Source organism: Polypterus senegalus, chromosome 1, assembly GCF_016835505.1.
Source record: "Polypterus senegalus isolate Bchr_013 chromosome 1, ASM1683550v1, whole genome shotgun sequence".
Classification (NCBI taxonomy): Eukaryota; Metazoa; Chordata; class Cladistia; order Polypteriformes; family Polypteridae; genus Polypterus; species Polypterus senegalus.
The window spans coordinates 127,107,942-127,229,414 of record NC_053154.1 but is presented as its reverse complement, the minus strand read 5'-3'; the positions used below and the strand labels follow the sequence as shown (position 1 = coordinate 127,229,414).

The window sequence follows — 121,473 nt, the reverse complement described above, 5'->3', positions numbered from 1 at the left end:
AAAAATAGCTAAGATACATTAATCATAAACAACACTTTAAACCCCATCCTTACCCAATGTGTTGGCAGGTTGTGATTAAATTGAACAACTACAGTTTATACAAATTACACGACATAATTTTCATTGTGTCAGTATTTTTTAAATAGAAAATATGCACATATCATATATTCACTCATCCATCTATTTTATGACCTTCTTAGTCAATAATAAATTACATTTATAATTTCATGATATGCAAGATTGTTACAGCATTTTTGTAATTACACAGGACTTCAACAGTTCTTTCCTGTTCTTCAACTTTGATTTATGTTTTGTGTTTTGGCTTAGGCTATCTGAAGAAATGTGATTATTCACTCTCTTGTTACATTACTTGATCTACGATTTTGTGTCACAAAATTCTAGCCTTTGTTTTTTATTAATTCCTGCTCGGTTACGACCTTGGCTCATTATTATTATTATTATTACAATGATCTCCCTATTCTATCTTAATTTGTACTGAATGCACAGAGAGGTAGCAGTTTAAAGTGAAATCACAAGGTAGATCATAATAGCACTAACAGGCCAATGTCATAACTGAAAAGATGGGCCAGGAAACAAATTGAAGCCCAAGAACAGAACAAAATTCATAACTAGAGGAATCTTTAAAATAATAATGCAAGTTTTTTTTTTAAATTTATTTTGATTTATCAATGAACTTGGATAGTCAGGAGGTATATGATGCTGACCTTTACACCATTAGGGTAACGATATCACAAATTACTGACTCCCACTTGTCCTGTCTAGCAACAGAATGGCAACCCTGCATCACTCACAGAAATCAATGGTGTTGCCCATAATAAAAATAAGGTGCTGCAGAATGAAGTATTTCATAAATACATCTTCAGAAACATTCTCTGTTAAAAAAAAAAAAAAAATCTGACCATTAAATTCACACATACCTGGAGTGGTGGCAGAAGAATACACATCTATACTAATAAAAGGCAAAGCCCTCACTCACTCACTCACTCACTCACTCACTCACTCATCACTAATTCTCCAACTTCCCGTGTAGGTAGAAGGCTGAAATTTGGCAGGCTCATTCCTTACAGCTTACTTACAAAAGTTGGACAGGTTTCATTTCGAAATTCTACGCCTAATGGTCATAACTGGAAGGTATTTTCTCCATTAACTGTAATGGAGTAGAGCTGCAAAGACGTAGGGGGCGGAGTTTCGTGTGACATCATCACGCCTCTCACGTAATCACGTGAACTGACTGTCAACGCAGTACGTAGAAAACCAGGAAGACCTACAAAAAGCGCTTAAGAAAACATGCATTATATAATTGAGAAGGCAGCGAAACAATAAGAAGCGAGCGAGTGGCATATACTACCATATTCATGAGTGCTGCTACCTCGGAAAGAAAGCAAGGTGTAAACCTAAACTTTAAATTAAGTTCATAGACAGGCTACCGCTGGCGTTTCACATGCCCACAGGTAATGCGGGATACAAGTTTAATGAGAGGACGCAGGATATAAACGAGAGTTTTGATCACTTTGTAACTAAGTTAAAATTGTAGGTGAAGGGGTGTGCTTATGCAAATTCCGAGACTGTGTTTGTGGGGATTGACAGTTAAGGCGGGGGGAGTCACGTCATCATCTCCCCTCCCATTTACCTCAAGTTAATACACACGCTGTCTCTAGAGTTTCAACACACTGAATCCTCCAGGCACTACTTACAAAAGGTCACATTGACAAGCGTGTTACGCTATTTTTAAAATCTTTCCTTTTCTTAGCACAAGCACAGCTGAGAAGCTTCGATGCATGTGCTCCATAACGCGTTGAAAAATAATGCATTTAATCACACTTTGCATTACAAGCAAAGGGGAGCTTTTGTCAATGCATGATTTCCTGGTACACCGATTACATTGATCAGCGCATCCCGATTCATTTTACCCTCGCACCACCTTAGTTTGAAAAGAAGTATGAAAAATATGAGGTTAACACAGAAAAACAGATCACCAATTCAAGCTTTATGAATAATCGATTCGCCATCAATAATTGTTTTGGTAAAGCCATCCTCCTTCCATTTTATAATTTTTCCGCCACTAGCCATGATTAAATGAACGGTAAAAAAGTAAGAGCGAAGCGAGGGTGACTTATTTAGGCAGGAATATATATGATAGCAACACTCATGACAATGTCAATCATGTTACGTTATTATTAAAATGTTTCCTTTTCTTTTTCATTACTTCTTTAACACACTACTTCTCCGCTGTAGGCGGGTATTTTGCTATATATATAATATATGAATGACCTCCAAAGAGCGCTGAGACTTTTGATATCATGAACGTGTCTGCAAAAGGGGTCTCCTGCCCAGCAAAAGTCGAGCAGCCAGCGCGTGCATAGCTGTGCCGGCCTTTGAGACGCTGACTGCGCTTCTGCCTTAAGTCAAAGTGAGCACTTTTAATTTTTTTCATCCTCCCCCTGAGCTATAGCCCAGACAAGTGCAAACACGGGACCCCTTTTCTACACCACGGCAAAATAATATTAAGGCGATTCACACTTTCTTTTGCACGTATACGATTATCAGGTCCTCAGCTCGGATTATGAACACACGCGTACGAGTGGAGGACTCACAGTGCCATCACAGCCGATTAATGGCGGGACGTCTCACCAGTCTACACAAGACCCACGCGACTGTCGCCAAAAGGCGATCATAACGCCAGCGAACACATCTCTCTATACTATATAAAAGAAAAAGGCAACTTTCCTTTCTTTACACCTTTTTTCCTTTTATCCCAAACCAAAGCCTTTCTCTCTTAACACGGCAGAGGACACAAAAATAATTTTCTTTAATTGCCGGTAAGGCACATTACCAGAGGCACAAATTTGAACGCTCACATAGAAAATGTAATTTCTATACCACAGCCGTCGTGTAGCGCCTTTCAAAAGGGATCTACTACCGAGAGATGATCCATATACATTTTAGCTGCTGTTAGTTACTTACCTGTTGTGTTACACAGTCTTTAAAATGTAGTTTACCCAAACCACTCCAGTAGTGCTCAATGTACCTGTACTTCTTAAAACGTTAATGTTTTACTGTTTAATAACTTATAGACTATATTTCATTATTTTTCCCTTGCACTCAGTGACCAAAGCTATACACACACATATAGACACATACAAACATACACACAAGTATATGTATATATATATATATATATATATATATATATACACACACACACCCTATCTAGATTATATATATATATATATACACACACACACACACACACACATACATACATACATACATACATACATACATACACACATATATATAATTTGTGTGTGTAGATATGTATATAGATATGTAGATATGAAGATATGTATGTGTATATATATATGTATATTATATATATATGTATGTATGTGTGTGTGTATATATATATATGACAGCAGCAATCCAAGCTGTGAGAAAACAGTAAAAAGGAGGCGTGTCAGACGTCGTGGTACATTTTCTGATGCAGCTACCGAAAACAACTTTGTGACGCTGCCACCAAATACACAAAACAATTACATTGACAATCATGTTACGTTATTTTCAAAATGTTTCCTTTTCTTTCTCTTTCCTTCTTTAACACACTACTTCTCCGCTGCCAAGCTCGGGTATTTTGCTATATATATATATATATATATATCTATATATATAGATAGATAGATAGATAGATAGATAGAGATATATATATATAGATAGATAGAGCTATATATATAGATATATATATATATAGATAGATAGATAGATATGAGAACAACATAGATAGATAGATAGATAGATAGATAGATAGATAGATAGATAGATAGATAGATATGAGAACAACACTCATATCAATGACAAAACAATTACATTAACAATCATGTTACGTTATTTTTAAAATTTTTCCTTTTCTTTTTCGTACCTTCTTTAAAACACTACTTCTCCGCTGCGAAGCGCGGGTATTCTGCTAGTCATATATAAAGCCATTTTATGCAAGTAACAGCTACAGTATTTGATTATAGTTTATTGCAGTTTTGCTACCAAAGGATGCTGCATGTGGAGTGGTCCACTGACATATTGAAAAAATGTTAGTAACAGTTATTGTGTGTTCATTTTAAAATAAATACAGCGTCTACTTAATAGAAATTCATCATCCAGAAGCTCATCAGGTGTATTCATTTTTTGGAATCTATTCTTACTTTTGTTAAAGTATCATTTTATGAGCCTTAAAATTTATAAGTAACCTCCTGCCTGGGTAGAGAAAATACATGTCACGACTTGGGCTGGAGAACTACTGTATAAAAAAAGCTTAGTTTTTAAGGCACTTCTGTTGATCTTTGACTACGGTACTGTAAAAACAACAGACAAGAAATCAAGTTCTTTCTCAACTCTTTTGAGATGGTTGTCAAGAAAGCTGCATATCAAGACAAGGCTAAATATTACAAAAAGTCACCTAGAATGTTTTCTTTGGCGTTATCCTTCAGGTGGCAACAAAGGCCACAAGATAAATAAAGTCCCTTGCACTTTAGGCATTAGTTTTACTTGTAGTGTGGCATCACATACCACTGTTACTTTCATCTAAAGAAATTTTCTGTGGACGGTACCTTGCATAACTCAGACTCTGTACTGCAAGGTGTTGACCTGTCAGAAGAAAGTGACAAGACCATTACTGAAATGTCCCCAAGCATGATTCACAATGATATCACTGTACAAATTACTGTGAATCTAATTTGAAAAGACTATCCAGAGATTGGTCCCTGGCAGCCTTGATTTTCAGAATTTAGAAGAACACATGGTATTTATCTGAAACAATTGTCTAAAACCATGCAGTGGTTACAGTATGGAATAAACAACTTAACTGACAGTGGACTTGCTTTAAAATTGTATTTAGCAAATAAAATGCTGCAAGAATTCTGCAGCCTTCACCTGCTGGAATTAAGCAACATTTACTGATTTGCCATAACATTTAAAGAGATGAAGCACAAATTACAATTTACTTTATAAATATGTTAAATGGCTTGCACTTCATTTACAGTACTTTATAGGAGCATTGCTTGTTTTGTCAAGATCTGTGGTTGAGAGACAGCGTAAGAGATATAGAGGCCCTGGTGACCTTAGGGCCCTTAAGGTTCACTCTGCAGTTCCAAATTTCTGGTATTATCACCAGGGGACTCATGTATAAACGGTGTGTATGCACAAAAAAATCGCAATGTATAAAACCTAAACTTGGCATAAAGCCAGCGTCAAAGCAGTGCTACTGCTCCTGTGTGGTTACTAGGGATGTAAAGGTATTGTATATACCATCGTACCGCAATAGCAAATTTTTCCGATACTACCGTGGTCGCATGACTCGATAAAACGATAGGTCTTCTGAGAAAAGTTTGCTCAGGCGAATGGAGCAAACGGGAGGTAGCGGGAACTACAATTCCCATCAGCCCAGGCGTGGTCATCATCTTTTGCGGTCTGTTGTCGCTACAGATCCAGTAATGCGGAAATGGCGGGTGCTGCTAGTAGCGGCGAAGGAAAAGAGAAGGAAATGGTCGAACCTAAAGCGGTTTTTAAATCGGATGTGTAGAAGCATTTCGGTTTCTCTCTGAAAAGAAACGAGAAAGGAGAAAAGGTGACAAAGAAAATACGGTATGCAGGCACTGCTAGACTGTGGTGAAATACAAGTCGGGGAATACAACTTTATTTAATATTTGATAATCATTTGACCCTAAGACTGTGGGCTACTTCTGACAACTTTTTTATTTCGGGCATGGCACAACTTTGTGAACTTGAGCTTTCGAGTTTCTCCGACACACTATGTAACTTGCTAAACTTCCTTTTGTTGTTTATACCACTATTTAAACCAACAAATAGTACATTTTTCTTCGCCTTCACTTGGTATTCGCTGAAATTCTATTTTCCCTCATGGTTTTGACATTGCCTTTTCACAGCTTAAGGGCTATTTATATTAATTTGCATATTCAAAGAGGCATAATTCTGGGAGGAGTTGGGGTAGGGCACAAGGAGCATGAACGTGCGGTAATTTTCACGTTGACCGGGATTTATGTAGTGGAAGAACATGGAAGCTGGCTTTCGCACAGATTTATGCATCTAGATTTTTTTGTGGGGAAGCACATTTCCACTTTTGTGCTTACGTCATGTTATAGTGTGAATTCTACACACGGCATTATGCATGAGGCCCCAGGTCTTGAGACTTAGGTAACTGTTACATGCCATTGACTTACAGACCTACATTTAACAGTAAACCCCTTGAGATAACACTATAATAAAGCAACATATATTAACAAATGTTTGTGCCAAATATATTAATATAATATTTGTACCATATTTTAAGATAGTACCATCCCCTCAATAGCTAAACGTAGGGTCCAAAGGTCTGAGCATGTAAAGACTTCATTATCAATTTATGTAATGTGGTCTGTAGCCCATCTCATTTTGGATGAAATCTCTCCAAGCTGTGTTTTAGGACAAGTTCAGAACAGGTTTTTCAAAATTATTGCATGTAAAATTTACTTAAGTGTGTTTTTTCCTGCTACTGGTCATTTGTACTGAACCCCTTTCCCCAGCACACTCTGCTGACTGTTATATTATACAGAGTGCTGTCATTGTCTTTGCACCCTTAAAAAAAAATGTGTGAAAGAACAAAAGATAGGGGATTGGAACAGAGTATTAACGGTTTTTCTCCTCACCTGACAGACCAACAGAAGAATAAAAAATCACCCTCACCTCAATTTCACGACAATAAACCACTTCCACTCCCAATGAAAAAATCTGTGGTTGTGAATTAGTCTGTTGTATATATTTTGACGATAGTTTCAGTCCCTTGTAACTACTCTGTCAGCGACAACATTATATGGGGAATTCCCTCAACCCTTGTTCCTTTTTTTCTGTGTTTTATTCCTTCACTATATATATATATATATATATATATATATATATATATATATATATATATATATTGTCACGCATGCGCGATTAGGAGACCGCGGACGGACCAGTTCGAAAGACGTTCGCCGGCAGGGAGTGGCGGGTACTAACCTTTCTCATTGATTTCTTCCAGGAAAAAAGACGCTCTGCCATCATAAGCCTTCCCGCAGTACGTTTACTTCCGCCCTTCCTCCGCCATATTCCGGCTCCTCCCTTATAAAATGGCCACCGACGCCTCTGATGGTGTCGCGCATATGAACTGTTTTGTTTATATATTTTGACCTGATTTGCAGTGTGGATTTTTCTGCAATATACGGGGCCGGAAACCCCAAACCTTTATGTTGTCTCTTGTTGAGTCTTTTACAGTGGCGTAGCCGGCAGGATACGTCCGAAGAAAATGACTGAAGGACAGGACCTCAACACAGTGCTGCAGGGGATGAATGCCCAGATCCTGTCCCTGCAGCAAGCGCAAGCCGCTACCACCTGGGAGTTGGAGGAAACGAAGGCCAGGTTGGCAGAAGCCCGGAGGGTAAGACCCGACCCACCTCGTCCAACGCCTTCGCCTCTGGTGCCTATGACAGAGGCTGATGACGTTGAGTCGTACCATGGCATATTTGAACGGACGGCCACCCAAAACGAGTGGCAGCGGTCCGAGTGGGCGCCCTACCTGAAGGGACCCGCGCAGCGAGCTTACTACGATCTTCCTGAGGAGGAGGCCGCAAGGTACGACCTCCTAAAACAGGAGATTCTGGCACGCTACGGCATTACGCCGGGCCAGCAGGCGAGTGAATGGCGGAGCTGGCAGTTTGACCCAGAAAAACCAGCCCGAGCCCAGGCCTTTGACTTCTGGGGTAAAATGGGGCGCTGGCTACGGCCCGAGGGTCCCCAAGCCCGGAAAGTAGTAGAACAGGTGGCCTGTGAGGGCCTCGTAAACGCCTTGCCTAGCTCCCTCGCCCAGCAGGTCCGGCGCCATCCTTACAAGGACATATCTTCCGAGCCGTGGGGTCGGAAAGGCAAGCTTGTGGGAACCGACAGGGACGGGCGGCCACCCCCGAGCCCTCTCGACGCACTGCGGAAGCGCCGCAAAGAACCAAAGAAAGGCCGGCCTCCCCGCGCTGTTACAAGTGCGGTGAGACCGGCCACCTACTGCCGACCTGTCCCCTCAACACCACCTCGGAGCCGATGGACTGCACCTGGGCCACCACGGAAAGGTACTGTACTCTGTCGCACCTGCTGGCAAGTCCAAACACGGGAGTGGTGTTATTGAATGGGCACTTGGTGGTGGCTCTGTTTGACTCCGGCAGCAACATTACCATTGTCGCTCGCCGTTATGTATTACCGCGACAGTGGCTTAAGCAACATTTGCAAGTCACTTGTGTGCAGCACGGGGAGACCAAGTCATACCGTTCCGCTCGCTGCTACATCACCTGGAAGGGACAATTGTCTAATTTGGTGGTTGCGGTGTTGCCCGAACCCCCCTATCCAGTGATTTTGGGACAAGACTGGTCACACAGAAACTGCGGTAAGACACACACCGCTCCTGGAGCCTCACTGGGTCTGGCTATGAGGGGACGAGGCGCCCTTCCCGCGGTCTCCATGCCGTACTCTGGGGCAGGCCCTAATGGCGCAGGCACTAGGGGGACGCTTCCTCGGCGACGGACCCTGACCCGGAAGTATCCGCCGGAGAAGGGACGAGCCAGGGAACGCTTCCGCTAACTCGCTCACAAGAACCCCTGAGCAACTTGGACCATCAGTTTCGGCCCACGCCTGCCTCATTTAAAAGGGAACAGTGGAATGACGATTCCCTGCGGTTTGCCCGGAATGCGATTGTTCTTCAAGGCAGCTCACAAGCTGACGGTTCCATGCCACGCGAGCCCTTCTTTGTTCTGGAGAATGATCTCCTGTATCGGGTGGCAACCCACGAGGGCGAGGTGCGGAAATTGTTGCTAGTGCCGCGTACCTTCCGGCGGGAGGTATGCGAACTAGCTCACGCTCAACTCCTAGGCGCCCACCTCAAAACTTTGGAGAGTATCAAACTCCGCTTTTACTGGCCCGGGATCAACAAGGAGGTTCGGCGCTTCTGTCAATCCTGTCTGGAATGTCAGACTCGCCAGATTCCTAGGAGGGACCGCGCTCCTCTCGTCCCAATACCCCTGATAGACATCCCTTTTGATAGAATAGGGGTGGACTTAGTAGGCCCCCTGGAACCCTCAAAAATGGCCATAAGTACATATTAGTCATGGTGGATTACGCTACCCGATACCCAGAGGTGTTTCCCCAGCGCTCCGCTAACACAAAAAATATCGCACGGGAATTAGTCAACGTATTTTCTAGAGTGGGTATCCCCAAAGAAGTCCTCACGGACCAGGGTACTTCCTTCACCTCAGATACATTCAGGGAGGTTGCCAGATTACTGCGATAAAAGCACCTCAAGACGTCTGTCCACCACCCTCAAACAGACGGGCTGGTGGAGCGGTTTAATCAGACGCTTAAACAGATGCTCCGCAAGGTAGTCAACGCTGATGGCAAGAATTGGGACCAGCTCCTACCGCTCATGCTTTTTGCCTACCGGGAAGTGCCCCAGGCCTCTACGGGCTTCTCCCCTTTTGAATTATTGTATGGGCGACAACCTCGAGGACTTTTAGACATACTAAAAGAGGGCTGGGAGGCTGAGGCCCTTCCCTCCTCCAATATATTGGAGTATGTGGTGCAACTGCGCGACAGACTAGCTAAAATCAGGCCACTCCTAAACGACCACGTGACTCGTGCGCAGGCCCGGTGTTACAACCACAACTCCGTCTTCCAAGAGTTCCGCCCAGGGAATCGAGTGATGGTGCTCGTTCCTACCTCCCATTCCAAGTTGCTAGCTCACTGGCAGGGGCCATATGAGGTTAAGGAGAGAAAGGGGCTCGTCGACTATTTAGTTAAGCAACCTAATCGTCGGCCGAGCGAGAGGATCTACCATGTCAATTTGTTAAAACCTTGGAAGGACAGGGAGGAGTCTCCTGACACTCGTAGATCCCTCTCCCTATTCGCTAGCACGTCTGCCCTTAACCTCGGTGACGAGCTGACACCCTTACAGTGGCAGGAGTTAACAAAGGCAATCCAGGCCGTCCCCGAAGTAGTGAGCGAGTCACCGGGCTGGACCTTGCTGATTGTGCACGATATAGTCACGGACCCCGGAGTAGTCGTCCGGGAGAGGCCCTATAGACTCCCGGAGGCAAAACGCGCTGAAGTGGAACTGGAGGTGCAACGGATGTTGGATATGGACATTGTTGAGGAAAGCCATAGTCCTTGGTCCAGTCCTATCGTCCTCGTTTCCAAGCCAGACGGCTCTTAGAGGTTCTGTAATGACTTTAGACGTCTGAATCAGGTCTCCAAGTTCGACGCCTACCCGATGCCCCGCATTGACGACCTACTTGAGCGCCTGGGTGTGGCTCGATACTTGACTACTCTTGACATGATCGAAAGGGTATTGGCAAATTCCTTTAACGGCATCTGCAAAAGAAAAAACAACCTTTAGAACCCCTAGTGGACATTGGCAATACAAGGTCCTCCCATTTGGGCTGCACGGGGCCCTAGCAACATTTCAACGTCTGGTGGATAGAGTGCTGAAGCCCCACCAGTACTATAGTGCCGCCTACCTGGATGATGTTGTCATCTATTTCGGCACCTGGGAGGAGCATCTATTGCAGGTCTCTGCTGTCCTTGCAACACTCGCTAAAGCCGGCCTCCGCATTAACCCCCGTAAATGTTATTTTGGCTTAAAGGAGGCCAAATATTTAGGCTACCTTGTGGGATAAGGACAGGTGAGACCCCAATGTTCCAAAGTCAAAGACATCCTGGAATGGCCCCATCCGAATACCAAGAGACAGGTGCAGGCTTTCTTGGGGTTGGCGGGGTACTACCGCCGGTTCGTACCCCGTTTCTCCGAAAGGGCAGCACCCTTGACCAATTTAACAAAGAAGGACGCTCCCCTATACGTGGTATGAAACGACAAGGCGGAACATGCATTCAGTGACCTAAAAAAGGCCCTAACGTCGGCACCTGTATTAAGGACCCCTGAGTTTGGGTTTCCTTTTATCCTCTGGACCGACGCTTCAGACACAGGCCTGGGCGCCGTGTTGAGCCAAAGCGTCGATGGTGTTGAACACCCCGTGATGTACTTAAGCCGGAAACTGCTGGACCGGGAGACCAGGTATGCAACAACGGAGAGGGAAGCCTTGGCCATTAAGTGGGCAGTGACTCATCTCCGGTACTGCCTGTTGGGTCGCCAGTTCACTCTAGTGACTGATCACGCTGCGCTTCAGTGGATGTCCCTGCACAAAGAGTCGAATCCACGGGTCACCAGGTGGTTTCTGGACCTACAACCCTATAAGTTCACGGTCACTTATCGTCGCGGCAACCTTCACGCCAATGCCGATGCCCTCTCTCGCCTCCACAACCTCTCGGTTAGGTCCGCCCGACCTGACGGTCATGGGCGGGGGGTCGTGTCACTCACGCTCGTGCGATTAGGAGACCATGGACGGACTTTAAACCGCTTCGAAAGACGTTCGGCGGCAGGGAGTGGCGGGGTACTAACCTTTCTCTTTGATTTCTTCTAGGAAAAAAGACGCTCCGCCATCATAAGCCTTCCCGCAGTACATTTACTTCCGCCCTTCCTCCACCATCTTTCCTGACGTCATCAGTCCCATCCTCCCTCACGGTTCCTTCCCAGCACTCCTCCACTTCTGGCTCCTCCCTTATAAAATGGCAGCCGACACCTCTAATGGTGTCGCGCATATGAACTGTTTTGTTTATATCTTTTGACCTGATTTACAGTGTGGATTTTTCTGCAATATAAATCCCAAACCTTTATGTTGTCTCTTGTTGAGTCTTTTACTATATATATATATATATATATATATATATACACACACACACACACACTAATGTAATTCAGAATCTTTCCGCACCATCTTTCTGTAATGTTACAGTGCTCAGTGGTTCTGAACTGAGCTGTGGTGATATTTCTCTGCTGAAATAATAATTGTTTTTCCTCCTTCCTAAAACAAGTTGTTCGACACACTGTCTATTTACTCTGCCAGTAAATTCATGGATAAGTCCAGTCTTCCTCAGCACAACCCTTTTGTCTTTGCTGTTGCTTTGAAGGAAGATATTACATAAGGCATAGAGCTCTAATGATCCACTGAGTAAATTGCAATTTTCATCAGGCTTCTGGTTTTGGAAGTAAATGCACTTGAAGCTTAAGGTTTTAAGCAAGGGATTAAGCAACCTCCCCTCAGAAGGTGGTTAATGTGACTCCCTACAGTTAGAATCTGAAGCCAGTCCTCTTGCATAGTCATACAAAACAACATTTGGAAAATATTTCCATGAAAGCAGCAGATCAGCAAAATTACAAGGACTCTTGGCTCTAATGTTGAACTTCACTGAGCAGACAATGCGTTGGGGCAACAGCCTGGTCTCTTAAATATGTTAGGATGCAAATACATATTAGTATTACAGTAAAATGAGATTGATCTCTAAAGGGTCAGATAGTATTCTTCTTCTTTCTTCTCCATATTATTCATTCAGTATACAATAAAATTTTAACGACTGTTTTCCAAATTTTTAAATTTCAGTATCATAATCTGGGCTAAACAATCTATGTCCAGGACTCAAATTTGTAAGCAAATGCAGATTAGAACATCAGATCGATCTAAATGAGAACAGACTATTCAACCCAATTAACCTCGTCAGTCCTATCCACTTAATTCTTCTGAAAAACATAAAGTCTAGTTTTGAAAGTGCCTAAAGTATTACTTTATCTACCACACTGCTTGGTAGCTTATGCCAAGTGTCTGTGGTTCTCTGTGTAAAGAAAAACTTCCTAATGTTTGTGCAAATTATACCCTTAACAAGTTTCCAGCTGTGTCCCCGTATTCTTGACGAATTCCATTCACAATTTTAAACACTTTAATCATGTTTCCTCTTAATCTTATTTTGCTTAAACTGAAAAGGCTCAGCTCCTTCAATCAGTCCTCGTATTTCAGCCCCAGTACCCCTGGAATCAGCCTAGTCACTCTTCTGTGGACTTTTTCTACTACTGCTATCTCCGTTTTGTAGCCTGGAAACCAAAACCGTACATAGTACTCCAGATGAGGCCTTACTAGTGCATTATAAAGTCTGAGCATAACCTCCTTGGACTTGTACTCTACACATTGTGCTATATAATGTAACATAATGGCTTCTGAACACTGGAAGTTGATAGTTTAGAGTCCACTACAACTCCTAAATCCTTCTCATAAGGTGTACTTTCAACTTTTTACTTCCTATGTGTAATACTTTACATTTACTTGCATTAAATTTAATCTGATAGAAATCTGTCTAAGCAGGTATGCTGTCCAAGTCCTTCTGTAATAATTCAAAGGATTCTAGATTATCTGCCAATCCACCTATATTGGTATTATCTGCAAACTTAACTACCTTGCTACTTATATTCCTATTCAAATCATTTATATACTGTATATTTAAAATATCATCGGCCCTAGCACTGATCCCTGTAGAATACCACTCAACATTAGCTAATTCTGATAAGGCTCCTCACACCATAATCCTCTTCTTCATTTATTTGAGCCAATTTTGCACCTATCTACAAACATCACCATGAACTCCCACTTCTTTTAGTTGGATGCCTAACCTTTCATGTGGCATCTTATCAAAAACTTCTGAAAGTCCAGATAAATGATATCATATGTTCAACTTTGATCATACCCTTTTGTTGCTTCCTCATAGAATTCCAGCATGTTAGTAAAACTTCCATCTTCTGATCCCATGCTGACTGTTCATCATCTACATATTACAATATTAAATATTTGAATGGAAAGCCAGAGGCACACCAGATCTGCTCAAGGACCTTTTATTGTAATATGTAGATCACTTGCTTTTTTTTCTTGAAGTTTCAGCACAAGATCTATTTTAACACCCTTGTTATCAAGGTCGCACCACTTTCACAATGCCCTTATTTCTTCTACCTGTTATTTCTGTTGAATTGACTTCATTATAAAGAATGCACAAGTCAAAGCTTTGTGTTAAATTCTTAAACAAACAACAGTTAATCCTTGCATCTTGTATATAACTTACTTTCAGACTAAGAAGTTCATCTGCCAAATGGTATTATGTCTCTGGTAGCTCATCAATATCTGCAGGTATGCTGGGGATATGTAGCTTGGCATACTCCATTTTAAATACTCTGTCTGACAGTAATGATAGCTTGGACTGACAATAAAAGGATTTATTTGATCACCTTGGGAGAAACATGAATATTTTAAATTTTACAATTGTTTTAACATTTTTTAAATTAAAAGATGCACTCCATGGGCAATCTGGGATTTTTTTATTTGGTATTCTGTCTCTAATTATGATATTGAAAGAAATCCCAACAATGCAGACAAAATACTCAAATGTGAAAAAAACATGAATTATGATATCTATGGGTACATCATTTTAAGAGTTTTTATTTAAACTTGGTGTTAAATTAGATCGATCAACTTGCAAAGATTTACTTTGAACATTATTATTTAGTCTCCACAATAAAAAACAATCTCAGTCCATTTTAGATTACTACATGGTTTGTAAATTGCAGAGACCCAACCAGTAACTTACCAGGCAAACTAAAAACAGCCTTCTTGTGGAGATCCAACATCACAAAAAAGGGAAAGTATCCACAGGAGAGAAATGAGTATAAATAATCATGGTTTGTCATGGTCTCATAATAAAGGTATACCTGCCGAACTTTCTGTTTGCTTGGAAAACAAACCCCATTTGTTGCTTCAGTAGCGTCAATCACTCTGCTGATAGTGATAATTGTCTAGGAGAAATTTTAAATGAATGTTTTATCCCACTTAAACTAATTGAATATTTTCCTATTACGAAAATCAGTAAAACTATAAAAAAAAATATCAGTGTGTCAATAAGTGCATATTACTTTAAACAGTTTGCACATTGCATTCCCTTCACTGGAATGAGCTTTACCGTTCTGGAAGCAGACATCATATTTTTATTGGTAGAAGTCCACAACTTCTTCTTTTGGCTGTTCCTGTTAGGGGTTGCCACAACAGATCATCTTCATCCATATCATCCTGGCTTCTGCATCTTGCTCTGTTAAACCCACCACCTGCATGTTCTCTCTCACCACATCCATAAACCTTCTCTTAGGCCTTCTTCATTTCCTCTTGCCTGGTAGCTGCATCCTTAACATCCTTCTCCCAATATACCCCTCATCTCTCCTCTGCACATATCCAAACCAATGTAATTTCACCTCTCTGAGTTTGTCTTCCCGCCGTCCATCCTGAGCAGCCTTTAATGTACTCATTTCAAATCCTGTCCTTCCTTGTCACACCCAATACAAATCTTAACATCTTTAACTCTGCCACCTCCAGCTCTGTCTCCTGCTTTCTGGTCAGTGCCATGATATTTAAAACATGAATGTAATTAATCTGTTAATTCAATTAATCTACTTTATTCTTTATGTAGATTTTGCTTAATAAATTGTTTTCATTTGCATAAACATAGTAAAAAGACACTAATGCAATACTTCAGCTGTCAATTTTTTTATTATGTGTTAAGCTTAAATGTTTGGCTTATTGAATGAACAAATTCCAAACATAAATAAGGCAAAAAGATCCAGTGTCATCACTTTCTATTGTATTTCAACATTTAAAAAATATTTGTGTTTTCAAATCAAAATCCAAAAAAACTGCATGTTAGCCACGGAAGTGGTTTCAGACTACATTTATTTTTGTGTACTTCTAGCAAACTGGGCCCTACATCATCTGCAAAATGTCTCGTACTGTCCTTCCCTGGAAAAAGACTTTAATGTATGAAGAAAGTCAACATATTACTACTCGACGGGCCGTTGCAGTAATTATAATTTAAAATTAATAATAAGACTGTTCACATTGTTATTAGAAAGTTGTTGACCGCACTCCCCTCAGCCTATTAAACTAATAATCCACATCACCAAAACAACCTGCATACTTCAAATACAAAAACATGCAAAAAATGATATTACAATAACAAATATATAGTAGCAAGCAATCAAAATCATCTCTAAATAACAGCAGACAATGTAGTCAACTACAGTAGAAGACAAAAGTATTTTGAATCATGTTGACATTAGCCAAATGCAATCTGCAAAGCAAATTTTTAAAATTTCAAACCATAGGTAATATGTTATTTCTAAACAGCAATGTAGAATACCAATGAACAAGCTAAAATAAAAGTCTTGCGATTGTGCTGCACACCCATGTGAGTGCTGAAAAAAAAACTTATGTCAGTTATTACAGAAGTTATTGGGAGATAAACAGAAATACTTATCAGTTGTCGCTCAGTTGAAATATGTGCGTGCTTAGACAAAAACGGGCATTTGTTTTGAATATAAGGTCCAAGGAGATTTTTTTGCTAAATCTTTTGTGTATTCAAATTGTAGATGTTGCATACACCATCTTGCAAGCACTAAACATTTGACATTACAGTTCACATAGTGGATCTTTTTGCCCTTGCTTTGCTTTAATGTGAAACGAAATTGGGCAAGCACCCTATTCTTATATAGAAACTTACTACTAAATATCACAGATTTACCAATGCATGATATACATGTTTAACAAAATGATGTATTTGCTAAATGCTTCTCACATACAGTATGTATTACATGCTGAAGGGGAACATCTTTTTAAAAATGATACCAGCTGTTCTCCTAGCTTGTCCTTTGGTGCAACTGAACATGGATTTATTCAAAACAATATCTGGTTACTGGAAATCTATTGTATTATTTTTCAGTACGATTAAGTATGATTTTTATCATTTACGATATATTTTAAACAATAGTTCAAAAATATGTTTATTTCTGTGGGCATCTTTAAAACTGAGCAAGAGTTGCATGCAACTAACATCACAGTTTTTGAGATACCGTTTACACCATATAATGAGGCTGTTTTTGTCTTATGTCCTTCAAAGTTAACAGATATTCTAAATGTGACCAGTGTCATAACATCTCTTGTTTTTAAAAAGTATCTCTGCCTCTACTACACAGGGAATTTTATGCTGCATCTTTCATTGCACAGGTACTGTGTCTCCACATGCAGCACAAACATGAAGTCACTGCAGACTATATTTACGGCAGGAACGTCTACAGAGGATACTGAGTTCTTGGCCAATATTCTGGATTACACCACATATATTGAGATGCATCAACTTACTGAGTCAAAGAAAATGAGAAAACGTCATGGATGTTTTGTCATTTACGAAAATACATTGTGCTCCCAGATCAAGACCTACAAACCCAAAAATCTTTGCATATTATTTTGTATTAACTGATTGCTGATTAAGTTTTGAGCATATAGTCAATCAATTGTACTTTGTAACAACCCACCTTATAACAAATAAAAATATATAAGTAGGAATGCTACTTTTACTATTTAAAAATGTTTATTAAGTATTTGCCTTTAAAAATACTTTAAATAATACAATTTCCAATATAATCTACTCAAGTACTTTAACAAAAGCAAATGTCATTTGTGACTTTCTACACATGCAAGACAGACATTACCTAAATATGTGCAATAATATAGAAGGTTTTAGCAACATCTGGATAAACATAAGACTGAATTAATGAATGAAAAAAATAATAAAATAATAATAACAAGGCCATAATTATAGATCTAGTTTATTGCTAATTTTACCAAACTAGGTAACTGTTTGCTTTTTATAGAGGTTTTTTTTTTTTCAAAACTTTGTATACGTTTGTTGGTGGTTTCTATTTGATGTAATATGTTATCAGAGTATGTAAAAAATATGTTGGAACAGAATGCTCTTGTATTACTAAAACGATACAATGCAGAGACATTTAATTAATTACAGGTTATTCAAACACAAGTAGAAGAGAAACCAAAGAGACAAGCTGTGCACCTGTTCAAAGGTAAGTTAAAAATTTCATAATTTTAATTATTTTGCCATTACATGTTTTCTGGTATTCTTATCTGGTTTTAACAATATAATATAACATTTTGGTGCAAAAATACAAAATAGTAAACCAAAACTTGAAGCTAAGATGGCAAATATTTCAACTGCTACTGTGTACTTGCCAAGTGAGCTAATATAAGCAGGAATAAATGTGATCCAGACAGCACAGAATATTAACATGCTAAAAGTGATAAATTTTGCCTCATTAAAGTTGTCTGGAAGTTTGCGTGCCAGGAAGGCAAGTACAAAACACAACAGAGAAAGAATTCCGATATACCCAATAACAGCATAAAATGCAATAGCTGATCCCATATTGCATTCCAAGATGATTTTTTCTTTGTAGGATTTCATGTTTTTGTTAGGAAAAGGAGGTGACAGTATCAGCCACATAATACATATAAGGATCTGTATAAGAGTTAGGCTACAAACACTTAACCTCTGCTGGGTTGGCCCAAACCATTTCATGATATTATTACCAGGTAGTGTAGCTCTAAAAGCCATTAGAACCACTATTGTTTTGCCAAGAACACAAGAAATGCATAAGACAAATGTGATTCCAAAGGTTGTGTGTCTCAGCATACAAGACCAGCTTGAGGGCAGGCCAATAAAGGTAAGAGAACAAAGAAAGCACAAAGTTAAGGAAATCAAGAGAAGGAAGCTTAGCTCAGAATTGTTAGCTTTGACAATAGGTGTGTCTTTATAATACAAGAAAATTAAAGCAATCGTCATGCTCAGAGTTGCCCCAGCCAATGAAATTGTCATTAACAGTATCCCCATAATTTCTGCAAATGATAAAAACTCAATCTCCTTTTCAAGACAGTGGTTCCTTTCTTCATTAGACCAGAATTCTGACGGACATTTTAAACAATCTCTGGAGTCTGTAAAAAAATTCAAGAAAAACATTTACAGAACACTGTCCTGGTATCAGAGGTTCAAACTGCAGTCTTGAGAGGGTTGTAAATCACAGTAATTTAGGGACTTCAGCACAAGTGACACATGGTCAGTGAGCCATGGGACAGTGGTTGGGATACAAAAGTAGCAATGGCTTCCTCGTGCCAGTTTTTATTGAATCAAGATTTGAGAGTTAATGAGTATGGTATAATATAGCAATTTTAATTTCAATTTATAAAAATTCTATTTATTCTTATATAACACTTTTCTCTGAAGAAATACACAAATCTGCAAATATAAAACAGTAACAATAACACAAGACGATTCAACATTTCTATACATTACACCCATGTCAAAAAATTTATGATAAATGACTCAGTAACCTTGTAAATGACAGATTTTTCTTACACAGTATACTGTGTCTGAAATAAAAAGGTTAAACTTACTGATCTCTTTACTGATTTCCCCTTCAGCACATTTTATGCAATCAAAGCAGCAAATTGGTTTTCCTCTCTGAACCGCCTTACGTGTGCCAGGAGGACAGTCCTCGCTGCAGGTAGATGTGGGGATCTTAATAATTAATAATTAAAAAATAATAACACAGAGAGTCTCTTTAGTGGCTCATTTGAAAGTCAGTGCTAATTTTAGCAGCAGTCTAATCTGAAAGCTATGTCACAAATATAAAGTAAATAAATTAAGGCAATCTAAGTCAAAAATCAAGATGATAAGAATTCAATGGACTGTGGTAAGAATTTGGAATCTTTGATGGAACATGCAGTACAGAGGCCATTTAGAATGATACTTTTATTAGTATATAATTGAATGTTGGAGTCTTTCTGTTTTCACCAGCAAAATGTGACATATATTAGAACAAAAAATAGAATACCAAATGTATTAACTATGTTTATGAAAAGTCAAAGATCTCTTCTTTGCTGATTGTTCTCCTCATGTACTTCAGTATAAAAATGTATTTTTGTAAGTTACTTTCAGTCTCGGTCTGTGTAACAAACATTCTTCATGTCATACATTACTGTTGTAACACTTCATTGTGTTTTTACATCACCCACATTTTCACTCCTTGGGGCCATGTTTAACAAGGCAGATCAATTTAGGTACACTTGTGCCGCTATCTAAATATACATCGTCAGGAACAAAAACGAAATGTGCAATGAAAAAATGTACTTTTACAAGTGTGTGAAATCATAATAGTTTTCATAGGAGAAAACATGAGAACTGACAGTTAATTTGACCTACCTCTCTTGAAAGTATCCAAGGATAACTGGAAGAAAAACCCATATTGACATAAGGAGAAATAACATCTGCACAGACGGCACCCTGACATGGGATTTAAATCCAGCATTGAGAATGCAAGATCAGCACAGTGTCAACTGAGTTTGTGCTGCTGCCTGAAGACGCCTGGGCTTGATTCATCTGTGTGCAGTTTGCATTGACATTGGTCTAGTATGAGTGACTGTATAATATTAATAACAAATAATAATACATTTTATTTATACAGGGCCTTTCCATGTTTAAGGCGACTGTATATATGGAAGGATTGCGATCGACTGAGCAATTTGAAGCCTTGTATCTCATACTGCACAGACTGCCTTTGGCTGCACATAATTCTCTAATCTGGACAACAGGGTTTAGAAAACTGACTTTTCAGTGTGCTGTTATAAAACCAAATTTGTAAGTTAAAAGTCCTCACCTGAATTTGATTGCCAGTATAAATGATACGATTGTTGTTCATTGTGAACCTCTTATTCACTGGAAGAGAGGTGTCATAATAGCCAACTGTAATGAATTCTGCTTTGCCTTCAGTAGTAAGTTGCCAGTTTATTACTTCATATCGTACATTGCTATCTTCTGTAAGATGAACATTTTCTTTATTTTTTAATGTAACGTTCACCATTGTCAGGTATGGGAGAAGCTGTAAAAAGGAGTTTAAAATTAATTAGTATACTAATGGGAACTTTGTCCTTGCTTTTGACTTTGTCTAAGTATTCAGAAACAGTTTATACAGCATAAGTGTCATGTCATGTAATTTTCGAACCTGGTTAATATAGAGCAGGATCACAGGGATGGTGCGGGGGCTTGAGCCTATGCCAGCTAGCATATGACCAAGACAGGAACAAACTCTGAACAGGGTGCCAGTTTATTGCATGGTGAACACACACACATACACACACACCAAACATACACTAGATCCAATTTAGCATTGCCAATTCACCTAACTCACATGTTTTTGGACAGTGGGAGAAAACCAGAGCACCTCGAGGAAACTCATGTAGACAATGGAACATGCATACTCCACACAAGTAGGACCCATGATGTGAATCCTCGTCTCTTGACAGTAGTAATACCACTCTGCCACCTTACAACTTAATTTTTAGATAAATGATGAAAGACACACAGATGTAAATTAACATTGGAATATTTAATAATTAATATTTAATCTCAGTTTTCTAAATATAATATAATGAGCCACACACTCTAAGAGAAATGAATATATTAACAATCATGAGATATGTGGACAACAGTTTATTAAACAAGACAATGTACTTAATGGTGGTTTATTGTAAAAGGCTAGTGCAGCAACACAGAGAAATGTTTGTAACCTGTTTAAAAGCTATAATGTTTAAGTGTAAATATGACAAAATACACAATGAGAAATGCAAACACCATAAGTAAACAAATACATGTAAATAATGTTCATAAATTACATTTTATTCATGGAACTTACCCCTGTAGTCTGGAGTACAACTGAGATTTTGGATCAGATACACCTCAAAAGACCATAAAGGTATTAGACGTATAGTTTTTGAAATAAAAAAACCTTTTGGTGAAAATATCTCCATGTGCATCCAGTAATCAATTTTTAGTTGTACTGTATTGTGACTTTGCAGTCATAAATGAGAGGGTACTGTCATTTATATTTAGAAAGCCTTATCAGTTTAGCTTAGCAGTCATAATGTAGGTGGTAGGAGGATTTAAGAAAGAATTTCCTGCTATGTTACCTGTTGTGGGTGCAATCACTCTGCACTATATGCGGCACAACTCTAAAACCATTTATTTGTTGGGGACACAAACACAAATGCATAAATACTTCAAATTAATATAGAGAATCCAAAACAATCTTGTAGTACTGTAAGTCTTTAGACAGTAAGAAGAAAGTACAGCGAAAAGTTCAATAAATTTTCTATAATGTTTGAGTACAACAAAAGACGGATATTTAATGAGTATGTAGTGCACATAAATAAAGTGTTTACAAGTCAGGAAAATATTTTTTTTTGCTTGTACTGAACAATAAAAAAATCATATTAGTCTGTTAACTGTTGTCAAATATTCCTAGAATTCATTACCTGCCAAGGCTGTATCATTTTGCTTTTTTGACATGTTTTGTTTAAAAACTGCTCCTCCATGTTTTTGCACACGACAAGATTTTGTACGGCATAGGCAATTGCATAAACGGCTTTGTACACATTATTTGGGATCCTCATTTCAGATACATCAGTGAACTGATTATTTACTTCTCTCAGATTTTCTGAACCTGTACAAAAAGGTTTACTTATTTTCCCAGTTTCATTTGTTAAAGTACAGTTAAACACATCTTCCCAGAAAGCTTTTAAAAAGGAATTTTCTGGGTTATCAGATGGCCGGAGATTCAATAAAAAATCATCCAGTCCTGCTATTAAAGTATTGCTTGTGGCTAACCCAATTGCACCTTTTAACATCTCATTTCCTTGATCCCCAGCAAAATTCTTAGCAGTGATCCAAGATTCACTGCCCAGCCACTGGATGCCAGTCACATTCTGAAGCAGCAATTCTTTGACCAGAAATTCAAAATCTACAAAAGATGCAAATACCACAATAACCTTTGAAGATGATGCTTTGATAACTTTCACTGTTTCCAAAAATTTCTCTCTTGGATACGTTCTGTAAATTGCTTCAGAATACTCAATACACACACCATCTTTTTGTGCAGCTTCTATAAAGGTCGCCATTCCATAATTTCCATAATCATTGTCACTTCGTATTGTTCCAACCCAGGTCCATCCAAAGTATTTCAGAAGCTCTGCTAGTGCCGTACTTTGGTAATAATTACTGGGAATTGTTCTGAAAAATGTTGGGAACTCTTTCTTATTACTGAGACAAGCACAGCTAGCAGAATGGCTAATCTGTACAAAACAAAAATGAAAAATTACTTTGTTTTACACTTCTGAAAAATGTGTTTTTTTGATTTGTATATAGTATTAAGTAATATAAGAAAAATTATCAATAAGAATAAACTATTCAGAACTTTTATTGCTATATTTGAAAAAATTAACAATTAAACATTACCAGATGTACCTTTTATAGTATTAATCTAACTTTAAAAAAGTAAAAAGGTCATTTTTTGGTAATCAGACAATCTAACCAAATATTGAAATGAAGAATTAAAGAAATGCAACATCTGTGTATTTATTGTAAGGTGCTTTGGCTACAGCATTACTGATGTTGTTTTAAATGTACTCTGTAACTAAATTGACATTGGCACTTATGTCAGATGGTAAGTCCAAATAGATATGTGTTTCTGATTACAATAAAACAATAAAAATAGACAATTTGATTAAATAAATCTGGTAATTCAATCAATTTTTTAAAAATACATACTAAAATACATATTTTCTTAAATTTGTATTCATATTCCTTATTTTACATATGATATATTTTTTTAACTGCAGATTTTTTTTAACTGCAGATTTATGTGTTTTATTTTAAATGTAGGTATGTGAAATATAATAACCTATGATACCTAAAACATTTACTACATTCACAGAAAATAATCTTAACAATAATTATATATTTATATCTGATTTTTGCGATTCCCTAATTTGAAGTAGTATACATTAGGTTCTTTATGATCTCACCAGAGGTATGTAAAATTGTCCAATTGTTGTAGCAATTCCAATTGTTAATGATGATTCTGAATGCCCAATAATTGCTATCACAGATGAGGGCTTTACACAGTTTGTCTCTGTAACACTTTCATCCTGTAAATTCATTAAAAGCATTGCTGATTTTATAGACTGTGTTATGGAACCACAGCAATCATAAATTCTGTACCCCAGTGTAATGCCACTGAACATTTCAGGGTTTTGATTGATTTCTTCTATGGCAAAGATCATAGTCTGTGCAAGCTGAAATTCTCTAAAATTAATACTGTCAAGAAAATAAAGATATATTAGTTATATATTGTTTTATCATTTAAGGCTAAAACACTCTTGAATGGAAGATTACAATTGGAAAAACAAATAATCTACTGGAAAACACAGTATTAACTTCATCCATATCTTTACACTGTAAATGATTTTGTTCCTAGGTTAATTTTACATTTCCAAAAACAAAATTGACCATTTTTATTATTTATTCAAGCTGTTTACAGTTATTTTTAAATCAGTTACATTCATAAATGTATTTTTATAGTATAAGTAAGGTGGTTGAGGCTCAAAGTTTAGTAACTTAATGCTTACTTTTCACATTTTAAAGCTTCTGGCATAGCTGTGAATCTTGGTATCTTCACTTGAAAATTTCTATGAAAACTGAAGATTCCTCCAATTACAATATCCCCATCTTTGTAAAACAGAGGGGAGTCTTTTGTTCGCCACAGCTTACAAACATCACTTTCGGCGGCTACAAAAGAAGCAACAACCATAACTTTCAAAAGCAACATGTCTGTTTGCTCTCATTAAAATGTAGAGTGCCGAACACAAATGCTGCTTATATACATTTTGCAAGCTTTATCCCCTCACTTCAATGTTTAATCAAGCAGGAACTGAACACAGGCTTTCATTAAGTCATTCAGTCTTAAAGAAAAATAACTGTAGAAACACCAAGGGATAAATAAATTAAGCGTTCCCTTGACGTCATTAGAAAATAAAATTTTGATTTCTAATAATAAATATGGCATTATATGATTTATTTTATTAAATTTATTGTCATTTTGATTACTTGTATTTTTTAATATGCATTTATATATCTAAGCCTTTTCTGTGTTATTTTTGTAGCCTTTTTTGCTAATTTATTCCTTTATTACATACTCTATGTACAGTATATTGTTTCATTAACCGTTATTTCATATTTTCCCTGGAAAATTATTTTTGCAATCCTTAGGTCAGTTTGGATTTTGTTTTTTGATATATACTTTGTACTTAACCTCTGTATTTCTAATTTATTTGTTTCATTTTGGTTTCCCCATTTGGTTCTATTTGCAGGTATTGGTTGTATTCTAATGATTACAGAAGGTTTGTAATTACAGTATATTCCCCTTTTTATAATTTTTTTGAACATACAACACACACACACACACGTATATAATAAACTCTATTTATTAAGAATTTCAAAAACAAATTACATTTCTTTCCTACATAGTCACTTTCGTTTGCGATGCAATTTTCCCAGCATCGTACCAACTTTTTGATGCTCAATTACCATTCATCCTGACTTTACTGTATCCAATGAAAATATAACAGTGTGGAAATTTTTGAAAGTGAATAAAGCCCAAGAAACACTGATAAAGAGTTGGTGTAACCAATGTGATAATCCTGTATACTTGAATCTGGCAAATGGAAAAAAAAACAGGCCTTACAGATAGTAACTCAAACAGAACTGAGGACAATGAAAAGGATGATGGACTATATTGCTGGTAGACAGGAAGGAGCAGGTCCAGAGAAGTGGGAATCAGAAGTGACATCCGTGGTGGAATGGTCATTCAATTGGTCTGCAGAGGGAGAAAAAGAGAAAGAATTAGAGGACAGCGCCAACTCCTGGTTAGGCAGGTAATCACAGTTATTCGAGCTATAAAGCTGTCTCCCATGTGCATGTGTTTGACAATATATAAATAACATATGTATTAATGTGTGTGTGTATATATATTGTGATAAATCAGTCACAAAACAATTATAAAGGTTTGGGTAATGGCCCCGTATAATGTTTTTTCGGTCAAGTTGAATAAAATTATATCAGACATTCGTTATTTGGTTCAGTCGGCTTTTATAAGATGGCTACAAGAAATGACGGACACAGTAGGTGACGTCATCTGTAGGAGCCGGCAGTGACATCATCATGGTGGAGTCGGAAATGACGTCATCTGCAGGGGCCGGAAGTGACGTCATTCTCTGGAGACGGAAGTGACGTCGTCATAATGGGATTTGGAGTGTATGGTGAACCATTTGAAATATGGGTTGTTGTGGGTTTGAAATGATTATTTTTCTTCCTTAGTTCTGCAGGGCCAGAAAGAGAGGCATTAGCACCATCATACCACCCCCCACATCTTGTAGCCAGTCACTCACCTCTGGACCTGTTGATTGCCTCCTACTCGCACGTGTGTGACAATATATATATACAGTATATATATGTATATATCTATATATATACAGCCTCGATACACACAAAAAGATTTGGGGCAGCCACCCATTTATTGTCCCTGGCTGCAGAAGGTTTACAATGAGCATTCTTGTGCACTGAATTGAGTTCTGAACTTAACTGAATTACTCTTCAAAACATGGCGGCTTTAAAGGCCATGACCATAAGTGATTGCGGAACCGGAAGTGATGTTATTCTGGGCACCGGGACCGGAAGAGATGTTCTTCTGGACAAAGGAACCAGAAGTGATGTTTTTACTGGTGAATCAGGCAGGTTTTCCCATTTTTGGTCTGTAGAAACAACAGAAGAGGGGTTAGTGTCACGTGTGACTATATACAGTATATATATATATATATATATATATATATATATATATATACAGTATATATATATATATACAGGGTGGTCCTGATCTAATTATGCAGATCCAGATTGTCTGGATGACTTTGATTAATGCGGGGACAATTCCAGTTCGGCGCGAAGACGATTCTTCATGTCGTTAGTTTGTACACTTCTCGATAGTCCAGGATTTTTCAGGTGATTTTCTTGAAGTTATAGAATGAAAATTGTATAATTTGATCTGGAACACCCTATATATTGTTACGCACGTGCGAATAGGAGACCGCGGACGGACCTTAACACACATCGGAAGACGTTCGCCGGCAGGGAGTGGCGGGGTACTAACCTTTCTCCTTTGCTTTCTTTCAGGACAAAAGACGCTCCGCCACCATAAGCCTCATTCCCGCAGCACGTTACTTCCGCCCTTCCTCCACCATTTTTTCCTGACGTCATCAGTCCCATCCTCCCTCACGGTTCCTTCCCAGCATTCCTCCACTTCCGGCTCCTCCTTTATAATGGCCGCCGACGCCATGTTTGTCGTCGCGCATATGAACTATTTGAGTTTATATATTTTGACCTGTTTTGACCTGTTTCTGATTGTGGATTTATCTGCAATATATGGGTCCGGAAACCCCAAACCTTTATGTTGTTTTCTCTTGAGTCTTTTACAATATATATATTTATTGTGATGCCCGGCTGGACCCCCTTCAACACTGGATCTGGGGGAGTGGCCATGGGATGCACTCTGTGTCCCCCAGAACACGTGATGGCAGCCCTCCTGGGTTACATCGGGGCAACAGTTGTGGGATTCAGAACTCAGACCTATTGTACTCTGTAGTCACCACCCGGAGGAGCTGCACGGCTTAACGATTATCTGTGGGCTGGAATGCAGCCATACCCGGAAGTGCAGCCTAATTAGGTCAGTTACTACCTGGAGCACTTCCGGGAGGGCTGCAAAAAGAGCCTGCAGCCACTACTCAAGGGCCAGAATTGGAAGGAAGAGGATGCCAGGGAGGAGTGGTGGTTTGAGAAGAGAGTGCTTTTTGTGTGTTTGCTGCTTATCTTTAAATGCTTATGGGACTGTGTATTGCCTGTGGGGTTCACAGGGAGGATGTGCCCCACAGATGAAGAAAATAAAAGTCTTGTGCCCTTTTACATGTGCCTCTGCAGTGAGTCTGTACTGGGTCGGGCACTAGATGGCGCTAACTTTACTATATATATATATATATATATGTACTAGCCATGTGCGCCCAACTACGTTGCGCATGTTAAAGCTGTCTGTGAAGGGCCCCTGGTTTAAACGCGGCTGTTAGTCGTGAACTGGGCCCTTCGTAGCACAGCATTATGATTTTTTATAAGGGAAACAAAGTTACAAAAGAAAACCCTTGGATATTGATTCGATAGGAACGGCCTACTCGGAATCACTGCCTGAATCGTAATTATGTGGTGGTGTAGGAGCATTTCTGCTTCTGTCCATTCACAGTCCGTCTCGTTTTCACGACGCTGTCTTTTCCTCTCACGATCTCTTCTCAACCTTTCTCTAATCTTGCAGGTTGCTTTGTGGCAATCCAAAGAGTAAGGTAATATACACGGAGCAATGGTTATAAAAGGGGACACATAGGTATCCAGGCTCTTTAAAGCATAAATAGGGATCACTTCACTGACATGTGAGCAAGCCACGGTACAACTGTGAGACGCGCAGCACTCGCCGGCTACAACGTAACAATAATAATTTCCGGAACGTGCTGTTACATTGTCATTCATTTTACCCACTGTCTTTCTTTCATTCATATGTTATGTAGGCATGTACCTTTTATCTTCGGCAATCTCATTCTTTAACCAGGCCTCAGGAGCTAACCTGCGTAACACTGTCCACCACCCCTTTTGTTATTCCGGCACATTGTTGACATCCATGAGAAACAACAACGTACTAAACTGGAAGGTGGTCTACGCATGCGTGGAATTCGCGGACAAACAAAGATCAAGATCTACATGAAGATCTCTTTAGTTAATTTAAAGCACAACAATTTGTTTAGTTTGAATGTCTGTGTTTTGAGGTGTGACTGGAATACTACAATCTTTAATAATATAAGCCTGGAGGAGATTCTTAATGCAATGCCTATGTTTTAGCTGTCTCTCTACTGTCATCTAGTGCTTCTTCTTCTAATTCATTCGCGGACAAACAAAGATCAAGATCCAAATGAAGATTTTTTATATATATATATATATATATATATAATTTTAAATTCCTGCTTATTCTTTTTTTCTTTGTTATGTATTGTAGAGTATGCATTGTAGAGTATAATGTTGTTAGTCAGTAAACAAGTTTTGAATAAGATGAAAACTGAAGAATAGCTGGTAGCATTTGGACAGAGGCAATTCTCTAGCAGATGTTTTCTGAACCTGCTATGATTTTTTAATACTTAGAATAATAAAAGAAGTTAAAAATTGTAATGTTCTAATTGGGAACTGATAAAAGCATAGTAACATACTACTCAGCACTAAATAAATTTAGTTTTTTTTAAGTTTGTCTTGATTATGTGGAATGTTATATGGTTTTAATAAATTCAATAAAAGATAAAAATTAAAAATCTGTCCTTTTTATTTGATGAACTGACACTGCCAATTTTTTGCTGCATTGTTCTGCCACTCGCAGTTGTCATTTTTTAAAAATGCTTCTGGTTGACAGCCTTTAAATCTGAATCTGGAAAAAAAAATGACACACACAAAAAAAACAGGAAACAATACTCAAGGATAACTTTTTTTATAGATACACCCAATGCTAAATATGCCACTTCCCTAACTATGAAAAGCAGGACATTTCAGCACAGAAGTGTAGATTTTGTGGGTTGTGTTTCCTAGGATACCGCAATTCACCTTTACATTATTTTAGAAATTTCCTTTTGTTTTAGAAACAGTTCCTGGTAATTTCAATGCACTGGCAAACTAATAATAGTAGTCATTCTCAAAGCCACTTACTGAAATTTAAATGAACAGGGAGAAAGAGCCTACCCTGGTAGCACTGAGCACAGTGCAGAAAAGGGCCTGTAGAGGGTATCAGTCTATCGCAGAGTCCACTCACTCAAACACCCACACTCACACTGACACAATTAATCAAAGGTACAGGGCTTTGAGAATGTGGGAGGAAAACTGGAATACCAAGTAGAAAACCACTGGATCTCAAATTTCCTAAACTAACGACATTTTCACTTACAGCCTTCTGTTAACTGCTCAACCATCTTAAAGTTATAGAAAATTATACTCTAAAAAGAAAAACAGTATAGTATGGATAAGCAAATAAATAATACTTATTTTCCTTAGCATATTTTAATCTACATCTTCTAGATATTTTGTGTTACTCTACTTTTGACTTTTTTGCGGCAAGTTTGGTTTCTTGGAATTGAATTCCGTACCTGAAAAATTAAAGGATTATTTACTTAAAGTTATATTAGCAGAACTAACAAATGATTTGAAAGACTGGATGATAACTTTATATACTCAGAATTTTAAATCCATTCTAAGCATTAGAAAGAATAAGTTGCAAGATTAAAAAATAAAGTTTTGAGATAATATAAAAGTGCTTTTAAAAAGTAGGTTTTGACCAACTCCAAACTCACTTGTATTCCCCACACAGAGTTTGAAATCTTACCTCATGTTAAATGTAAGGGGGAGTTCACCCCTTACTTTATAAATGAATTTCAAGCCCTAGCATCCACCATTTTATGACATTAACCTAACAGACAATTGTTCGCATTGCTGTATATTTTAAATGGAAAAAAGTCTAGAAAATTACTATTTTATATGGAACTTGAAAAGTGTAGATGTATTGACTGATAAGAAAAATGTGGTGGATTGAAATCCACAGAAAGTCTGCACTACGTTTCATATGAGTATCCCATATAAAACTTTTCATACAATTTAGTTTAGATTAATTTTAAATATACTGTATTCACCATATTTATGGGTTCAAGTAATTGAGTCTGTATTTGTTGTGGAATGGCGGGCACTTGATTTTCTGCCTGAATTAGTTTTAAGTACAGTAGTTTATTAGTTAGCTCAATAATAAAGGAGGTGTGGCGGATAGCTGGGGATCCTGCCCAGTCGGAATGTCTGGAAGATGGAGGGACACGAGAGGGCAGCCGTCCTGGTTTGCATCAGAGCTACGGGATTGGAGCTTAGAAGCTCAACCCTCTTGGGGCCCCTGGCCACCGCCAGGGGGCGCCTGGATGACTACGGAGCCTTAGACTGCAGGACTTCGCCACACCAGGAAGTTCTGCAGGAAGGTCATCACAGAACACCTTTAACACATCCGGGTGCATTATAAAAGGGGCCGCCTAACTCCATTCGAGAAGCCGGAGTCGAGAGGTAGAAGACAGAGCTTGAAGGAGAGGAGAGGAGGCGGCAGAAGCGAAGGAGAAGAAAAGAAAAGGACAGTGACCTTTATTGCTGATTTGTGCACTGCGTGTGTGCTGTAAAACACAGCAGAAAGTAAACGTGGGTGTTCTTGGACTTGGGTGTGCTGTGTCTGTCTGTGATCCGGGGCTGGTTCTGTCACAGAGATTAGTGAGGTAAATAATATTTCATTTGGTCGTCAGTCTTTACTTGCAGATTTTCAAATCTTTTTTTTTTTTTTTAAATAGACTGGTTTCAGTGATTATAGCCAAATCTCCAAATGTGGACAGTTCCCAATCAACAGGATGACTTCAACTATATAGACTTTATTAAAGAAGGAAACATTAAGTTGGCATTCTACTCATTTATATGAAGCTACTGCTAATATTTTGAGGTGACCTCTTTGTAATTTTATTACAGTCAAATCTAATTTCAGTTTACCTGCTGGGATGCACAAGAAGTTAAAGATTTTTGTGGAGTTAAAGTGGATGAGGACATTTCTGATGTACTTATAAAATCATCTAGAGTAGCTTTTCAGTTGCGCTCAGAGGAGTAACTTGGTAAGCTAGAATGGTAGAATGCATATTCATTGTTTTTGTAAGATAAAAATAGTAAAGACCCAGGTCTGAGTGCAATTCAGTCCATATGTCATCTTCACAATACCCCACTGATGTTTGTAGACATAATTGAAAGAGAGAACAAATATGGGAATTTACTGCTATTTTTAATTCAATTTGTGAATATTGCCTTCTCACTATTTATTCTCCATGATATTATGACTTGCTTTTTGAAAAATTATCACCACAGGCTTTTCCAATCTCTTTTTCAAATCAGAACCTTACACCAAAGCACCACCTAATGATACGTTACCAAAAGTGCATCAGGAAAATAGGTAATTTGATACATGAGTAGTGTATCTAATATGTGGGTAAACACAACACAAAAAGTCTGTAAAGAACTTCAAGAATATAAAAAAAGCATTGCTAAAGTGATGGCAGAAGCAATTGGGAATTAATTGACAGAATGTTTCACAGGATTTAGTTTGGACCCATCAGACCAGTAACTGTATGCATTTTGTAGGGCTGTTAAACTGTGAAACACTTAAACTGGGTCTAAACTATGAAGTCTCTACAATATGTTGGGTGAGATACTATGGAACAGAATACCAGATTGGCATGTATGTTTTTATCTGGAGTGATGATGGGTGTCAACTACGTTTCAGGAAAATATTTCATATTATTACAAGAGAAGAAAAATCTTTTTTTTGTAATAAAGTAATGTAAATGCCATGTATTGTGAAGACAGTGGGGTCTTTAATGTGATTTTTGTTCATGATCAGGCTTACTACAGACCATTTGAGAAGCAGTTTTCAAATGTTTCTGATGATGATAGGGAATATATCATTGCACATTGTAATTTAAGTTCCTGTAGGGTGTCAATGTTTTTTGTGACTCTGTGTGTTTTGGGAAATTTGTTACCAACAATTAAAATAAATATTTGAAATTTTGGATTTTTTTTTTTCAAGTAGGATATCCTTAGATACTATTTGGCTAGAGATTGCTAGAACATACCTGAATGTTATAAAAATGCACTTACATAGAGTCATATTATAACACTAAATTAGTTGATTATTAAACATTGTGGTGGACAGCTGGGGCCCTTATCCAGCAGGGACACCTCAATAGTGGAAGGACCTGGGGAAAAAACATGCACAATACACTACCTCCCCTGAAGCGCTAGGTGGCAGCCTCCCTTGGTTGCTACAGCACCCCAGAATACCACAGGGCACTCTGGGACTTGGAGTTTGTGGATTCTGCCCTTGGAACACTTAATTATCACAGTCAAAACCTAATTAATCAAACTTCAGGGATATCAATCTGTACAGTTAGCAGGCATATGTAATTATGAATCAACTCCACCTGCTTTAGTGCAAATGAAAGTGAAAACAGGTGCACTGGAGAAGCAAGAGCAAGACAACCCCCATAAAGGGAATGGTTTTGCAGGTGGTGGCCACAGACAATTGCTCTCTCCTCATCCTTCCTGACTGATTGTTCTTGACTTTTGTGTTTTGCTAGTGTACTTGTCACTACTGGTAGCATGAGGTGGTAACTGGAGCCATTTCAGGTTGTACAGGTAGTCCTGCCCCTTCAGGATGGCACATCCATACATGCTTTCACAAGAAGGTTTACTGTTTCTGCCAGCACATGCAGTCTCGGGAGCATGGAGGAGATACCAGGAAACAAGCTGTAACACAAGCTGGACAGGGCTGTTAAAGGGTATCAACCCAGGAACAAAAGGAGCACCACCAGATCCCTACAAAATGACCACCAGTTGGCGCCAGCATGTTTCTTACTAAACTGCTAGAAATGGATTCCATGAAGGTGGCATGAGGACCAGATGTCCTCTATTCAGACATGTGTTCACATCCTATCACTGTGCTGCTTGATTGAAGAATACCACAATTGCCAGCTCCGCCATTGGCACCCCCTTCTCTTTATAGAAAAGAGCAGGTTCACACTGACTACATGTGACAGACATGAAAGAATATGGTGAATGATCAATGTTATGAAGCCTTCATGACTGGTTTGACAGTAACTCAGTGATGGTCTGTGGAGGCTTATCTTTGGGGGGGGCTGCACAGACCTCTATGTACTAGGCAAAGGTACGCTGACTGCTATAAGGTACTAGGATGAAATTCTCAGAGCAGTTAGACCTTATGCTGGTCCAGTGGGTGCTAGGATCCTTCTGGTGCAGGACGGTGCCCAACCTCATGTGGCTAGAGTGTGTGAGCAGTTCCCGGATGACGAAAGTATTAATGCCATTGACAGGCCCACCAGTTCCCCAGACCTGAATCCTATTGAGAACATCTGGGACGTTATGTTAAGGAGCATCCAACACTGCCATGCAGTGGCACAGGCTGTCCAGGAGCTCAATGATGCCCTGATCCAAGACTGGGAGGAAATCCCACAGGACACCATCTGCTGTCTCACCAGGATCATGCCCAGACTCTGCCAGGACAGTATATGGGCACATAGGGGTCATAAACACTACTGAATCACATTATTATTGTGATTTCAACCTTTGACTTTGATATTCGGTGTGATGTTGAATTCAGCCCTCAAAGGGTTGATAATTTTGGTTTCCATTAACCATTGTTACATCATTTTGTTCTCAAAGAATTATACAGTATTACTCAGTAAAGATTTTGCACTTGAATATTTCATTCATCGAGATCCAGGGATTCTAGTGTTGATAAAAGTTTGAGTGTCTGTGTATCTAAGTGTCTGTCTTATTGCTGTGTCTCTTTCATCCAAACAGATGGTGACTCACAAACATTTGTAGTAATAATGTGTATTGCATTAGTCATTCCAAGAGATAACACAGAACAAACATTAGCACTGCTTTTATGGATCCCATACCAAACGGCATATAAGAGAGAAATAGGTATTGCATTTGTCATTACAAGAGATGTAGTAATGTAATTTATTACTACAAATGTTTGTGATGAGTCATCTGTTCGATTGATAAATGCAATTTATTTATTACGACATGCTTTACAAAATACATTCCAATACATGATGCACTGCAAAAATTAACACTGAGGTCTATGTTGATTGCTTAGATCTCAACCCTTTTAGATAGATTGCAAAATGAGTTACTTAAGAAATCCATTAAATCATTGCTAGGGAAATTAGATTATATATTGACAGTTTCCATTTCTCATTTTTCACCTTAGCTATTGTTCTGAATAAATCTTGAGGGTGCTAATATTTTAAAATATTGTTAAATTGTATTAGTAATAGTGTTGGTCAAAGAAGAATTATACAGTGTTTTCTTATCCTGTTCAGTTCTTTCTCTCCATGTAACATGAGGCATTTCCCACAATAGGAACTTTGTTTTCAAGGAATGAATACGTTTTTAGAATGATGTAGGCCCTGGGCCACTTTTGTGCATTGTGTTCCCACCGCACAACAGGAACTGTAACCTTTATACAAAATATGTGACATGCAAAGAAAAGTAATGCTGTAAAAGTTCCAGAGTTTCTAAAAAGTCCCTGGTTCCTGAAAATGGAGAAAGTGCCGATTGCTTTTCTTGCAACATTATTTTTCTCAGTTCGTGCACAGATTTTTGTCATTCAGATTCTGTGGCAACATTAAGCCATCTTGAAACCCTTCTAACTATCAGATTAGAACTTTAAAAGCCCATTTTCCATGCAAGTTGTATTTTTTGTATATTTTTGTCAGCTGATGAGTTTCGGGTAACCAGAATGTTATTTAAAAGACTTCTAGTTGTTATCCACAAGGACAGGAGCAGGTAAAAAAGTAATCTTAAACAGATTCAATAAATTGACAACTGCGGGTTGAAATTTGGCACCATGGGAGAACAAGAGAAAAGCTGAATTAACTAAGAATGAATATTTTACAATATGGAAAAACTCTGCAGAATCAATGAGGTACAGAAAATCTTTGCTATAAAGTGTATTTTTCTATATCAACTTGAATTTTAATGTCACTCAATATTTGATAGCTAATTCAAGCAATATAATAACTTATAGAGACCAAAATAGTTAGCTAAAAGAATAATTTTTTAAATTAAGTAACTGTAACTGATTGGGACAAAGTTTGTAACATCATCTAGACATAATAAGTCATCCTAGATAAAAAGGTTTCTATATTAAAATTATTTAAGCAGAAAATGTTTAACCTTAAATCTATTGCTTTAGACCAGTATAATACATGCTACCAGTTTATTTTAATAAAATGAACTCAACATAAATACAGTTTATAATGTACAAAGTAATAACTTATAAATGTACAGTTTTGATATATTAAATAATTTCTATATCCTATATGTTATTGGTACCTATTGAAATTAATGTACAATGAAGTAAGTTAATTATTTACTGTCTATTATTTTGCATTTAATTTTCACAGAGACTTTGAAACCATTTTACCCATTAAATGTTTTTTTGAGTTATTTTCTGGCCTAAACAGAATAATGTAGCATTTTGGAACAAATATACAAGAAAGGAGCCCAAAGCTTGAAGCTAAAATAGCAAATATTTCTACAGCTACTGTATATTTCCCAGGTGAACTAATATAAGCTGGGATGAAGGTGGCCCAAACTGCGCAGAATGTCAGCATGCTGAAGGTGATGAATTTGGCTTCATTAAAGTTATCTGGCAGCTTCCGAGCCAGGAAAGCAAGAACAAAGCACAGAACAGAGAGAAACCCAATATATCCTAAGACAGCATAAAATGCAACCCCAGACCCTATATCGCATTCTAAAATAATTTTTTCTGTAAAATATTTCATGTTTCTGATAGGGGAAGGTGGTGATATTGATAGCCACAGAGTGCATATGAGCACTTGTATGGCTGTGAAAGTGCAAACAGTTAACCTCTGTTGAGCTGGCCCAAACCACTTCATAATATTATTACCAGGTAATGTTGCTCGAAACGCCATCAGAACAACTATAGTTTTCCCCAGAACACAAGAGATGCACAGCACAAAGGAGATTCCAAAAGCAGTGTGCCGCAACATACAGGACCACTCGGTGGGTTCCCCAATGAATGCCAGTGAACACAAAAAGCACAAAGTTAAAGCAAACAGAAGCAGGAAACTAAGTTCAGAGTTGTTTGCCTTAACAATTGGAGTCTCCTTGTGTTTATAGAAAACAACCATGACAGCTGTTGTTGCACTTGCTCCAAACAAAGAAAAGGCCTCTAGTACTAAACTAATGATTTCTGCATATGACAAGAATTCAATATCTTTTAAGACACATGCATCTTTTTCTTTGTTTGATCTATAGTCCAAAGGGCATTTCATACAGTCCACAGAATCTGCAAAAAACAAGAAAATGTATTTCAGAAGTCTTCTAATTATGTTACTTTTAGGGTAAAATGTTGTTTTACTGTTGTCTACATTATAGTTAATTACCATGCAATACTGTCTAGGGTAAGTAGGTACTGAAATAGGTAGACAATACTGAAATATATTATACTAAGGTAAAATGTTTCCACACTTTTCCCTAATTCTTTTACCTGTAATATTGTTTATTTCTCCTTCAGAGCACGGAACACAATCGAAACAGCAGATTGGTTTTCCTTTTTGTACAGCTTTTCGAGTGCCCGCTGCACAACTATCACTGCAGACAGATTTTGGCACCTTTAAGAACAGAATAAATATTTCAGTATTCTAATTACAAGCATTGTGTACCCAGAAAGGCAAGTCAAAGTATTTTTTGTCTCTGACCTTCGCTTGATTACCGGCCCAGATAATGCTGCTACTGTTAATTATAAACTGATGTCCTTTTGGCAAAGATGCATCATACAGCCCCACAGGTACATACTGGACGAGGCCATCTTTATTTATTTGCCAGTTTACCAATTCATATCGTGCTACTGGGTCCCCATTTTTGTCAAAGTAGATATCTTCTCCATTTAAAGTTGAGAAATTAACTATTTTCAGGTAATGTAGAACCTTAAAGTGAATAAAGATTTTAAAAAACTGAAGCTATTTTTTTTTACATTGTAAATGAAGTGTCCTTAAACTCATCTACTATGTACATACCTGCCATGGTTGAATCCTCATTTTATCTGCACATGACTTATTGAAGAAAGGCCCTAAACCCTCTTGGCATTTATACAAATTGTCCACAGAGTGTGCTAAGGCATAAACTGCTTTATACATATTGTAGTTGATTCTCAGCACAGACAGATTAGTGTAGTCATTGCTTACTTGTTTTAAATTTTCATAAAGTGTACATAAAGTTGTATTTTCTTGGGAGTTCAAGCTGCACTTGAATACATCCTGCCAGAAATCATTCCATCCGGGTGAGAACGATGGGTGTATGTTAAGTATATATTCTTTCAGACCGGGAATTGCTGAGTTGCGAACTGCAAATCCAATTGCCCCACCCAAAACTCTAAAATTTTCTTTGGTGGCAATAGCTCTGGAAGAAATCCAAGCTTCAGAGCCTATCCACTGGTGGCCAGTCACATTCTGCTGTAAGAGTTCTTTAATGAGGACATTTAAATCAAAATCAAAAGTAAATGCCACAATAACCTTTGATGTTGATCTTTTTATAACTTCCACAACTTTCAGAAATTTTTCCCGTGGATTGCCATAATGTATTAATTCTGAGTATTCAACACATATACCCTCTTGCTGGGCCACATACAGAAATGTGGCCATGCCATTGTTGCCATAATCAGTATCAGTTCTGATTGTCCCAACCCAAGTCCATCCAAAATGCTTGACCAATTGTGCCAGAGCTCTGCTTTGATAATAATCACTTGGGATGGTCCTAAAAAAGGTAGGGAAATCCTGTCTGTTGCTGAGACATTCACAGCTAGCAGAATAACTGATCTGTGTAAAACAAAAGTCAGTAAATGTCATGTCTAGAAATTTATAACATACTCTTTTAAAAAGAATTTTATACAGCATGTCTATCTATTTAGACATTACTGTATTATGTGACTTCACAAAAAAGCCATATATCATATATACTTTAGGTAACAGAAGACACTGAAAGTATAATTAGATAGCAAATTAACTAAATGGGGTAATGACATCTGATCTGATTTCTTCTCTAAAAGTACTGTATTTCTGTTTTTCAATATATGTGTATACACTGCATGTTATTATTATTAATCATTGTCTTAATCATTTTTATTTTGAAAGATAGCATTTTATTATTATTGTGTTTATAATTTTGTACCACGTGCAATTTTTATTTTAATAATTTTGTCTTTAAAGAAAGCCAAATTACATTCACAATTTATAATTGTAAAGTCATAAACTGGTTTTTATTTTGTAATTAGTTGTGTCCAATTACAATATACAAACTTATTTATAAGCAGCAATATGTCTATCATAAGATTATTTTTTTGCAGAATTGTTTGTAAGATGTGTGATTAGCAAGTGTGAGACATGGAATTTTGTAAATGGAAATGTGGTGGCCAACAAATGTCATGTATTTTTATCCACTGTAAAATTGAAATAGCAATTATTTCCTCTATAATCTAATGTTAGTGAATGTGTTACATACCTCTAAAATAAAAATTTGTACTGCCTTTCTGCTCTTCACTCTTTTTATTCTTACTTCTTACACTCTTAACTCTCTTATAACTACTTCATTGCACCCGTTCCTCCCCATGTATTGTCACCCTTCTTGTATATTTTGTTTTCTGTTTGTTCACTCTTTTACCCTCTACTAGTCTTTATCCTCACTCTCTTTCTCTTTCCTCTGAGTATACAACTATTTTCCTTTCATGCAGAATTGAAGCAGCCCACTTCTAGGGTCACTTCTAAGATATGTCTGCATCTTTAACATGTAGCAGTCATCTAAGTTATTTATGTGTACAGTAATTACAAGAGTGTTTCAGCATTATAGTTTAAATAGTGAGAAAACTAAAAAATATTTTATGGTTCTAATTTTCAGATAAGTACCCAAATGAAGGTTTAGAATATTTGTATTTCTAGTAAGTTAATCTTACCAGTGGAATATGAAAAGGTCCAACAGCCCTGGCAATTGCAATGGTTGGTGAAGAAGCTGAATGGCCCACTATAGCATGAACAGAAGACCTCAGGCAAAATTCAGAGAAATTTCCTTCTACATTGCTCATAAGTTCTAGTGCACTTCTAACAGCAGTTCCAGTAGACCCACAAGAATCATAAATCCTGTAACCAAGTGAAATATTGGGCAGAATATCTGTCCTGTTGTTAATTTCTTCAATTGTAAACATCATTGTGGCTGCAATTTGAAAATCTTCTAACCTCTGAATTAGACTGTAGAGAGAGAAGAGAAGCATGAACTATCATTACTCTAAGAAATGAGCATATAACTGCCTTTATGTGTTAATTTGTTTCACATTTTTTGTTTCTCACTATACAAAATACACAAATGTAAATCTTATCAAGAATTATACTTACTTAATGCATTTAGGAATTTCTGGCTTACGGTCAAACAACAGTTTATTTTCTAATGTGTAATGAAATGAAAAAATTCCTCCAATAATTACATCTCCTTTTTTCATAAAAAGTGGAGGATGTGCATGTCCCCATCTCTCGCATGTAGGCTCTTCAGCCCTTATTAAAATTGCAATGAAAACCAATGCAAAGAGTAACATTTCATAAAATAAGTTCCAAAATCATACAGTATGTTGGGTATGTGCACTCATGCTTATACTTATATAGTATTGCAAACAATTTTATTATGCTATAAAAGCGCATGTATTTTTCTGTTCACTAGAGCATTCGGCCTCAGAGGATATGTCACTGTTGTTACATGCCTGAGATCAAAGAGGACATTCCTTCTCATGAGAGATACGTTCTAATCACAGTCCATTTGCCTTGCTGTGATAATCAGTAGTGACTCGAAACACAGCATTACCAGGGCATTATAATTATTTAAAAAAAGAAGTATTTTTCAAAAGAGAAAATTTATTTGTATTTATTTAATCTAGTGCAGTATACAGTACTCTATTTGTAAATCCTAATTTAACTACAGTATATATATATATATTTTTAGTGAGTCTCTAGTAAGAAAATGGGAGGCTGTTGCAAAGTCTTAGCATCATGCCAGCAGCCCTCTATTCTGCAGGTTGGCAACCAAAGTTTTAAATATGTAGAATTAGTAATGCAGACATCTGAAATCTGTTGTTCAGGATCTCTAATTTAGTATTTGCAGACATTTGCAACCAATGGGTTTTAATCCTAGCAATTTCTTAACTTGAAAACTATTTTCAATTCCATCTCCCATTGTGGTTTGTAGTAATTGAACATGCAATATCAGAAATGGGATGAGCAGTGGCAAAACAGACAGTATTTTAATTGTCTCTACCATTGGGGTGGGGGAGCATTTAATAAATCAGTACAACCTCTGACTTAATGAACATTTTGATTCAATGTAACTGTCCATTTATAATGTTTCATATTATTTTCACGACTTACATCTGATGACTAACGAGGTGCGATCCAAAAGTTCCCGGAATGCATTTATTTAAAAGCATACACACCAAATAACAATTAATGGTGAACAATTCCTTCAAAATAGTCACCCGCTGAGTTGATACCTTTCAAAGCACCTCTGGAAGTCGTTTTTTGTCAGTGTGTTCAAGACGGCGGTTGTTACCGCTTGTATCTCCTCCACCGTCTCAAATCTGCATCCCTTGAGCCTCATCTTCATCTTAGGAAATAAAAAAAATCAGACGGCGCTAAATCAGGGGAGTACAGAGGGTGGGGAATGGTAGTAAACTTTGTAGAAGCCAAAAATCTGCGCACAATCAGAGATGTGTGAGCTGGTGCATTGTCGTGATGCAAAAGAAATGATTTGTCAGCCCACATCTGAGGACGTGTTCGGCGAATTCGATTTCGCAAACACCTTAGAACATCCCTGTAGAATGCTAATTTCACTGTCTCTCCTTGTGGCACAAATTCCTTATGGATGACACCCTTCACATCAAAGAAGCAAATGAGCATTGACTTGGTGTTGCAGTGAAGTTGTCGAGCTTTTTTGGGTCTTTCACATCACTTATTTTCATGAACAACCCTTCACAGACACAACCGAAGTTTAAACGAGAACTGTGACTTGAAAAACAACTGCACTGACGTTATAACGCGTGATAATAGCTCTCAAGGACAACCTGAACTGTTATCTAGCAGCCATTGATATAACCAAACCCTTCTGGCTGCAAAATAAATGCATTCCGGGAACTTTTGGATCGCACCTCGTATATGTGTTCTTCTAAAATTACAGTTTGCACTGTATTCAGCTTTTGTATGTTTCTTTATTTTTTTCAAGAGCAGTTTTTAATTAAAATGTTTTTAAATTTCGCACTGACTTGTCATAAATAGGGGGTGGGATTAATAATACAGTTAATAATCCAACATTAACATAAACAGCAAAAATAATGATAATAGTATTAATCTTCAAACTGGTGTGGCATAGAAGACACAGGTATGGAAAATTAAAACTAAATGAGCAAAATGGCAACAGGAATGCAGCTTTTGAATGCATTGCTCAAGGCTGTTTTAATTCAAGCTATAATCACCTCCCAAATTGGGTTACGTCAAAACAGCAAATAACATTCTCCATTGCTCACAAACTATCTATGTTATTTGCTCTTGGCACACTAAAAAAGTTCTCCCTAGATTACTTGTCATTGGAAAAACTGAAGTTGTACTTTGATTGGATAGTTATATTCCATTATTTGCATACACAAGGATACAATAAATAGGAATTTTGAATAAATGCTTAAATGTTTTCATTAAAAAATTTCAATTTGATTAATTAATTAATTCATTCATTAAATGAATTATATATGTTAAGGAGATTCCTTTTTAAAATTATAAATTGACTTTCGCCATTATCGTAAGAAACCTGCTTAGTTGGTAGTTTAAGTAAAGCCCTACAAGTCATGTTACAGTTAAGAAAAATTAATTATATAAAATGTTATTTCAGTGAAATATTAAATACAAATAATAATATTAATAGTAATAATAAATTCATATTGAAAAGAGCCTATTCAATGACAAAAACTTGATGTCTCATTCTTTCTCTGAAGGATCTAAGTAATGTTAATTGAAAAAAACAAAGACAATAATAAGAGTATGCGTTTAATATAAAATATACGTACATTGCAAAGATAACACTTTAAATCATGAATAATTTAAGTTAAGACCACCCCCATACTGTAAATGCAGTATAACATACAACAAAATTCTTGAAAAGGCATGTTCACTAACATACTGTAAAAGTAACTGTCCACATTCAAAGATGAATATACTAGTAAAAAGATATAGAAAACATGAAGTAAACTTAATTGTAAGATTTATTAAGCATAGCCTAGAATGTAGTTTCATTTCATTGGTGGGAGTTTCTTTCTTGTGCACTGATCTTCTCAAAAATGTTGAACAACAGGTAAGAGAGATTGGCAAGAAACCAATAAAAAGAAAGTGACTGTATCTCATGCCATATGTTATAAAGCAACCCAGTCTTTTAAGTTAAAGTAATATTTCGGAATGGGCACCACTGTCATCACTGGCATTGGTTCATTTGGTGACTCCTGCTTTTCCTAAGTAGTGTAAATTTGAACAACCTGATGAATGGAAGTTTGCAAATATCATTACAGTCTAAAAGAAGGGTGATAAAATGGATCCTGAAAATTATCCCAATAAATATTTGTCCTATATAAGGCAAAATAATGGAATTATAATAAGAAACACTGTACATCATAAAGGCACCTTATTAAAATCATATACTAAATAAATAGTAGCATGAGTTTATGAGAGGAAGAATCTGCCAAACCAATCTGTTGCATTTTTTGTGCAAGCTACTGGAGTAGATAACAAAGACAAAACATACAGCATCATTTGCTTAGACTTTAAAAAGTCTTTGATAAAGTACAACATTGAAGAATGAAACTCAAAGCTATTAGCATAACGGGTAGTCTACAATTGTGGGTCTCAAGTTGGTTAACTGACAGCAGACAAAAAGTACAGATCAGAGATAAAAGCCTAACATAAGGTAAAGTCATAAGTTGAGTCAGTCCATTAGTGGTCTGTCCTTGAAACTTTACTACAAATTACATGGATTCTGGTATAGTTAGTAAAATTGTGAAATAGATAATACTAACATTGAAAGAGCAGCAGATACTGAGGTGGCATCAAAAATATTCAAAAAGACCTGGGCAATCTTTACAACATGGCTTAACCTAGTAAACTGCAAAGTGCTATACATAAGCAAAAGAAGCACTCGTTATAAATACTAGATGGGAGACACTGCCTTAAAGGAAGCAACATCTAGAAAATGTTGTAGATGTTGATGCAATATTCTCTTCTTCTAAGCTTTAAGCAAAAGCATTTAAATAGACAAATAAAATATTAGGTTGTTTTGTATAAACTCTTGAATATAAAAACTACTGCTACAAAAATGAATACAGAAGCAGCCCTTGGAGCTGTGCAAAATAACAGCAACCAATTGCATCCCAGTTCTAAAGAGTATGTCCTGTTCTGACATTCTCAAGAACTTAAATTTCTTTGTCTTTGAGCAGAGGAGGCTGCCAGAGGACTGAATGCAGGTCTTCAACATTGACCACATTAGAACTGTTGTAAATAAACAAATAAATGACAACACTGGTGAAAACTAAGAGGAAGTGTACTTAAAACTGAAATCGCAGAAGAACTTTTTGACACAAATAGTTGAGGAAATCTGGAATAATCTAGCAAGCATGTAGTTGTAGCAGAAGCCTTTAAAAAGTATCCGAATAAGATATTGTGAGTGGTTTTCACTATAGCAAAAATTCTGGAAGTAAGAGGTTCAAATGAATGTTCTTGTAAATAATTTTCCCCTATCTTTGCCTAATATAACCCTGACCTGTCACTTTATTTCATTACATTAAATAACTAGCAAAATACCCGTGCTTCGCAGTGGAGAAGTAGTGTGTTAAAGAAGTTATGAAAAAGAAAAGGAAACATTTTAAAAATAACATAACCTGATTGTCAATGTAATTGTTTTGTGGCTGTTATGAGTGTTGCTGTCATCAAGGATTTGATTATCATTATTTCTTTCAATCAGGTTCGTATTTGGAGGACGTGTTGTGTTCAAGTTACATTCCGTGTTTGTCAACCGTTGTAAAGATAACAGGTTTCATTCATCGAAGTGTTCACTACCCAAATCGTTAAAGGCAAGGAGGTGCGTATTTTAAACGAAAAGAGAGAAGACAGTGAAGAAGTGGAAAAGTGAGAAGGAAAACTGTTTAAATAAAGAGCTGGGAAGGTGAATGGAAATAAGCAGCCAGCGGTAAAGCAAGGAAGACTCCATAATAAGGAATGTTGGGTGCACGTAGAAGGTGTAACAATAGGATTGTTAAGCCTTATGATAATGTTCCTGCACGGAGGGTTTAGAGATACGCACCGGGAGAAGTATAGAATAGAGAACCTCTTGTGACTGTTCTGCTGTTCTCCTTCGACAGTTCTGTGGCTCTGCATATTTGTATGCACCTCTCTAAACTTGCATCACTGGTTCCGCACACACGTATAAGGGAACTTTTAATCTCCCCGAAATTGCATGTGCCTGCTAACACTCTCAGATCTGTGACGTAGTTGTCTATATTTTCTCCCCTTGCCTGATTTCTTGAAAAAAATCTGTACCTCTCTACAGTTTTGTTTATTTTCGGGTTGTAATGTTCATCAAATTTACGTATCATCAAGCTCATGGTTAACTCATCAGGTCTTACATCACCAGTCAGCGCCTGACACAATTCTCTGCCGCTCTCTCCAATAAGATAATGGAATAATCTGACCTTAGTGTTTTCCTCTGCCTCCGGCATTGCAAGTTCTGTGAATAATCTGAACTCGTCCTTCCATGTTCTCCATGACTTCGCCAGGTCTTTAGCATCGAGGCTTAATGTCAGTGGTGGTCTCAGACCCTTCATTTTCCTTTCGTGTTAGCATCTCCGCGTCCTGAACTTTTAACAGCAAACTGGCGTGACTTTCGGCACAGTTCCATCACCTACGCTGCCACCATATTTCTCTCTCAAGATTATTAAAAGGCACAGACTCACGTTTCCATTTTATGTCTGCTTATTTCACAGTAGTTAAAGCCAGAACAAAGTCAGTTCATGTGAGCCGCTCGGAGTACATGCATCGAAGCTTCTCAGCTGCGCTTGTGCTATCTCGTGTGATCTGTCTCGCTAATATCTTATTCGTTTTAGGCATGACAAAAGTCAGCGGCAGCGTGTCTATGAACCTAATTTAAAGTTAAGCTTTACACCCTGCTTTTCTATTCGTTTGCATAAGCACAGTCCTTCACCAGCAATTTTAACTCCGTTACAGCAATTTTAACTCTGCTACAAAGTGATCAAAAGTCTCGTTTATACCCTGCATCTTCTCGTTAAACTTGTATTTCGTGAATATCGTATTCGTCATAGGCATATCAAACGCCAGCGGCAGCCTGTCTATGAACTTAATTTAAACTTAAGGTTTACACCGTGCTTTGTTTCTGCAGTATCTGCACTTATGAATATGCTTGTATGCGTCACTTGCTTCATATTCTTTTGCTGCCTTCTCAATTGTGTAATGCGTTTTTTGAACAGGTTTCATTCATCGAAGTGATCACTACTAAAATCGGTACTCGTGAATCTAAGATGTTTAACAGGCTTTCCCGGTATTAAGTTGTGGATTTGCCTGCGAATATTTAGCGACAACGTGTCTATGAATGTAATTTAAATTTAAGCTTTACACCTTGCTTTTCTATTGATATGTGTACAAAAGGCTTGTTCAGCGTCAGAGGGTTGTTACATCACACACTGCATGCATGGGTTTACCTTTCCCAGTCCTGCAAAGTCACTTCACGTGAGCCGCTCGGAGTACATGCATCGAAGGTTCTCAGCTGTGCTTGTGCTATCTAGTGCGATCTTGCGATGTCCACGGCTTTATTTAATGTTAGCTCAGACCCAGCACTTAAAAGTTTCTCTCACACTTTTGCTGAGTTTGTGCCAAACACTATTCTATCCCTGACCATCTCATCTTCATTTGCATAAGCACAGTCCCTCACCAGCAATTTTAACACCGTTACAGCAATTTTAACTCCGTTACAAAGTGATCAAAAGTCTTGTTTATACCCTGCGTTTTCTCATTAAACTTGTATCTCGCGAATATCGTATTCGTCGTAGGCATGGCAAACGCCAGTGGCAGCGTGTCTATGAGCTTAATTTAAACTTAAGGTTTACACCGTGCTTTGTTTCCTCAGTAGCTGCACTTATGGATATGCTTGTATGCGTCACTCGCTTCATATTCTTTTGCTGCCTTCTCAATTGTGTAATGTGTTTTTTGTTCAGCGCTCTGTGGAGTTCTTGCTTGTTCTCTGCGTACTGTGTTCAAAGTCAGTTCATGTGAGCCGCTCGGAGTACATACATCGAAGGTTCTCAGCTGTGCTTGTGGTATCTCGTGTGATCTTGTGAAGTCCACGGCTTTATTTAATGTTAGCTAAGACCCGGCACTTAAAAGTTTCTCTCACACTTTCACTGGGTTTGTGCCAAACACTAGTCCATCCATGACTATCTCATCTTCGTTTGCATAAGCACAGTCCTTCACCCGCGAATATTTAGCGGCAGCGTGTCTACTGGATTGCTGCCAACAGACGACCTTATATGGGCAGGCACTCACACAGTAACCGAGCTGCAGGCTATAGCCGTATATATGGACGAAAGTAGGTTCCATTTATGACTGTTACGCATAGAATTTCGAAATAAACCTGCCTAACTTTTGTAAGTAAGCTGTAAGGAATGAGCCAGCCAAATTTCAGCCTTCTACCTACACGGGAAGTTGGAGAATTAGTGATGAGTCAGTCAGTCAGTGAGTCAGTCAGTCAGTCAGTGAGGGCTTTGCCTTTTATTAGTACAGATGTAAAAAAATCACCTCAATCAGAAATTTGCATTTTGCTGTTTTACTTTATTTAAAGGCTTTAGAAACTTGCTATATCTTTTTCTTCTTCTTCTTTCAACTGCTTCCATTACCAGTCACCACAGTGGATCATCTTCTTCCATATCTTCCTGTCTTCTGCATCTTGCTCTGTCACACCCACCACCTTCATGTTCCTTCTCACCACATCCATAAACCTCCTCTTAGGCCTTCCTCTTTTCCTCTAACCTAGCAGCTCCATCCTTACCATTCTTTTCTCAATATACTCAGTATCTCTCCTCTGCACATGTCCAAACCAATCTCACCTCTCTGACTTTGTCTCCAAACCATCCTCTAATGTACTCATTTCTAATCCTATCCATCCTCGTCACACCCTATGCAAATCTTAACATCTTTAACTCTGCTACCTCCAGCTCTGTCTCCTGCTTTCTGGTCAGTGCCACCGTCTCCAACCCATATAACATAGTTGGTCTCACTGCTGTCTTCTAGACCTTCCCTTTCACTCTTGCTGGTACCCGTCTGTCACAAAACACTCCTGGCACTCTTCTCCACCCACTCCAACCTGCCTGTATTTGCTTCTTTACCTCTCTTCCACACTACCTGATACTCTGTACTTTTGATCTCAGGTATCTAAACTCACCCAACTTTGCCAACTCTACTCCCTGCATCCTCACCTCCCTTCCTCTGACCTCCCTTTCATTCACATACATGTATTCTGTCTTGTTCCTACTGACCTTCATTCCTCTCCTCTCTAGAGCATATCTCCACCTCCCCAGGGTCTCCTCAACCTGCTCCTTACTCTTGCTACAGATCACAATGTCATCCACAAACATCATAGACCATGCAGACTCCTGTCTAATCTCCTCTATCAACCTTTCCATCACCATTGCAAATAAGAAAGGCCTCAGAGCCGATTACTGATGTAATCCTTTCTCAACCTTAAACGCATCAGAAACTTGTTAAATGCATCTCCTAAACTTTGAACATTTAAATCTGAGGCATTTAATAAGTAAGTAATATGAAATTTAAATATATCATTTATTTTTTTACTTTCACAAAAAAATGAGATTAATCAACTGTCATGTTAGGTTATTTTGTAACCAGGCTTGCAGGGTTAGTAGCATAGGACATAAGGCAGAAACAAACCACAGACAAAATGCCAGTCCATAACAGGGTGAACACTCACACACACCAGACACAAATTAGCATTGGCAATACACCTAATATGTATGTTGTTTGGACTGTGGGAGGAAAACAGGGCACCCAAATGCATGCAAATTCCACACAAGGAGGACCCAGAACATGAACGCTGGTCTCTTCACTGCAAGGCAACAGCTCTACCACTGCACCGTCATGCTGCTCTATTAATCAACAGTGAACTCACATATTTCTCCCACACTTCCACAAACAACATTCCACACAAATGCACACTTAGGGCCTTGGGAGTGGGCACACTCAACGGCATCCGGTGGGGGGAAATTTCAGCCTCACTCCGAGTGCCGGTGTCCACTTCCAATTTTAAACTGCACCTAGTCACGGAGAGTTTTGGGGAAGTGGGGCTGTGTGTTGGCATCAGCTGGTGTAGGCCACATGGTGCCGGCACTGCCCGCACCCCCCCAACCACAAAATGCACCTTATCAACACACACCAACATTACATTAGAGCAGGCGGAGGGAGACTAGAGGTCTTATTACACCTCTGTTCTCAGTTAGCTGCCCGGGGCTGGAGGCTAGGAGTGGGAGCTGGCCGTCTGCCTGTGGTCTGGAGTGGTGAGTTGCTTTGCTCTGCGTTGGACGGGGGTGCCTGCTCACTATTAACCCTGCGGAATGGGGCTAGCTCTGGCGTCCGGGAATGGTTGTACCTCAGGTACGGCAGCACCGGGACCAGAGTTAGGTAGGGTGTGTATGGGGAGTGTGAATGGGTGTCTGGCGTACATCCTTGTAAGTCTTGGGTTGTATGTGTATGTGAGAGCATGAGGGAGGGAGTGTATGACTGTGTTTGTGTGTGACTGTATATGTCAGGTGGGGTTTTGGACTCCTCCCCTCTCCTTGGACATCTGGCAATACTACAACATCTTTGCCTACCCTCCCCCTGCCTTAAGCATCTGTCTGGTCGCTCCCGGTGGCTGCCTGGTGAGATCTGGTTCCCTGGGCTCTGTTGGGTCCTCAGCGGGGTGGGTCGCCCTTGGGTCCTGGGCTGCTGGGTTCCGGGCCTGGCCGACTCGGGGTGAGCGGCTGCGGCGGCCTGAGGGCTTGCCGTTGATATCTCCCGGACTCTGCCGGCTGCTGGTTGTGGCCCCCCGGGGTGATCCTCTGCGCCTCTCGAGTGGGGGTTGGGGCTTCTCTGGTGACGGCCTCCCTGGGGTCTCCGCTCTGGGGTGACCTCTGGATCTCTGGGCTTAGAACTCCCTCCATCTTCCGACGTTTTGGGGGCAGGTCTGTGGCCCTTCACACTCACTATTGGATGCTCCTATAGAGAAACCTTACACATACAAGCGTGCGTACGCACACAGGTGCTCACATGGAGTATGACTTGGACATCTTCAGCACATGATCTAAGGTTGTGGTTGGCCCTAAATGCCTTAGTAATAATTACTGTATGATTGTCAGCAAACATTTTTACTTTTATATATCTTCATGTAGCTGATGCAGCAATGTTTTTGTCTTGTGGTTCCACCCCGACCCCCTCTTTCTGCAGGTCTAGAAGCGGATTCTGGTTCATTTAATGTTTATTCTATACGAAACCCCCCCCCCCTTCCCCCTTTACCTCCATCTCTTCCTTCCCTCTCTTCTTTTCTTTCACTTTTGTCTCCGTGTCCAGTTCAAATCTTAAAAACATCTGAAAATATTTTTAATAAAGTTTTGGTATCAGGCGTGACGTCAGCAGAAGCTGTAACGCTCCACCTGAGAGAAAAACTGTAAGGCTAGTCGCCAGCATTCAGACATCAATTCTGATTGCTTCAAAGCCGAACAGGACACGGTAAAAAAAAAAAACACATATTTCTCCCAAAACTCTAACCAAGAGCAGAACATGGTATGAAGATGTGATGTTACAAGTAGAAACTCTTAAAACTTTGGCAGCATGTGAGCACTGCTAGATATTGCACAATATTTTTTGATGTATTTTTTACCAGGGTGTGAAGTCCCAGACTCTACACTGTACCCATAAATGTCTTAAAACTTCATATATTACATTTACTAACATAAATTAAGGATTTATGTGATGTTAAGCAACATAGTCCTGGACACCATTTTTATGTGATAATGCAAAATCTACAAAATATAAAAAAGAAACCAGGACAGTGTGGATGCTGTGAATAATTGTGATAAATAATGATTAAAGCTGCACAAAAAAGAAAAGAAAATGAGATTGAATTCTGAAAAAAATCATTAAATATGGTAATAAATGTTCTCCTTCCTTTTTTAAATCCACATATCTAATTCAAGGTTACATAAAACCAGTGCCCAGGCAAGTACTATGTAAAACACATAAACAAATAAATTGTCAGATTAAATATTAATGTAACCACTATATTCATTTTAAAATGGCTTTTCAAATGTGAATCTTCTTTAAGTTGTGCTGTATTCATCCATATATAAATTAAAATGCTATATATAATTTACAGTTGAATTGCAACTTTGAATGAAATGTTGAAACACAAAATAAAACTGGAATTTTAGGATACCAATTTAATAGTTACAGATCTCCACATGTGTTCTAGTTAAGGACTATTTAAGATAATGAACTGCTGCAGAAATTACCACAAGATGGCAGAATGGATGTTCAAATAAAGCACTGGAATTATGCTAACAGAGGGGTTTACTATATACTATGTAGCATTTACTACATCTCACACAGCATATTTTAAAAATATGAACATCAGTCTGTTTTGTGCTATATGTCCATGATACATAAAACAATAGGAACACTAATTTAATCATGCAATGTGCATTTTATTACTCAACACTCAATAAGCAGAAAAAGTGGTTAAATAAGCAATTCACACTTAACAATAATTTATATTTTTATGTCTCAATGGTAAAGGTTTTACAAATAGATGAAATAAAAACAAATAAGTTGTATATTGATGTGAGTTTTCCTAGAAGGATAAATTGCTAAATGCATTTTACTTATTTTTATAATTATTTTTATACTACATTTTTTAATTTTCATGATTAATAAAATTGCTTATGCTTTAAATACTTCAGAAGTTCTGCTTTTCATTTGTTAATCCAACAATAAAGGTTTTTTAATGAAATTATTTTACTGTACTCTGAAGTCAGCTTATCTCATTTTAATTTACAAGGCCTAAACAGAACAAGGTAGTTTATCTCAGAAATCACAGTATTAAGTATATTGAATAATAAGGTACTGTATTCCTTTTTCTTACAATGTAGGTAAACACACCTATCTTTAGTAATAATGAATGATGTTAATCACGAATGTTATAACATTAGATATAATAAAGAGTAAAGAGTGCTGAAATCAGTTGAAAGCAATATTTTAATTCTGGAAACGAATAAAGTGCCTGCTCTCAATTGTACACAAAGAGCCTCACAGTAGGGCTTGTGCATAACAAGAGACAAACAGGTGCTCATTCCCAAGGGGCCATTTAAATAGGCTCTGTGCTACTGACATGAATGCAAGAAAAAAGAGAGTGTTTAAATGTGGAACTCATGGGGATTATGCAAAAGTAGCATTTAATTGTCTCAAGTCAGTTATCTGGCAGAAGTCTTACACGTTTATTGGAAAACAGCATTAGTTTCAGGAAGACAGGATCTTATGAAATTCCTTTGTCAATGCACGTTTATGTTATGTATCTTGTAAGCATAAAGTTCAGAAACTCGTGTGTAGATACATTTTAACATTTTTTCCTTCACTGTGTTAAGACATAGGCATAATTATCTAATAAGAATTGTATTTATGTAAATTCCTTTTAAACATTTCTTATCCATAATAATAGATAAGTAATTTTTAAAAAAAGGATAGTAGAACATTCAAATCATTATGGTTTCATGATCTTTTGCATCAATTCCTTTATCAACCAATGGATGCAAATACTAGTAACTGGGAGTTTTTGAAGGTTGGTCTAGGTTGGTTTATAAAAGAGTAAAGTTGTTGCAAACAAGTGATTCTAATATTTCTCCATTCTTTTGTTTTTAAGAGGCATTATATTACATGGATTAATCCTTAAATGTGTGCTACTTACAACTCAGAAGTAACAATAATTACATTGTGCCATTTTGTTACCCTAATATAAGATACAAACGTGCCATTTAGTGCCTAATGCTTCATGGAACCCTATCACCGTATAACAGATGGATATGTAAAGAATGTTCAAGACATCTCAAAAAGATGTGAACACATTGTTGGAAAAAAATAAATAGGGGCACACAGAGCTACAACAAGTACTGTATTTAAATTGGGCTCCATATGTTTATTGACACTGTGCATAAGCATAGCCACAGTGTTATTCCTTTGAATACTTTATATTTGTTTTTTATTATGTGCAAGTTTCAGGCTCTATTCCTTCATTTATTCATTTTCCATAACTGCTTACTCTGTAACTGTGTTGCAGCAGGAAAAACAACTGAATGGGTCAATTGAGCCTAGAAAGGATTCACAGTTATGGAAGTTTTTTTTTTCCTTCCCATAATGCAAAGCTTATAAGCCTTGTTGTCTTTAGTTATATTGACTAAAGTCATGTCATGATAAGTTACAATAGGTTTGCATTGTTTGCTTTATGGGATTGTTAACAGCACTGCTTGCTTGGAAATTTGCTATGAATTGATTAGAAAATTATGGTCAAGTCTAGTTTATGCTCTACGCAATTAAGTTCCTGAAATTTTAGGGAAAAAAGTGTAGTGTCTTGACTATAAGTGATTTTAGAGATCTTTTTCATGTATTTATTTTGTCTACCTCATCTAATTATCTATTAAAAGAGACAATGCTTTGATGAATGAATTAGAATAGCTATTGATAGTCATGGTGTCTGATTGCTCTTCTCCATTGAAGTTGTTGCATTGAAGAACTTACTTAATATTGCTTCTTTTAGAAAGATGTATTGTCTCCACAAAGTCCATCTATGGGCACACTGTTGCACAACATGCCAGTTTACAGTTTCGATCACATTAATGTGTTCATCTAATTTAAGAGGATCCCTTGCAAAATAAATAAGTGGAATTTGTAGAGTTATGATGTCTGGTATAAAAGTACAGGATAAGAATCTATTGCTAAAGCAAGACTTGTAAATTTCTCAGAGCCAGCAATTTTTTTTTTTTTGCTTTTTATAATAATAGCAGATGAATGATAAACAGCTATGTGAAATAACTAGGTACATTTATTTTACATATATGGCTAAAAAGTATGCTTTTCAGGTAGTAAAGTGTAAATGCTAAGGCAGCGAACTATTCCATAAGGTTGCTGGATCAGGTCCCACCTCTCCTTTACTATGTGACTCTGTGTGATTCAGTTAACTTGCATATACTCCCAAAAATGTAAGCAAAATATCAGTAAAGGATTGTAAAGCACATTGTTGACCAAAGATGCATGAAGTTCCTTTATAGTGACCATAAAAATGGCATGATGCTATGCAACAGATAAGAAATGTGTGTGAGCTTTTAAAAAGCTTGACAAGCCGGCCAAAGACCACAGTACTCCTCCCCCAGTGGAAAACAAGGGATCCAAAGGACGGACCTCAGCGATGCAGCTGACACTCCCGTACAAACCTAGGAGGAACAGTGTAAGCATAAATATTTTGATCTCCTGCCCTCCTAGGACAACCTCTCCACTCATGGCCTGGCCTGCGTCATTCGTAGCACAGCCGCGGTCTCCTTGGTAGTCTCTCTCGGTGGGACTTGAAGCACCTGGGTACTTCTGGGTCTGCCCCTTTCTCCGTTGAGGAGAATTCCCCGGCCGCCTTTATGTTTTTATGACCCTTTTCTGACTTGTCAGGAGACCCCTGTTTTACTTTAGTGATCTCCTGTTTCATCTGGGGCTTGTCCACAGTCTGAGTCTCTCTATGAAATAAAGTAAGACCCTTTACTGTCTGCACCCCTTTAAACTTATAAATGACCAGTGGCGGCGTCTTTAGGGCCGCCTCACCGGGAGTCAGCACTGTCCAGCTGCTCCGCATTGATCGGCCCTTCCCCCATTCACTCGGCCAACGATCCGGCCTCTCTTGTAGGGCACGCATTTGTCTGGCACCCGCTATTGATTATACGTGGGGCCTTTTCAATCTGTGTCCCTATTTCTTTATATACGGTACGGGTCTTGCTTACGTGTACCGCCGCATCATGTATTACGGGAGGCTCCCCACCAAATCGCCGCATGTAGGCTCTCACCTTCTCTAAAGTCGTTTTGGCCGCTGCTCCCAACTCCCCGACGATCTTCTCAATGTTCACCAGGACCTGTAAGAAACTTTGTACGGTCTCGATCAGCTTCTCGAGTTCCCGCAAGTCAACAATATTATTTACTTCAGCCGGCGTTAGACTTGCTTCCTTCCTTACCTGCTGGCCGGGAGCCCATTAGCACGCCCGCTTCTGGCACGTGCTCTGATGGGTCTCATGGAGGCTTCTGGGACTTGGAGTTCTTTTTGGTCGAGGGCCGGGTCGCCTCCTTCGGCGGACTGCGGTCTGTCTTAATTAATTTTCCGACATCCCGATCAGCCATTTCCCGGCCCTCCTTACCTTCTTTTGGGTTGAGCGGTGCTTCACTCACCTCCTCCTTCCCCTTCGGAAAGTCCAAGTCCGTATCTTCGGGTTCGAAGGCGCAAACATTGGGACGCGGACCTCCTCCTTCCCAGAAAGCACCAGGGCTGCTAACGTGTCCCTCGCCGGCCACCGACATGTGGAAGTCTTCCTCCATGTGCTCTGGCTCTAACAGGAGCGTGCCATTGTCTTTAGGACAGACTCCTTTCTCCCGTGGAGCCTCCAGGTGATCATCTCCAAGGTACATGCACGGGACAAAGTGTGTTATTTTGAATGGGTTGTCGAGGATGTTCCCAGCACGTACCTCAGATCGATCATTGGTCCCTGGAAGTTTCTCCAGACTGGTAAGGCCACTCCGTGACTCCTCCTGAGCATCGGCCATTGCAAACATGGCTCTTCCGCTGGCATTGTCGCTCTGCTTGCCCTTCTTTCTTCTCATTCTGGACTTGTTGAAGGTAGGCTCCAGCGATGTTGTGGTGAGGCTGAATGCCGTTGTCTTGGGGTTCTCTGCCCACAGAAAATTTATGTACAGGTCCTCTGCCAACCGAACGGCCAAAATATCCTGCCGGCTATGCCACTGTGACAGATAGGGGGCGCTATCACTCCCTTCAACCCCTGTCCAAGACTCCAGACACCAGATAAAAGTCCAAATGTTGACTTTATTAATTTGCCACAGTGCGCAAAGCATCCTCTCCTCCACTATACTCATATAACAATATACTAATCACTAATACAAATACAATCCACCACTCCCAGACACCTTGCCACCCTTCCACCCAGCTCAGCTCGCCGTCTGGGAGCTCCCACAGTCCTTTTATACACCCTGATCTGGAAGTGTTCCCAATCCCCAGTCCATGTGATTCTCTATCACTTCTGGGTCAGGTACAAGTCATTCTCCTCACCCCGGAAGCACGTCGCTCTTCCTATGACGTATTTCCGGGTTATAGGGCACAAATGATACTTCGGTCCTCCCTGCAGCTCCCTCTTGTGGCCCCTGTGGTATCCAGCAGGGTCGTGTATAAAAGCTACATAGTCCATGACTCCCTGCTGGTCTTCGGGGCACCTCCATACTGCAGGGAGGGCTCCATCTGGCGGACTGGGGGTATTGGCCGGGATAACAAGCTGGCCAAGGACCACACCAGGTTGATTTTATTTACAAACCATAGTTTCACTGTATTCAGTCTTAACACAGGCTGTCTTTTAATACTATTAAAACAATTAAATGAAGACATGGATTTGAAGTTTAATTGGCAATAATTATACTGAAAAAATATAACCAAATAAAATTTAATTACATATCACATCACTTCAATCAGATACTGCGTTCACAATCAATCGTCTTAAAGTATTTGAAATATATGTGCTACGTATGTACAGTACCAATTGTAAGATAAACTGGTTCTGAATATGAAGAGTACCAGTCAAGGATTATATAGCCCCAATCATTGTTAGCACTTTCTAAGATTAGTCAGGCTTATTGATTAATGACTATAAATGAAATGATGTGTCTTTTTAATTAGTAAGTTAAAAAAATCATCCTGTATTATCTTATGGAGACTGTAAGTTATTTGCTCCTTTGTAATTATTGCCTATATTGTGTAAAATCCCTGCAGGATACAAAGAATACAGAGCTTTACTCAATTAATAATACTACCTGTATAAGATTCCCTTCAAAGTGAGCACTGAAATGTTGATTTTTATTTTTACTAGGGGGCTCTGACCCCTGCTTACTTTGCTTGCCCACCCCCAGGTTTGGTTTACCGGATAAACAATTTAAAGAGATTGTTATTTTCATGGGAATTGTTACATATAAACTGCTCAAAAAAATTAAAGGAACACTTTGAAAACACATCAGATCTCAATGGGAAAAAGAAATCCTCCTGGATATCTATACTGATATAGACTGGGTAATGTGTTAGGAACGAAAGGATGCCACATCGTTTGATGGAAATGAAAATGATCAACCTACAGAGCCCTGAATTCAAAGACGCCCCAAAAATCAGAGTGAAAAAATTATGTGGCAGGCTAGTCCATTTTGCCAAAATTTAATTGCAGCAACTCAAAATTGTACGCAGCACTTTGTATGGCCCCTGTGTTCTTGTATACATGCCTGACAACATCGGTGCATGCTTCTAATGAGATTACAGATGGTGTTGTGGGGGATCTCCTCCCAGATCTGGACCAGGGCATCACTGAGCTCCTGGACAGTCTGAGGTGCAACCTGGTGGCATTGGATGGACCAAAACATAATGTCCCAGAGGTGTTCTATTGGATTTAGGTCAGGAAAGTGTGGTGGCCAGTCAATGGTATCAATTCCTTCATCCTCCAGGAACTGCCTGCATACTCTCACCACATGAGGCCAGGAATTGTCGTGCACCAGAAGCCACTGTACCAGCATAGGGTCTGACAATGGGTCCAAGGTTTTCATCCTGATACCTAATGGCAGCCAAGGTGCCTTTGTCAAGCCTGTAGCGGTCTGTGTGACCCTCCATGGATATGCTTCCCCAGACAATCAATTACCCGCCACCAAACTGCTCATGCTGAATGATGTTATAGGCAGCATAATGTTCTCCATGGCTTCTCCAGACCCTTTCACTTCTGTCACGTGCTCAGGGTGAACCTGCTCTCATGTGTAAAAAGCACAGGGCACCAGTGGTGCATCTGCCAATTCTGGTATTCTATGGTGAATGCCAATCGAGCTGCATGCTGCTGGGCAGTGAGCTCAGGGCCCATTAGAGGACATGCGGCCCTTGGGTCACCCTCATGAAGTCTGTCTGGTTGTTTGGTCAGAGACATTCACACCAGTGGCCTGCTGGAGGTCATTTTGTAGGGCTCTGGCAGTGCTCATCCTGTTCCTCCTTGCCCAAAGGAGCAGATACTGGTCCTGCTGATGGGTTATGGACCTTCTATGGCCCTCTCCAGCTCTCCTAGAGTAACTGCTTGTCTCCTAGAATCTCCTCCATGCCCTTGAGACTGTGCAGGGAGACACAGCAAACCTTCTGGCAATGACACGTATTGATGTGCCATCCTGGAGAAGTTGGACTACCTGTGCAACCTCTGTAGGGTCCAGGTATCGCCTCATGCTACCAGTAGTGACACTGACTGTAGCCAAATGCAAAACTAGTGAAGAAACAGTCAGAAAAGATGAGGAGGGAAAAATGTCAGTGGCCTCCACCTGTTAAACCATTCCTGTTTTGGGGAACATTGTTGCCCCTCTAGTGCATCTGTTGTTAATTTCATTAACACCACAGCAGCTGAAACTGATTAACAACCCCCTCTGCTACTTAACTGACCAGATTAATATCCCATAAGTTTCATTGACTTTATGCTATACTCTGATTAAAAAGTGTTCCTTTAATTCTTTTGAGCAGTATATATTATTTTCACTTTTAAAAGCAATACTTGTCCTTTATTTCCGGCCCTGGGCATGCTTAAATCTCTTTCTTGCAGGACGAATAACGCTGCTCGCATTGTGAAGGTGAGGCGGCTGAACTCACGCTAAGGAGAATGCCGTTCGTTCAGCTGATGTCTTTCTGCTGCTGCTGCTGGCGAGCTGCATGTTCTCTTTGTAGCGCTGTGCATCGATCATTTAAAAGCCTGTACAGCAGCTGTCCTTTTGCTACTTTGTGTCTCTGCCGCTCGCGTTGTTATTGGGGGATATGAACGCACGTTAAGGAGCAGTGATCGGATCATCTTCTGCCTTGTTGCTGCTGCTGCTGCTGGCGAGCTGCGTGTTCTGCTTGTCGCTTGTTGTTGTTTTAAGAGCTGGTAGCACATAAAGTGTGTCTGCCAAATGCATTGCAACTACTGCTAGGGTTAGATGTCCATGAACTTGTTTTAAATGTTGTCTCACTGCCTTGTCTCGCATGACGTTAAAGTGTCTCTTGCGGGACATCAAATTGTCTTCCGAGAAGATCATGCCTCGTCTCCCTAGTCTCCATCCCAAGATTTTTTTTATAATATAGAGATTTATCTGATACACATGCCTTTGTCAAGGTTGTTACTAGGACTTTGCTAGTCACATAGCTGCAATTTGTCCTTGCCCAAGTGATGCTCATGACTAATGCTTTTGTCTCTTCTTTTACACCCCAAGTAACACAAGGGTCTAACACTAAGGGAGTTAATCAAAAGGTGAGGTGTGTAAAGGATGTAGTTTGTGAAACTATCTTCAGCCTAAAGGGGCAAAATGGAGTAAAAGATTCACACACTTGAGACCTCTTAGGTCGGCATTTGGCAAAACTTTAAAATCATATTAAAAGTTCTCCTGAATAGCTCTGTATGTTTATTTTATAATATTTTTGTAAAATTTTTAAACAGATTTTACGTATCCATGAGGTTTTAACAGTTAAAGATTTTGCCAAGTGGGGAACTTTGTTTCTACTTTCCTATAAGGCCCACACATAATTGGATGTATATTCACACCAGAGTTTGCATATGGATTGATATGCAAGAATAAAATAAAACTAACAAAACAAAGCAAAATGTGCTTGGGGCTTCCTGCTAGTTTCATCTGACTACAAATGATGTTGCTAAAACCAGGGTGGGGCTCCCTTATGTGCGTGAGGCTAGTATTTCATACGCCGCTCTGTATAACATAGAAGAAATATTTTCTGGATATTGTAATATTTTCACAGTTAAAACTGTTTTTGTGCTAAACTAAAATTTCAAATAATGGGTTATATTTGTTATAGTAAGGTTCAAGAAGTGAGATCATTTGTCTCTAACAAATTTGAATGACATGATAAACATGAAATTGGTGTATAATGTAAACAAATTTGATTTATTAAATAACACTCTAACAGAGGCCACTTTGAGCCAGAGCTTTAAAAGGCAGTTTTCCATGGAATTTGTACTTCTTTGTCATCTGATCAGTTTCAGGTGATCAGAAAGTTTTTAGATGCCTTCTTGGTCTTAACTGAGCATGTATTCACAAGGACATCTGAAGCACATTCTTTAAATTACCGATGATTACAGTTTGAAGTTTAGCACCATGGCTGAAAAAAGTAAGGATTAAATTAACTATAAATGAGTATTTTACAATTTGTAAAAACACCAGAGAATCAGAATGAGGTATAGAAGACTTTTGATATAAAGTGTATTTTTCAATATCAATTTGAATTTTACATTTGAAAGTCACTACATATTTTAATAGCTAATTCATACAAAATAATTACCTATACAGGACCAAATAGACCAAACAAGCTAAAACAATTATTTCTAAAACTGAACAACTGTATTTGACTGTTTTTTTGAGTCAAAGTATGCAATATCATCAAGACATAAGGAGAATGGTTTTAACATTAAAATTATTTAAGCAGGAATTGGCTTCACACTAAATATACAGCTTTTGCCCAATATAACATATTTTTTCATTTTTCATATATTTTTATTTTTAAAATAATAAATTAAACTTAAATACAATGTTATAATTTCTAAAGTAATAACTTTAAAATGTGCAATTTTGATATATTCAGTTATTTCTATACCATATTTGCTGATGGTTCCTCTTGATTTTAATGAACCATGAAGCAAGTATTTACTGTCTATTATAATTTAGCATTTACTTTTCATAGAGAATTTGAAGCCATTTTACCCATTAAATGTTTTTTTGAGTTATTTTCTGGCCTAAACAGAATAATGTAGCATTTTGGAACAAATATACAAGAAAGGAGCCCAAAGCTTGACGCTAAAATAGCAAATATTTCTACAGCTACTGTATATTTCCCAGGTGAACTAATATAAGCTGGGATGAAGGTGACCCAAACTGCGCAGAATGTCAGCATACTGAAGGTGATGAATTTGGCTTCATTAAAGTTATCTGGCAGCTTCCGAGCCAGGAAAGCAAGAACAAAGCACAGAACAGAGAGAAACCCAATATATCCTAAGACAGCATAAAATGCAACCCCAGACCCTATATCACATTCTAAAATAATTTTTTCTGTAAAATATTTCATGTTTCTGATAGGGGAAGGTGGTGATATTGATAGCCACAGAGTGCATATGAGCACTTGTATGGCTGTGAAAGTGCAAACAGTTAACCTCTGTTGAGCTGGCCCAAACCACTTCATAATATTATTACCAGGTAATGTTGCTCGAAACGCCATCAGAACAACTATGGTTTTCCCCAGAACACAAGAGATGCACAGCACAAAGGAGATTCCAAAAGCAGTGTGCCGCAACATACAGGACCACTCGGTGGGTTCCCCAATGAATGCCAGTGAACACAAAAAACACAAAGCTAAAGCAAACAGAAGCAGGAAACTAAGTTCAGAGTTGTTTGCCTTAACAATTGGAGTCTCCTTGTGTTTATAGAAAACAACCATGACAGCTGTTGTTGCACTTGCTCCAAAAAAAGAAAAGCCCTCTAGTACTAAACTAATGATTTCTGTGTATGATAAGAATTCAGTATCTTTTAAGACACATGCATCTTTTTCTTTGTTTGATCTATAGTCCAAAGGGCATTTCATACAGTCCACAGAATCTGCAAAAAAAAAGAAAATCAAATTTCAGAGGTTTTTAAATTATTACAAATTTATCCTCCTTTGCTTCATTTTACATGTGTATGCATTATATTTAATAACTTCACAATACTGTCCAGTGAAAGCTCATATATTATACTAAGGTAAAATTAAAATTTGTCCACACTTTCTCCTTCTTCTATTTACCTGTAATATTATTTATTTCCCCTTCAGAACATGAGACACAATCAAAACAGCAGATTGGTTTTCCCTTTTGTGCAGCTTTTCGAGTGCCCGCTGGACAACTATCGCTGCAGACAGATTTTGGCACCTTTAAGAACAGAATAAATATTTCAATATTCTAATTACAAACATTGTGTACCCAGAAAGGCAAGTCATATATTTTTTGTCTCTCACCTTCACTTGATTACCAGCCCAGATAATGCTGCTACTGTTAATTATAAACTGATGTCCTTTTGGCAAAGATGCATCATATAGCCCCACAGGTACATACTGGACAAGGCCCTCTTTATTTATTTGCCAGTTTACCAAATCATATCGTGCTACTGGATCCCCATTTTTGTCAAAGTAGATGTTTTCCCCACTCCAAGTTGAGAAATTAACCATTTTCAGGTAATGTAGAACCTTAAAGTGAGTAGAAATTTTAAAACACTGAAGCTACACTTATTTTTAGCATTTTAAATTCTACTGGATACATACCTGCCATGGTTGAATCCTCATTTTATCTGCACATGACTTATTGAAGAAAGGCCCTAAACCTTCTTGGCATTTATACAAATTGTCCACAGAGTGTGCTAAGGCATAAACTGCTTTATACATATTGTAGTTGATTCTCAGCACAGACAGATTAGTGTAGTCATTGCTTACTTGTCTTAAATTTTCAGACAGTGTACATGAAGTTGTATTTTCTTGGGAGTTCAAGCTGCACTTGAACACATCCTGCCAGAATTCATTCCATCCGGGTGAGAATGATGGGTGTATGTTAAGTATATATTCTTTCAGACCGGGAATTACTGAGTTGCGGACTGCAAATCCAATTGCCCCACCCAAAACTCTAAAATTTTCTTTGGTGGCAATAGCTCTGGAAGAAATCCAAGCTTCAGAGCCTATCCACTGGAGGCCAGTCACATTCTGCTGCAAGAGTTCTTTAATGAGGACATTTAACTCAAAGTCAAATGTAAATGCCACAATAACCTTTGATGTTGATCTTTTTATAACGTCCACAACTTTCAGAAATTTTTCCCGGGGACTGCCATATTGTATTAATTCTGAGTATTCAACACATATACCCTCTTGCTGGGCTACATACAGAAATGTGGCCATGCCATTGTTGCCATAATCAGTATCAGTTCTGATTGTCCCAACCCAAGTCCATCCAAAATGCTTGACCAATTGTGCCAGAGCTCTGCTTTGATAATAATCACTTGGGATGGTCCTAAAAAAGGTAGGGAAATCCTGCCTGTTGCTGAGACATTCACAGCTAGCAGAATAACTGATCTGTGTAAAACAAAAGTCAGTAAATGACTTGTCAAGTAATCTATGGTAATGCATTCAGATAAAAAGAATGAAACACCCCTACCAAACATATTAAGTCACTTTAAATGATGTAATGACATCTGATGTATATTATATATATGTCATTATTACAAATCATCATGTTGCTCATTTTATTTGATTTGTTTTTTTAAAGACAACCTTTCAGGATTATTGTGTTTACAATTTTAAAACCCAGACAGTTTTTCTTTAAATAATTTTGTCTTTGAACAAAGCCAAATCACATTTGCAATCACAGCTTATAATAGTGAGGGCATAGTCAGGTTTTTTTATTTTATAATTAGTTGTGGCTAACTACTATTTATAACTTTATGTACAGTATATCTATCACAAGATTACAAAAAATTTCCTTGTTCAATATGTGTTCTTAACAATTAATGAACTGCTTTGTTGCAACTACTAAGAGTAAGGCATTGAGCGATTTAACTGGAAACATAGCAGCCAACATTTTTGAAACACTGTAAAGCTGAAACCGCAATTAGCTCTCCTATAGCCTACTAATTGGAGTTGAAGTGTTCAACTTTAAAACATCAAAAATACCACCTTCTTATATTCATAATACTCTTACTGTAACTACTTCATTGCACCTGCTCATCACCATCCATTGTTGCTTTTCTTCTTCCTTTTTCTGTTTGTTCACTTCTTTTCCCACTACTAGTCTTCCTTCTCTCTCTTTCTTTCTTCTGAGAGTGCCATTGATTCCCTTTAATGCGGTAATTAATTAACCCACGTATGTATACATCCATAACATGCAGTACGCAGTTAAATTCTTTGTTTATTTTCAAGAGTGCTACAGCATTATATTTTACATAGTGAAGTAGAAAACGATATAATTAACTAATGGAACCATTTGTGGTTCTAATCTTCAGTAACAAATTAAAATTATCCAAAAGAAGGTTTAAAATATGTGTTATTCTAGTAAGTTAGTCTTACCAGTGGAATATGAAATGGCCCAACAGCCCTTGCAATTGCAATGGTTGGTGAAGATGCTGAATGGCCCACTATAGCATGAACAGAAGACCTCAAGCAAGATTCAGTCCAATTTCCTTCTGCATCACTTGTAAGTGCAAGTGCACTTTTAACAGCAGTTCGAGTAGAACCACAAGAATCATAAATCCTGTAACCAAGTGAAATATTGGGCAGAATATCTGTCCTGTTGTTAATTTCTTCAATAGTAAACATCATAGTGGCTGCAATTTGAAAATCTTCTAACCTCTGAATTAGACTGTAGAGAAAGAATAGAAGCATGCACTATCATTACTCCAAGAAATGAACATTTAACTGCCTTTCTGCATTAGAAGGTCTCCTCATTTCGTGTCATATTTAAAAATGTTCACAATACAAAATATACATCTAATTATATCTAAATCTTAGTTAGAATTGTACTTACTTAATGCATTTAGGAATGTCTGGCTTTATGTCAAACAATAGTTTACTTTCTAATGTGTAATGAAATGAAAAAATTCCTCCAATAGTTACATCTCCATTTTTTGAAAAAAGTGGTGAATGTGCATGTCCCCATCTCTCACATGTAGGCTCTTCAGCCCTTATTAAAATTGCAATAAAAACAAATACAAAGAATAACATTTCTTAACTACAATAGGTCCCTAAATCATACAGCATATTGGGTGTGTGCACTCATGCTTAGGCTTATATATCATTGAAAACTTTTTTTTATGGTGCTAATAAAGCACATGCATTTTGGCTATTCACCCGAACATTCAACCTCATGGGATATGTTTCTGTTGAAACATGCCTGACATCAGAAAGGACATTCCTCCTCGTGAGACATAAGTTCTAATCAATGCCATTCGCCTTGATGTTGTAATCGGCAGTGATTCCAAATTGAGCATAACCAGGGCTTCACAACTATTTAAATAAAATAAGTCTGTCTTAAAAATGAAAATTAATTTGCATTTATTTAATCTAGCACAGTATATATTTCCTTTGTAAATCCTGATTTAAGATTTCAATTATCCATCTATCTATCCATTATCCAATCCGCTATATCCTAAGTACAGGTTCACGGGGGTCTGCTGGAGCCAATCCCAGCCAACACAAGGCAAGGCAGGAAACAAACCCTGGGCAGGGTGGCAGCCCACCACAGAGCGCACACACACACACACACACCAAGCACACACTAGGGAAACAATTTAGAATCGCCAATGCACCTAACCTGCATGTCTTTGGACTGTCGGAGGAAACTGGAGCACCCAGACGAAACCCACGCAGACACGGGGAGAACATGCAAACTCCATTAAGGCTTTGAATTGTCCTCAAATACAAGCAAACTCCTCCACGGCTCAAAGAAGGCAGTTGCCTTCGTTAAATCAGGAGAGCAATCCCAGGCAAAGGCAGCAGAAATAACAGGCCTCTTCCATACAGCTTCTGACTAGCAACTGTGGACTGACTTGGGAAAGCAGCTGAAGTACCCGCAGCAAACCGTGACAACATCACGTAGGCCAGACATGATCATCACCTCTGAGGCCTCAAAACAGCTGATCATGTTGGAATTGACAGTGCCCTGGGAAGAGCGTATTGAGGAAGCTAACAAGAGGAAATGTTCTAAGTACCAGGAGCTGGTGGAGGAGTGCAGGGACAGAGGTTGGAAGGTTCTGTATGGGCTATAAAAGTTGGCTGCAGAGGAGTTCCAGGACGCTCACTCTGCAGAGTCCTCATGCAGCTAGGCATTACAGGAGTGGCCAAAAAGAGGGCCATTAAATCTGCAAGTGAAGCTGCAGAGAAAGCCTCAAGGTGGCTTTGGGTAAAGAGGGCTGATCCGTGGATTGCTACTGGGACACAAGTTAGAGATTGATCAACCCCGGTTGCACACATAATCTAAGAATTAATAAAAACAGTCTCACTAAAAAAAAAAAAAACAGGAGAGGTAAAATTGTTCATTTAGTCACGTGCCATTCCGAGTATGCAATCACTGTATAACTGAGACTTTCATGTATTTCTTTGTGTGTTTTTTTGTGTGTACTGCTCACACTACAGGCACAGGAAAAGCTAGATGAGACAGCAGTCACTTATACACACACTGCCATTGAAACAGACCTTCTAAGGAAGTATATATTAGTTTTGAAAATGCACTTACGTGTCTATGTTGTGATACACGTAACAACCCTGTATTGTGAAACACTGTGGTTTTTGTGTTACAGCCTTTAAGCCTCAGTTCTCAGTTCCTAATGATATAGTAATACATTAATTTATTGAAAACACAAAGAGTGACACACAAGCATGGCTTATTAACTCAGACTGTGATTCATAGGAGTGCGTAGGTCAAAGGTTTACAGACATATAGGCAATGCTAAGTAAAACAGCAGTATGCAATGCTAAGTAAAGAGCAGTATTTTACTAAATAAAAAACTAAGTGTGACCCTGTTTATACCAAATGCACTGGCACAATGCAATGACACAGTGATATTAAGTGGTACTAATATCATGTTGCTAAAAAATTAATTCATTGGAGTGCTTATGACTTTTAGTGGTACCTTAAACTGTGGCTTGTAAATAGTCTTGTCTGTCACTGTTTCAAATTGCATGCTTGAGTTTCATCCACCTAATGTTTTAAAAACTGCCTAATTTTTCTTTGTTTTTAGTTCTAATAGTGTTTATGTATTTGCTTCAGCTAGAAGTATTATTTTAACTTTAAGAACATTTAATAGTTTTTGGGTTATTTTCATCAATGGTAGGTAAAGAAATTGTTTTTGGTCAGTCTCTAGCGATTCTATAAATTTCACTCTGAACTATGGCTTTCTGGTAAAGCCACATCATACGTGTGAACTTTATGATGACCTCTTAACTGATCTGCTAATTAGGTGATGAATGAACAACTGTTTTTCCTGAGTCTCCAGTAAGAGTGGGTATGGGAGGCTGTTATGAACAACTGGGAACATCCCTCCAGCCGTATGTTAAGGTGGTAACACATCCATCTGAAATATGTTGTAGAGGACCTCTCTAATTTAGCCTTGGAAGATATTTACAACCAATGGTTTGCATTTCTAGCATTTTCATAATCTGAAAGCTATTCCCAAATCCTGACTCCCATTTTGGTTTGTAGTAATTAAGCTTGGGCAGCATAGTGCTAACAACTTATCATACCAGCACTTCTGTGACGAAAATTAAACTTTTTCACCCAAATTTCAAGCCACACTGCCACGTTTGTTAATAAATATAAACTAGTTGACTTTATATATGTTGGTAGTATGCCCCTTGCTCAAGAGGTCTTACTTCAAGAGTTTGTTATTGCCTTGTATGTGATGAAGGAATTGAAAAGCACACATAAATTAATGAATGGTTCTCTCTTTAATTGTACAATACTAAGACATTTAGCAAAATATTAAAAGATTAAACAAATGCGAATGGCTGTTTTTTTGATATTAGTTACTACTGATGTGCTGTACAATTTTTTTTTTCAAAATACTATTTTTTTACAAACATCTGATTATTAACCAGCACACAGAACTAGTACTGAGCAATGACAGCAGGTTAATTTGACCATCTTTATTTGAATACCTGTCTGTTATATTGTTTTTCTCCCTTTCTTTCTTAGTTATAAACTTTAATAGAACCCATTTTTAGGTGATTAACAGCTAATCAAATGGCTACTGCATTATACATTTTTGATGTATTGATTCCTGAAAAGAAAAGTGACTATTGTATGATTTTAAACAGATCATAAAAGGGTATTTATTTATATAACTGTGTCTTTATCAACTAAAACACCAAATGCAGATTAAAACCCACTGAATTATACCATGAATTTGCTTTGTTTGTAAGAAACGAACACCCAGAACACATTCAAAGTTCAAAGTTGACATTTCTTTTAATTCACTGTAGCTTCTGTTTTCCAGGAGCAACTCTGTGTTATCACCTCTTTAAAGAAGACAAAGATCACAGGAGTTATTATTCATAGAAAAATGAAAGGAATTTTCCAGTAAATGGAGGAGAACAGTTCATGCATGTACATTATTTTTAAGCAGGTTGGAAACAAAAATACCTCAAAAAGTAACCAAGCCAAATGCCAAAATCAAAACACTAAACCGAAAACTGTAGTCAAAATATTTGAAGCAAAGGTCCTAAAACTATTTTCCCTAAAAAACACAAAATTTCTTTGTGTTGTTTAGAATTGATTGTACAGATAAATTACAGTAACACAGCATGCTGCAATCTTAAACAGGGTGACACGATCAATTTACAAACCATGTGACCGACAACATGCATCATTATCATAAACAATACTGTTGTAGATAGCAGAAAAACTACAAAATGGAGAAGAAGAATTGTCCAAAATGGTGTTGAGATGACAGTTTTTAGAGATTATCTTCATTAAACAATATCCTTACAATTTTTGTTTAAAATCTTTACATCAATCTTATTTTATGTCATCTTCATGTTAATTTTCAAAAAAGACTTTTAGGAATATTACAAATACATCGCTAAAATAATATAAATCATTACTTTTACTATTTGTTAAAACTGGAACATTTACAGCAGCTTTTTTTAACTTTGCATTGTACAGTAGGAGCCCATGTTCTAATGAAAAAAAATCTAAATCTTATTATTTTTCTACTATGCATTGTCAATAGGAATTTGTTGGATTCCACGAACCTATGAACAAACCTTATGAATTGTTATAGAAAGGGGGTGTAAGTTATTCCATGTTCAATTCATTAATATCTCTAATATCTCCGGCACCCTCTAAAATAACTTTCCAGTAGAACACTTCATTCATTCCACTGAAGGGAAGAGAACAACACAGGCAATAACAAAGTGAACAGAAACAAAGGAAAATAACATACTGCCTCTCTGTGGCTAGCAAAATAGTTTTTGCATCCCTGTCTAACAGGTGGAGTGCCTAAATTGTACTCTGTTGACACTTTTTTAAACACTGCCTCTGAACTTTTTCCTCCCAACAAGTATTGCCATCAATGAACCTCCAAACTTCAACATTCAAGAACAACTCTATACTAGCTAGAAGGGACTTTTGAGCTAAGGACAGGGATTATTTCAGTGTATGTTCTTGGGTTACTTTCTGGAGTGAGATGAAACTCGTAAGGCTTCACATACACCAGCAGTGTGAGAAGTTCTTTTAGATCTTCCCCTTCGATGGCCCAGATGGCCTTGAAATGTTGAATTCTGTTACTCATATTAAAGCGTCAGACAAACTGCATGTCACTTAACCACTCCATTAGGGAGCAGAGTGCAATGCAAAACGTATGTGACAACCCTGCTGTCCCTTACGTTACAGGAGGAATTCCTTCATACATTAAATGTGTTCTGAATCTTTCCATCTTATTTTATCCTGGATGTACCTTCTTTTAGTGTTACTATTGTCTCTGCCCTGTCCACAAATAGAAAGTTAGACAGCCCTGTCTAGTAATAATTCAGCTGCCCTCTATCATTTAGCTTGGCAGTGGCAGCCCAATTTCATTGGCATAGATACAAGCATCGGTGCTGCTAATGAACTGTCTGTCAGGACATCTTCTATCCAGAAAAATGCTAAATTGCCAGTAGTCATGAAACAGTCTGGGTGTCCCTTCACAGTGACTTCTACCTTATGTTTACCTGTATATGAATATTTCTTGTGTTTGTAAAGAGATTATATTGGTGCTTTTAAGTTGGGTTAGTAACTTGCTCTCAATTCTGTTGATGTAGATAGATGTGGACATCTTGCAGCCTTTTCCCCCATTACTTCACTAAGGTGAATGAAATAAACTGTGATTATTGAGAGCACTGCAAACATCAGTAAAAAATGCCTCCTGGGTATGTGAATGGTGAAACACATCTTAAAATAGGAACAAAGTCTTATTGTGCTGCTCAGTGTCAGCTTGAAAATGTAATCCTTAGACAAATCTACTTCCAGGAAAAAATGAAATTTTGTGCTTTCATTATATTGTAATGGTAGCTGTTGTATGATACATCTGCTTAAAGTACATTTTTATCAGTATAAAAGAAAACATAGAGACGATGATGTTGTGTGTCAATGTGAATAGATGTAAAGTAGTAGCAAAAAGATGAAACTCTATCCTTCTGTTCAAAACTTTTATTTGCATTTTAATAACTATCAACATATAAGTATGCTTGTATATTTCATATCATTTTCCCATTACATGTTTTCTTGTGTTCTTCTCAGGTTTTAATAATATTATATAGCACTTTGGTGCAAAAATACAGAATAGTAAACCAAAACTAGAGGCTAATATAGCAAATATTTCAACTGCTACTGTATATTTTCCAAGTGAACTAATATAAGCAGGAATAAATGTGATCCATACTGCGCAGAATATTAACATGCTGAAAGTGATGAATTTTGCTTCATTAAAATTATCTGGGAGCTTACGCGCCAAAAAAGCAAGTAAAAAGCACAAAAGAGAAAGCATTCCAAAATACCCAATTACAGAATAAAATGCAATAGTTGATCCCATATTACATTCCAAAATAATTTTTTCTTTGTAAGCACTTGTGTTTTTGTTAGGAAAAGGAGGCGACAGTATGAGCCACATAATGCATATAAAGATCTGTATTAGAGTTAGGCTACAAACGCTTAACCTCTGCTGGATGGGCCCAAACCATTTCATGATATTATTACCAGGTAGCGTAGCCCTAAATGCCATTAGCACAACTATTGTTTTGCCGAGAACACAAGAGATGCATAACACAAATGTAACTCCAAAGGTTGTGTGACGCATGATGCAGGACCATTCTGAGGGCTGGCCAATGAAAGTGAGAGAACAAAGAAAGCACAGGGTTAAAGAAAATAAAAGCAGGAAGCTTAGCTCTGAGTTGTTTGCTTTGACAACCGGTGTGTCTCTATGATTAAAGAAAATAAAAGCAATTGTTATACTCAGAGTTGCCCCGGCCAAAGAAATTGTAATTAAGAATATCCCCATAATTTCTACAAATGACAAGAACTCTATTTCCTTTTCGATGCAAGTGTTCCTTTCTTCATTTGACCAGAATTCTGGTGGACATTTTACACAATCTATTGAATCTGTAAAAAAATAAAATATGAAAGAAAATTATATAAATCTATTTCTTAATTGCAAGTTAGTGAACATATAAGGGCTTATATTACTGGACATATATTGACATTTCAAAATGAAGGCCTACTTAACACTTGCATTTCTAGTATAAATCAAAGCAGGGTAGGTGTAGCCATTAGATGTCAAGCACCCAAACTCTGGAACAATTTGCCTATCAATATTAGAGAAGCTCCATTGGTCTCATCATTTAAACTAAGAGTGGCCTTATTTTAACATAGCATACTCTTCTTATAGCTTCTATTTCATAATTCATTCTTATATTACTTTTTCAAATTGCAGTCTTTTTTTGTTTTTGCACTTAATAAGTTGTTTCCATTTTCTTTCTCCTTTCTGTATTTTTGGGGGCACTCTGTCTGGCATAGAGTGGATGCTTTGCCTGTGAAACTACTTTCAGATGTCTTCTTTTTGAATAAAATTATCAACATTTAAACGTACCTTTTCAGAATGTGTCTGATCTTAGAGAGTCACAATTTGGACTTAAAATACCCTTAATACACCGATGAGCCACAACATTAAAACCACTTATAGGTGATGTGAATAACATTGACTATCTTGTTACAATGGCACCTGTCAAGGGGTGGCAGCAAGTGAATAATCATTTCTTGAAGGTGATATGTTGGAAGCAAGAAAAATTGTCAAGCGTAAGATATGAGTGACTTGTGATGACTAGACAAATGGATTAGAGTATCTTCAAAACAGAAGGTCTTGAGGGGTGTTCCCAGTATGCAGTGGTTAGTACCTAAAAAAAGTGGTCCATGGAAGAACAACCGGTGAACTTCCAACTGGATCATGGGCATTCAAGGCACATTGATGACTGTGGAGAGTGAAAGCTGAAAAAACTGAGAGAACGGTGTCAGAATAGACAGTGCATCACAGCTTGCTGCATATGGGGCTACATAGCTACAGAGTGGTCAGAGAGCCCATGCAGGCCCATGTCCACCACCAAAAGTGCCTACATTGGGTATATGAGCATCAGACCTGGACCATGGAACAATGCAAGAAGGTGGCCTGGTCTAATAAATCTCATTTACATTTAGATCATGTGGCAGGTGCTAGTGCATTGTTTACCTGTGGAAGTGATGTCAACTAGATGCATTATGGGAAGAAGGTAAGCCAACAGAGGCAGTGCGATACTCTGGGTAATGTTCCACTGGGAAACCTTGGGTCCTGGCATTTATATGGATGTTCTTTTGACATAATATACCTACACCCCTTCATGGCAACAGTATTCCCTGATGGCAATTGACCTGTTTCGGCAGGATAATGTGCCCTGCCACACTGCAAAAATTGTTTAAGAATGGTTTGAGGACATGACCAAAAATTCAAGGCATTGACTTGTTCTCTAAATTCCACAGATCTCAATCTAATCGAGCATCAGTGGGACAGACTAGAAAAATAAGTTAATTCCATTGAGGTCCCATTTTGCAACTTACAGGACTTAAAGAATCTGCTGCTAATATTTTGATGCCAGATACCACAGAACACCTTCAGAAGTCTTTTGGAGTTCATGCCTTGATGGGCCACAGCTGTTTTGGCCACACAAGAAGGAACCTACACAATATTAGGTATTTTGTTCCAAGGTTGTGGTTGATATATATATATATATATATATATATATATATATATATATATATATATATATATATATATATATATATATATATATATATATAGTGTGATCACAAGAGCTAATTTGGTTCACTTGAAACAACCAAGCATTGCAGAACACAATACCTCACCTGTACGGTCTAAAGCGTTTCATGGACCTCAGAACCCACTATTGAGAAAAGCACCTCACTCCCTTAAGAATCCATGCAAATGTCCTCTTTTGATCATGCAGTCATTTTTAAACACTCTCACAGTCTGGCAGTGTGGCAATATTGATAACTCATGATTTTACTAGCATTAAAATTCTTCATGACATGGGTACCCCTTTTTCTTTAATGATAGAAAAGAATTGTGAAAAGAACTTTTCTTAAGGAAATTAAGTATATCTATCTACCATCAAAAAAACAATGAGTTAACTGAGAGATTTAAGAAGATATTGAAGCTACATTGTATAAGTGATAAGCATAAAGTCAGGGCCATGTTTTTTCTACATCTTATATTTGTTTTGAAAGAATCTTCCCCAACCTTAATGGGCCTCAATCCATTAAGTTACTGTTTGGCAGACAATTCTATGGGTCATTGTGTTTACTTAAAGAGGAGTGCAAAGATGCTTCTCAAGCAAATAAAAAATGAAAATTACCATCATCAGCAATATGCCTGAAGGAAAACATGACTAAATTGTCTGCTCTGATAAAAGAGTACTTACAAAGCAAGAATAATCAAAAACCAATGCTTAATACAGTGGTTATGCATGAACCTTTTAAAAGGGAAGCATGGCAGGAAGAGCACAATGGAAAGTTTCTTAGCTGAAAGTGGAACTTTCAAGATATGTATAGTTCCCACGGACAATGATTTACTCAAACACAAAAGGAACATTTATAGACATTAACAGTAGGAGACAACATTGGCTGACAGCAAAGTAAATACTAAACCTAGATTCCATCCATCCATTGTCCAACCCGCTATATCCTAACTACAGGATCATGGATGTCTGCTGGAGCCAATCCCAGCCAACACAGGGTGCAAGGCAGGAAACAAACCCCAGGCAGGGTGCCAGCCCACCACAGACTAAACCTAGATTGAATATCCAAAATACATCATTTTAGAACTGCAGAAATCCTCAAGACCATCTATTAACCTGGGAATAAACAGATGCTTCAGCAGGGTGAGATAGCCTTGGTTGAAGTAGGATTTCAGAGGTATCAATGTGGTTGTTCTTTTGTAATGGGTTGAGAAAGAATTTAGAAAAAGGCTCATGCACCAGAAGGTACCATGGCAAGAATGTCTGAGGAAACAGAATGGCTGCAGTGACATACGTAACTATGCAAATTCTAACTAAAAAACAGGATTTTTTTTCAGAGTAGTCCCATCTTTTTGCTATTAATATGAGTTAGCATAGTTTATGAAAAATTATAACTTTCTTAGGCCACATTCTTGTATTTTCATTTTTAACTTTTTTAAATTCAACTTTTAACTTATAAAGGACTACCACATTCCTCAAATGTCAAGGATGCTAAAAGAGTTATAAGGAATGGTGCCATCACCTACAGATTTGCCAATCTAATATTATATATTATATTTTTAAAAGCAAAAATATTTCATGGCTTGACTTACTTATATGTTTACTTATTTCCCCTTCAGCACATTTTATACAATCAAAGCAGCAAACTGGTTTTCCTTTCTGAACTGCCTTTCGTGTGCCAGGAGGACAGTCATCACTGCAAATGGATGTAGGAACCTTGATAATTTAAAAAAAAACAAAAAACAAATAGCAGCTAGTTATCTTTTTATAATTCATTTAAGTGTCAATCAGTTAAATTAACTTTCCATTGTTTTCTTTTACCTGCTAAATGTTTTTACATAGAACAAGTTGGCTAAACAAATAAGGTTCTCTGAGGCAGCAGTGCTATATTTCTGAGTGAAACTGTTCAAGAGGCTGACTTGATCTCAGCATCCATTTTGAACACTGTGCCAAAATGTGTTTAGCATATGGGAAGGCACCCTTAGGATATAGTCATAGACTAAACATATATTCATGGAACAAACTCTGTGGTCTCCTGCTAGTGACCACGTCACTAGTTATTCATCAGCATGACAACTGACCAAAACCCTGGTGCTACACAGTCTGTGAGTAAAATTATTTATTTGTTATTATGCTATAATTGTTAATTATTTCCTTTTTTTAACTTGAGTTTTTTTTCTTTCTGGGTTTTCTGGTAGCTAACCTAACTTCAAACTCACATAAGTACCTACAATTCAATGCCAACTCCCCTGGAAAAAGCAAAATTCAAAGATACAGGAGGAACAAACAAATCTAAAACAACTGAGCCATTGCCCACACACTATAAAACAGCAGTACTATGTATTATTTTAGACTTTCTTAATATAAATATTTTTCCTCCATTATAGGCTTTACTTTGTCCTTTATGAATTTTGAAAACTACACTATAACGTTTTAAAAACATTTCATGTATTCCCTCATTAATTTATGTATCTTGTAATAGGTACGTCATGAAATCTGACTGTGACAGTATGACTTTAAAGGTCATATTAAAGGACTATAAATACAACACCACAACATATCACCTGTAGAAATTCTCAGGTGATTCATAGTTAGGATATAGGGGGTTGGATAATGATGGATGGACGGATGGCTTCTGCACTTGTGGGGTTTACTAATAAGGGAGATGAGACAGAGTATAAGAGTTAGATGGAGGACTTTGTTTCTTGGTGCATAAAGAATTGACTGAAACTTAACATCAGCAAAACCAAGGAACTGGTTATTGACTTTCGCTGCACAAAACAGCCTCTATGTCTGGTCACTGTTCAGGGTGTGGATGTTGAAGTGGTCCATTCCTACAAGTACTTGAGTGTCCACATCAATGACAGGATGGACTGTTCAAAGAACAAAGAGGAACTATATAAGAAGGGGCAGAGCAAGCTCTTTTTTCCTCAGGAGGCCGTGTTCCTTTAATGTGCGGTGTGACATCCTTCACATCTTCTATAACTCTGTGATGGCTTGTGCAGTTTTCTATGCTGCGGTGAGTTTGGCTGATAACATCACTTTAACAGAATGCCCCTGAATTAAAAAGCTAATTAAAAGGGCAGGCTTAGTTATGAGACACACTCTGGACCCACTGGAGATCTCAGCAAAGGAGAGATTTAAAACAAAACTGAATGCCATTATGGACAAAGCTGTACATCCTCTCTCTGACACATTAACGCTGAGGAATTTCAGCCAATGAACCATTTAGCACAAGTGACTCAAGAAACACTACTGGAACTCCACCATACCAACAGCAATGCACTCACTTCTTTCTTCTTAATTTTCTTCCTTTTTAGTGATTTGGGTGTTTTCAGACCATAGGGCGTGTGTATATATATTTATTTACCTATCTATATGTGTATTTATTTATTTAAAGAGCCTGAGTTGCCTTGAAAGCTTGCATATTTTTAGTTAACCAATAAAATTTCTTCTCACTACACCCCTTGGAGACAAATAAACATCTATGCAGTGTTTTGAAAGTCAAATGTCAGTTCAGTTAATAAGTTTGTTTGTAAAGAATAAAGAAAGGAAAAACAAACTTTAAATTGAGTGGCAGAGATTCATAGTGATGACACATATATTAAATCATATGTGACCAAACTAAGGCCGTTGTTCACACGGGCGTTAAAATCGAGCGTTTTTTTTCCGTTCGTAGCGTCCGGTGAGCGCAGATCAAGCGGCGAGTGTTTTCTACATGTAGGAGTCAATGAGAGTGTTCACACAGGCTTTGGTAACGTGCGTTTGTCCGGCAGCACATTTATACGGCATCAAAAAAACGTTGCATGCAGCTTTTTATTGGCGTTCAAAACCCAACGAACGCAAGGAAACCGCTTCTAGTTCGTTTTCTGCGCGTTTATTTTACGCTTCAGAGGACCGGATATTTTTATGTTTTCATATACAACATATATATTTTCATATTGCTTATTTTATTTTATTGTCTCATGTAATTTGTAAACCATAAACCTATTAATTGATGTTCTAATATAATATTTGATAACGATTATGTAGGGGGGCAATTCATGGCGGGGGCATTTCAGTGCATAACACCGGTGTAAGCGCACACTCGACTACTGTTTCCTTACCTCAAAGTGACAAGTAGTCTCTCTTCGGGGCGAACACCAAGTCGCATATTGGTTGATCGGCGTGCAATGTGGCATTGCACCAGCTGCAGCAGACAATCAAAAGTGGAAACCGAAATTAAACAGTACTTAAACAGTAATTAAAAAACTTGCGCGGAAATTTTCGCATTTCTTCATAAAGCACGAAAAAACTTCCTTTAATCCGACGTTGTGCAGTCAGAGGATGAACCCAGTAGCGGCGGCAATTTTTTCTCTCCCTACGTCGCCGTATTACGAGTATTTTTAAAACAAGAAGATTAATATCTAACATAGCAAAATGATCCATATTGAAAGGAGGCACCTCAAATAAAACGACAAGGGCTTTCATATCCAGTTCCCGACACTGCCTCCACTGGTTAACACACAAACTACAATTTGGGCTGCAGGCTGGCGTTAGACAGGGACAAACGAACGCCGGTGTAGAAGTCAATCGATCGCCACCACAAAATGCAACATAAACGTCTAGGACGATCAGAGCAAGTTCGTTTATCCAAAAACTTAACGCCCGTGTGAACAAGGCCTTGATCAATAAATCATTCATCAAATTTACTGGAAAGTGCTAAAGTCAATATTGCTAAAACAGAACCAAAACATTCTAAACAGTAGAATCATTTTTTATTTTGCAACAAAGTTCAGACTTTCTTCAGCAGGTGGCCGTCATTCATAACATAGCCACCATGATGTCATGAGTTATGGACACGTGTCTTACATGCCTAGCATTCACACAGGATACAGCAAACAGCTATGCATATAGAAACAAAAGCAGAAAATGACAATGCTCATACACACAAATTCACCTGTGACATAATAATCTATCAAATTGGTGATAAAATTATATCACTGAGATGACAGTAAATTTAATATTTAAGAAAAAGAAGAACTGAGCTTTATTCATATACTCCAGACAATGCTAAGATTAAAAATTATGAATATGTAGCTGTGAGGAAGTAGCACTAACTAGTGAACCAATGTGTTGCTCATTTATTTTGTATAAAATGTTTCAGACACTAATAGAGTGAAACAATATTTATAGCAAATTGAAAGATATTAGAGGAGCATAATACAAACCTGAACAAGGTACTATTTAAATTTTAATTAGATTCCAATCTGAAAAAAGTAAAGGACATGTTTGGGCAAGGTTAGTTTTATGTCCTGAAACAGCCGGGACTCAATAAGACATTAAGTGCAGTTAGAGCATCCCACCACACAACATGAAGGTAAGGTCAATTGTATATTCCCAGAGGCATAGTGTTCCACAGATGTCAAAGAGGTTAAAACCAGATACAGCCAGAGAGAGAAGTAAACAGTGAATGAAACCCATGCTCTAGTCATTTCTAGAGATGCCCAGATCTCTAGATGCTCCTTCATTCCAAAGAAGTGTGCCCTGGGTTAAATGATAGCGCTACATGAGCCTGTTATGGGATGCTATAGGAATCGGGTCTGGCTGCCATGTAATTTTGACCATGAGCTCAGACAATAAATGGAGGAATTTTAAATAGGGGTGCAGTTTTTGTCTACAAGAAATCATGTCTGTTAAAGCACTCACCTGAGTTTGATTGCCTGTGTAAATAATTCTGATGTTTTTCATTGTAAACCGCTGATTTACTAGAAGGGATGTATCATAATAGCCCACTGTAATGAATTCTGTCATGCCTTCAGAAGTAAGCTGCCAGTTTATCACTTCATATTGCACATTAGCATCTTCCTCAAGGTGCACATTTTCTCCATTTTTAAATGTGAAATTCACCGTTTTCAGATATGGAAGAAGCTGTAAGAAATAATAAAGTAAAAGTATTTAAATCAAAATTAATTTATAAAATTGCTGAGAACTTTGTCAAAGTTTTGCATGATCTTAAGTTAATCAAGCTCAATTCTTTTACTTAAGTGCTTGCCTAAAGTGATGCAAATTAAGGGCAAACATTGAATTCTAGGTAGTAGCAAGAGGAACCTCTTCATGCAAATGGTTATCAGAGTTTACACTTGTTGAAAAAGATGCCAATGAGAACTTTTACAAATGTCTACATTATGTTTTAGTTAATCAGACAAATTAATGTTCTCTCACGTGTGTTAAATGTGTTATTCTTACTGTTTCAGTAAATTAACTGTTTTATACCAGGATCACAAGAAAGTAATGGTGTACCAGTTAACTAAAAAACAAGAATCTGAGAAATGTTTCAGAAGTTCAAATTGAGAAACATGAATGGTAAAAATAAAATAATTAACAAACTCACATAGGTAATGCTTTACTTAGTAAGTAACCTGAGATGATCTATAACCCAGAATGAGTTATAGATTCTTAAAACCTCAAAAATCCTATATGTAAAGGAGAAGCACACTTTCTGCATATCTAGTTTTAAGATGAAGATCTGATGGAGATCACATCTCTTTACATGTGCATCTAGTAACAATCTTTACTGGCTCTTGTGCCTGACTATTTCATTTCCCATACATTCTTGCCCAGACAAAATCAGGGATCCTTATACAAGTACATCAGAAATTGTTGGTTATTACTGCTCTCAGGATGTAGTGAAGAGTTTATGATCAATTTGTACATTCCCTTCCTATGCACCATACTGTACTTGATAGGAAGCAATCAAGGCAAACAAACAAACAACACATATTATGAATCAGAATTCAGTTTAGAATTTAGTGTGTAGTAAGACTCCATCAAGAAAAAGTCAGTAAGAATCGAGAGACAATATAAAAACAAATGTTTTCAATGTAAGAAAAAAAGTACAAAGGAACATTTTTGCTTATTCTAAATAACAGATAAATCGCATTAGTCCTATTCATTCTTTTTTTTCTTTTAATCTTACAACTCATTACCTGCCAAGGCTGTATTATTTTGCTTTTTTGACATGTTTTGTTTAAATACTGCTCCTCTGTGTTTTTGCACATGACAAGGTTTTGTATGGCGTAGGCAATTGCATAAACAGCTTTGTACACATTATTTGGAATCCTCATATCAGTTACATCAGTGAACTGATTATTCACTTCTCTCAGATTTTCTGAACCTGTGCAAACAGTTTTATTTATTGTCCCAGTTTTATTTATTAATGTACAATTAAAGACATCCTCCCAGAATGCTTTAAAAAAAGAATTTTTTGTGTCATCAGAAGGTTGGAGACTAAGTAAAAATTCATTCAGTCCTGCTATTAAAGAATTGCTGGTTGCTAACCCAATTGCACCTCTTAACATCTCGTTGCCTTTATCTCCAGCAAAGTTCTTAGCAGTGATCCAAGATTCACTGCCCACCCATTGTATGCCAGTCACATTCTGGAGCAGCAATTCTTTGACGAGAAATTCAAAATCCACAAATGTTGCAAACACCACAATAACCTTTGAAGAGGATGCTTTGATAACTTTCACAGTTTCAAGAAATTTTGCTCTTGGATATGTTCTGTGAATAGATACAGAGTACTCGATGCACATGCCATCCCTTTGTGCAGCTTGTAAAAATGTTGCCATTCCATAATTTCCGTAATCATTGTCGCTTTGGATTGTTCCAACCCAAGACCATCCAAAGTATTTCAAAAGCTCTGCTAGTGCCATACTTTGATAATAATTACTAGGAATTGTTCTGAAAAATGTTGGGAACTCCTTCTTATTACTAAGACATTCACAACCTGAAGAATGACTAATCTGTAGAGAAGAAAAAGTGAAAGCTCTGTTTTTGTAATTCTGGAATATGCTAAATGTTTTTGTCTGTAAAATAAAATTAAAATCAAAATAATAAGCAATGCTTTATATAGCCATAAGCAAGCAGAAATGAAATACTCTTATATTAAAGAAACAAATGTGACATTTCATGACATTAATAACTGGCAATCTGTCGTAACAGCAGAAAGAAAAATTATGCCCTGTTTCAGAGGACAATGTAATAATTTGTTTTTCATACAAAACGTTGGATTATGCTAATAATTATATAAACTCAACAATCATTTCCTACATATTCCAATACTTGTTAAAATACAAACTGAAAGAAACTGAAGTACATTTTTGCATATATAGATCATATTTACATAGATTGTGATTTTTGGTAACTTGTTTACAAATTTGTTACATGAGAAATATATTCTCACCAGTGGTACGTGAAATTGTCCAATTGTTACTACAATTCCAATTGTTAATGATGATTCAGAATGTCCAATAATTGCTATCACCGATGAGGGCTTCACACAATTTTGCTCTGTAATGATTTCATCCTGTAAATTCAGTAAAAGCATTGCTGATTTTATAGACTGTGTTATGGAACCACATGCATCATAGATCCTGTATCCCAGTGTAATACCACTGAACCTTTCAGAATTCCGATTTATTTCTTCTATGGCAAAGATCATAGTTTGTACAAGTCGAAATTCTCTGTAATTTATGCTGAGAATAAAGTACAGATAATTCAATTTATCATTGAGGTTTTATACTGTCAGTTAAACCCAAAATATGTATAAATTAGGCATTAGAATTAGAAACACCAACATCTATTAATTGATACTAACTATAAATATTTATTTTTTACTGCTAATATTTAAAAACACTTAATGGTAATGAAAAGTTAAATAAACTGTCAAAATAAACCTTCTTCTGTTTGGCATGCAAACTATTTTACATTTAATCATATCTTCAAAAATACATCCACAAACACATTCTTAATTGATAACTAGTAATCATTTGGTACTTGAAATTAGGTTTAACATTTAGAAAGAATCTTGCTTACTTTTCACATTTTAAAGCTTCTGGCATAGTTGTGAATCTTGGGGTCTTCACCTGAAAATTTCTATGAAAAGAGAAGATTCCCCCAATGATTATATCGCCATCTTTACTATACAAAGCCGGGTCTTTTGCTTGCCACAACTTACAGACATCATTTTCTGCTCTTGCAAATGAAGCAAAGAATATAGCTTTTAACAGCAGCATTTCCGATTTTCTCTTTAGACTAAAGTACTGTAACAAGATACTGCTTATATAAAGCAGGCAAGCTCACTTTGATGTTTAGTCAAGCAAAAAAATAAGATTAGTTTTATGAAATCATTGTCTGAGGTAAGAATGACTGTAGAGGTCTACCCTAGGGAGAAAAAAACAATTTCCATAAATCTTTTGAGAGTAAAATGATTATGTTGAAATGTTTACATTGCAATATATGTTATATAATTGCATTAAGCTCATATCATTCTGGATATGTTTAAATATATGTATTATATGATTGTATATCACATGAGATATAATGATTTGGTTATTTCTTCTTCTTGTACCAAATTAGTATGTATACTAATATAGATACCAGCATAACATGCTAAAAAGTGGCAGAAGCTGCAGTGAGGTCCATAAACAGTCTTATGGAGGAACAGTCATCATCAGTATTTCCAGTACTAATAAGCAATTTCAGGACTGTGATGATACTGAAATACAGGCTGGAAAGATTGAAGCAGTTGTTAGTTTGATGCTGAACAAATCATGAAGGAAATCATTTTCTTTATTTATCAGTTTCACACCTAAGCAATGGTCTCACACACAAATTAATGTAAAATACTTATTTGTAACAAACGTCACCTGTTTTATGTTCCATGATCCTCTACATTGTGTAAATTCACAGACTTATTACGTACTGTTTGTCTCATCACTTATAGGCTGAAGGCCACTTTCTGGGAAAAAAAAACAGTTACCTGTGTTTCGTTTTCAGTTTCCAGATCACTTGCATCCAAATCAGAGTTCAATAAGTCAGAGTCTGATTCAGTAATAATACAAAAAATAAAAAAATAAATAATGCACACAGTTATTTTGTTTTGTGCATTCGTTTCACTCTCTCACCCGATGTCAATGCCATTCTAGACGTCTGTGCTACTCACACACATACAGGAATTAAAAGTCCTCGTAGCAAAGAGGGTCTATCTATAATGTAACATTAAGTTTTATCGATAATTATAGCTGATTATTTTCCTCAACCCCTGCTTTTGTAGACAAAAGTCGACATCCGCCCTGAAAGAGTTAAGGTTGTATTGTACACATAGAATATGACCCAAAATATATTTTAACTTAAAACATTGAGACAATGCATACAATTTAAACTTTAAGGCCGGATTAAATAGTTTCTTGCACAACTTTATAGAAAACATTCTGCGCAGAGTTTCTCTAAAGTCTTATTCCATGTGCTGTTTTATATTTTCTCAAGATGTATTGTTACAGAAACAAGGGTGTTATTAATAATTAAATGAATGAGGGAGATTAGGAATGTAGTGGAAGCTTATTTATTCTAACTTGTTAAAAGAGAAAAGAAAAAGATTGAAACTACCTGCCTGTTAAACTCATGCATTCTAACTTCATTTGTTCCTTCACATTTAAATTAAAAAATGAAATTATATATAACATTTAACATTGTTGTCTGAAAACAGTTTACATATGAGAAGTCTCATTTCTTTTAACCAGGTATTTTTCCCTTGTTCGTAGTAATCTATACTAATAAAAGGCAAAGCCCTCACTCACTGACTGACTGACTGACTGACTGACTCATCACTAATTCTCCAAGTTCCCGTGTAGGCAGAAGACTGAAATTTGGCAGGCTCATTCCTTACAGCTTCCTTACAAAAGTTGGGCAGGTTTCATTTCAAAATTCTACGCGTAATGGTCATAACTGGAAGCTATTTTTCTCCATTTACTGTAATGGAGTTGAGCTCGAAAGCCGTGGGGGCGGAGTTTCGTGAGACATCATCACGCCTCCCATGTAATCACGTGAACTGACTGTCAACGCAGTATGTAGAAAACCAGGAAGAGCTCCAAAAAGCTCTGAAGAAAACATGCATTATATAATTGAGAAGGCAGCGAAACAATAAGAAGCGAGCGAATGACATATACAACCATATTCATGAGTGCTGCTACTTCGGAAACAAAGCACGGTGTAAACCTTAAGTTTAAATTAAGTTCATTGACAGGCTGACGCTGGCGTTTGTCATGCCCACGGGTAATGCGGGATACAAGTTTAATGAGAGGACGCAGGATATAAACGAGAGTTTTGATCACTTTGTAACTAAGTTTGACTTTATATATTCCAGCGCTTACTTTATATATTCAGAAATATTCCAACACCGTCTTTATATACTCAGGTTTTGACTTTATATATTCAGGCTTTGACTTTATATATTCCAGCAATGGCTTTATATATTTCAGCGATGACTTTATACATTCAAGTTTTGACTTTATATATTCCAGCGCTGACTTTATATATTCAAGTTTTGACTTTATATATTCAGAAAAAAGTTTTGACTTTATATATACCGACGCTGACTTTATATATTCAAGTTTTGACTTTATATATTCAGAAAAAAGTTTTGACTTTATGTATACCGACGCTGACTTTATATATTCAAGTTTTGACTTTATATATTCAAGTTTTGACTTTATATATTCTGACGCCGACTTTATATATTCATAAAATCAATGTATTTGCCTGTTTGGCACCCCATAGTATATGTGTGTGTGTGTATATATATGTAAACATGTATGTATATATACAGTATATACAGTATATATATATATATATATATATGATAGCAACACTCATGACAATGACAAAACAATTACATTGTCAATCATGTTACGTTATTATTAAAATGTTTCCTTTTCTTTTTACTTCTACGCTACCAAGCGCGGGTATTTTGCTATATATATATATATATATATATATATGGATATATATATATATATATATATAGAGAGAGAGAGAGAGAGAGAGAGAGATATGAGAACAACACTCATATCAATGACAAAACAATTACATTAACAATCATGTTACGTTATTTTTAAAATTTTTCCTTTTCTTTTTCATAACTTCTTTAACACACTACTTCTCCGCTGCGAAGCGCGGGTATTCTGCTAGTATATTAATATTATGTAAAATAATACATCATTTTCAAGGGTGTGTCTGGACTACACCTTTTATTTATATGCTGATTGCTCTTTAGTCATTATATGTAAATGAACATAGCTGATTAAAAAAAGTTTTTTGCTATATTTCTTCAGTCTGCCATGCTCCACTAACAAGATCATATGGGACTCCATCAGACATTCATCTTTACTAATAAAAGTCAAAGCCCTCACTGACTCACTCATCACTAATTCTCCAATTTCCCATGTAAGTAGAAGCCTGAAATTTGGCAGGCTCATTCCTTACAGGTTACTTACAAAAGTTAAGCAGGTTTCATTTCGAAATTCTACGTGTAACGATCATAAATGAATCCTATTTACGTACATATATACATCCATAGCCTGCAACTCGGTCGCCATTGTGAGGCGGTGTTACGTCCTCCCCCATCCCAACGCCTCCCACGTAGTTGGCTGCCTGCCCATATAAGACCGTCCGTTGCTCCAGTCTCTTCATTCCCTTCCTTGCTTCGCCACGGTATTCATGTCTCCCTGCTGATAACTGCAGGCTCTTTATTCAATCCACGGCTTCTCCGCTGTTTTATTGTTTGTTTTTTACGATTATAGCTATTGTGTAGGTATTTTAGACTTAGTTTACTGTTCAGGTACCCATTTCCTTTACCGTTCCAACCGTACCCCCATTAACATGTCTATCGAGGTGATCACCATCGATCAAAGAACTGTCACTTACCGAAACTCAAACCAATTATGATAAGCAGCAATCCAAGCTGTGAGAAAACAGTAAAAAGGAGGTGTGTCAGACATCATGGTACATTTTCTGATGCAGCTAGACGCATACAACTTTGTGACGCTGCCGCCAAATACTCACAGAAAAATCCACAAGTTAATAGACACGCTGTCGCTAAATACTCGCAGGCAAATCCACAAGTTCATAGAGACACTGTCGGGTAAATACTCGCAGGCAAATCCACAAGTTAATAGAAACGCTGTCGCTAAATACTTGCAGGCAGATCCACAAGTTCATAGAGACGCTGTTGCTAAATACTCGCAGGCAGATCCACAAGTTCATAGAGGCACTGCCGCTAAATACTCGCACGCAATTCCACAAGTTCATAGACATACTGCCACTAAATATTCGCAGGCAAAACCACAACTTAATAACAGGAATGCCTGCTAAATATCTTAGATTCACGAGTACCAATTTGAGTAGTGAACACTTCGATGAATAAAACCTGTTATCTTTACAACGGTTGACAAACACGGAATGTAACTTGAACACAACACGTCCTCCAAATACAAACCTGATTGAAAGAAATAATGATAATCAAATCCTTGATGACAGCAACACTCATAACAGTGACAAATCAATTACTTTGACAATCATGTTACGTTATTTTTACAATGTTTCCTTTTATTTTTCATAACTTCTTTAACACACTACTTCTCCGCTGCGAAGCGCGGGTATTTTGCTAGTACAGTATATAACGATGGCTCAAGACTCTTCTTTCTCTACTAAGTATTTTCCTTTGAGAGACCTTTGTTTCTCAAATAAAGCTGGCTCATACAGAACAAGCTGAACTTTTCCATTTTGGCAACACAGTGATTTGTTTTCACTATGAAAAGGTGGGGGCATGTAGCAAAGCTTCTCGAGGTGCCCCTGTTAATTTGCCCTACCAGACAGAGACCAATTGCTACACACAATCCATTGCACTCATCCAGGGGTGGTAAAAGGATAAACCCTTGGCCCCGAAAATGTCCATGTTTAGAGTTGTTACCTTCAATGCTGAAGGCATGTCTGCCAACAAAGCACAACTCCTTAAATCACACAATGCTGATGTTTTATGCCTGCAGGAGATCCATAAGACCTCTGCACCTCCCACAATACCAGGAATGGATCTTGTCATCTTCCATCAAAGCTAGGTTCACAGAAGTGCGATATATGTCTGGGACAAATCCACCGTACTGACAAGCAGAGATTTTACAAACGAGGGGATTGAGATCCTGTCTGTGGTAATGGAACACCTGAACATCATCTCGGTGTACAAGCCACCTCTAACCCCATTTAATTGGCCCCAGGAAGTCCAGCTTGAACCAAAAGCTCACCTCATAGTAGGTGACTTTAATAGTCACAGTACCATCTGGGGATACAGTCAAACCAATTAAGATGGTGAAGCTGTGGAAGAATGGGCACTAGCTAATAACCTCACAATGTTAAAGACAAGCCATCCTTACAAAGTGCTTGGTGGAAACGAGGGTACACTCCAGACCTGTTTTTTTCTCATCAAGACACTACCCAATCTTCGAAAAGTCCACCACAAAGCCCATACCTAAATCCCAACACCAACCGATCTTAATTGACATCAAGCCCATAATAAGACCTAGAGAGACACAATTAAAACCAAGGTTTAACTTTCGGAGAGCCAAATGGGAGAAATTTACAGCAGGTCTGGAAGCTGACATCTTAAATATCAGACCCATCAGATGCTATGCAGAGTTCCAGCATACTGTATGGGAGTGCTCTAAAAGTAACATCCCCACGGGCTGTAGGAAAGAGTACATCTTTGGCCTCAGCGAAGAAACCAAGGTTCTTTACAGAGATTACATTCAAGCATATAATGAGGACCCCTTTGCTGAGAATACAATAGAGCTCGGGGAAACCCTAAAGATCTTGTTAAGTGGGGAAAGGAAAGATCGGTGGAAGGAAGTCATAATGAACATCGATATGACTAGTAATAGCAAAATTGCCTGGGTTACAATTAGGAAACTAAATTCTGATAAGAAACCTCCCAAACGTACGGCGGTTTTAACACCTAATGAGGTGGCACACCAGTTGTAACCTGTGGAAACTGAATGTTTTTTTCGTTCCCTTGTACTAATTCATGTCTGAGAAGTAGGCTTTACTAAACCTTGTAAAAGCATGCTTTGTTTTAGCAAACAGAAAAATGTTTGTGCAAAGGACTCAAGGTCTAAGCATTCCACACATGTGTGTCTGCCTTATCACGTTTTCCCTTACCTTACATCTGAACGCCATAACAAAAGGAGCCAAGAAATCAAGTTTTACAAGGGACGTTAAAGGAGCTAAAGGTTTGTGTATAATAAATGTGTTGACTGTTACATTTTATAATGATATTAAATCACGCATTCTAGGGGTATAAAACTGGACCCCACCCAACAGACGGGGTTCAGAAGAGCCCTGGCGCTGTCATGTATATTTGATTGTCTGTTTTTCTGAAACTCTTCTCACTGTGACTCTGAAAATAAAGCTGCTTTATAACCACACCTGCTGTCTGGTCTGAGTTTTCGTCCACAGTTTTGGCGCCCAACGTGGGGCAGGAGACGGCAGACGGCTCCTCGTGCAGGATCGTCCAGAGGACCGTGGTGGAGCCGATTCTGGCCGGGTCGGGTCCAGCTTCGGTAAATGTAGGATTGGCCTGCCTTGGGCGTTTCCTGCGTGGGGAGTCCCTGACCTCCTCCTAGCCGATACGAGGCACAACTTGACGGGCATTTCCAGGCAGGTGAACGGAGTCACGGTGAGTAGATGGGGGGGATTCCTGTTATTTGAGTTTGACTGGTGTGCTCGAAGTAATACGAATATAGAAAGAAAAAGAATAAAAAAGCATATGCAAAAAAAAGAATAAGAGATCATACTGTATCAGACCCATAGGAGGGTTCTAGGGACTCACGGAAAGTGGCTTTGGGACCCTACAGAATACGGCACAGTGTGAAGGTTAGCTAGTCACCCCTGTGCAGTGGCATAGAAAGGGGCGAGTGGTACGCTCCTATAATAATTTTCGGAGTGGGGGTGAAAGGGCGTATTTAGAGAATGTGTGTCTAAATAAACGGGAGGTCGAGTTTTTCATCCGCTGCCTGGTCATACTCTTATCTCAACGGGTTGCTAAGGTGACGGAGACAATACCCTGGCAGATTGACACATACAAACCGTCTGATGAAGGGATCGGGGTTAAAACCTCCATATCCCGGACTCCACGGGGCGTATTGATGTAGGATTCTGCTGATGCGAATAAACGGACACAAAGTCACTTGAAGCTGTAATCCGGGGATAGGAGCGGACGGCGGGTGGAACAGGGTTTATCGAGGGCTGAGTCATTTTCTGCTGAGATCCTGCAGCTTACTATGGGAAAAAACAATTAGCAAGCCAGTCAAACAGTCCCCCAAGAGTCCTAAAAACCTAACGTTAGAAGGATTATTTTCGGGGGATCGCCAGGCTCCTAGTGCGCTGTTGGGATTGAAAGGCGGGTCCCCTAGAAAGCTCATTCAAAAGAAGACAGGATTAGATTAAAAAAGGGCATGTAGAAAGTGGAATAAGGACAGTGCAGGTAGATGGCGTAGTGGAAGGAACTGGAGATATGAATGAGATACAGGACATTAGAAAAATACTGTGCAGAAATACACAGGGTTGTTGTAATGGAGGTCCTTATCGGATGGATATGTATGACAGATGGGAATTGGTTATTAAAGACCGTACGTTGGAAGCGGCACAGAAACGGAATGAGCTTTAAGTTGCTGAACTTAAGAATAGAAAGGAAAAGGAAGAGCTGCTTATAGCTTTACAGAAAGTGCAGGCTGATACGGGACCTCAGTCTGAAGGAAGGAGGAAAAGGAGTGAAAAAAAAGACCCTTTATATCCCGTGCTCTCTTCCCCAACACTTTACCCACAACCCCTTCCACCGCCACATTCACCCCTTGCCCCAACAGCTCCTGTGGTTACCGATGCCCAAGTTACTGATGATTTCTTTGATGAACAATATCAGTGCGACCCCTCCTCACTTACAGATCCAGGTGATGAGACTGATGGCCACTTGTTAGGGGCTATGGGAGACTCTTCTAACTCACACAAAAAGCCCTCCATTTCACAACGTACTTGAAGCAAGACCCTCAGAGATAAGTCCCCTGAAAACCTTACCCCGTTTAAGTCCCCAAAACCTTTAGCACCCACATTTTCATGCCCTTTAATTGAGGTCCCTAACCCCCGACACGATCCCACACAACCCCCAGGAAATGCTAACCCCGCTACTGTAATGATAAATCGTAACTGAGATATTCAAGAGCTGAAAGACGTAGTGTTCGAATTGCCTGATCTTAAGGTAATCGGAGGGTTGAAGTTTGTGGAACAGGTGCAGCAACTAGACAACATATATAAACCCAGTGCGGCTGAATGGACCCAGGTGCTATGCAGAAAGATGGACACTACTTGGGCTACTGTCAATCATGGGCAGCATAATGGAGAACAGTGGCAGTGGAATGAGGCATTGCCTCGTGGACAAAATAATGAGGGTCATTTCCTTGCCCAATGGGAACCCGTGAAAACTGCAATAACTGCAAAATATAAAAAGGGCACCGACTGGTACCTTATTTCAGCAGCCAAACAAAAGAAAGATGAGATGGTAGATGAATGGGCACACCGCATTCAGGACTTGTTGACAAACCATTCTGGCTTAGACAGCCCAGATGACCGTGCCAAGGCAGCAGTTCCTCCTTTTGTGTCAGGACTCAGAAGTGATATTCAAAATAAAGTACGCACGCCCTGTATTTGGATGGGAAAGTGCCACTTTTGATGAAGTTTAAAGACACGCGGAGCATGCTGAATGACAGACTAAGCAAAAAGAGTCAGAAACTCAGACCAAGGTAATCGCGGCACAAATTAATTATTATGCAGGTGGAGCCGCCTCAGGCAGGGGTCGAGGACGTGAAGGACGTGGATTTTTCCGAGGACAGGGGCGAGGCCGGGGGAGAGGTCGCAGATTTTTACTTCCTAATCCGAATTCTTCGTCTGCTCAGCTGCCTCTCCCCTCAGATCAAGCACCTACATCTTATGCCTGTTACGGGTGCGGTGAGACGGGACACTTCTGCCGCAATTGCCCACATCAAATTCCTCCCCCGCCTCCCTTACCTGAATCTGAGGATATTCCTTTCACAGGGACCCCCAGCCATTCTCTTCAGTTGCCTTTGCTCACTCGCCATGCGGACACAGATCCTTTATTGACTTTGCTGGTGAATGGCACTGAAACTGCTTTTCTAGTCTGCCTCGAAAGATACAGTGACTGTGCTTACTGCTTCTGGATAACCTTATGTTTTGCTGGTGTCTAAACCTCTTCGGGTTCAGCTTCATTTCAGTGGTTCCACTTTGATGCACTGGTTTTTGTTAAATCAGCTCTGCCCTGTTAATCTGTTAGGAAGGGATCTGATGACTAAGCTCTCCCTCTCTATTTCTCTAACCGAAAGAGGGTTTTACTATTCTACTCCTAAACTCCTGTGCCAAACCTTCCCCCACACTAAACCCTCTTTTGCAGCTTGGACCCTGAACATCTCCTCACACTCCATTTTCCTTAAAGCCCTACACTCTTTTCCTTCATGTCTTTTTCCCCACTTGCAAGTCCCCAACACCCTCCACTGCACTGCCCAGTACTTCCCTGCTGAAGTGGACACACCTTGGTTAGAATCTTTTCTCTCTTCAGGTACTAGCCCAGAGACCCTCCATATCCCTTGCATTTTTTTCTCATCCACCAAAGCTGCTGCTGTCAGTTCCCCTCACATATTCACAAAGCAATTTCTATTTAGGAGGTTCGGTTTCCCATGTTTCTTTAGCCAAATCTAGCACTGTTCACTGGGTCGTAATTGGGGAATGGGTGGAACAATGTTTCGATAGGACGGACTGGCTGCACGTTGCTCCGGGTATTTTTGATACTTCAGATCATTTGATAACAAAGATTTTACCTCGGGATGAACTTCCATTTATCCGTTCATTATGCCATCCCACCTTTTACACATTTTCATTACAGGCTTCATATCCCTCTTGGCTTTCCTCACTTCCCGATGCACTGTGGTCCCAGGGGAAAAATGATTATGGAAGGATAGCACACTGTGAGCCACTGGTGATTTACCCAAAATCGTCCTTCCGCCCACATCGCGCCCAGTATCCTCTGTCTCCAGCAGCAGAGGCTGGCATCTCCGCCGTACATTCTGATCTCGTGAAACGTGGAGCAATCATTCAAATTAAATACTCTCCAGTCAACTCCCCTGTTTTATCTGTTTAAAAGGCGTTTTTGTTCAAGATCTTCGACACGTTTGTTGTGATGTGGGATTTTGCATAATTTGATAAATGTTTTGTATGTCTTTAGTTGTAATTTAGGCAAACCAAGTGGTGAGAGGTATTCGTGTTTGCCATTTTTACGACTTTTCATTGTAATTTTATGACAGGATTTGGGGGATGTGTCTTAAACCAGTTTGATGAGTATTTATTTTCTCCCATCCCCCACACAAAGCCAGGTTAGCGTAATATATGGTCTTGGGGGGGCAGGAGATAAGATGTTCTATTTCACCCATTGGTCTGAGGTATGGCTGTTTGGAATTGGCTTGTCTCAGAGGCCTTCAAGTACCATGATGTCCTATTCGCTGTAGGGAGTTGGACAGAAAACCTATAAATTTGCCTGCTCAACCACATTCTCACTCTCTGACCCACATATGATGAAGAAGCATCTCTCTCTCTAACCAACATATGATGAAGAAGCATCTCTCTTGCTAACCTGTGATGATGAAGACAACACAATGAAGAGCACAGCTCAGCAGCCATATTGAACAGACATGTGGCTGAAAGCTGAGCACCAATGATGCCTTAACTAGAGACATTTTAAGTAACTGCAAGTCTGTGTGCCACCTGAATTACACATCACCATTTTATCAGGTTGTATGGTTGCCAATATTTAAATGTACTTTGCATTTTGTTATTATTTATGAATATTATCAGTAATACATTATTTTATGTGTAACTTAACTCCTGCTTGTCTTTTTACTAAATCTAATTGCCTGAGGTTATAGATATAGAAGGGAAGGTGGGGATAAGTTATATACAGTGGTAAGTCTGTGAGATTAGGCATTCTAAGGCTACATATTAATAATACAATAGAGGAAAGTAGAGCAATACAGTAATCCCTCCTCGATCGCGGGGGTTGCGTTCCAGACCCCCCCGCGATAGGTGAAAATCCGCGAAGTAGAAACCATATGTTTCTATGGTTATTTGTATATATTTTAAGCCCTTATAAACTCTCCCACACTGTTTATAAATATTCCCCGCAGAGTTATACAGCATAATCCCTTTGTATTCTCTTAGATATTAGGTAAGATTCATTGAAATTATGTATATAAACACACTGTTTATATACAGTAAAACCTAAATATTATTTTAAAGATATTGAGTGTCTCCGATATCACATGTTACAGCCATTACGATAGACATGCCACCAGCAATAAATACGTACAATGCAACAAAAATAGTATACAGTAAATGTGTGTACAGTGACACTAAACGCACGTACATGTACTAAGTACTGTAAGTAGAAAATTAATTATGGTTACTCACCAACAATGACACGATGACTTGTCCGATAACTGAGTTTTATTTTACTGCACAACAAAGGAGAGCGTTACAGCCCTTAAAGGAGCCACTTCAGGCGATTGTGTAGCACTGCTGTTGTTCTTCTTCTGGCAGTCTTCAATGCAAATCCCTAAAGCAGATTCCATCCGGACTACTGCCTTATTACATCCACTTACAACTTGTTTTGCACCCTGGTTAAAAGGACACTGCGGCTTGATACAGTATGTAGATGATATAATGTGTAGTACTACAGAAGAAGTTTGTGCACGTGATACTCAGAAATTGTTATTATTTTTAGCAGAAAATGGCCATAAAGTTTCTAAAACAAAACTGCAGGTAATTCAAACAACTGTGAAATATTTAGGTCATGACATTTCTTGTGAAACAAGAGCTCTCTCTCTCTAGCGATCGTATAAACACCATTCAAAATCTTCCTAGACCTGTTACAAAGCAACAGGTTGTGTCTGTATTAGGCATTCTAGGATACTGCCGGCAATGGATTTTAAACGTCACTGAAAGAGCACAGCCTTTGCAACCTTTAGTGATCACCCCGTTCTCCCCCTTTCTGGTCAGGTGGCATGAAATGATCACGCTGAGAAGGCTCTGTGTGACGTAAAAAAAAAAAAAGTGCCCTACTGTTTGCGCATGCGTTGGGACTGTTGACTATCTCGTCCATTCACTCTGTTCGTGGACGAAAAGGGGGGATATATGAATGCAGTTCTTACACAACTCCATGGATAAAAAACAAAGGCTTACCCTATTTTTCTAAAAAATTGGATCCAGTGGCTGCGGGACTTCCAACCTGTCTCAGAGCTGTAGTAGCCACAACAGAGGCCATGCTAGCCAGTACAGATAAAGTGCTCATGAGCCCCCTAGTGGTAAAAGTGCCTCACGCCATACACTCCATTTTAGTACAGGCTAAAACCTCACATCTCACTACTGCTAGGGCAATACACTATCAAAATGTACTCTGTATGTTGTCAAACGTTACCATAGAAAGTTACTCCACCTTAAATCCAGCTACTCTTCTACCAACTGTCATGATGAAATAACTAAGGTTATAAAACCTTGACCATACCTACAGGAAACAACCGCATTTCTTCAAGTTTAAGCGCGCAGGCAGCTGAGTTGATAGCTCTTACCTGAGCTTGTCAGTTGTCAGAGAAAAAAAATGTAACTATCTATACTGATTCTAGATATGCTTTTGGAGTCTGCCATGATCATGGGGCATTATGGAAACTCGGGGGATTCAAGACCAGTACTGGCAAGCCCATTCAGCATCAAAAACTAAGAGAATCCCTCTTAGAGGCCATAACGAAACCATCAAAGCCAGCGATCATTATATGTCAAGCTCACACAGGAAAACAGGATCCTGTCAGCAAAGGAAACAAATTAGCTGATCATTTTGCTAAACGGGCAGCATATAATAACACACCAATCTCTTTATTCAAATAGAGAAATGACCAGGACACTGATAATCAAATTATTTCTTTACAGAGTGCAGCCACGGACACAGAGAAGAGAAAATGGTCCAAAGAAGGGTCCCTCTCTGATGGAGTCTGGACCCATAAGCAAACTAACAAACCTTTCCTCCCAAAGGCTTCTTTCCCAGGTATCCCAGAAGCTTATTCTAAAATGTTATTGATTAGATCCTTGTATATTTTAAAAAAAGCTTTGAACACATCCTCTAAGCGAGAATTAGATTTTTTTTCTAGTTTCAAATAGTATAGAACATCGGTTACCCACTGACTTAAGAGTGGTAGGGTGGGATTCTTTCATTTGAGCAAAATAAGTATACATGCTAGTAGCATAGTAAAGGAAATTACAGTTTGTTTGTCCTTCTCCACTTTAAGGCTCTCTGAATTTGTATTTTCTAAATTTTCCAACTTCTTCTTCTTTCGACTGCTCCCATTTGGGGTCACCACAGCTCCGCTACACCCACCACCTGCATGTCCTCTCTCACCACATCCATAAGCCTCCTCTTAGGCCTTTCTTTTTTCCTCTTACCAGGCATCTCCATCTTTCACATCATTCACCCAATATACTTCTCTCCTCTGCATATGTCCAAACCAACACAATCTCGCCTCTCTGACTTTGTCTCCCAACCATCCAACTTAAGTTGACCCACTCATATTCTCATTTCTAATCTTGTTCATCCTTGTCACACCCAATGCAAACCTTAACATCTTTAACTCTTCACCTCCAGCTCTGTCTCCTGTTATTTGGTCAGTGCCATGTGACAGTGCAGATTGACTTCATGGTCCCTCTCTTGTTTGGGAGCCACTTGGACCGGACACCATTAATAGTCATTACAAGGATGAGCTTGGCAGATGAGGACAAACACACACAAAGCAAAGGGAAGGTGAAACAGTGATTAGTGCTTTTATTAAAACAGTCCAACAAAAACAAAGTGCTCAAGAATGCAGTGCCAAAAAGTCCAACAAATAAATAATCCATAAAAAAATGAAAGTGGAGATTAAAATCAGTCAAAGAAATAATCCATTAAAAATGAAGTAAAAGCAATGCAGGAGTCTCCTTAAAAATTCAGTCTTTGGTGATTCATATAAAAACTGAAGCGTCTCTGGCTTATTTTACTGAACCCTCAGAGAGACATCAACCAACAGATGCAGGCACCCTTCAATCGTGTCCCATGTCTCTGCCACTCAATCCGCAGCGTTCCAGGGTAGCCATTGGACCCTGTTCTGCACTCCCTGCTGCCATTCCATGCTCAAACCAGTGAAAGCACGCCAACCTCCCACTGCTGCCTATCACTGGCTCCACCCAGCAAGAGAACACTCCTGAGTGTGATGCTCCCAAATCGCTCAACAGGACTTATCCCAGAGCCCCCTCCTGAGTGCTGGCCTGCGCTACTCCAAGGGGCTCCATTCCCATCTGCCTGCTTTTCTCTCTATCCACCAGCTGTCTGTCACTCCTTTCTATATTTTTTCTTTCCTTACCTTAACCTTCGTCCTTTTTCCTCTCAGTTCTCTCTTTGTTTTTCCTCCTCAATCTCTCTTGCTCTACCCTTTATATTGCTGGTGAGTGGTTACATGTGAGAACACCTGATTGCTGCCCTGGGGTGATAATGTGACAATCAGACCACACAAATGTGTTGGCAAGGCAATGCATGTACAACTGACTGCTTCACACCAACCGAGAGATGAGCCATCTTCTCAGCAGATTGCTCGCACCTGCTCCACTCCCCAGGGCAAGTGCGTCCAATTATTTATTTATTTAAACAGCCACTTTTTCTGAGCCATGGACATGCTATACTACATGCCACTCATTCTAACCCATATAACATAGCTGGTCTCACTAATGCCTTCTAGACCTTCCCTTTCTCTCTTGCTGGTACCCGTCTGTCACAAATCACTCCCAACACTCTTCTCCACCCACTCAATCCCTGTCTGCACTTTCTTCTTCACCTCTGAACCAGTCTCCCCATTTCTCAGTACTGTTGATCCTAAGTATTTAAACTCATCCACCTTTGCTAACTCTACTCCCTGCATCCTCACCATTCCTCTGACATCCCTCTCATTCCCATACGTATTCTGTCTTGGTCTACTAACGTTCATTCCTCTCCTCTTTACAGCATAGCTCCACTTCTCGAGGGTCTCCTCAACCTGATCCCTAATCTCACTTCTGATCACAACGTCATCTGCAAACATCATAGTCCAAAGGGCCTAATCTTGTCTGTCAACCTGTCCATCACGATTGCAAATATAAAAGGACTCAAAGCTGATCCCTGATGTAATCCCACCTCTACCTTCAATGCATCTGTCACTCCTACCACAGATCTCACCACTTTCACACTTCACTTGTACATATCCTGTACCACTCTTACATACCTCGCTGAAACTCCCGACTTCCGCATACAATACTACAGCTGTTCTCTAGGCACTCTGTCATATGCTTTCTGTAAGTCCAAAAAGACATAATGCAATTCCTTCTGTCCTTCTCTATACTTCTCCATCAACACCCTCAGAGCAAACATCACACCTGTAGTGCTCTTTCTGACATGAAACCATACTGCTGCTCACTAATAATCACTTTCCTTCTTAACCTAGCTTCCACTTCTTTCTCCCATAACTTCATGCTGTGACTCATTAGGTTTATCCGTCTGTAATTACTATAGCTCTACACATCTGCCTTATTTTTAAAATGTGGTACCAGTACACCAGTACTCCACTGCTTAGGCATCCTCTTACTTTGCAAGCTTGCATTAAACAATCTGGTTAAAAACTCCACTGCCGTTTCTCCTAAACACCTTTATGCTTCCACAGGTATGTCATCTGGATCAACAGCCTTTCCATTCTTCATCCTCTTCGTACCTGTCCTTACTTCTTCCTTGCTAATCTGTTTCACATCCTAATTCACTATCTCCACAACATCCAACCTTATGTCTGTCCAATTCTCTTCATTCATCAGGCTCTCAAAGAACTCTTTCCGTTTGCTCAACACAATCTCCTCACTTGTGAGTATGCTTTTCATCTTTATCTTTTATCATCCTAACCTACTGCGCATCTTTTTTCAGTACAAGTCCTTTTCTCCCTCCTTTGTGTCCAACCCCTCATACAACTGATCATATGCCTTTTCTTTAGCCTTTGCCACCCCCCTCTTCACCTTACGCCGTATCTCCTTGAATTTCTGTCTACTTTCTGCATCTCTTTGACTATCCCACTTTTTTTTTGCCTACCTCTTCGTCTGTATACTCTCCTGTATTTCCGCACTCCACCACCTGGTTTCTTTGTCCTCCTTCCTCTGTTCAGATGTCACACCAAGCACCCTTCTAGCCGTCTCCCTTACCATTTCTGCTGTAGTTGCCCAGCTATCTGGTAGCTCTTCACTGCCACCCAGTGCCTATCTTACTTCCTCCCTGAACTCAAACTTACAGTCTTCCTTTTTTCAACTTCCACCATCTGCTCCTTGGCGCTGCCCTCACTCTCCCATTATTTTGATATCCAGCATCATCCTACAAACCACCATCCAATGCTCCCTAACTACGTTTCTCCTGCCACAACTTTTCAGTCTCCAATCTCCTTCAGACTGACCCTTCTGCATAGGAAATGCTCTACCCGTGTACATCTTCCTCCACTCTTGTACACTACCCTATGTTCCTCTCTCTTCTTAAAGTTGATATTCACCACAGCCATGTCCATCATTTTCACAAAATCCACTACCATCTGACCTTCTGCATTTCTCTTCTTGATACCATACCTACCCATCACCACTTTATCTTCTTTGTTCCCTTCACCAACATGTCTATTGAAATCTGTTCCAATCACCACTCTCCCTTGGGTACATTCTCCACCACTTCATCCAACTTACTCCAGAAATCTTTTTTCTCATCCATCACACACCCAACTTGCGAGTCATATGCACTAACAACATTCATCTCTTCTATATTTTCCAAGTAACAGCAATTATTCAGTAAAATCACATCATGACACATATTACATTATTATCAATAGATTCTTTTTAATGATTTTAAATTCATTTTTCATTTATTTGTTACTTGTTTTCAAATATTATGAAGTGAACAGTGAATGGTCAGTATGTGATAAAACTCCTGTTATTAGATCAATGTTTCCTGAAATCTTTTCTTGAATTCTTGAAAAAAAAATAGTTCCTTTTTGTGCATTGTGCTTTATGTATCTGTTACGTATGGTTACAGTTAAATTAATAAAAAATCTTCAGATTGGTGATGCATCTGAAAATATTTGAGTTGGGAATGGGAGATTTTTTTTTAAATGCCAAAGCTAAATCATAAAGATTTTGATGGCATTTTTCCCATTAAGAATTTTTTAGTGTTTATCTCTGGTTTCATTAAAATAATATAGCATTTTGGAATAAATATACAACACAGCAGCCCAAAACTGGATGCCAAAATTGCAAATATTTCTACAGCTACAGTATATTTTCCAGGTGAGCTGATATAAGCAGGGATGAAGGTAATCCAAACAGCACAAAATATTAGCATGCTGAAGGTGATGAATTTAGCTTCATTGAAATTATCTGGAAGTTTCCTGGCCAAAAAAGCCAGGATGAAGCACATGGCTGAAAGAAATCCTATATAACCTAGCACAGCATAAAATGCCACAACAGATCCCACATGGCACTCTAGTATAATTTTTTCAGTAGAATATTTCATATTTTTTATAGGAAAAGGTGGTGATATGGTTAGCCACAGTGTACATATGGAGACTTGTATAAGTGTAAAACTACACACACTTAATCGCTGTTGAGCGGGTCCAAACCATTTCATGACATTACTCCCAGGCAGAGTTGCTCTGAAGGCCATTAACACAACTATTGTTTTTCCCAGAACACAAGAGATGCACAAAACAAATGTGATCCCAAAAGCAGTGTGACGCAAAATACAGGACCATTGAGAGGGCTCGCCAATGAAGGTAAGCGAACAAAGGAAGCACAGGGTCAGTGAGAACAGCAGAAGAAAACTTAACTCTGAGTTATTAGCTCGGACAATAGGAGTGTCCTTATAACTGAAAAATACAGAAGCAACAATAATGGTTCCACAAGCTCCCAAAAGGCTAATTACAACCAATGAAATGCCCATTACTTCTCCATGGGACAAAAATTCAATTTCTTTCAAGATGCACTGATCTCTTTCATAATTTGATTTGTATTCTACAGGGCATATGAGGCATTCTGTTGCATCTGTAAAACAAACAAATTTAATATTAGATATCAGTTTTTGTTTCTTTAACCTTCTTAGTCTAAACTGTAGTGCTTGGTAATATAGCAAAGTGTTTAACTCTATTGTATAAAAGCTCCAGGAACCTGGCTTCGATTATAGGCTTGATGCTGTTTTTGTTGAGTTTATACATTCTCCCTTTGTCTATGTATATTCTTTCTAGAATGTCTGGTGTTTCCCCCATTTTCAGAGATGTGCAGGTTAATTAGCATTTCTAAATAAACCTCAGTGAATGTGTGTGTATGTGTGCATTCCCTGGAGTGAAATGGCAAAGTAGGTTTCTATCCATTGCCTAGTACTGCCAGGATAACCTGAGGTTCCCCACAAGTGTAAAATGGGAAAAAGTGTATTTATCAAAAGGATGGACGCAGATCTTTTGCTAACCCCAAAGGGCATGAATAAATCCAAAAGATTCAACCAACAACATGTATGATGCATCACACAACCTGTGAAGTTTATGGGTGAGTTACTTCAGCATGGTTAGCTCTGTAGGGTTAAGGGTTAGATCAAATAATTTGAGGTGTCTGTTGACATACACAAGAAAAAAAAAGAAATAACATGGAAGTGTCTTTCTTTCTTTAGTCAATTAGTTCATTATTTCAATGAAAGCCCCATCTACTTTAACGTCTTCTTGTACCTTGTCTTTTGCAGTTCAGAATGAAAGGAAATTTAATTATCTATGTCAGAGATGTTTTGATGCTGGCAGCATTAAGAATTTTTTTAAACAAATAGATGAAATTAAGTTTATTTTTAGTATTTTTGGATTCATTGTCAGAACTGAGATTAGAAATGTTACAATCTAATGCCCTTCCTATGAGGATCCTTGTTGTTTTAATTAATATGAAGAGAATCATACATAACAAAAATATCTGATGAAGTGAATTCTTAACAACTATTACACTATAACATTTTTCTCAGCATACCAATTAATGAAGAACATGCACTGGTAATTTGTTAAAATTGTATAAAAATATAAATAGTGTTGTACACTCAGCATTATGTACACGTTTTCCTTACCTGTTGTATTGGTAATTTCACCTTCAGAGCACACAATACAGTCAAAGCAACAGGCTGGTCTTCCTTTCTGGGCAGCTTTACGTGTTCCAGGAAGACAGCTATCAGTACACACAGATCTAGGAACCTGAAAAATTAAAAAATATTCCAATATTTAAATTCATGCATCACGCCATTTTAAGACCACATCATCCAGAATTAGGGTTACTGTAACCAGACCATCTTCCAGAAGTATTTCATGCAAGGCAGGAGCCAGCACTTGAAAAAGAGAGCATCTTATCATCACAGGACACCACCACAACAACCCACACTCTTGTTGTGTCATTTTACAGTTTCTAATTAACACACATGTATTTGACATGATGGAAGGGAACCAGAGTAAGTTATGTTGACATAGAGAAAAGCTGTAGATGCACACTTCATAAAGTCAACAACCATACAAGGACTCAAAATGAGCCATCTGGAAATTAGGGAGCAGAATTACCATTGGATCTCCATGACATATCCAGTGTAGAAATCATGCACATAAACTAGACATTTTAAAAGTATTCATAATTTTTTTTTTTTAAGCTAACCGCCTTACTTTTGTCTGGTTGACAGTCCAAATTATGCTGTTATTATTCATAATAAACTGTTGGCCTTCTGGTAAAGAGGCATCGTACAGTCCAATTAGTGCAAACTTTACAATGCCCTCTGTATTGAGCTGCCAATTGAGTATTTCATATTTTGCTGGTGGATCTCCATATTTATCAAAATAAATGTATTCTCCAATCTTGGTTTTGAAGTTAGTTGTTTTAAGATACTGAAGCACCTACAGTACAATAAGACAAATAAATAGAACTTTATGTCACCAGCTGTATTACAGACCAGATTGAGGAAATAAATAGAAAATCACATCATACCTGCCATGGTTGAATTTTCTTTTTGTCTGCGCAGGTCCTATTAATAAATGGTCCTTGACCATCTGAACATGAAAGCATGTTGTGCAAAGCATAACCTAAAGCATAAACTGCTTTGTACATATTGTAGTGTATAGCCTGCTCAGTCAAAGTCGTGAAGTCGTTGTTTACTTGTTTAAGATTTTCCATTCCAGTACATGGCTTTACACTTGCTGTTTGTTTTTGAGCACTCAGGGAGCAGCTAAATGTACTTTCCCATAACTCATTCCAACCTGGCTCTTTAGAGGGATTAATGTTTAATATGTACTCTTTCAGACCAGGCACCATTACATTGGGGATTCCAAACCCAATTGTTCCACCAAGAACTCGGAAATTTGTAGGAGTTGCCAGATTTCTGGTTGAAGCCCAAGATTCACTTCCCACCCACTGTAAGCCAGTCACATTCTGAAGAGTCAACTCAGTGACAAGAAATTCAAAATCTGAATATGTTGTAAATGCTACTATAACCTTGGCAGTTGATTGCTTAATAATATCTACAACCTTAAGAAACTTTTCTCTCAGATTACTTCGTTTAACAGCCTCCGCGTATTCAACGCAAATGCCCTCCTGCTCGGCTAATTGGAGAAATGTGGCCATTCCAAAATTACCATAGTTACCATCACTTCTTATTGCACCCACCCAGGTCCATCCAAAATACTTGACAAGCTTCACAAGGGCTCTACTTTGATAGTAGTCACTTGGTATTGTCCTGAAAAATGTTGGGTACTCCTTTTTATCACTGAGACAGGCACATGTTGCAAAGTGACTGATCTAGGATGAAAATATGGAATATAAAATATGGAATGCAAAAACTACAAAATTCAAAACCAAAAAATACAATTCAAATCCAAAACATTGTATAGTTTTGGGTAATGTAAATGTAACAGTATATTGATGAAAAGTTAATATATTATATACCATGGAAATATACAGTATCAGTTATTTGTTTTTGTTGTTTTTTTAGCCAGCAGTATTGCCTAATAATTAAGTAATTAAACCCATGGCTGCAGTTTCAGTCCCCAAATCAATTGCCATCAGTAATAGAACTATTTGTTTCTGTTACGACTAAACATGAAAAGTACTTTATAGTGGTACATATTCAATGAAAAGTGTTTAAATAAAAGTATTTTTAACTGAATATATGGAAATGCAATATAAAATAAATAACAATAAGTAATCTTAATAAATGTAAAGTGGCTTAATTTTGCAATTAAAATCTGTACAATACAAATGGCACTCATACAAATAGCATTGAATTGCTAACTTAGTAAGAGGTTTGAGGAAAAATTTAAGTAAAATGTAATAAACAGTACACACAGACAGACAGAAACACACATGTTTACTGTATATATATCATGAATACTTTAGAATATATTGGAACTCTCATTTGCACAGCTATTAATGCACTTATGGTAGCTTAAATTGCTTATCATATAAAACTAAATTCTAAATATTGTTATTTAAAACGGTGAGAACTTTGTTAAAGCATGAACAAAGTAGTAAGCTGCATCTGTATGCATTATATATTCAAAGTTAATATTCCAAGTAAAATATTTTGAGATCATGCCTAAAGTTTTAATATAGTTATTCTGTATAATTAATAACATGCTAGACGTTTTAATAATTCTTGAATAAGGACAACTCTTGTTTCCCAATCAGTGATGAAATATTAAAGCAGTTTAATATTATAAACTTCACCTTTATCACTAGTTTGCCAGCCATAAATATTTTGCTATATGTATCTTGTGCCACACCAATTCCAAAAATTCAAAAGAGCACATCTTACCACAGGAATGTTAAAAGGACCGAGGGTTGCAGTGATTCCAATAGTCTGAGAGGAACCTGAATGCCCTATTATGGCAGGCACGGATGATGATCTTGTGCAGGACTTATTTGGAGTGTTTACTTGGTTTTGTTCGGCCATAAGAGCCATTGCAGCTCGCACAGCCATTGATGTGGACCCACAGGCATCAAATATTTTATAACCCAGAATTATTCCAGGAAGGATATCTGATCTGTTATTTATTTCTTCAATTGTAAACATCATAGCTGCAGCAATCTGAAAATCCCCAAATCTGCGATCTAAACTGGAGAAGAGAATTCAAGCATATGTTTTACTGTTTAACCTGTAGTTTTATTTTCCTTGGCAAATCCACATAAAGTTTTGTCTTTCGATATTCACATACCCCATACTGGAAATGGATGTAAATTATACTTACCCTACACATTTTGAAGTTTCAGGAACAGTTTTATATGATGGATTAGCAGCTTGGAAAATAAAGTGAAATGATAAGATTCCTCCAATCATAATGTCGCCTTCTTTGTAAAACTGGGGTGATTCTGATTTCTCCCAAAGCTGGCAATCAGGTTCTTCTGCATTCGTTAAGAGTGCAGCTAACACAATCTGAAAAAGTAGCATTTTAACAAGTGATCTTTCATAAACCTTGCATTTTTATAATATCCCTGACTTATAATTGATCTCTGAGGAGAAAAAAAAGAATAAATATTCCCATTTGATTCATACCTCTGGTGTGTGAAATTAGTTTTGTTTTTTATGCTCCGTTTAGTAAAGATTTGTTTACTTTAACTGTTTAGGATTAGTGGTGAAGATGAAAAATGTAGTAACATCACCAGGTGATAATTTTAATTCAGTGCCACTGGAAGCCACAAAGTTTCCTTATAGTAAAATTCATAAACCAAGAATCTGTTCTAGATGGTGTGCTTATCCATCAAAACTTTCTGGCAAATTAAAGAGCCACATTGGTTTCAATGCATGTCTTTGGGCCTCTAAGTGACTTAGTGTGATCCTGTGTGAAAACATGGAGAACAATTTACGTTTGTGTAAAATTGCCAGAATTTAAATCAAAATTTGGGTTAACTGTTATGTTATGAAGAAAAAAATAATACCACTACAACATAGTGTCATCCATAAGATCAACATCCTCTGCAAAATATAGCCTGGTCAAAAAAAATATACATTGGGTAGGAGGGCAGTTTTGACAGTAACCTCCATTCTACATGTTAGGAGTTGGTAAACAGAGCAGGAAAGAAAGATAGGCCATTCTGGGAAGCCAAAGATAATCCCTTGGGACACTATATATAAGGAAAGGCAGACTAGGATTTCCTAAACCTTTACTCAAAGAGAGAAATCGTGTCTGTGGAATGCTCACACCATATCAGAGGTTTTATTATATTGTAACTCAATAAAGAGTGTTACAGAGCTTTAGAGGTAAACACAACAAATGAAGCAGTAGAGTACAATGAAATGACTCTTCACACCTCCACTTGTCTATGGCTTCTACTTTTCTGCTTTCTTACACTTCTTGTCTTCTCCTTCAGGCCAAGTGATTCCAAGTTCCTGGAAGCAAAGGTCACCGGCCACTTTAACACTAGAATTCCTGAAACCTACGAAAAACTCATAATCCTGGTCCACTTTAAATTCCTTTGCATCTCTCTGTCAGCGTCTTTTAATTTGCAAATGTGTCGATCAGCACAAGCAGCCTGCTATCCAGTCCTCCCCATTGACAGCACTCATTGACAGCAAACTGTAACTCAAATGATTTTTTTTCTTTGGTGATATTTTTTAATAAAAGCACACGTGTTAATTTGATATTTGGACTAAAGTCTTCACATATTATACACTTCACATCATTATTAGTAAAACATGGAAAAAGTTTTGGTTTTAGGTATGTGTTCAGCATTTCTTGCCTCACATTTCCTGCCATCCTACACTTACACAGACCACTGTAGACACGGAACACACATGAAATGTATGTATTCCAAATAATACAACTCCAGGTATGTCACTGCCAGATAAGGAGATTTGAGCTCCCTAGTCACGGGGACAGAAATAATTAAGTATTTCCAGGCTGAAGAAAAGGAGAGTTTCCATCTGACCTGGAAGTGCTATGAAATTACATGGACTGAGGGACAGAAGCACTTCAGGGTCAAGGACTATAAAAGGATGATGGGGAACCCCAGCAGGGTGAGCCGGATTTGGGTGGGAGTGTGACGGAGCTGCTGGGTGGAGAGGAGGATTTATTATTGATTATTATGTTTATTATTGTTATTGTGATCATTATTGGGAATAGTGGAGGTGGTGGTGCTTTGTGCACATTATTGTAATAATAAATCCATTATTGGGGCTTTTGCCTGGTGTTTGAACGAATTGTCTGCGGGGTTCAGGGGTCAACAGCGACCCCTACTGTCACAATGTATACTCATTATTTATACAGAAATTAAAGGTTTGGATATCTAAAGGTTTCGTTTGATTACCATATATACTAAGTACACAAGAATAGGCAACAATGACAGGAAAAAATTGTAATCGGGAGATGAGTAAAGGAAAGGGGTGTAGGAGAAGAAATGTTGTCAAGAAAACATTTCTTACAAGAAAATGTTTTTTTATTATTAGAGTCCTCATAATCAAAACACTAAATTAAATGGTAATCAAAACTCAGAAGCAAAAATTTCAATGTAGGAGCCAAACTTAGAAAGTTAATGCTTTGTGTTAAACTCATATTAGCGTTTGCTTAATTTGCATAGAATATAATTTTCCTTCATAGCTATAGATCATGATAGAGCCTTTTACCACATGTACATTAACATGAGATAGAACCTTCTTAGCTATATCTGTCATACAGTGTGTTAATTAAGTCAGTTTAGAATTAGTCCCATTGCTAGCATGGACTGAACGACCTATTTACAGTTTAAAAATGGGATAGACATTCTGATCTCTATGAGTACATGGTGGTTTTGAAAACTAGACAAAAAAAAAGTTACAATTTAGTCTAACTTACTAAAAATTGATCAGTTATTACATATACAGGGATTTATCTGACAAAGTTAGATGAACTTTGGGAGGATATGCATTTTAACAATATTAATTCTCCCAGCTACAGTAAGATGAAGTAATGACAATCTATTAACATTTTGTTTAATATTATTTCATCATATTTTAGAAATTAAGTAAAAAAATTACATTTTCTTATGACAGTAACTCTTAGATATTTAAAATTTTATGAAACAATAAAAGGCAGAATTAATGTGAATTATAAGGATGACTATGAATCCAAGACATATAGCACCCTATAACTATCATAAAATGTGAATCAAAGGCAATGAGCGTCCATTAAAATACCTTCCAAGAACTGAGACATTGTAGGGGAATATATTACATTAAACAGTCATTAAAGATTATATAGTACATATCTGCCTTTAAAAAACATTGTTTGGTATTAAGATATGAAAATACCATAGAAGGACTGTAAGGAATGTAAAGGAATGTAAACTTTCAAATTCTACTCTATTCTTATTTATTGTGTCAAGCATGTATGCCTGACAGATGGTTTAAGGGCTTTGGGGATAGTAATTCTCTACCAATCCAGGGGTGGTGCTATATGGTAATGACCTCTCTTTTCCTCCTTCTGCAGAAAGAAAGATTAGATAGCTCTACTCCTTTGATGACACTTCCAGGAACAGACCATCTGGACCCGCCTCTCCCTGCCTACACATGTTATAACCAAAGGAACTGCCAACTTTGTCAGTCACCAATGATATGGGTTTTGCCGCAAGGTATCCCAACACATTAACGTTGTCTTGTCTTGTTGTTACAATATACAGTATAGAATTTAAAGTTCAATTTTGCAGCAATTTTGTTTAATTGTCATTTTATATTTACTTTTAATATTTTTATGTGTCCCTATTTAACATGGAGTAAAAATATTTTGAGTAAAATTATACTAACCTACTGTAATGAAGGTTGGGAAGGTTGAGCTGCTGCAAAGCAAGCCACATGGTGCCATTATGGATGTTCACAAAATGCACCATAACTGTGCTTATTGATGAACTTAACTGTTTTCAGTTTTTATTTCACTCTACAGATTGCACAGGAACATATTTATTTTATTTAATGCATCTGAAATCTAGACATAAGCCAAAACAAGGAAGAGTTTAATAATAACATTTACAAACAGTATTTTTTTCACCAAATATAGTGAATATGGATACAGGAAGAGGAGAAACAACAGTGCCTTCGTGGTAAAGCTTTAAAAAAATCAAAAGAATATGAGTAAATTAGAAAAAAAAAATTAGCAAATTCAGAAGTTGGTAAAGCTGCTAAGTTCCTTTTATTCATTTTCATCTTCATTTTGATGTTTATACAAAATTTCAGTTGCATGAATAATAACTTTGTATATGCTTCATATGTAATGTATAAGAAGTTTTTTTCTTCATAAGCTTATCTGTGTATAAAAGTTTTTGAAGTGCAGTTCTCACACAGTTAATGTCCATGTTTATTTTATTCTGTACTTCATATTTCATTTTCTATGTCTTGAAAGAATGGAATTTTTTTGTTTAATAGTATCAGTTGCAATAAATATTAGTCACCTATATAAAAATGTTGCCAATTATGCAAAATTAATTTGAATTTTGAATGATGTTTGTCAGAAATTTTAAAGCAGATGGTAGAAACGGTAAAGAAGACAGTGATTAGCACCAATTATTTTTAAAGGAGTAAGTCAGTTCAGAACTAAATTGCCTTCTCTCATGTGCACAATTAAGCTGCACACAATAATTACTTGGGGCTTCAGATTAACGAGAAAAACACAGGTGCTCAGTCCCAAGGGACTGTGTAAATAATATCTGATTTACTAACATGAACAAAAAGAAATACCAATTTAAAGGAATAACAGCCACTTAAAGGAAATGTTCAAAAGACGTGATGTTTATTGGCTTAATTCAGTTACATAGCAGGTATCTTGTTTTCTGGGTGCAACACTTTTTTTTGATAATATAATTAAATCTTCTGAAACTTTACCCTGTGACTTACACTTTTAAACACTTTTTATGTTAGAAGCATACCCTTTAAAAGCTGCTTCATGGGATAGTTTTCATTTTACATATTTTTCTTTTATTTTACATATTTTTTATTTTGTATGGAAAGATTGTGTAACAACACAGATACTGTACATGCAGAAACAGATACACAAAATCATTAAATATAATATGTAATCTAATAAAAGATATAGTTTTTGTTAATAATTTTATATAGTTTTTCTTATGCATATAAATAAAACAAGAGAGTTCAGAATTGAAGGAGCCCTGTCCTTTAAGGAAAAAGTGTTTCTTTCTGAATTTTAAATAAAGAGGTGCTATAAAAAGAATAATTTATTATTACATTTTGAAACTCCGGACTTTTTAAAATAATCTGTTTTGTTTTCAATTATATATACAAAAGAGAAATGTATATGTTACTGATTTGCAAGGGAATGAAATGATCTGTACCTTCAGTCAGGTAAGAGTGTGGTGTAGTGGCTCTGAACCTTAAACTTTAAGAAAGTTCCTTCACTCCATATCTCTGAATTACTAAGTAATTGATAAACAAAGCACTTAATAAGCTTGTGTTCCTACTGCATGTGTCCCTATTTTAAATTAATTTTATTCAGATAGTTTTAAACTTACAAATTGAAAGTTTATACTGAGAGGTAGGAAAATTATCTCTGTTGTTATACAGTACTAGGGAATAGGAACAAGAAAAAGTAAACACTATACAATGGATATAACAATTGTCGGGTAGAGGAGCTTTGGTTATGTTATAAAGTATGGAGTCGGTCCGAAAGAAATATGGGGAAAGATTTGGATGTGACACATAATATAGTTCAGTTTCTATTTCTCCTAGAGTGGGGGAAGTTACTTTGTAACATGAACGTGAGTAAAAAGAAATACCAATTTAAAGATATAACAACCACTAGTGGTTTTCTACCTTTTTTTCCTCTCTTACACTACCACTGGATATTAAACAGGGTTACATGTTTTACTCCAACCCTTTTTATAGTTTTCTTGGTTTTTATTTTACACAACATAACAAAGGCCTCCCTAGGTCTTTCTTAACACTTCTAGTCTAGATAACAGACTACAAGCAGCTTAGCCACTTATCTAAGAAAGTATAAAAATAATCTGCTCCTTCCTACCTCCCAGCCTTCCCTTATAAAACACTGTGGGCGCTGCTTCGTCAGTATCAGGTGAGCCATTACCTTGCTCCTCTATTGACTCAAAGCTCATCCAACTGAGGAGATGGCGCCCCTATAAGTCATCTGGTGCCATTCCATTCTACCAGAGTTCTTCTGGGTTATCCTTGACTTCACAAAGACTTCTTACATTACAATATTTGCTTGCATTCTCCGTGGGAGCCTGGACCACAGTAACAGAGTTCTTCTACTGCCAGTTAGGTGTCTGAGATTTTAAGGACCATTTATAATGCATCCCCACCTGAGGACTTCTTAACCCGGTCTCGTGGTCAGGAAATGGCATCCCTTTCAGGATATGCAATAACCTGTACTTCTCATCATATTCCAGCTTGCTGGGAAAGCTGATCTGTAGAATCCTCAGTTAAATAGTGAATCATACCCCAAGGAAACAAGTGGATATTAAAGAAAAGTAAATAATAGTATTTGCCACAAATAACAGTTAAAGTAAACTTTTTTTTAATAATTTACTTTACTCTAGTACTATACTCTAATAATCTGAATATTGTAATATTTTATTTATTTCTTTTCTTAAATCAGAATATTTCACAATTTGAAGTGATCTAGTCTTTGAAACGGTATTTTTTGCAGAGAGTAGATTATTAATTTACAAAAAATACAATGCAGTACAATGCAAAATAAAATAAAACATATGCATCAGTTTTGCTTACAAGAGATTAAACCAACCCTGACTCTCAGGGCACCTAACATATTTTCTATTATTAAGGTTTAATTAGAACAATTATTAATGATCTTAGTAGTTAATGAGATTTGGATGATGTCCTCTGGGACTTCAAATTATGTACTTTACAAGGAAATAATGCACAATAAGAGCTTGCAATGGGTGTGGATTTATTGATGTTCTCTACTCTAGGTAATGTAAACATGTGGAGGCAAATATGTATGCTGCTTTATTTATTAACATTACTAAATGTTTAAATTAATTTAGGTAAATCACAATTTAATTGTATTTGCACATTGAGAAAAAAAAACCCCAAAAAAAACAGCTGATCGCTATGGGGATTTGTTTGGCCATCCCACCTATCCTGATTAACTTCAATGACTTCTAAATGACAGGGTTATCTGCACCCTATAATTTCTGTTGCCCTTCTTACCTTACCCTGGATGGACCATCACTGGCTGTTAGCCACAGAGAACATCTCAAGGTGCCATGGATTCTTTGAAACCCAGCTAGCTATACCATTGGGTAAGTTCAGTTAACACTCAGTGGACACATTCCTTTCGCTATGATCTACCAGTTGCTTCTGAACTAAACCACACTTACTCTGCTCATTTGTTTGTTAAGGAAAGTTAGAGTTTGTTTCTACACCTTGTCCTTGATATTGGCCTGAGGCAACCTAAGTGTTCCTTCTGTTAATATAAAGATTATTCAACAAAGTGTCTGGCAGCTACACAGCTCGACAAAACATGCCAAACTAGATCCATATGATTGCTGCATTACCTACAAACAAAAAGTTTTTTAATATTTCTGGTTCCTTGTATTTATCCCAAGCAAAGTTATCTGGAGTCACCTTTCGCCAATGCTATGATGAAATATCCCTTAACACTAGAATTACCGGAGCCTAGGAAAAACCTGTAAATCTGTCCTACCTTAAATCGCTTCTTAAAATCGTTCACAGCTCTCCATCAGCGTCTTTTGTCATCTAAATGTGCTGATAAAAAAAAAGCTGCAAGCAGCCAGCTATTCCATCCCCCCACCGACTTAGAACATGCACAAACTTCTCCCAGCTCATGCCTTGATTGATTTTCTGGGAGTGAAGTGGAGTTTTAGAGTGGAAATAATAGATCGTTGTTTGGAACACATGCATTTCATGTGTGTTCCGTTTCTAGAGTAATCTGTGTAAACACATTGTTAAAACAGAAACGTTTTTATATTCTAGTAGTTGATGACAAAATGTAGGCATAAACTATATAATGTATGAAGCCTGAAGTCCAAATATCAAATAAATACTTTCACAAAAGGTACAAATCTAACACAACAATTGCGCTTTTATTCAAAAATGTAACTGCAGAAACAAAAAGCCGCCTTAACATGTGACATTGACACCTGTTTATTATGACTGTCTCCATGGTGTAATAGAATCAGCTGCCAACTAGGAATCAAAAGGTTGCGAGTTCGATCCTGTACCACTCTGTTTTGAGAAGTAAACTGCTTTTAATCTTACTATTTTAGAATAAAAACATACATTTACATCTTCATCAAATATTTGACATTTGTCAATAGCTCGGCTGGGTCAGACACAGGTTCTAGGGATATGACGTTCCCTTCAACTGACCCAACAAAAAAACAAAATAAAAAATAGGGCTAAATGGGACATACCTATGGCACACATTGAGGACAAAATATATGTAATGACCATCCTTTACCTGAAATGAAGTTACCACTGCATTCTGCCACTGGTTCTGAGGAGGAGCTTCCCCCTGGAATGCCCTCAGAAACGGGGAGATGGGCATTTTGCTGGAGAGCCAACTCTTCTGCAGGGGTTAGGTCTGGACCGCGTGGACCTCCACCTGTTTTTTGCTTGTCTGCCTTCTTCTTATTAGCTTTCAAATTAACGGTTTTTCTATTATATATGATTCTTTATGTCACCAATTGTTTAAATAGTTATATACCGATATTTACCAGTTTGAAGTATATTCTTGTACTTCACTTTAAACTGTTCCCATGTTCTCCTTGTGCTCACGTTTGATCTGGAATTATGACATATTAAATAATAATTAATGTGACACATAGGAAATGAAACTCTGCATTCAGTAAATACAATGCACACTACTTACGCGTTTAATTTGTCGGCCACTTTTGCCAGCAATCTTTTCTAGTTTGGGCTGCTTTTGCAGTGTTACCCCTTGTACATATTAACTTTTCATATCCTTCGAGTAACAGGTCCTGCTCCGCTTGTGTGAAAGAATGCACCCGTTCTTTCAGCATTTTGTTGCAGCCTATCAAAGACTTGCTGATCATGTTTTCTAGACTCAACATATATGGGCTTTTCAATCAGCGTGTGTGCACTCAATCATCTCAGATGATTATATCCAGCTAGACTAATCTACTACACCGCTGCGTTTGAAAAAACGGATGAGTGTCACCAGCATTAACTTATCCAAGATGAGGCCACTAATCTCGGATGATTTAAACGACGTACGGAAAATACCCCCCAGGACAGTGTTTTAAAGTGAGTAAAAGTAAATAGTACCTTTTCTTTTTTCTTTTTTTTCTATTTGTAGACATTTTATTCAAAACCTCTGTATACTTAAGCAGCACTCATTTTTGACTTTAACCATGTCTTCGTTTCTGTCCTTAGAATGGAAGACGAAACACTGGAGTACAATTAGTGCCACTTACAAACTGCCTCCACAAGCTTCACCCCTTCTGGCACTGACCATATGTAAAACAACAAAGCACTAAAAGCCAGTTTGCATTGATGGATCTGGTTCCAAACATTTTTTCTCTTCATTTGTTTGAATTTTTTGTCAAATGTTAACACATTGTTAATTGATTGATGTTATTCAGTGAATTAATTAATTACTTTGCTTTTGGCAATAGAAATAATTAAACAATTTGTAAGGCTTCCAATGTATTGTCGTTACCTTTTTCTTCAGATAGGGGTTCCATTAGACTTTCATCTAGATAACTGAACCACAAAGAATAAGATGCAAGGTTTATATAAATATATTAGTTGCTTACTTTAAATTTGGACATAAAACACAGATTTAGATGTTTACAGTTTGTTATGGTTATGCTGTCTTGCAATTCATCTTTTAGGTCTTGCTACATGTGAACCTGTTGTGTATAGTGTTTTGATGATTAATAATCAGTAAGATGCACACTCAGGAGGATGCCAAAATAATGTGGGATTTGGAGAAGGAATTTTTAACTTGGTTAATTAATTATCAGTTTTGCCTTAGGCAATACTGGTAATTCATTCAGTAATTCAGCAATGCTCCTACTTTACTTATCTTTCTCTGTTGTAGGAGGTAGTAGTAACTGATGCATACTTGTTTTAAGAAAGAGAATAATACAATTTATTGATAAACACAAAGATTATAGAAGTATGATAAATGCATATATGTATATATATTGTTACAAACGCGTGTTTAGGTGACAACTAAAGGGGGGGTGGCGAAGTGCACTAATTCTCTCTCTCGATCTCTTGCAGACCATTCTAGGGAAATCCCGCCCGGCTCTGGGGCAGCCAATGATGTCACTTCCGGTTCCATTCCCTTACTGGCCTTTAAAGCTGCCATCTTGTCAATAATAGATCAGTTCTGTTTTGGACTCTGCAATGTCTAATGGTCGTTTTTCTTACAATATATATATTGTAAGCTGGAGGGGTGATCGCACACCAAAAGGACACAGACGCCCCTGGGAAAACCCCTGAAACACAGTTTACCTTCACATTGCTCCTTACCCTTCTCACTTGCGCTATAACGCGTGATAAAACCCTCGCGTGGTACTCTGTTTACTTAAAAGCCTTTTGCAGCGCCTGTCAGATTTGGCATTGATTGTTTTGCTTTGTTTGTTTTGCTCTGACATTCTCTGCTCCTAACGGAACTGTCATCTCTGACTTCTCATGGAGCAATAATAATAATAATAAAAGGCAAAGCCTTCACTGACTCACTGACTCATCACTAATTCTCCAACTTCCCATGTAGGTAGAAGGCTGAAATGTGGCAGGCTCATTCCTTACAGCTTACTTACAAAAGTTAGGCAGGTTTCATTTTGAAATTCTTTGCATAACAGTCATAACTGGAACCTTCTTTTGTACATGTATACGGCCATAGCCTGCAGCTCGGTCGCCGTGTGAGGTGGAGTTGCGTCCCGCATCATCACGCCCTCCCACATAATTGAGTGCCTGCCCATATAAAGCCGTCCGTCGGCAGCAATTCAATAGACAGGCTGCCGCTAAATATTCACGGGTGAAGGACTGTGCTTATGCAAATGAAGATGAGATAGTCATGGATGGACTAGTGTTTGGCACAAACTCAGCGAAAGTGAGAGAAAAACTTTTAAGTGCCGGCTAACATAAAATAAAGCCATGGACATCGCAAGATCGCACAAGAAACCACAAGCACAGCTGAGAACCTTTGATGCATGTACTCCGAGCGGCTCACATGAACTTACTGTGAACGCAGTACGCAGAGAACAAGGAAGAGCTGCAAAAAGTGCTGAGCAAAAAACGCATTACACAACTGAGAAGACAGCAAAAAAATTATGAAGCGAGTGACGCATAAAAGCATATTCATAAGTGCAGCTACTGCGGAAACAAAGCACGGTGTAAACTGTAAGTTTAAATTAAGTTTATAGACACGCTGCCGCTGGCATTTGTCATGCCTACGACAAATGCAATATTCGCGAGATACAAGTTTAATCAGAAGACGCGGGGTATAAATGAGACTTTGGATCACTTTGTAACAGAGTTAAAATTGCTGTAACGGAGTTAAACTTGCAGGTGAAGGACTGTGCTTATGCAAACGAATAGAAAAGCAAGGTGTAAAGCTTAAATTTAAATTACGTTCATAGACACGCTGCTGCTGGCGTTTGTCATGTCTAAGACAAATACGATATTCGTGAGATACAAGTTTATTGAGAGGACGCAGGGTATAAACGAGACTTTTGATCACTTTGTAACGGAGTTAAAATTGCTGGTGAAGGACTGTGCTTATGCAAACGAAGATAAGATGGTCAGAGACAGAATACTGTTTGGCACAAACTCAGCAAAAGTGTGAGAGAAACTTTTAAGTACCTGGTCTGAGCTAACATTAAATAATTGCTGGTGAAGGACTGTGCTTATACAAACGAATAGGAAAGCAAGGTGTAAAGCTTAACTGTAAATTAAGTTCATAGACACAGCTACCGCTGGCGTTTGTCATGCCTAAGATGAATACGATATTTGTGAGATACAAGTTACTGAGAGGACGCAGGGTATAAACGAGACTTTTGATCACTTTGTAACTGAGTTAAAATTGCTGGTGAAGGACTGTGCTTATGCAAACAAATAGAAAGCAAATGTTATGTTATTTTTAAAGTGTTTCCTTTTCTTTTTCATAACTTCTTTAATACACTTCTTCTCCACTGTGAAGTGCGGGTATTTTGCTAAAATACTAATAAAAGGCATAGCCCTCACTGACTGACTGACTGGCTGACTCACTCACTCATCACTAATTCTCCAACTTCCCGTGTAGGTAGAAAGCTGAAATTTGGCAGGCTCATTCCTTACAGCTTACTTACAAATGTTAAGCAGGTTTCATTTTGAAATTCTACGCATAACGGTCATAATGGTCGACAATGTCCACCATGTTGAACTTTCTTATTTATGGCCCTATCTTCACAAAATTTAGTAGGCGGCTTCCCTGTGCTGACCGAAACCGATGTACATACTTATTTCGGTGGTATGATGCCACTGTCGCCCGCCATATTGAACTTTCCAACGTCAGACTCAATGACTCACTGATCACTTATTCTCCAACTTCACGTGTAGGTAGGAGGCTGAAATTTGGCAGGCTCATTCCTTACAGCTTACTTACAAAAGTTAAGCAGGTTTCATTTTGAAATTCTACACATAATGGTCATAACGGTCGACAACGTCCACTATGTTAAACTTTCTTATTTATGACCCCATCTTCACGAAATTCGTTAACCGAAACTGGAATCCCTACAGATTTTATTTTTTTCTCCAGCCGTCTGGAGTTTTTTTTGTTTTTACTGTTCCCCTCTGGCCATTGGACCTTACTCTTATTCTATGTTAATTAATGTTGACTTATTTTGTTTTCTTATTTTGACTTTTATTTTTCTATTCTTTATTCTGTAAATCACTTTGAGCTACTGTTTGTATGAAAATGTGCTATATAAATAAATGTTGTTGTTGTTGCTGTCCCCTGCGGCTCCGCCCGCATAGTAGTGAAACAGGACAGTGAGGAGGGCCCTGCCCGGCTCCCCACTTCTGGCTGCAAAATGGGTTTAGTTGATGAGTTGAATTCATGTTCAAGTCCAAAACAGAACTGATTTTAAGCCTGTAAAGATGACAGCGTTAAAGGTCAAGACAGGAAGTGAAACACTGGGGCCGGAAGTGATGTTTTCGGGGACCGGAAGTGACATCATCAAATTGCCCAAAATTGGAGTGATGTTTTCAGAGTCGCCAGAACCGGAAGTGATGTCATCAATGGGACCAGGAGCCGAAAGTGACATCAATGGCACCTGAACCATGAGGGATTTGTGAATGGTCTGCAGAGGATTGACAAAGTCAGTACACCTTGCCACCCCCGGTCTAGTGTGGAACTACTATTATTCAGGTCCTTTAGCTGCCTCCCAATCGCACATGTGTGACATGGTTAACTGTGTGGTAACCTGTGGTATCATGTCTGCACTGTAGGCAATCATACTGTTGCTGAAATTTTCAGTACTACAACTGCACTAGCTTGAAAATACAACAGATGGAGACATGAAAGGTTTAAATGGTGGGCTACCACTAAAGGCATGTTCAAAAACTAGTCTGGCTCAGTAACAATCTTTTCTTAAATTAAGTCACTTAACATCATTTACACTTCTGTAGATCTGTTATTAATCTATAGCATGTAAACATGACGCATGCTTTTCACGCTTACATCCTCACAGAGAAAATTTAAAGTACTGTACAGTACATTTCATTTGTGGAAAATGCAAACAACAATAAAAAAACATTTTAATTAATGGTGCTTTTCACATCACAAGGGCAGATTACTAGATGAAACCATTAAATGGTGACAACACTGTAGATAATTGTTCTATTAAAATGTACCAATTTCCATTCTTTTTATTTTTAAGAACTTTATTGTACTTACAGTGGTAATACCTAATAGACTAATGTAACACATGGCATTGTGGAGCTTCAAAGGCAAATGCATAACCTTTTGTTCTTGAGAAGGACTCTGATTAGGGCTGCTGCATTTAAATCCCAGGAGTAGTCATTTTCCGTGTAAAATCTGCATGCTCTCCCTGAAAAGTGGATTTTCTTTCCACTTCCTCAAAGACATGTACAGTACTAAATGGTTATTGGCTCCTGCCTTCTGCACAGTATTATAAGGAATATATATATTTTTTGCTTAGATTGTTTCTATTCATGACCTTTATTGTTGTGTCAGTAAAATAATAAGTGCTGTGAGGTTGAAAACAGATTTTAACATGCTAGCATAAACATAGAATGGTGCTTGCCTTCTATTCAATACCACTGCACTTAAATGATACCATAAAACAAATGGATAGGTCAAAGAAATAATTGTTGAAAATATTTGCAGTTACTACAAAATAATCAGTAAAATACACAGAAACAAAACAGGAGCAGCAGTGACAGTATGAGCACCAACTTCTCATAAACATGTGGCAGGGGCAAACATAAAATAATAAAAAGATAGAAACAACAATAATGATAATCCTCTGACTGGTGAAACATTGGAGGCACAGATGTGCTAAAATAAATTCAAATGAGCAACATAAATGTAGCTATAAACTGAATTCAGCATTTATCCATCCATCCATCCATGAATCCATCCATCTTCCAAACCTGCTGATTTAGAGCAAGGTCATATGGAAGCAGTCGCCAATCCAGGCAAGCATCAGGCTCCAATCCCTGGACATTGCAGGGTGATCTTACACACACATCAGAATCTATTTAGCATTGACAGTCCACCTAACCCACCAGTCTTTAAACTGTGGGAGGAAACCTGAACTCCTGGAGAAAACCCCCTACAGTCACAGGGAGAACATGCAGACAGCACCTGGGACTTTGTATTATTTTACAGACTAAGGGTAGATATCATCCCAGAGTGATATCAGATTTGAATCATTTGCAAAATTTATTTGAACACTCAAATAAAAAAACTGCTTATGAGTCAGAAATTGGAACTGATTTTCTATCAGTATCATGACATTAACAATCTCCATTACATTAATGATCATCACATATAAAGGCAAGCATTAACACTTAACCCTTTCTCAGATCCTCCAATTTAAAAGTTTGCTACTAATCAGTTATTTAATTTGCCCCACAGTGCTGCCACATACACTCCTTTTGCCTCATTCAGTCCAAAGCACCTTTTAGCTCCTCCTGTGAAGAATTCTATGCACTCTTCTACATTATTTATGCTTGGGCATTATGTTATTTATAACAGAATAAGATGTTTATATATTTTTTTCTGGGACTCCCACACAAATATTTTACAGGCTTTCTGGGGGGGTGCAAGACACCAGTTTCTTGTACCTACTCTCCAGGGCACAAAGCAGATTTATCTGATAAAGATGGATTGCATCCCACATTTCAAGATGTTCATAAGTGACATGATGACCTATTATATATAATTGTGAGAGAGCTCAACAGACTTATTCTAGCAGCCCACACTGCCACTCAGTTCCAGGTTTTACATATGGTCTGATAACAGTTGTGATGATTGTAGAATTCTTTCAATTAACAGGACAGAGGAAGTCTACTGAAGATTGAGAAAAGTTAACTGAAGTAAAGGTTAGTGTTTACTGCAAATAACAGTTTTTAATCAAAGGCCTGTATTTAAAGTTTTTAAACTTTTATTTTTAATAATTTACAATGTTACCATATTAATCTAAATATTGTAATATTTGTTCATTTTTACCCTAAGGCATAATGAGTTTATAGTTTGAAGTGAACTAATCTTTGACTATGAAATGTTTTTTTTTTTGCAGGGGGTATATTATTATTATTATGTTTAAAAAACATATAATGATGTAAAATGTAAAGTAAAATAAAACATATGCATCAATTTTGCTTGCGAGAGATTAAACAGACCCTAACACTCAGGGCACATAAGATGTTTTCTGTCTTTAAGGTCTAAGTAGAGCAATTATTAATGAGCTCAGTAGTTAATGAGATTGGATGATGTCCTCTGAGACTTTAAATTATGTACTTTGCCAGAAAATGATTCACAATAGGAGGCTTGCAAAGGGTGTGGATTTATTGATGTACTCTACTCTCAGTCATGAGGAAAAATAAAGGTTCTTATTTTCCTGCTCCTTATGTGGACATTCTGTGATGGATATCTGGAGGCCAGCAAGCCCAAACCCCAACACAAAAACACAAGCACACTCCCAGGTTCAAATAAAAGTAGATTTATTAATCAAATCACCTTAAATATGTCATACAAGCACAAAACACAGGTTTTCTCTCCACAATGCTTTCTTCTTACTGCATTACCCTCCTCCACTCAAGCATTGCTGCACTACCTCCCAGCTCCAACTCGCCTGGATGAGAGAATGTGATCCCTTTTATTAAAGACCTGGGAGTACTTACGGTGCCAAGGTGATTGCCCGATGGAAGCACTTCCAAGTCAAACGGAAGTCCATTATAACAGAGAGCTTGTTTCTCTGCAATATCCTCTCGTGGCCCCCAGTGACTCCAACAGGTCTGCTCTGTCGAACTACATCTCCCGGCATGCCTTGCTGGTTTCCTAGGGGGCACTGACATCCATAGCGTGCTAGGGGAATAAAAAGCTTCCAGTAACATCTCTCTTTCCTATTGAGCTGTCCGCCCATCCCCTTTGGTCCTCCCATCCGGGTAAAAAACCATCCCCTCTCTGGGTCGGGATGTACATCCAGCTCATGTGGCATCTACAATGCATAGAAACATATGTTTATGTTTCCTTCTTTATTAATACTGCTACAAGTTTTAATTATTTTAGTTAAATTACAACTCAAGTAATGTTTTTTTGCCTTGAGGAAAAAAAAAAATGTAAAAGTTGTAGAGCTCTGTTTGGCCATCAAACCAATCCAGATTCGCTTCTCAATGACAGGATTACCAGTAATTATAATTTCTGTTGCCCTTCTTTCCTTACCATGGATGGGTGATCACTGCCTGCCAACCACAGGGACCAACTCAAGGTGCCTTGGATCCTTTGAAATGCACCTACTTATACCATTGGGTGAGTTTACCCCTTTCTATTCAGCTTAATCTCATTGGACACTTTCCTTCTATCTATCTGATCTACCAGTTGCCCGTTGCCTAAACGACACTTATTCCGCTCCTTCTTTTGAAAAGTAGAGTTAGATTTTGTTTGTAAATCTTGCCCTTCATATTGACTTGAGGACATCTAAGTATTTCTACTGTTAATATAAAGATTTGACCCCAAATTTGATCTTTACCGATAGTAGTGAGCAGGTTGAGGAGACCCTGGAGAGGTGGAGATATGCTCTAGAGAGGAGAGGAATGAAGGTCAGCAGGAACAAGACAGAATACATGTGTGTAAATGAGAAGGAGGTCAGTGGAATGGTGAGGATGCAAGGAGTAGAGTTGGCGAAGGTGGATGAGTTTAAATACTTGGGATCAACAATAAAGAGTAATGGGGATTGTGGAAGAGAGGTGAAAAAGAGGCAGGGTGGAATGGGTGGAGAAGAGTGTCAGGAGTTATTTGTGACAGATGGATATCAGCAAGAGTGAAAGGGAAGGTCTATAGGACAGTAGTGAGACCAACTATATTATATGGATTGGAGACGGTGGCACTGACCAGAAAGCAGGAGACAGAGCTGGAGGTA

At 37.9% G+C, this 121,473-nt stretch overlaps 4 protein-coding genes and 1 pseudogene across 4 annotated transcripts; all 5 read right to left on the bottom strand.

Moving 5' to 3' along the window:
- Positions 1-17,934: 17,934 nt before the first annotated feature.
- LOC120535338 (extracellular calcium-sensing receptor-like) lies at positions 17,935-29,825 on the bottom strand. The gene is made up of 7 exons (XM_039763151.1): positions 29,801-29,825; positions 24,357-24,516; positions 23,754-24,045; positions 22,206-23,021; positions 20,552-20,773; positions 19,290-19,413; positions 17,935-18,830 (listed from the first exon to the last, which is right to left on the bottom strand). Exons 1-7 carry the CDS (start codon positions 29,823-29,825, stop codon positions 17,935-17,937), a joined length of 2,535 nt encoding a protein of 844 aa, XP_039619085.1.
- Positions 29,826-35,906: 6,081 nt separating this feature from the next.
- On the bottom strand, positions 35,907-58,196 carry LOC120535270 (annotated as a pseudogene).
- Positions 58,197-60,681: 2,485 nt separating this feature from the next.
- LOC120535200 (extracellular calcium-sensing receptor-like) lies at positions 60,682-65,653 on the bottom strand. The gene is made up of 7 exons (XM_039762914.1): positions 65,580-65,653; positions 64,538-64,693; positions 64,081-64,372; positions 62,293-63,090; positions 61,990-62,217; positions 61,780-61,903; positions 60,682-61,595 (listed from the first exon to the last, which is right to left on the bottom strand). Exons 1-7 carry the CDS (start codon positions 65,651-65,653, stop codon positions 60,682-60,684), a joined length of 2,586 nt encoding a protein of 861 aa, XP_039618848.1.
- Positions 65,654-70,247: 4,594 nt separating this feature from the next.
- LOC120535133 (extracellular calcium-sensing receptor-like) lies at positions 70,248-81,881 on the bottom strand. Its single transcript, XM_039762785.1, has 6 exons — positions 81,682-81,881; positions 81,050-81,341; positions 79,794-80,609; positions 78,514-78,735; positions 74,418-74,541; positions 70,248-71,143 (listed from the first exon to the last, which is right to left on the bottom strand). Exons 1-6 carry the CDS (start codon positions 81,879-81,881, stop codon positions 70,248-70,250), a joined length of 2,550 nt encoding a protein of 849 aa, XP_039618719.1.
- A 17,114-nt stretch (positions 81,882-98,995) lies between these two features.
- Positions 98,996-103,945, bottom strand: LOC120518409 (extracellular calcium-sensing receptor-like). Its single transcript, XM_039741196.1, has 5 exons — positions 103,685-103,945; positions 101,863-102,669; positions 101,544-101,771; positions 100,964-101,087; positions 98,996-99,909 (listed from the first exon to the last, which is right to left on the bottom strand). Exons 1-5 carry the CDS (start codon positions 103,943-103,945, stop codon positions 98,996-98,998), a joined length of 2,334 nt encoding a protein of 777 aa, XP_039597130.1.
- Between the last annotated feature and the right edge of the window lie 17,528 nt (positions 103,946-121,473).

What these genes read in the sequence shown, in the direction of transcription:
- LOC120518409 (XM_039741196.1), bottom strand. Translation starts at nt 103,945, where the DNA reads ATGATGTTTACAATTGAAGAAATAAATAACAGATCAGATATCCTTCCT. An exon ending in AGAAAATTCAACCATGGCAG is followed by an intron (nt 101,772 to 101,862) that starts GTATGATGTGAT and finishes ATTGTACTGTAG; the next exon opens with GTGCTTCAGTATCTTAAAAC. An exon ending in TGAAATTACCAATACAACAG is followed by an intron (nt 99,910 to 100,963) that starts GTAAGGAAAACG and finishes TTTGTTTTACAG; the next exon opens with ATGCAACAGAATGCCTCATA.
- LOC120535338 (XM_039763151.1), bottom strand. Translation starts at nt 29,825, where the DNA reads ATGGTTGAGCAGTTAACAGAAGGCT. An exon ending in TGAGCAGTTAACAGAAGGCT is followed by an intron (nt 24,517 to 29,800) that starts GTAAGTGAAAAT and finishes CTTCTTTTGTAG; the next exon opens with CCGCCGAAAGTGATGTTTGT. An exon ending in AAATGATACAGCCTTGGCAG is followed by an intron (nt 20,774 to 22,205) that starts GTAATGAATTCT and finishes TCCTTTTTACAG; the next exon opens with CTTCTCCCATACCTGACAAT.
- LOC120535133 (XM_039762785.1), bottom strand. Translation starts at nt 81,881, where the DNA reads ATGCTGCTGTTAAAAGCTATATTCTTTGCTTCATTTGCAAGAGCAGAA. An exon ending in GACAATTTCACGTACCACTG is followed by an intron (nt 80,610 to 81,049) that starts GTGAGAATATAT and finishes TCTTCTCTACAG; the next exon opens with ATTAGTCATTCTTCAGGTTG. An exon ending in GGAAATAAGTAAACATATAA is followed by an intron (nt 71,144 to 74,417) that starts GTAAGTCAAGCC and finishes ATTTTTTTACAG; the next exon opens with ATTCAATAGATTGTGTAAAA.
- LOC120535200 (XM_039762914.1), bottom strand. Translation starts at nt 65,653, where the DNA reads ATGATCAGCTGTTTTGAGGCCTCAGAGGTGATGATCATGTCTGGCCTA. An exon ending in GACATTCCTAAATGCATTAA is followed by an intron (nt 64,373 to 64,537) that starts GTAAGTACAATT and finishes CTTTCTCTACAG; the next exon opens with TCTAATTCAGAGGTTAGAAG. An exon ending in GGAAATAAATAATATTACAG is followed by an intron (nt 61,596 to 61,779) that starts GTAAATAGAAGA and finishes TTTTTTTTGCAG; the next exon opens with ATTCTGTGGACTGTATGAAA.